Here is a 144,179-nt window from a genome sequence, read left to right as displayed (position 1 = left end):
TGCACCCAACACAATTACCTAACTTGTACATGACAAACCCCTCCCCATCGTGTTCGGAACTGTCAAATAAATCACCAGCAGCAGACTTAGAAAATAAAATGCCTTACCCCTCATGTCAATTTCAGATGAGGCCACCACTTGCTCTATATAAAGGAGCCCTTTGCCTTATTGGCATCAGCAGCAGAGATGAGATTCTTCTATAAAAGTATGATCTTGGACAGAACTCAGACTGCAGTAATACACATGTTTTTTTAAAAAAAAAACAACCAAAAAAGAAAAATGAAAGTGATGGAAAAGCCTCCCTAGCAGAGGTAGACCATATGCTGATTACTGGGAACACCAGAAACATCATGACCACAGGGGTCTAGCAGTAAACACATGACAAATGTAAATTTAAGGTACGAGTGGCATGTTCCCAAATTAGAAAACCTATACCGTTTTACTACAAGCAGGGCCACCACCAAAGTTTTCGAATGGGTCCAATTTAATCTGAAAAGAGGTATTAATGCTTACAGCTAAACCCCAGAACATCTCAGATTGCCTTAAACCCCACATGTTCTCCCAAATGGGTACAAAAAGTATAGTCTTGTTAATTAACATTCAATTATTGTCCAGTGCTGGAGACAGCCCTAGGGTGTTACTAAGAAACATAGCAAACGATCAACAACATTGAACTTTAATGTACTGAATGAGGGACTTCACAGCAGCAAGTCGTTATCAAGTCAGTACTATCACTTCAGGGATCTGCTCGTCCAAAAGCTTGTATGCTCTTCAAGCGCAATAAAAGATAGCCATCAGTTAATCAGGTAGATCCTGACTGCCAGAGGGTCAATTAATTTGTGTCATAGGCACATGGCTTTGAAGAAAGGAAAAGTTAAAAGGGACTTCTTTAGAATTGAGAATTTATTTGGTTTAAACCTATTGTTGCAATACCTTATATGTCATTTGGCAGGGCATGCTTAGTCCTGGTTTGGGCAGGACAGGATCCATTGTCTACCTCAAAAGGAGGGTTAAGCTTCATCTTCATGAGGGCCAAAAGCATATTTTCCAGGTAGCACTACTCTAGTCCCCCACAAAACCTTGGGAAGTTTCTATTTTCTAGGTCTACCAGCGATTTGTACCAGGTGAATTTGTCCTACCTGCTGGCAAAGAGTTTCAAGGTCTTTGCGACAATACTTGATTTTGATAGCATTGTCCGACACTTGAGTCAACAAGGTAGATGTTTAATAGATGGCATAGACCTATCTATGCCTTTTAATTGGCTATAAGCTACGATAGGGCTGGTGCCCCTGTTACGGAGGGTTCTGGTAGTTCAGAACCAGCACCGATACTGGCAGTTCCACTAAATACTCCTTTTTAAAACACAGCATTGTGCACAGTGGTTCTGGAGATCTGGCACTAACCCCTCGAGAGACTGCTTTGTTTCTAAGGTAGAGCAGAACACCTCTGTCTAGAGGGTGGCACTACCTTTAATCATAATCAACTTTATTTCAGTTAATCCACCATAAAAGTACATGTGAATAAAATAACAGTATAGCATAGGACGATAGATTCAACAAAAAGGAATAAATTGACTTCAGGACACCTGTCCTTACAGAGTTAATATATCAAACAACATACAGTGCCATTAATCTAGAAGCAAAGATAAAAGTGTGCAGCAACATACACGAGCTTAGTATGATTGAGTCAATGATTATAATAGATAAGACTTAAAGAGGAGAGTCGACAGCTTGCAGCCCCACTTTCATAACTAAATGAGTGTGTCAGTAGAATACAGTACATTAGCTCTAAAAGCAAAGATAAACGTCTGCAGCAGAATACGTGAGCTTAACATACTTGAGTCACACATTTTTACAATGAATAAAACTAATTGGGGAGAGTCAGCAGCTTGCAGCCTCACCTTCGTGACCACGATAATCTCAAATAGTACCTAACAATTAGGCAAGAGACTTGGCTCTGAGCATCCATGCTCTGTGGATATAGTGTGCAGTTGCTCCAACAACATGGATATCTAGACACTGACCCAAATATCTAACAGCACTAACTGCTTGCCGAATCCCTGAGGTTCTCTAATGTGGGGCCAAATACATTTTTGTCTGAGCACCAGACCCACTGCAGAATAACAGAAAGTGCATAACGGTCTCAGTGCCTTCTTTGCAGAGTGGACAGCCACTCACATTAACGATTGACCACTTTTATGTTACTGTGGCTACTGGAAGAATACCCAGTCAGAAGCACAGGTACAAGGCCTTTTCAAAGTACAGCTTGTGTCCCGCTGTATGCCTCGATTCGAGATAGCCTGAACCCATCCTTAAGGCAGCAGCGTCCACCAGCAGGATTTAATTGCCACTCTGTTTGATCCTTTCTTTTAGTATCACACTTGTGTAGGGCCTTATGTTGGAAGGGATTAGCCAAAACTCCAGCAGATCAAGATCCTGAAGAGACGTCTTGGTGTGGGAAGCCCTAATAAATTGTTACCACCTGCCATAGCTAAGGGGTGGATTGCTGCATTGCAGTAACTCTTAAGGCCACGCTGCCTCCATATTCATGCCCAGAATAGGGCTGGCCTAGTATGTATCAAGGAAGCGACCGGGGTACATCCCAGTTCCAGGAAAACCAAGGCTGATGCAGCATTAGCAGGTAGCAGGAACCATTTCTTCAAATATGTTTGTTCAATGATGCCTAACTTCAATGTATTACAGTACCCCCACAATTCGGAGATGTACAGAGCAGCAGAGATGTTCTGTTTATGGAATAAGTCCAACGCTGGAGAAATTGCACCTCTGCCATGTTTGGCGTGGAATGCAAGGTTGCTCGCAGCAACCTTCTCTAAAGTGGTGGACGATTTAATAACCTGGGCTGCCCTGCGACTCTGTTCCTCAAATCTCAGCCCTAAATAATTGTACAATTCCACCTGTCGTGCACAGAGCAATCTACTTTCACCTTTAAATGGCCTACATTTTACACATTTGCGTCGAAAGACCATGACTTTAGATTTAGATCAATATTCAATGTAAGATCTAACATTTCTTCACAACAAAGACCATGTTTTTTCCAGCCCTTGTGGGGATTGTTGATACAAGGACCGCATTGTCGGCAAAAAATAGGGCTGGATATTTATCAGCATCAATTTTGGGGCAATCTTGACTCTCTTTCAGTAGTATGTCAATCACTTCTTGCATATAGAGATTGAAAAGAAAGGGGGCCAGTGTACAGCCTTGTCTGACCCCTCTTTCAACAGTGAAAGGCCAAGTCAGTTTGCCACCAACCCCAAAGCATATACATATTCCATGAAGTTATGGTTAAGTTGGTGTTTCCATAGGAAGAGCATTTTTTGGGCGGCTTATAACTTTGCCCCCTCTGGACGAATCCTCACCAAACTTTGCAAAAAAATTATATTGCCCCCTCTGAATTTTTCTGCAAAGTCTGGAGAGATCTGGTCCAGGGGGGGCAAAGTGTATATATGGATATATGGAGGACTTCTTTGTCCAGGAGGGATTCATCCCTGTGAACATCAGCTTCTTCATGCATTATGCAGTGACCTATGAGCTAACCATATAGCCTGGATTTGAAAAAGGCAGCTCTGCCGAAACACGTGTCATCCACAAAGGCTCTAATATCACAAAAATAAAAGGAATTTATAACTCTGATCATAACTACCTGCCTATTCCATTATTTTTCGGCGCACTACGAAGGTATAGCTCAACACAACCAATACAATTTATCAGTAATAGTATAGATGCGCAAAGAAGTAACATATACTACGGAAAAATAGGATTTCTGGTTATAATCCGGCCCGGATCACAAAACAAGATTGCCATCATCGAAAGGAAAGACGATTGTTGCTTACATGGCCCGTTTTCATTTTCCATGGCAGCAAGCTAAAAGGAAAAGTACGTGGCTAGACGCAGAACCTGTACATAAACATAAACATACAGCGATTACAAATCAAAATTCTTTTTCAAAATGGCCACCATAGAAAGGGAAAGCGGTTGTTGCATACATTGCCCCTCTTTGCTTTCCATGACAGCCTCCAAAAAGCAACAGTACGTGCCGTGACGCAGAACCTGTAAATAAGGCGGTTGTTGCATACATAGCCGGTCTTCGTTTTCCATGGCAGCAAGCTAAAAGCAAAAGTACGTGCTGAGACGCAGAACCTGTACATAAACATACAGCGATTACAAAACAAAATCCTTTTTCAATATGGCCACCATAGAAAGGGGAACCGGTTGTTATATACACTGCCCCTCTTTGCTTTCTATGACAACCTCCAAAAAGCAACAGTACGTGCCATGACGCAGAACCTGTAAATAAACATACAGCGACGTATAATGTGGTACCTTACATTTCGAAATAATAAATGGGATTTTAAAAGAAACCTTTAACATTTAAGAATTTCTAAAGTACTTATATTTAACAAACAACTGTCAGAGACCAACAGACTAATCCCATTTCCAAATACATTGTAACAATGGCTGTAAGGGCAACATTGACAATGTTTATGGTGAGACACGCGTTCTTTTTGCACACACAAAGTATGCATTTCTGTTAAAGCAACCGCTTTGTTTGCACAGGTATTTGCAATACGGCGCCATCACTGTTGCCTTACACCATCATAAATGATGTTACGTCACTCCTAACAGCTAGTTCAGCATAGGGACAGAGGGGGCCAGGCCTGTCATCCCATAACATTATAATGGACAGGGAGCCGGTCACAAGCAGTTGCATCTGGTGTGGAAAGAAGTCGTCACTTGGTACCTGAAAACCATGGAATGCACAGTAGGGCAATATGTAGCTAGGTTGAAAACGTAAGAGAAAATTTGTGTCAATACCCAACCTTTAGGAAAACATTTCAAAACAGACACAAAGATTGTGGAAAGTAGTACAAAAATGGAAGTGGACAAACATGACATTTTAAGGCAATATTGGCATTGACCATGGGTACATATAGTGCAAGCCTACAAAGGCCGCGAAACACCAGTCGCCGTAAAGGCTTAAAAAAATGCCAACTACACAGTGAGAGGGTAATTCAGTTATGAAGCCAACATGAATGGGCAAGCAAGAAAAAATTACATGTCTTGATGTTTCACAAGACCAAAAAAACGTGCAAACTGATAGACAAAGCTATGTGGGCAAGCATAACATTTGAAAGAAGAAGAAATAACGGTCAACAAGGGAGACTCTACTCATAGCCTTCAAACGCTAACAATGTGCACTCTCTGTTATTGAAGGTAAAATATAACTGTGCAAAAAAATAATACTTCAGTTACATTGTCACAATTAGTGTTGGGTAATATAAAATTAAAACGCAGGTCGTGAACAGTCGTCAAGATTAAACTTACATGATCTTGACAGCCTCCATTGCTTTTTGCAAAGTCAGACAGCAATGTGGTCGCAGCAAAGAATCTTTGTGAACTGATATTTCATGTTTCTTACAAACGATTTTAAAACATAACCTTATCAAATGATATGTTTTTCCAAGCTCTCATTCCTTGCATCGCTTTTGAAGTTTCCCTTTTGCTCAAGGTCAAAAAACAATAGCCCCTTATGAATTGACTTGGATGCGTGGGCCTACTGAGCTTGTAACCAAAAAAGTAAATGAACTGACCTTCACTCAGAAGGCAAATACATTCTCACTTTGCAACAACATATGACAATCCAATTATGAGAACCGCTACTCCCATACTTCTCCAGAACCACTGTTTCCAACAAACACTCCAGGTGGCAGGCTCAGATTTCAAAATGTAGGACGCCAGTCCGATTTCAATATTGGTGGCAAGAAAACACCACTTTTTGAGTTTGCGCTGCCACATTCCATCCCAAGCTAATTAAAACTCACCTTTCGGAAACAGTGTTTCATAAGTATAACAAGTCCATAGGTGTCTTGTTTTGTATGTTTTACCGCCGATGTCCGTGTACACCAAAACATGAACGGAAGATGGCAGGGGCAGCGAAGAAAGGTGATGCACTATACGCTGTTCCACAGCCAATCAGTGAAAATGCCACATGTCCGCGGACATGACGCTACAGATTAGCCAATCGTTTTCTTGTCCGCGGAGCGAACAGGGAAGTGTGACCGCGGAGCGGACATAGATATCACTACATTTTTCTGACCTACTTTTTGATTGTTTTAAAGGAAACTACTGGACAGATTTTCACCAAATTTACAAAAGCACGCTTTCAGGACCAAGCCGCTGCCCCTGCCGCAAATTTGTGGAAAATCCGTCCAGCAGTTTGGCCTGTAGGTGTGCGCAAAGTTTTTCCCCCATTCAGTCTATGGAAAAAAAATATGTTTTGGGACTCCCCCTATAACATTTCCTCCCCTGGACCAAACTTTGCAAAATAATTTGGAGTGGCCCATATACTTTTTTTGCAAAGTTTGGTGAGGATTCGTCCAGGGGGAGCGGAGTTATAAGCTGCCCAAAAAGTGTTCTTCCTATGGAAACAGCAATTTAACCATAACTACACAGCCACTAACGTGGCTGTGTAATTCACTGAAAAAACTTTGTTAAAGGGACGTCATGGTTAAGTTGTACTAATAAAAAACCTGTGAAATTCAATAAAAGACATTGTTAAATGTACATTATGGTGACAACTAAAACCGAAAAACCTCTGAAATTTGCTAGTTATGGTAGCTAAGCAACCATAACCTGTGCCACCACAGTGCACTGCTAAAACTAACACCCAGGTCATCAAAGATGACATCACAAATGTCATTGATGACATCACTGATAACATCACATATCTGGGCCACTTGTTTTTGTTCACTGATAGTCAGAGTATTAAAATTAAAAAGGTGTTATATATCTAGATGTTAACCTTCACATATGTTCTTAAACAACTTTCCTAAGGGTTTGGTTTCAGCTCATGGTGCACGCACATGGGGCAATAAGCAGGCCTCAAACACACAATTCATTTGTAAACATGAAGATAAACTTTAATGTTAATAACATTTTCTGATGATGCTGTTTCTTCTTTACTTTAGTTTCCCTATATGTGACTCTGATTTGTATGCATTGTGGGTTTTCATATGTATTGTTTTTACTAGCACAAGTGTGTAGTAAGTCTTGAATTGTTACCTAGTTATTATATGTTTAACATTACTCAAAACTCTGGTAAGGTAGCATTCATTATTATAATATCCAAAATTAAAAGATTATAGATGTTGTACTTCTATGGTGCATGCTCTCGCCATTGCCTATGTTTATGTATGATTAGGTTCCTGTATTAACAACAACACTCCAATACAATGCTGTTAATAATTATTTTATTGTGATATAGTCCACAATCTGAACTTTACACAAATAATATAATTACATCCATTAACTTAATATATAAAATCACAACTTCATAAAGAATAGAATCATATATATAAGGTGAGGTTTAGAAAAAATCACAAAACAAGCTTAAAAACGTAGAGACATAAGAGTCATAAAAATGTGGCACAAATGATAATAATACAATCAGAGAGTGATACGATTTCCAGGAGGTATTAAGCCAAGTGCTCCTCCGGCCCTCACAATAGCGTCAATTAATGGGGATAGTATTCCTAATCTTGTTCCACGCCTGGCACAGTGGGATATGGCTGCTTCAATAGCAAACCTTTAATGTTAGTCCATACCCTATATAGTGCCAGATGCGTCCCAATAGAGTCTGAATTTAAGCAGTAATCCCAGAAGGGCTCCTCCATGATAGAGCCATACTTATTTACCAGACTACCCAACAGAAACATATAGAGTGTACCCAATCGAGGGCACTGTGTTAACATGTGCCTTGTCTCCAAATTGTCCCCTGTCCCACAAATGTGGCAGCACCTATCTTTGGGCAAAATGCCCAGCGGGCCAACAACAGTTAGTACCTGTATTTGATTGGTACGCAGCCTAAGCATAAATTGTGGCACCTCTAGGTCCGGACAGATCATCAGGTAGTGTTTGGTCTTCCTATATCAATGGATGACGTGTGTGACAGCCTCATACCCCTTCAGGGTAGACATATGAGTGTAATTCTGGTTCCAGTCCCATCTATTAATTTTGTGCATAACAGGTTTTTTGAAATGCACAAATGGCATTGTTCTCTTCTTGTTGTGGGACCAGTCTATTTCAGTGAATAAGGACTTATTTAGTTGTTTATAGCTAAATCCATGGAGGGCCTTTTTAGCTTCAAAGTTATTGCCTGCCAAACCAAGTAATTTACAAGTTGGTGTAGTGAGCCCTTTTAAATAGAGCACAACTCGTGCTCGCAGAGCCATGCCCTTAAGTGAAATTAAACCCAGATCCAACCTTAGAAATTGAAAGAGGCAGGCAGGTCCCATACCCAGTACGGCCCGCCAATACTGGCCCTCCAGAATATTCAGCCAATTCACATCCTGCATTGCAAATCTGTCTAAGCCATACAGAATGGCTGGTGCAAAACACTCTTGTTAGAGTTTTATAATCCCAGCAATGCTATACCCGCCGTCCCCTTGGAGAATTTACAGGCCTGGAGTGTAAGAAGTTTGGCTTGCCTCTTTTTTTGGGTTAGGATCAGGCTATAATTAGGGAGAGTGTTGAATTCCAAACTCAAGTATGGATAGGATTGATCAATACTAATCCTACCCAAACTTGTCTCAAACCCAGAACGGCTAGGTCAATTTCTAGTAATCGCCACTATCTTTGTTTTTCCCAAATTGATAGTTAGGCCCAGTTGGGCCGAGTAAAGCGCCAACTCCTCTAGCATGCTCTTAATACCCGATAACGTTTGATCAAATAATATAAGATCGTCTGCCTAGAGCATACCAACTATAGGTGTATCTCGTAGTTTAGGAGGGCAGTTTGCTTTAGAGGCCATCCTTGGAAGTAAGTCTGCTATATACAGATTGCATAGCATGGGTGCCCCCACACATCCCTGTTTAACTCCCATGTTAATACAAATGGGATCTGTAGCCTCCCCCTCATTATCAAGTCTAACTCTAGCACTGCTGTCACTGTGTAAGGTGAATAGTACATGTAGTATCTAGCTGGGGCAATGTAGTCCACTTAGCTTGGCCCACAGTGTCTCCCATTTGACTTGGTCGAAGGCAATAGAAAAATCAACAAATACTATATACAGGGTAGCATCTCTATTACTCAGTGTGGTGTTAATTAGTTGGTCCAGGGCCCGAATGTTATGCGTTGTCCCGGAACCAGGTCTGAAACCGTTCTGAGCAAAACTCAAGATTTTGTTTGCTACCACCCAGGTCTCTAACTTTCTTAGGACAAGTGTCATACATATCTTACTAATCACATCAAGCATGGAGATAAGTCGGTAGTTACCAGCATTACACTGATCTCCCTTCTTATACACCGGTATAAGTACTGATCTTCTCCATGTCGACGGGATCACAGCGGATCTACAGACACATGAAAAGAGAGTCAGAAGAACCTGTGCCCAATTATCCGGGTCCTTTTTTAACACTGAGTTTGCTAGCCCATTTGGACCCAGCGCATTAGAAAGCTTAAGGTCTAAGATGGCCTGCTTTACCATTTTATGGCTTAATGGGAGGGGCCAAGAAGCAATTCTCATCACAGCAGATGGAGCGGGCACGTTGACATTAAAGAACTTGCTCTTAATATGTTCTGCCCACTGCTCCTCACCAATGGGATTGCCTCACCTAGAGTTTGCCAGATCTTTTGTGCATTTCTACTACAGATGGTCTGTATGAAATTTTCCCATTTCACTTTTTGTTGGGGACTTACGATAATGGCGAAGCCAAGTATGATACTGGCGCTTGATATACTTGATCCGGCTCACCCTCCCATACTGGCTTAGCATAATAGGGTCAATCACTCTACAAGCTCTAATTTCTCACCGCATTAATCGTTTGCGGTCCCGGATGTTAATATCAAACTGTCTTCTATCTACTGCGTTCCATCTGATCTGAGCAACCTGCAGTCCTTTGAACAGGGCCTGTGTAAGGGATTGAATCCACACCACACTATTCATCCTACAACCCACGGGGGAAGATAAGCAAATTAATTCTGTCAATATTGGTCTGGGTCCATTGGATCCGGTTGCCAGCGTGTTTCAGTATCACATCACTACAAACATTCCTAGGTCCCCTTTCCCCTCCCCCACTCAGGGTCAGGGTAGCTGGGGTATGGGCACTAAAAGAGTTGAAAGCAACATGTAATTCAATAACTTTTCCCAATAGGCAATCTGACACCACCACATAATCTAGGACCATCCTCTTAGATCCCAGTGTCCATGTCATTTGACCAGGACTATCTCCAGTAGTACGACCGTTCAGAAATGTGCATTTCCACTCCTTTAGGAAGTTCATCCAGAGTTTCCCCTTTGGGTTGGAAGTGCCTTGTGGCATGCTGCAATAGTCGACTACATTGTGATAGTTTCCACAACCCCCTAGGTCCACACATCTTGCATTCAGATCTCCACATAGAATGATTAGATTACTTTCCTTGTCTGTATTCCATTTCATTAATATTATGTCTAATTGATCACATATTGGTTCAGTGAGTAGAGAGCTCAGAGGATCATATATACCAATGATTAGCATCTCCTGTTGATTTCCCCCTCTCTTTGGTGGGGTCACTGCCACTGCCAATACATTACCACCAGGTGTGGGCTCGTTCACCAATCTTGGGTTATAGGTAGACTTTACTGAAATAGTAGACCGCCCTTATGGTGGCCAAGCGCCACCTTGATGGCCAATGCCTGGAAAGTAACATAGCAATCATATTTGACCTCAAAGGTAATCCAAGTTTCTTGTAATATGAAGATCTCATGTGAGAACAGAATATCCTGGGCACCACCCTCACTTATCCAATGGCTGAAACCCCTAGTGTTCCAGCTCACCACTGTCGAATTTCAATCCAGCGATGTTTTTGTAGCAATCATATTCTTTAACCATTCCCAGCCTTGGTTATCACTATATTTAGATATAGTCTTAGGATCACTTTCAAGGGCGACCGGTTTAGGTCCAGCACATTTGCCTTTAGAGCAGCCTTCTGATGTGCTCTCCCTGGTTACCGGTACATCCAGGACGTAACCTCAATAGCCCAGGGATGCAGCTTGCATCCTAATAAGTGCAATAGCCTTTGGCAGGCTGCAATGGACTTTGGTAGTCTTGGTGCTCAATGTGTGTAGTTGTTCCACAAAATCAAAATCGTCTGTATTAAGTATCCTCAAAGAGGGCACCTTGTTAAACAAGGATAAGAGCACGGCACAATTTAACTGCCACCCATTTGCAACTACCTTTGGTACAATAGTCAAGGTTTTCTGAGGCAATAGGAGTAAAAGGGGAGGGATGGGAAGGGGAGTAGATAAAGGAATTATCGCCTCAGTTTCAATATTGCATGGGTCAGAAGTGTCAGCTGTCAATGGTTGAAGTTGCCCCTGAGGAGAGATACTAGGTCCGGCTACATGATTACAGGCTGCAGGTGCTTGGTTTACAAATTTATCTTCCTCCAGAGGGAGTGCTGGGTCAATAGAGACCTCCGCTATTAACCAGATTGTAAGAGTACCCACAGTCTGTGCCAACCGCCGTTTGCACCTCGCAGCTCGTTTCCGTTGTTTTTTAGACATATTAGAGCTGCTTGGGCGCAACGTTGAGTTCAATGGGGGGGCGATTCACATCCTGCTTGTCCCCTAAAGGAGGTAGGCCTGAGGCGGCATGAAATTGTGTCTTTGATGATTTCTGCTTTACAAGCCTCACCTGTCATTTAAATAAACATGGATTGATAGGCACAGGATCAGACAACCCATTAATTAAGGCAGCAAGCAAAGGTGGCGGTGACAATACATCGTTCACCCCCTATGGTTCCACAATAGCACAATCAGGGGTTTCCTCTGTCACTGGAGGAGGTATTTGAGTAGCTTCCCCCCGATGATCAATACCTGTTTTTTCTGTGGGATGTTTGTGGGCTAGTAAATGTTTATGTAGAAGTGCAATGGCTGCCCCCTGAAGTTTCAAATATTCATGTATTGTGCCACATAATTTTAGTAAAATTTTCTAAGCGAAATTTAAAATGCCATTCTCATCGTTTGTAGAGGTCTCATGCGTACTGTATTCATCTTCAGCAAGGGCACTTGTAGGGACTGCAGTATCATAGAAAAGGTTCGGACTAGCAGACAGCCTTGCAGCCACCCCTGTGCTAGGCAGTGGAATATTCCTTATTTCAGGAGTCAAAGGAATACCCCCAGCAACCCCTGCAGGGGGCACTGTTCCCATAGGTGCCATAATGCTTGTTTCTCCTCTCCTGGTGAGGGATCTAATCCAGGGGACTGCAGACCCAATTGTTCTTTATCCACAACCCCTCCTTTCCCCCCACCCACAATAGGGGAGGCGCGTTCCTGGAGGGCATAGCATAATTGTAACAATGAGTCATTGTCAAGATCCAAAGGTAAGTAGCTGTTTTCAGCCTCTGCTAACGGTGGGATAATGTCTTGGGCGGGAAGTGCTCTAGCAAGGGCTGGGGATTTAGCTGGGAAAAAGGCATCCAATGGGCCTTTCTTTTGTACCATTTCCTCCTGTGGATTTGGACCCTTTTTCCCTCTTTCACCGGTCTTCACAAGCTCTTCACTGATGTCCTTGGTCTGTTTTGCTGAGCGCAGCCCATAAGGTTTCTTACCCCAAGGGCCCACCGCTTTACAGCGACTTGCCGCCTTTCCTGGCATTGCATGCTTAGTAACAGTGTAAAGTTAAGTGCCAATGAGGTGGGTTATGGCGGTATAATTCCGTCACGCTCCCCCCACACAACGCACTCCCACTTAAGCGCTGCTCACCAGTCCCCTTTGTTTGGAGCTAAGTACTGTCCACCACAAGCCAGGGAGGCCACACGGGCGTGCCTACAGCCAACCGGCAGTAAGTATGGAGACTTGAGAATATGCTGATAATTAAGTGGCAAACAGCGGATTTATAGTCTTTATAAAGAGTACCTGGATTCACTCCCGGCGTGGCTCCACAGGATGGAAAAAAGACTGCTCCGCTCAGTCCACCAGACGTATAGCCTCTCAAGACACTGGAGACACACCTCCAAACGGTTCGGAGCTCAAACAGAATCTTTTCTGCTTCCGCTGACCTGAGAGCCGCCAAACACCGAACACACTGCAGCACACCACTTCCAGTCGAGTTTTTGTAGCTGGTGCTGTCTCTGTCTCCACTTGCAGACACAGAAAGAGTACTTCCAGGGAGTTTGCAGCAAAAACGAAAATGCTCCACAGCAAAACGCCAGGAATGGCAGAAGGAAAACCATAATACCTAATACAATGTTGTTTAGATGAGTACATTCTTTAATAGATTAAGTAGTTTATGCTAGGTCTCCCAATCACCCCTGAAATCTTGTTACCATCATTATAAACACAACCTGTTGTAGGGAATTTTCATGAAAATGAATTTCACATGTGATGCCATCAGTGATGTCATTACTGACATTTGTTAGGTCATCTTTTATGACCTGCGTGTTAGTCTTAGCAGTGCACAGTGGTGGTGCGAGTTCTGGTTGCTTAGCTAACCATAATTTTTAGGTTTTTATTAGTGCAACTTAACCATAATGTCCCCTTAACAAAGTTTTTTCAGTGAATATATATATCACAGGTTTTTAGTAGCGCTACTTAACCATAACGTCCGTTTAACAAAGTTTTTTTTACTGAATTTCATAGGTTTTTATTAGTGCAACGTAACCATAACATCCTTTTAAATGGATGAAGACCATTACCACCTGAGCTTCGGAACCCAGGGTGCTAAAAAAGATTTTTCTTCCCAAACCGGAATGCCTGCGGCATCCTGGTGTAGAATGGAAAATCCTTTAACAAGATGGTCACCATGGAAAGGGAAGGCGGGGTTCCATACAGGGCCCCTCTTCACTTCACAACACGTGTGCGCGGCCTTCGCAGCTAAGTGTTTTCTACAGCACGTGTGCATGTTCAGATGAGGCACGTGTGAGCTCGGATTCATCTCATTTCTGCGTGTTTTTCTTCAATGCGTGAGCGTGGTCTTCTCAGCTACATGTTATGTACAGCGCATGTGCATGGTCTTTGCAGCTACGTGTTATGTACAGTGCGTGTGCGTGGTCTTTGCAGCTACGTGTCATCTGCAGCGCGTGTGCATGGTCTTCGCAGCTTTGTGTTATCTACAGCGTGTGTGCATGCTCTTCGCAGCTATGTGTTATCCACAGTGGCAGCGCATGTGCGTAACTCCGGTGCACGGTCATAATTTCTGCACGTTTTCTTCAACGCGTGTCCATGTTCGGATGAGGCGCACGTGCCAGTTTGAAAAAGAAAGTGTGTGCACATTTTGACTGGCGCATTATATGTGAAGAGCGGGTGAAGTAGTTCTGCGCATGCGCTTTACTGCGTGAGCGTGGTCTACACTGTTACGTGCTTTCTTCATGTTCGGATGTTGTTTAGTTAACATGTTTTGTGCTTCTTGCAGCCATATTACGGTAGTGGCCGTGTCGTTATGGTTAAGTTGCTGTTTCCATAGGAAGAGCACTTTTTGGGCGGCCTATAACTCCACTCCCCCTGGACGAATCCTCACCAAACTTTGCAAAAAATATATATATGCCCCACTCTGAATTTATTTGCAAAGTTTGGCGAGGATTCGTCTAGGGGGGGAAGTTATAGTGGGGTCCCAAAACGTCTTTTTTTCCATTAGACATATTTTGAAAAAACTTTGCTCACGCCTACAGCCCAAACCGCTGGATGGATTTGCACCGGATTTGCGGCAGGAACAGCGGCTTGGTTCCCGAAGCGTGCTTTTGTTAATTTGGTGTAAATAAGTCCAGTAGTTTTCTTTAAAATGACCAAAATGTAAGTCACAAAAATTAGTGATATCTATGTCTGCTCCGTGGACACACTTCCCGGTTCGCTCCGTGAACAGGACACGGATAGGCCAAGTAGCTTGCGTGATGTTCTCGGACATATGACGTGCTCTCTGATTGGCTGGGGTGAAGCGTGAAGTGCATCAGATTTTTGGAGGCGCCTGCTATCTTGGATTCTCATCCGGTGTCCACGGACATCACGGCAAAACATATTAAAAAAAACAACATTGCACTCGTCAAGCCACAGGAGTTAATGGAAAACACGTAGCAGTCAAAACCGCACACACGCGCTGTAGAAAACACATAGCTGTGAAAACCATGCACATGCATTGTAGATAACACGTAGCTGAGAAGACCACGTGTTGAACAAAACTGCGCACAGGAGTTCACGGAAAACACGTACCAGTGAAGACCGTGCACACGCGCTGTAGAAAACATGTATCTGCAAAGACCATGCACACATGTTTCCACGTTCACACGCACCTTATCCGAACAAAACCACGCATTGAACAAAACCGCGCACAGGAGTTAACGGAAAACACACACTAGTGAAGACCACGCACACACGCTGTAGAAAACACATAGCTGCAAAGACCACGCACATGCGCTGCCACTGTAGGTAACAGTAGCGGCGAAGAGCACGCACACGCGCTGTAGAAAACACAGAGTTGCAAAGACTGCACACACGCTATGTAGATAACACGTAGCTGCAAAGACCACGCACACACGGTGTACATAACACGCAGCTGCGAAGACCACACACACACGTTGAAGAAAAACACGCAGAAATTAGATGAATTTGAGCTCACATACGCCTCATCTGAACATGCACACGCGCTGTAGAAAACACATAGCTGCGAAGACCGTGCACACGTGTTGTGAAGTGAAGAGGGGCCCTGTATGGAACCCCGCCTTCCCCTTGCATGTGACCATCTTGTTAAAGGATTTTCTTTCCTACAGTAATATGGTAGTGGCTGTGTAGTTATGGTTAAGTTGCTGTTTCCATAGAAAGAGCACTTTTTGGGTGTCCTATAACTCTGCTCCCCCTAGACGAATCCTCACTAAACTTTGCACAAAATGAATATGGACCACTCTGAATTTATTTGCAAAGTTTGGTGAGGATTCGTCTAGGGGGGTCCCAAAATGTCTTTTTTTCCCATAGACATAATGAGAAAAAACTTTGCTCACACCTACAGCTCAAATCGCTGGACGGAATTCCACCAAATTTGTGGCAGGAGCAGCGGCTTGGTCCCGAAAGCGTGCTTTTGTTAATTAGGTGTAAATCCATCCAGTAGTTTTCTTTAAAATGACCAAAACTTAAGGCACAAAAATTAGTGATATCTATGTCTGCTCCGTGGACACACTTCCCTGTTCGCTGTGCGAACAGGACACGGATTGGCCAAGTGGCTTGCGTGATGTTCGCGGCCATATGAATTGCTCTCCGAATGGCTGGGGTGAAGCGTGAAGTGTGTAAGATTTCTGGAGACGCCCGCCATCTTGGATTCTTATCCAGTGTCCACGGACATCGCGGCACAACATATTAAAAAAAACAACATTGCACTCGTCAAGCTGATCAAATAATGTTTGGGGAGGTGAAGGGTGATGAGGATGGGATGGAATATGGCTGCCAGAAGCACAAAAACATGTTAACTAAACAACATCTGAACGCGAAGAAAGTACGTAGTGGTGTAGACCATGCTCACGCAGTAAAGCACATGCGCAGAACTACTTCACCCGCTCTTCACATATAACGCACCAGTCAAAATGTGCACACACTTTCTTTTTCAAACTCGCACGTGCGCCTCATCCGAACACGGCACGCGTTGAAGAAAACGTGCAGAAATGAATACCCTGCACAGGAGTTAACGGAAAACACGTGGCAGTCAAAACCGCGCACACGCACTGTAGAAAACATGTACCGTCAAAGACCACGCACACGCATTTCTGTGCTCACACGTGCCTTATCCAAACACGCACCCGCGTTGAACAAAACCGCGCACAGGAGTTAATGGAAAACACGCACTAGTGAAGACCGCGCACATGCGCTGAAGAAAACACTTAGCTGCAAAGACCACGCACACGCGCTGCCACTGTAGATAACACGTAGCTGCGAAGAGCATGCACATGTGCTGTAGATAACACAAAGCTGCGAAGACCACGCACACGCACTGTAGAAAACACGTAGTTGCAAAGACTGCACACACGCTATGTAGATAACACGTAGCTGCAAAGACCATGCATTCGTGCTGTACATAACACGTAGCTGCGAAGACCACACACATGCGTTGAAGAAAAACACGCAGAAATGAGATGAATCCGAGCACACACGCGCCTCATCTGAACATGCACACGCGCTGTAGAAAACACGTAGCTGCGAAGACCGCGCACACATATTGTGAAGTGAAGAGGGGCCCTGTATGGAACCCCGCCTTTCCCTTGCATGTCACCATCTTGTTAAAGGATTTTCCTTATTACACCGGGACGCTGCAGGCGTACCGGTTTGGGAAGAAAAATCTTTTTTTTAGCAACCCAGGTTCCCGCTTTGGGAAGCTAGGGTGGTAATGGTCTTCATCCATTTAAAAGGACGTTATGGTTACGTTGCACTAATAAAAACCTATGAAATTCAGCAAAAATAAATTTGTTAAACGGACGTTATGGTTAAGTAGCGCTACTAAAAACCTGTGAAATTCAGTAAAAAAAAAAAACTTTGTTAAAGGGATGTTATGGTTAAGTTGCACTACTAAAAACCTATGCAATTCAGTAAAAAAAAACTTTAAGGGGACGCTATGGTTGTAGGTAAAATCGAAAAACTCCTGAAATTCGCCAGTTATGGTAAGTTAAGCAACCAAGGCCTACAGTCTTGGGTGCATGGCCGTAGATCATAGGCCGGATGCCACACTTCCAAGACTGTATGCCCTTGCCACAGCCACTGCAGCATGTCACAGCAATGGGTACACCTGTAGTATTCGTTATTGATCAGATGGTTGTGAGGAGTGGGTACAGTCTAGGCTGCATGGCCAAAGGCCATGCACCCAAGAAGAAACTTCTAAGCACTGGAGTTATAAGCCACTTCACATCCATATATTGAAATGTAAAGACATACACCTAGGATTTTAGGCCCTGCCCACAACCACTGCACCATTTCACAGCTACAGGGACACCCCTAGTACTGAACATCACTCAGGTGGCTGTGGGGAGGTTCTGCAGTCATGCGTGCATGGCCGCAAGCCATGCATCAAACAGCACAGTTATATGTAGTGTACTTACAAGGCACTATGGGTGTGATATGGTGTGGTAGTGCATCACTCAGGCGGCTGTGGGGAGGGGCTGCAGTTATGGGTGCATGGTCGAAGCCAGATTTGTACGCAGTGTTGTTATATGCCCCTATACTCTTTGTACCTTGGTGGGAAGGCGTAGGTGGTAGGTTACACAACCAAGATGCAAGGGCCAGCCTACAGCCACAGCAGCATATTGCTCCGATGGCTTTAGTACTTGGCGGAAGTATCCTTTCTTAATTTCTGTGATAAAAGAAAAAGGTATGTTAGTCTTTGCATTTTATGAAAAACTTACTACATTGCATAATAGACAGTTAACGTTTTTTTTTACTCTCATATTTAGTTTACAAACCAGTGTACTGTGCATTCCGCTCAGTTTCTGTGTTTGCTTTTCTAATCCTTGGGTCTAGGGAAAAAAAATCCTTGTCGGATTAAAAAAAAACTTTATTTGCTATGGTACTAACTACTTCCTTGTTTCCTTTGAGTGCTTCCTTCTTCTTTCTGATTAATGTTATGTTTGTTGCCTTGCTGCCGATTTTTAACAACAGTTAGATACCTGTAGGCATATTCTAACTATGCATTTGTTCTTACAGTTCTGTGATATTCATTTATTTGTATCGTTATATTCTCTTGGGCAGTTAGATATCTGTAGGCGTATTCTGTTTGTAGTGTTTCACATCATTTTTTGGTAATCTTGAAGTACACATTATTTATTAAATGTTGGCTTTAAGAAGATTAAATTTGCATTCGTAACATTAGCTGGCAATCTCTGCTTTAGAGTAATGGTGCTATCATTACATTCAAACCATCCACATTTCTTTTTAATGTATGCAGTGTAGTGACCTGCATTGGTTGTAGCTCCTGCATGGTAGAGAATACCTATTGTTGTAAAGGTTTTCTTTCCAAGTGACACTTGACCATGTGTGAATCCAGTCAGTTTGCAGTTGTTTTTAGTACCATCTGCATTATAACGTAGAAGCATAAGTATTATGTAGGCACTATGTCATTGTATCAGTAAGGTGGAGTGATTGTCTGAATTGAAAATAGTACATAATCTGCCATGGTTTGCATTCTGTACAAGTTGCTGAAATGGAATAGATTCACAGTTAGGTATGTAAACATACACAAATCGCTCATTTGGGATTTGTTCCTGTATCACATTGCTACAGAGAGTGCATGTATGTTTCCATGTGTATGAAATGTGGAAGATTTCATTTACAGGTATGTTTTTGGTTTTCCATTACTAGTAGTAAGTACATTAGAAATTCTTGTGGCTCTTGTGAGTTTATAGTGAATCTCACCATTCTAGCACAGTGGTCCAATTCTTGCCTTATTCCATGCACACTGTACGTGTTGTCAGGATTGTTTGTTGCGTTTCTATTTTATTTATTTATTTATTTATTTGCATTTATAAAGTGCACAGAGCTGCCCCGAGGCATTGTGGCGCTTCTATGAAGCACTAACATTTGAAAACACAATTGGTCTGTACTGTGCAAGTAAATATTGTTAACAATTGGTGGCAATTGAAATAGAATATTCATTGCTACATTTGCATAGCAACTTACCCCAGTTTCATTTGAAAATTTGAATGGACCAGCTAGTTCTGCATCTCAGTGCATTTTTCTGAGTTTCTGTTCCTTCTTTGAAGATGTACCTGGTTCACATTCCCTAATAGGTTCTTCTTTGTTTGTGGTAATTGATGAAGCGTTAGCTTCTTTTGTTTTCTTTGAGGGATTTGCTGTTGGATTCTGTTGCATTTCTCTTTGATTTAGTTTTCTTTTACCACGTTTTACTTTTTCTGGAACAGGATATTGTTTCAGATGGGGGTGTACCGTGACGCAGTCTATTTTATTCTAAAATGCAAGGAATATCAGCTTTGACTTTACTTGCACCAAAGTTCATTAGCAATAGACCGTCAAGTGTACGTAAGCATGATAATGCTACGTAGCTCATGCCTTCTTTAAAGACTGTGTTTCCTATATCTATCAATGCTTTGTCTAGGGTAAGACCTTGGGATTTATGAATGGTAACTGCATATGCAAGAATTAGAGAAAATTGCTCTCTACGTACATAAATGTCTTTGAAGAGAAGGAATCGAGCAATTGAGCGCCCTATCCTTTTCATTTCTGAAAGTTTATCAAAGCGAATATTGACAAACTGAATATTGCTATCACGTGGGTATGATTGAAAGCCAACAACTGTGCCCAGTGCCCCATTAACTAGCCCTTGCTCGACGTCAAGGTTACGTTTAAGCATTACTCTACAATTTAAGGATAATTTTTATATTTTTTCCAACACAGCTGTGTTGGAGATTAAATTTTCTAAACTATTTAGTCTTGTTGTGGCTTGCTCACACATGGGTACTGTCATACCATGTATGTCTAGTTTGTCTGTAGCCCTAATTTCCATTATTGGTTGCATTTCTTTATTTAACATTGTTTAATTGAATTTGAAACAGCTTGCAAGAGTTGGCATTAAGGCCATACAATTGACATTTTTGTGCGCTAATTATTCCATAACATCAGTTGTACATGCATTATCGCCATAAAGTGCATGAATGTGCCGATTTTTCAAAACTACCTGTGCTTCTTGTGATAGTACACCAACTCTAATACTTTTTAAGATGTTGGCATAAGTGAGATCTGCAGATTGCCGCATGTTCTCTGGTAATTCTCTGTATTGGAAATGTTGCCAAAGGTTGACATTTCCTATGCTGCCAACAGTTTTATGGCAGAGTTTGTGTCCTAAGCTTTCAAAAATAGGTTCACCTTTCACTGGTGTCAATTGTAGAAGATCTCCGAAAACAATAATGTGTTTCCCTGCAAAGAGTTCTTCATTGTTATTTTTAAGTACTTCCTGCAATCTGAGGTGAATCAAAGCCAACATTAGGTTGGAGACCATGCTCACTTCATCTATTAGTAGCATTTTAATTTGTTTCAATAATCTGCGTACTTCCTTTGCAGCTTCTGCAGAAAGTTTGTAATAGTCTAATTTATTTTGATGCTCTACTGGAAACAATAGTAATCGGTGTAAAGTGACACCGCCTATGTTGTAGGCAGCTAAACCTGTGGGGGCTGTTACAATAGCTGACAGTTTGTTGTTTGTCATTTGTTGAAGAAACTTGCTGATGATTTTGATCAAGAATGTTTTTCCTGATCCAGCTTCACCACTCACGTACAGCAGTGTAATTTTGCCATTTACATTCTTTATTTTCGTGTTGTACACCATGTACAATTTTTTTGTTACGTCTTCAAAAGTGGTGCGCTGATCTTTGTTAAGTTTTGCTTGTTGTACAGTTAAGTCTTCTGTATCTTCTTGATACTGATACATGGTGTTTTCTACTTCTGCCATAGCTATTTCTGCCTCATTTGCTATTAGTGGTTGTCCTAGTGGTTCTAGACTTCCTGTTACAGAAGGTTGACTACTGTCGGAAGAGTCCTTATCTAGTTGGGCCTGAAGTTCTTCTTCCTGTTGCTGCGCATTGTGTAACATTGTTTTGTACTGCCTAAAGTTCACATCGGTGATAGCGCTTTCATTTGCTTTGAAAGCATCTTCATAGCAGTCATAGTTATCTAGTATGTCTTCCTCTTTTCTTCATGGTTTAAAAAGTTGTAACAGAGACATGTAATATAGTTCTTTCTGTTGAGGAGTTTTAAATGACAATTTTACATAATTAATTAAGCTTCGTTTGGTAAGTTTCACTAAGCTCCCTTCACAATCGGTCACTCTATATCTACGTTTGCTTTCATCGGGTATTATATTATTTTTGTATGCAAAGTTTTGAGCTATGTGGTATAGACACATGCTTTCCAAAGTGCTACTCCTGTTTGGATAGTATGTGTCCAGTAAATAGTTTTTTACAATGTCTTGGCTGTTGGGATCATTTCTGGCAATTGTTTCTATGTCCTCATATGATTTCAGCACTCTTTTCCTAGATTTAGCAGGACCAAGACTTAGCCATACTAAGTTGTCTGATTTTCCATACAAAGCAGTACCGGTTAAATGATCTGCTGCTTCATAGGTGCCACATTCTCTATGAGAGAGCATTTTTATGCCCAGGCTATACAATTTCTGTGATAGTGTTTTGTCTGATGCTAGGTCATCCCAGAAGTCTTGAAGCTCTGTTTTTGTTAAGTAGGCTGTAACATATTGTGAAACAGCAGTAGAATTGTCTTCAATGTACTGCACATCTATGTTTGAATTCCATAAGAGGGCAATGATTGCATTGTAATCATTGATATATTTTGATTCTTCTGTTCTTTTTATGTAATACGTGTTCTAAGGTGATTTACCTTTAACAATATGTCGAACTGAAAACATGAAGTTGTTTATTTCACCTGTTGCTGTAACTGGTCTAGGGAAACCAAAGCAGCATTTGGTGTAGTATTTACCTTTTTTTTGTATTTGTGGTGACAATATTTGCCACATTTGTGTCTTTGAAATTGTAAAATCTGCCCATGCAACTCTCTATGTGTCTGTTGTGAAGGGATTTCACAAGTGACATATTTTTGGATAAACTGCAAAACAGTGCTATCACTGTCGTGACCAAATTTAGGTGCACCTTTGATCGATAACAGCATGTGAATATGTGGTGCTCCTCTCGCTTGATATTCTTTTCCCCAAAAGAAGTGTTGCACTTCTCCAAGCGGAGGAACAGTTTTATTGCAAATAAAGTGTAGCATGGCAATGAAACGATGATGGAAATATCTTGACACATTAACGGGATCTAGAGAGCAAAGTTTTCCAGGTATTAATATATCTATGTTGTTTTTGTTGCTGTTTGCTATGCGTAGGAACTCATGTAAATCTTCCCATGCATATTCTGCACAACTTAGTGTAACAAACCAAGTTGGTGGTCCAAGGTTTCTTATCATACAACGCACGTCTCGGTGCAGTCGGTACCAGTATTCCTTTGTACCACGCATGTTTGCAAACAAATTTGTTATACTTGATTGTAAAACCTCATCTTTTTCCTGTACTTTTTGTATTAACTGCGTAGCTGACATATTTTGAAAGTGGGTTCCAGATTTCAAAATGTGTGCAACTCCGTAACATAGCAGTGCTAATTCACTTTCATAGAGTAGGTGGAATATGTATTCCACATTTTGTCTAAATCTGGGATCTTGTGAATACATTCGTAATGAGCGGTATTCTGATGCCCCAATCTGAGTGTGTCTATCATTGTAACTTCCACCTTTGCCAGTAGGAAATAGCAGTGGAAAAGCACATGCTCCTATACTTTTTTCCCATATACTCATTGGTGACCCTTTGGTTTGTCACATTTGGTAAGTTTCTAGTGCATCATCTATGCTTTCATTGGAATGCAATGGATGAATTGTGTACTGGTCCAAAAGAGTGGATACTGTAGCAGGATCCAGAAGTTCAAATTGTCCAGTTTCTGATGGCTCTTGAATTATTTCAGTGGTTTCCCTTAAGCTTTCTTCAATATTTATTTCCTTGTAGTACTCGTTATTGTCTTTTAGATATTGCATGCTTGTCTAACTTTATGTAAATCCACCATTTGTTGCCAAATTTGTTTGTCTTTTGTTGGTACACCATTTACCAAGACTATTAAAGAATGCTCTATTGAACGTTGCACTCCTAGAGTGTGTATATTTTTGGTTAGATCTAATGGCAAATAAACTACTTTGCCACAAATGCCTTTCACCAATTCAGAGGGAGGGAATTTTGCTGTTTTTGGATGAAGGCGTATAATTGCTTGAAATGGGTGAACTGTTTGAATTATGATGCTCTCATACAAATTGAGTTGTTGCAGGATTTTTGGTAGTGGGAACAATTCCAAATTATTTGTAATAGCATGTGAAGGAGTGTGGTTGTTGTCTAATTTTGTAGTGCAGTAACTGCAACATATTAGGCGTTCAGTTAGTTCATATTTGTTTTCTGCTAAAAGGTAGACAGCTAATTCAAACCATTTAGAATCTTCATTGTTTTCTATTTTGTATGCTATGTCTATATTTTGTGTGTTCCTTTTTTAAAACGTTCTGCGACAACACACACCCACATGGTTTGCTACTTCAGCCAATGCCCTTTTAAATGTTAGTATTTCTTTTCTGTATGTGTCTAATAGAAGGTTGCTATGTGCAGAACTGTTGCTACTATGTTCTAAATCTATTTCATTTTGTAAGAGGCTTTCACTTCCAAAATATTTTCTCTGAATACGGTCAATTTCTTCTTGTAAGTATTTGGGTGTACCATGCAGAAGAGTATTATTTAAATTGCCTAATTCTGAAGCTGGACTTTTTGCATAGTATATTTTATACACTATTCTTACATTTGAATGATGTACTGATATCCTTTTGATATCATGGAAGGTGCTTTTGCAAATAGGCCCAGAAATGCAGGCTAATGAATGTCCTTGTAGTCCTGTGTATTTGCGCACTGGACAAATATCCATATTTTGCAGCACTTTCATTTTACTTTTGTGTTTACCTTTTACATACTGATTGAGGAACTGACGTAAAGATTTGAAAGATTTGTTTGGAATGGCACACATTGATGTGCACGGCCATTTGTATACTGGACGGTGTGGTTCTGTCGAATCGAGAGGTAATTCTGAGTTTTCAAGGGATACTTTTGTAAGAAGTGTTTCCTGTTCCATGATGGTATAATTGATTTTTTCATACCTTCTATGAATGCTTCTTTCTATGCTTCTTCATTAAAATATGGTTCTGTGGTTGTCGTGTGACTCCATTCACCGCCACAAACATTTAAGGAATTATTTTTGTTCACATTCCGTTTATTGCTGAGTTTGTTTTGTAGTTTAGTACTTAGTTTTGTTAGTGCTTTCATCCTACTTAACACTAATATAAACAACTTCCTTTTGAGAAGGATTGTACTGTCCACGAGAGCTTGTAGGATTAATTTTCTACGGTAGGTTTTAAGGCTTGAGGATGATTTCGGACCTCTTCTTATTAGATTCTGAAGGACTCTGTGGCGAAACATTTTTTTACTGTGGGTTCTTGTTACTATATCAGGATTATTAGGAGCATTGCTAGCTGTACTGGTAGCCGATTGTTTGCCAAGATTTTTGTTTTTTGTGACACATTTTGATGGAGGAGGTAAAGTTTCGGTAGTTGACGCTTCCTTTGTTTTGCTAAACCACTGTATTAGCTGGTTTGTTCCTACGTTCTCTACAAACTCTATTACAGATGGATGCTTAGATTGGACACTTCTTTTTATTTGCTCTAATTCTGCGTTCCTTTCTACGGACTTGCTTTTTGGTAGGCATTCTTTGGTGTCTATTGAAAAAAAGAAGGCACGCTTTGGTCTGTTGTACAATGTATGTGTGTTGTGTGCATGCGTGCATGATTTTGATGGGGAAGCTGGTTGTCGTGGTGTGTGAATGTGCATTGGACTCTTACAATGATTTGGGAAGGCTATTTTTCTATTTCTATTTATATAGCACTACAATGTGCTTCAGATGACAATACAAAGTGGCCTTGTTTTGACGAGAAGCATTATTTGTAAACGAAATGGCATAAAATTGAAACAGCTATTTCTTTCCTAGTACTAACATTCTAATTATTCCGTATGTTTGAGTTCCAAACACACAGGGATTTGTGAGCCATTCTGCCTGTTATTCTTTGTTTAACAAATTGTGATTTGTGAGTAGAATGGTGCAGAAATCAATGTTTGCTTTGGTGCCCAAAGTTAACAAATAACCCACGCACCCTCATTGAGGAATAGTTAGAATATAAAGGTAGTACTGTACTTTTTTGAGAAAAGACCAGGTTTCTTCGGATGTCATTTGCAGTGTAGATGCTGTTGCCAGGAGAGTAGTCTTCACTGCGTTTGCGAAAAAAAAAAGTATTCACTTTGTGTGTTTAAAGCAGTGATGATACTGTACACGTTAATTGTGCATCATTTGTCAGAGTATTCTCCTTTCGTATTGCAACACAGTGCAGGGGTGCATTTAACTTCACTATGTGCTGTCTTTGTATGTTTTTTGCAGTATGTTACTTGCAAGTCCTTCAGAAATTAGACCAATTTTAAGGTTATGAAAATGCCTTGTTTTTTTAAAGCTATTTTATCTATAGGAGAGAGGTGTGTAAGCGATAGGACATTATAGTAGATGGGAAAACATTTTCTACTTTCAAATTATAAGTATGATGCCGAAAATTCGGGAGACTCTTAGAGGGAGATGTCACCAGAGCAATCGGGAGTGCTTATTTTTCCCATACAATCGCATTGCAAGTAGCATTACTGTGGGCCGTACACAGTACACAACTTGTAATGTAAACTCGAGTTTTGCGCTAAATAGGCATGCCTGTAATGTATGTATAGGTTATGCGGGAGACAATAAGACGTAGTGCGGTTTGCCAATGAAAAATCAGAGATCTTGCACTTAAAATGGGAAGCGTTGGTATGTATTGCCTATGCAGATTTAGCGGCATTAATTTGTTTAAATGAAATCATAAGGGTTGCACATCTTCTCTGATTAAAATATACATTCCTGTACTCTATACTCATGCATGTGCGCATGCATGGAGGTGTACGTAGAAATCCGCGACACTTGCAGTCGTTTGTGAGGTAGGTGCTTTGCAACGATATACGACTTCCATTCAGAGTCATCAATAGTAAATTCGAAGTGCGCAATGTTGCTGACGGAGTTAGATTTAGCGATGTTTAATGTGATTGGTGCATGGTTGTGTGACTGCTTAGTTGTGTCCAATGAGGGACTGTGATGCTGGAAATGCATCGGAGGGACAGGGCCTCCATATCCTTGTCCTTTACTGCCTTTTTACCGTGTGTTCTGTTGTGTTTTCCGTCCAGGAGTTCATGTGGGACTCCTGGCGGTGCAGCTCTCTCCCTTTTGATTTAGTGACCAGACCCATGGGATACCCTTACGGCACCCATGGGTGGGGGTACAACCCTGTGCCCCTAGTGTATGTTTTTGGGCACCTGTGGGTGGCTCACAGAGCAGGGTATGGGCTGGTGGCAGCTCCATGCTGAATTTGAGAGGTGCGCTGAGTATCCTCCATTTTGGGATACCCCGGCCCTGCCATTGGAATCAGTTGATTCCTGATGGAAAACAAGATGGCCCCTGTGGCCTCTTGCTTTCTATTGCTGGTTACCTTGTTTTCCCAAAGTCCTGGGAAGCCCTGACTCTGTCCCTTCCCCCTGACTGGCTGTTGGGTGGAAGTTCCATGTATGGTGTTGTTGTGAAGTCCAGTCCAGACTGGCTGGAGCCTTCCCAGTGACTGTATGTTGTGGGTACACCCTGTGGGTGGGACCTGGGTGAATGGAGTGTGTGACCAATATGCACTTATTGTTGTGGCTGTCTGGTTTCTGGTATTTATTTTATTTAATTTTTTACATTTGTTTAGCGTGCAGGCAGCCCAAGGGCATTGTGGTGCTTTTACTTGCAGCAAGCTTAGTTACATTATGCATAAGTTACAGCATTGGGTACATGGGTGTAACACATATTATGCATGGAGGCGTACACAAGTCAAATATACATATGGCGGGTGTACATGAGGAACGGTAGAGAATCAAGCAAACAGGTAGAGTCATGTAGATTGCATTCCATTGTAGAGCCGCAAGATAGAGGAAGCTGGTACGAGAGACAAAGACTGAGACAGCCCTGCCCAAAACTGGCCTGAATGCAGTGTGTAGTGTTGAATGGCTGGGTACTTGTCCCAATCCACATTCCTTGTTGCGAGTGTCTGAGAGGGAGGAGGATGGCCTAATGCACTGTGTGCCTGATTGGCTGACTGACTGACTGCATGAATGCCCTTCTGTATGATTGGCTGCTGAGAGTGACCCAGCAGTGTGGATGAGAGACAGGATAGTATATCTGGGGACCTCTCACCACTGGAAATTGTTCAGAAGCTGTGTCTACACTTGAAGAGTAACTGGAACTGCTGATCCTCGATGCCCAGCTGGAAGAAGAAGACTTGCTGTTGCATTTGCTTTGACCTGATCTGAAAGCTGCCGAATTCGTCGAAGACTGATCCGAGAGAGGACCTGGTAAGGCGCCCTCTTCCCGTGCTCGGAGGGACCATCGAGCACCGCTAACCTTCGCCGAAGATTTCTGGAAGTCAGACTGTCGAAAGGCTGCCGACCTAAGACAGGACTGCCGAGGAGAATGAAGCAAAGCACCCGGACTTCGCCACTGTCGAAGTCTATTGCCGTCGACCAGGGTTTGCAGGTTTGTGTAACCGCTGGAGGCCAGTCAAAGTTGTGTTGCCCAGCCGTGGGGACCACTTGACGCTGTGCCGCTGATGACCGGAGCTGCCCGCTCCTTTGCCTAAGAACCTTTGAATCGAAGGACTCCTTTGTCCGCAACATTGACCGCTTTGTCCCGCTGGAGAAAGTCGAGGACGACCAACGCGCCGAAGAGAATCCGCCGGTGGGTTTCCCGCCACCTGAAGGCCACAAAGACTTCGACGACTCGACGCCCTTGTTCGGCCACAGTTCTTCTGAAACTCTTTGCGGTCCTGAACAATCCATCACTGAGGTGCCCCGCACACCTCATCCTCACAGGACGTCGCTGACGAGCACCGCCTGGATCGACGTTGTGGTCTTGGCACCCTTGAACTTCTCATCGACACCAAGTTCACCATCTTCGACGCCTCTCGACGATCCGTGGCTCCTGCTTTAAATGGAGTCACTCAAGAAGGATCCTTCGACGCGTCTTCGAAGAACTCTACTCCACCAGGTACATTGGGGGGGGTAAAACATTATAGGAAGAAATAAGACTATTGAACAATATATGGACTGGGCTTGTGCTATATATCTTTATTTATCTTTTATTTTACAGGTTGCCCAGGTGGGGGGGGGATCTCCACACAGAACTGTGTCTATTGGTAGGGGCCAGTGGCTCCCAGTCAATTGGTCGAAAACATTTGGTCGACAGGACAACTGTTCGACGCCATTTGGTCGAATGCCAAATGGTCGATTTTTTTTTTTTTTTTTTTTTTTTAACCCCTTTTTTGGTTTTTTTGGGGGGGTCCCTCCCCCCAACCCCCTTTTTTTTCTTTTTTATTTTTTTTCCCCACACGAAAACCCACAAAACACATATATATATATAAAAAAAAAAAATTCGACCATTTGGCATTCGACCAAATGGTGTCGACCAAATTGCAGTCGACCAGTTTGCTGTCGACCAATTGACTGGACACCGGGGCCAGTATTCTGCCCATTGTTTCAACCCTCTTGCGTTCCTTCCTATCTCTATTGACTGGTTTCCTCATTATTGATATGTGTGACATTTTAACCGTACAGTTGATGCACTTTAATGAGATTTGATAACATTGGTGTTACCACTTTAGAATTCTATATATTTATCATTGTTGATTTCCGAGTACAAAGTGTGTTATTGTGATCATGTACATACCTTTGAATATTAATTATAAAGACTGTGTTTTCAGTAATACAGTGTGTGTACATTCCTTTGTGGGTGTTTGGGGACTACACTGAACCAGCCTGCATCACCTCCTGAGAAGCTAGGCCTTGATTGCTTGTCCATTGCTAACACAATAGAGAATCTTGGCTGGGGTCCTCTGTGCCTCTCCTCTACCATATAGAGAGCGGAAGTACAGGCACCCCCCACCAGTATCGTTACACTGGTGGCAGCGGTGGGATGCTTATGGTTTTAAGGATCAGTGTATAACCGTGCCACTTACAAAATATCTGCACTTTATGAAATTAAGGTTTAGTTGTGTACAAAATAACTGCATTACAAGCAATGGAGTCTATTGGAAATGGTAAATTGACTAGGATGAGCTTAGAGGCTCTCCAGAGTGCTTGTGAAGCCAGGGAGTTAGACTTTGTGGATAAGTCTAGGGCTGAGCTGATAGCTGCCCTGGTGGACTACCAGACCGATGGTGAAACTCTTGATGAGGGGGGGGAATGCAACCAATGAGGACTGTGCCCCTGGGGGTTCTACTGAATCTGTTTCTGGGAATGCCACCATTTGTGCTGCCTCTGTTCCAAACCCCAGCACTGCTCTTCAGGGGGAAGCCCTGAAGATTGAACTTTTAAAATTGGAGCTACAACGGGAACAGTTAGCCTTTCAATGCAAAAAGTTGGCAACAGAAGCTGAGTTGAAGAAAGAGGAGTTGGCACAGCAAGTGATACTCAAAGATAGGGACACTGAGCACCAAAGAATCCAGCTAGAGAAAGTTCGAGTGTAGACTTCAGCTAAACAAGTTGAGTGTGGCAGGTCCCCAGCCACCAAGTTTATGAAAGATTTGGTTGGTGTGTTTGTGGAGGGTTCTGATATCCTCAAATGGATTGATGCATTTGAAATGGCTTGTGCAATTCATGATGTTGACAAAAGAGATTGGGCTAAGTGTTTGTTAAGCAGAGTGCCTCAGACTGGGTATGACTGTATTCTGAAGCTGAGTGTGGAAGACAGGGGTCAGTATAAGTGTATGAAATCTGCTTTGATTGCCAAGTTTGGCAAGACACCTACCCAATACCTTAAAAGGTTCAGGTAATTTAAGAAAAGAGAGAATGTGTCTTGGGTTGACTGGGTGAGTGCTGCGCACATGAACATGATGGGGTGGATTGATGGTTACAAGGTGAAAACTTTTGTTGAATTGTCCCACCTGTTATTTTCTGAGCATTTTTCTGAAGCCTGTTAACCAGAGCTGCGTCAGTATGTTGCTGACCAGAACATTTTGGGTCCCTTTAAGCTGGCTAGGTTGGCTGACAAGTGGGTCTCCCACCGGGTGTCCCCTAAGGACTCCAGTGGGAAGGACAAAGAAAAGCGGGCCTCTCAGAAAGCTGAGGAGTCCCAAAAGCAGTCACAGTCGGGTAAACCTAAACCCTCCTCTACTAAGACCCAAAAATCTAGTGGGGATAAGTCATCTGTGGGTGGGAATAAGAGTAGTGGTCCACCTACTGCAAAGCAGGATCCCAGTGGTGCCAGTACCGTACCCCGCACTCCCGGCACTTGTTGGGATTGTGGGGCTCTGGATCACAAGAGGGGTGACTCCAAGTGTAAAGGTAAGGCACTTGGGGTACAGGCTGTCAGCCTGACCTACCCTTACCCCATGTCTGAGGCGGAGGCCACTGTCCTCCCCTCCTCTACAGGGATCACATTTGGTGCTCCTGTAGAGATTTCCTTAGTGTCCCTTGGGGCCTGGAACCAGTACGCAGAAGTACTGGCGACTATCCCACGGAACACCCGTAGGTTTTTGAGAAGTGTCCTCCTGAACGGCCAGCCTTCTACTGGTTTGAGAGACACTGGGGCAAGCATGACAGTGGTGGACAGGACCCTGCTCAAGCCAGAGGACTATGTAGGTGTTCCTCTGAGAACCACCAGGTTAGCTGGTGGGCCTCCCAAATTATCGCCTGTAGCCTTAGTCACGCTCGTAATTGGAGACAAGACAGCAAAGCTTCCTGTCCTGGTTCAGGACAATGTCCCTGCTAACATTCTGTTAGGTAATGATCTAGTAGAGTTGGGATTGATCTCGGATGGTCTTCCCCTGACTGCTGCTGCGATCACTAGGTCACAGGTGACACAGGGTCTGGCTGTGAGTCAGGTACCCGAGCCAAAGGCGAGGCCTAAGGCAAAAAGAAGGAAGATCAAGAAGGCCACCTCTGTGGAGGGAGCTCCTTCTCTTCCTGCTGTTCCTACAGCACCCATTGGGATCCATGCTCCGGACTGGCTGGGTCCAGTGGTAAACCCTGTCTCAACTCCTGTGGGAGAAGAGCCAGAAGACTCTCCTGTGGGAGAGGTTCTCAAGCCGGAGGATCATCCCGATCATCAGTGCTTGTTAGCTGAAGGGGGACCCTCCCGGGCAGAGTTCTGTAAGGGACAGAGAGTGCCACTCTCTCGAGGATCTGGGGAAACAGGGCCTATCCCAGGCACAAGGAGAAGTGCCTAGGACCTTCCGGATATATTGGGAGGGTGAGCTCCTTTTTAGTGAGCGCACTAAGCCTGAACCTGGTGCCATCAAGAGTTTGGTGGTACCCCAGGTTTACAGGCCCTTCCTACTGCAGTTGGCACATGAGGTACCCTTAGCTGGTCATCTTGGTACCAAGAAGACTAAGCAGAGGCACTGTGCCCGTTTCTACTGGCCTCGGATGGGAGTAGAAGTGGAGTCACACTGCAGGACCTGCCCAACTTGTCAGTTGTCTGGCAAGACTGGAGGCAGTGTCATTGCCACACTGCAGCCATTGCCAGTGGTTGGCACACCATTTGAGAGGGTGGGCATCGACATTGTCGGTCCCCTGGACCCTCCCACTTCAGGTGGACACCAGTTCATCCTGGTCTTGGTAGATCATGCCACCAGGTACCCTGAGGCTATACCCCTTTGGGCTGTAACTGCCAAGGTGGTTGCCAGGGCTCTCCTGGGCATTTTCACCCATGTTGGATTCCCTGTGGAGGTTGACTCTGACAGTGGATCCAACTTCATGTCTAGTTACATGAAGACCATGTGGAAAGAGTGCAGAGTAACCTACAAGTTCTCCACCTCTTACCATCCCCAGTCCAATGGTCTGGTTGAGAGATTTAATAAAACTCTCAGGGACATGATAGGTGCTTTGGAAGAGCCCCTAACGAGGAAATGGGATCTCCTCCTGCCATGCCTGCTGTTTTCCTACAGAGAGGTACCTCAAGAGGGTGTTGGTTTCAGCCCCTTTGAGTTACTCTTTGGATATCCCGTGAGGGGGGCCCCTTGCCTTGATCAGAGAAGGTTTGGAAGCCACCCCTCCAGGTCCCACCAAGCAAGTGGGGGACTATGTGTTAGGCCTCAGACGGAGGATGGCACAGATGATGGGTCAAGCAACAGCGAATCTCAAGGCCAGCCAGGAATTGAACATGCACTTAAAGCGTTGCAAGTGGATTGGACTCTGGGACAGGAGGTCCTCGTGATGGAGCCCACCAAGCCTCGGGCATTGGCAGATAAATGGACTGGACCCTTCAGGATAATCTCCAAGATGGGCGAGGTCAATTATCTGGTTGACATGGGAGCCTCTGGGGTAGCCCCCCAGGTATTCCATGTTAACAGGCTCAAGCCTTTCCACCGGAGAGCAGAAGTCTCATGTCTCTTGCTAGCTTCAGAGCAAGAAGAGGATGAGAGTGAGATCCTTCCGATTTGCTGTATAGTAACCCTCATGATGGCTCAGTGGAGGGAGTGCATCTCTCTTCAGATTTGACAACCGAGCAGCAGAGGGCCTGCAGGACTTTGCTCCAGCAGTATGCCTCTCTGTTTTCACTGACACCGGGCCTTACACAAAGTGGTGTAAGCACGAGATTGACACTGGTGACAGCGCGCCTGTCAAAAGCAGGAACTACCGTATGTCAGATGCTGTTAAGAACCACATCCTGGCTGAGGTCGCCAAGATGTTGGATCTGGGCGTTATTGAACCCTCAACCAGTCCCTGGTCCAGTCCCGTGGTCCTTGTCCCCAAGGCAAGTTCCCAGGCAGGTACCAAGGATTGGAGGTTCTGTGTGGACTACAGAGGAGTCAATGCCGTCACTAAGACTGACGCGCACCCATTGCCCAGGATGATGAGCTTGTGGACACCATAGGTGCTGCCAAATTTGTGAGCACCTTTGACCTCACCTCAGGCTATTGGCAAATACCTCTGATGGACCATGCCAAGGAAAAGACGGCGTTCTCAACACCAGAGGGACTCTACCAGTTTAGGGTCATGCCTTTTGGGTTGAAGAATGCCCCTGCCACCTTCCAGAGATTGGTCAACTATGCGCTCAGAGGGCTGGAAGCCTTTTGTGTGGCTTATTTGGACGACATTGCCGTCTACAGTTCCACTTGGGAAGAGCATTTAGCACATCTGGGTAAGGTGTTGCAGGCCTTGAAAAGGGCTAACCTCACTATCAAGGCCACCAAGTGCCAGATAGCTCAGGGGAAAGTCACATATCTTGGTCATGAGGTACGAGGGGGTCAAATCCAACCTCTCCCCAGTAAGGTACAGGACTGGTAGACTCCCACTACTCAAATACAGGCGAGAGCCTTTTTGGGCCTCACTGGGTATTATCGCAATTTCATGGCAGACTATGGGACCATAGCTGCACCCCTGACAGCTCTGACTTCACCCAAACAACCTAGGAAGGTTAATTGGACTGAAGACTGTCAAAGGGCCTTTGATGGCTTGAAAGAAAGTCTGTGTAGGGCACCCGTGTTGTGTGCACCTGACTACAGCCGACCCTTTATCGTCCAGACGGATGCCTGCGACACCGGAAACTTGTCCCAGTTAGATGACAAAGGGAGGGAACATCCTATCATCTTCATCAGTAGACAACTCAAGGTTAGAGAACTTAGGTGGGCTACTGTTGAGAAGGAATGTTTCAGTATAGTTCAGAGCCTTAGGTGTTTTAGGCCCTACCTTGCGGGGTCTACCTTCAAGGTCCAAACAGATCATAAGCCCCTGAAGTGGCTTATGCAGATGAAGGGTGAAAACCCGAAACTGCTCCGGTGGTCCATTAGCATGCAAGGGCTAGACTTCACCATAGAGCACAGACCAGGGAAGAGTCACAATAATGCAGATGGCCTTTCAGAAGGTATGTTGACCGTCTGGATGAGGGCGTCTATCCCGTGGGAGATTAGGCACCCTCCACCTCAGTCTGGCGGGGCGACTGTGATGCTGGAAATGCATCAGAGGGACAGGGCCTCCGTATCCTTGTCCTTTACTGCCTTTTTATCATGTGTTCTGTCGTGTTTTCCACACAGGAGTTCATGTGGGACTCCTGGCGGTGCAGCTCTCTCTCTTTTGGTTTGGTGAACAGACCCATTGGATACCCTTACGGCACGCATGGGTGGGGGTACAACCCTGTACCCCTAGTGTATGTTTTTGGGCACCTGTGGGTGGCCCACAGGGCAGGGTATGGGCTGGTGGCAGCTCCATGCTGAATTTGAAAAGTGTGCTGAGTATCCTCCATTTTGGGATACCCCGGCCCTGCCATTGGAATCAGTTGATTCCTGATGGAAAACAAGATGGCCCCTGTGGCCTCTTGCTTTCTATTTCCGGTTACCTTTTTTTCCCAAAGTCCTGGGAAGCCCTGACTCTGTCCCTTCCCCCTGACTGGTTGTTGGGTGGAAGTTCCATATATAGTGTTGTTGTGAAGTCCAGTCCCAGTGACTGTATGTTGTGGGTACACCCTGTGGGTGGGACCTGGGTGAACGGAGTGTGTGACCAATATGCACTTCTTGTTTTGGCTGTCTGGTTTCTGGTATGAGAGTCAAAGACTGAAACAGCCCTGCCCGAAACGGGCCTGAATGCAGTGTGTAGTGTTGAATGGCTGGGTACTTGTCCAAATCCACATTCCTTGTTGCGAGTGTCTGAGAAGGAGGAGGATGGCCTGAATGCACTGTGTGCCTGATTAGCTGACTGACTGCATGAATGCCCTTCTGTATGATTGGCTGCTTAGAGTGACCCAGCAGTGTGGATGAGAGACAGGATAGTATATCTGGGGACCTCTCACCACTGGAAATTGTTCAGAAGCTGTGTCTACACTTGAAGAGTAACTGGAACTGCTGATCCTCGATGCCCAGCTGGAAGAAGAAGACTTGCTGTTGCATTTGCTTCGACCTGATCTGAAAGCTGCCGAATTCGAAGACTGATCCGAGAGAGGACCTGGTAAGGCGCCCTCTTCCCGTGCTACGAGGGACCAACAAGCACCACTAACCTTCGCCGAAGCTCCCTGGAACTCAGAACATCAAAAGGCTGCCGACCCGAGATGGGACTGCCAAGGAGAACAAAGCAAAGCACCCGGACTTCGCCGCTGTCTTAGTCTATTGCCGTCGACCAGGGTTCGCAGGTTTGTGTAACCGCTGGAGGCCCATCGAAGTTGTGTTGCCCAGCCGTGGGGACCACTTGACGCCGTGCCGCCAACGACCGGAGCCGCCCGCTCCTTTGCCTAAAAACCTTTGAATCGAAGGACTATCTTGTCCGCAACGTCGACCACTTTGTCCCGCTGGAGAAAGTCGAGGATGACCAACGTGCGGAAGAGAATCCACCGGCGGGATTCCCGCCACCTGAAGGCCACAAAGACTTCAACGACTCGACGCCCTTGTTCGGCCACAGTTCTTCTGAAACTCTGCAGTCCTGAACAATCCATCGCCGAGGTGCCCCGCACACCTCATCCTCGCAGGACGTCGCTGACGAGCACCGCCTGGATCGACGTTGTGGTCTCGGCACCCTTGAACTTCTCGTCGACGCCAAGTTCACCATCTTCGATGCCTCTCGACAATCCGTGGCTCCTGCTATAAAGGGAGTCACTCAAGAAGGATCCTTCGACACGTCTTCGAAGAACTCTACTCCGCCAGGTACATTGGGGGGGTAAAACATTATAGGCGGAAATAAGACTATTGAACAATATATGGACTGGGCTTGTGCTATGTATCTTTATTTTACAGGTTGCCTAGGTGGGGGATCTCCACACAGAACTGTGTTTATTGGTAGGGGCCAGTATTCTGCCCATTGTTTCAACCCTCTTGCGTTCCTTCCTATCTCTATTGACTGGTTTCCTTGTTATTCATCTGTGTGACATTTTAACCGTACAGTTGATGCACTTTAATGAGATTTGAGAACATTGGTGGTACCACTTTAGAATTGTATGATATGATAATGATATGATATGGCATTTGTAACGCGCCTATACACAAGTGTTTCAAGGCGCGATGAGGCACGGGGGGGAACAAGGGGAAGACAGACAACGATCCCACTAGGCCAGGTATCATTCAGACCGCGCAAATGCAGGGGTAGGGGAAGGGAAAAGTGCAAGGGGAAGCGGAGGGGGAAGTGCAGTACAAGTAAGTAGAATAAAAAAAATAAATAAATAGGGCCAGCTGGTGGCAAGTACAAGGTAAGTGCAGGCAAGTGCTGGGAAGGGGGGGCTGTAGGGATACAGAGACAGTCCCGCAGTGCAGGGGATGCGATGCCAGGGAGGCAGTGCAAGTAGAGAGTGGCTGGGCCCAGGACCAAGGTCGGTGAGAGTGGCCCAGTTGCAGATTCAGTGCAATTTCAGTGTAGAATTTAGCAGGGGAGAGGGACAGAGAAGGCAGAGGCAAAGAGGAAGGTTTTGAGGTGCTTCCGGAACCGGAGATGGTTCTCCTCAAGTTTCAGGGAGGCAGGAAGGCTGTTCCAGAGGGAGGCCCCTGCCGCGGAGAGAGTTCTACCCCCAGCTAGTTGCTTTAAGAAGCGACTGACCCTGAGGGAGTTGGAGACGGATGAGCGAAGGGCTCGGAAAGGAAGATATTTAGGGAGAGAGAGTTGAAGGTATTTTGGCCCCAGGCCCCACAAGGCCTTGTGGATAATGCAGAGGGTTTTGAACTTAATCCTCGCAGCCAGTGGGAGCCAGTGTAAAGATTTCAGTCCTGGAGAGATACGGTCCCTGGGCTTGAGGCCAAGGACAAGTCTCGCAGTTCTGTTCTGGATGAGTTGCAGAGGGCGGAGAGTGGAGGCAGGCAGATTAAGATAGAGGCTGTTACAGTAGTCCAGCTTCGAGAGAACCAGGGCTCGGGTGACAGTGAGCTTCTGGGGGAAGGAGAGGAAGGGAAGAATACCTCTGAGGAGGTGCAGCTGGTAGTGTGACTTCTTAGAGACGTCAGATATGTGAGGAGAGAAGGAGAGTGTAGAGTCGAAGATGACCCAGAGGTTTTTAGCCTTGCAGGTAGGAGCAGGAAGAGGGCCAAGAGAGGCCGGCCAGAGAGCTGGAGGGAGTGGGTGTGCCAATGAGTAGAATCTCAGTCTTACTGGCATTAAGGCAGAGGTCATTGGTGGCACACCATTCCTGGATAGCAGACAGACAGTCAGAGATGAGGGAAGGAGAGGAGGAGGTTCGAGGTTAGCCTGAAAATGAGCTGGGTATCGTCCGCATAGCACTGAAAGTTGGGGCAGAGGGCGGCAATGCGGTGGGCAAGTAGTGACAGGTACTGGTTGAAAAGCCAGGGAGAGAGATTAGATCCCTGGGGAACACCACAGGTGGAGAAGAAGACGTCAGAGAGGAAGGACCCAAGTTGGACCTGGGAGGGTCGATTGGAAAGGAAAGAAGTCAGCCATGCCAGAGCCTGACCAGTGATACCCAGGTTATCACGGAGACGGTTGAGCAGGATGGCATGGTTGACAGTATCAAAGGCAGAAGAGAGATCGAGCAAAATGAGAACACAAGGAGTGTTAGAATCAAGGTTGGAGAGTAAGTCTTCGCGGATGTTCAGGAGAGCAGTTTCCATGCTTCTGGCAGCTCTGAAGCCAGACTGATGGTCATGAAGGCTACCAACAGATTCAGCATGGAGGTTAAGCTGGGAGATGGCCAGTTTCTCCAGGAGCTTGCCCAGGAAGGGAGTGATGGAGATTGGGCGATAGTTAGCCGGGCAGGAGGGGTCGGAAGAGGGTTTCTTAAGAAGAGGGTGCACAAGGGAGTGCTTGAGGGGGGATGGGAAGACTCCAGAGGCGAAGGAGTGGTTGCAAAAGTCAGCCAGGGCGGGAGCCAGGGAGTCGATGTGGTCCTTGATAGTTTTGGAGGAACAGGGGTGAACCTGTTTAGACGAGACTTTCATAAATCGGACTTGTCTGGAGACCTCGTCAGCAGAAAAAAGGGGAAAGGCAGAGAAGGAGGGAGGAGGGGTGGCTATATATTTATCATTGTTGATTTCTGAGTAAAAAGTGTGTTATTGTGATTGTGTACATACCTTTGAATATTAATTATATAAAGACTGTTTTCAGTAATACAGTGTGTGGACATTCCTTTGTGGGGGTTCGGGGACTACACTGTACTTAAGAACCAGCCTGCATCACCTCCTGAGAAGCTAGGCCTTGATTGCTCGTCCATTGCTACCACAATAGAGAATCTTGGCTGGGGTCCTCTGTGCCTCTCCTCTACCATATAGAGAGCAGAAGTACAGGCACCCCCCACCAGTATCTTTACAGGGACTGGATTTGTGACTGATGTGGAAAGGGTAGAAGGACTGGGTAGGAGTTACGTGCCACACGTAGACGCTTGTCCGCGGGTAGGGCGTGTCACATACGGGTTTCTACAGAAAATCCTGCATGGAAAGGGGACTGTAGGCATTAGCCAATCAGACGTTCACTTTGGTCTTTTGTGTCGAAAGACGGTGCGTATACTGAAGATGGCAGAGGTGGAGAGGGTCAGGCTTTTGGCGCTTGGAGATATTTTTGTCCATGGCTTACAGCACTATGCCGAGAGTAGGCATGTGGCACACCATTTCGATGTGAGAGGAGTGGAGGTGGTGTGGAGTGCTGAGGCTGATGGCGAAGTTGCGCCAATTCTGCAAGTTTGCAGACAAATGCATACGATTACCTCTCCTCATGTGGTACTTTTACACTACGGTGCTTGCCATTTGGGGTACGTGAGTTCACGTACTTTGTTGGAAGATTCAAGAGAGTTGGTTCAAGCACCCATGAACATCTTTCCAACTGCAAAAGTAATTTTTTCCGGTTTACTCCCTAGAGGAAAATGGGACAACAGTTCTTTTTTCTGTCCAGATCAGAGTATTGGGAGGTGTAACATCATTCGCGGCATGCGTGCTTTCATGTTACGAGCTGGTATGTTTTACTGCAGCCACGACAACATTGATCCCAGTAATGCGGATTATTTTGCAGCAGATGGTGTTGCACTGTCTTCTTTAGGAAATGCCATGTTCTTTTGGAATGTACGGCTTGCTTTAGAGAAGGTTCTGTAATGGTTGTAGGAGGAAAGTAAGAACAAAAAATAAAAACAAACGCAAAATAACAGGTGTCTGTAAGGCATCTGCCCAAAAAAAAAGGCTCTTTTCAGAGCCCACCTTCAAGGGGAAAAGGGGATTATTACTTAACTGTACAGTCGTCATGCTCTGATCCTGTACTTGTCAGCGGCCATGGCGGTAGTTTGCAGGCAGCACATATTACCAACAGGGATTCTGGGGTGGAGACGCATGCAAATGAGAATGAGCGCAGCTAGGGATTGGTCAATACAGTTCAGTAGGTGTGTTCTGAATGGATAGATTTAGTGAGACCGTCCTCTCCCTGACAGGAGACCACTCAGCTATGGCTGTGTGTGCTCGAAAACAGATTATCTGGATTTTGCGAGACTCATGGATACATTGGTTAAAGGTGCATGCAGAAAGTTGTCGTCTATCTACAGATCTTGGATTGCCTCATGCAAAAGTGCACTGGCATGGCGTGTGTGGAATGAGACGGCTGGACTTGGTACCTCTCTGAGTTACCTTACAAACACAGAGTCATCCTGATATACTTCTCATTCATTGCGGAGGAAACAGTTTAGGCCACATCTCTGGAATTTCTTTGTAATTTGCAATGAAGGAAGGACTTGCGCAGATCATGGACATGTTTCCCAATTACCACATAGTTTTTCCCGTATTGCACAGAGACAAATATGGCTGTCTTCTTCTGCATTTGGTCCACAAATGGAGAAAGCGAGACGTAACGTAAATAAGGCCGTTTGTACTTTTCTAAGAGATGTTGGCATGTCCTCATTCGACAATGAAAACATTTTGTTTTGGAGCTCTTTCATTTTTCGCCGAGATGGCGTCCATCTCACATATGCTGGCAACCAAATTTTTCTTCACAATGTACAAAATGCATTGCGCCCTTTTTTGGAATCACACTAACCTATTTGCCATTTTGTTTTCTGAGTCCTATGACTGTACACTGAATTTTTCAAAAACGCTCGGGTGCCTACAACGGCAGTCACTTGCTACTTCTACTGTTAAACTGAGAAAGGCAGCTCTGACAAGAGCAATTTTTTAAATTTTTTATTGTTTTCCACTTTCCTGCTTTTGGTCACACGGCACACTAGGAGAGGAGGGCAAAGGAGGGTAGGGAAGGGACACCAACCAAGGGATAAGGGGCAGGTGGAGAGAGAAAGCTATAGGGTGATCTTTACTTGGGTAGGAAGCAGTTATTCTGATGCTCCGTGACCGTAGCCTCAAAAGCACTTCAAAAACTCTCGCAATTGCAGAGTACTGCATCACAATACATACACACTATTGTCGCCTTTGAAAGAAAAGGGTCAATAGCATTTCAAATGGCTTGTGAGGCAGCTGGTGGGAGGCGCTCTCCCACAGGAGTGTCTCTTGTGGTGAGAGGCTCAGACACGGAGGATGCTGTGGAGGAACTTAATCTACTACATTCTTCACATGGCACCACCTTGCAAACATCTGCACTGTGGAATGAAGTTAGGTGGCGCTTCATGGTTGTAGTACCAAAGCTGTACACACCAGGTCTCCCGTGACTCAGCACCAACTGGCACTGGTTACACCTGACCCGGTTTGCACGTCCTTTTGGTACGTTCCCACAAATGGAAAACAACCGCCACACCCACGACTCCCGGCGAGTGCTTGTAATGCGCAGTTCCTCCACCTCATTCTCTTCTTCTTCCTCTTCCTCGATCTCTACATCCTCACCCATATATCCCTCTGCAGGCCCTTGGGGAGGTGGTGGTGGTGGAGGGTTTGGGGGTGTTGCTGAGGCTAATGAAGCGACAGTAGCCATCGATGCCATAAAAATTAGTTTTCCTATTGGTCACTACAGCAGTAAAGGCAACACAACTCAATCTGCTATAGCCAGAAGCACAATGAAGATGCGCTCGGGGTGTGGCCATTTATAGGGGTGGAGGGATGGACCTCATCACCATCTTCATCACTGAAAAGCGTTCCAAAAATTTTACACACCATGTCCACAGGTAAGCTATTGTCTGCGATATGTGAAATTATATTCTTATACTGTACAATAATTTGCCTTGTGTGTATAAGTTCTTTTGTACTGTTGTGGAAGCACACAAACTGCGCAAATTAGTCCAAACGCTCAGCGTGGGTGCGGTCACATGATGACGTCCTGAACACATCCATGACAGAAATGGGTTTCCGCTAGACAGCAAATGCAGACTAAAAAACGTGCGCATGCGCGCAAATATCCTACGGACAGTGTTCGGGTTCTCAAACTAATTCAAAGTGCGACACAAGTGAGACGGACAGTTAGGGACAGGCGCGATGTTCGCTGTACTTATGGTTGTACTGTGCATGTGCCTACAAGATATGCTCACTGTACGAACAGGTCCAGTGTCCTTAGGACAACTCCATTTTGTTTGACTACGAACATGCCGGCCATCGCACCTGTTCTACGGACGGTACCATCTTGGCTGCGGACGATACGGACAGGTATAGTGTCCTTAACACGCTCCCATTTTGCTCATTTACAGACATGGGTTGTTCTATGAACATGTTTTATGTCGTTTGTAAGCGGTACGGCGAGGTATAATGTCCTTAGGATGCCGCTTTCTGTTTCTTTACGCACAACTTGCACAGATAGTGCTGTCAAACATCAATTCCATCTTAGTTTACATTGGTACGGGTAGGTGTACTGCCATTACAACATCCACATTCCATTCCTTACATTTGTGATGTCATCTTTGATGTCCGGGGTGTTAGGCTTAGCAATGCACGTTGGTGGTGCGAGTTATGGTTGTTTAGCTTACCATAATTGGGGAATGTGCAATGTTTTTTGGTTTCAATGTGAAGTGTAACATCCCTTTAACAAAGTTTTTTTACTGAATGGACATATATATGTATGGCAGTGAACGAAAACAAAGGGGCTAAACATGTGATGTCATCAGTAATGTCATCAATGACATTTGTGATGCCATCTTTCATGTTCTGGGTGTTAGTGTTAGAAGTGCACAGTGGTGATGGCAGGTATGGTGACTTAGTTTACCATAACTGGCGAATTTCAGGGTTTTTTTGGTTTTAATTTGAACTATAATGGGGAGGTGGAAACGTTTTTTTTAGTGAAGTGCACAAGTTTTTGGTAGGGCAACTTAACCATAACGTCCCCTTAAAGTTTTTTTTATGAATATATATATATATATATATATATATATATATATATATGTATATGTATATGAAATAAATGCTTTTCAAAGGAAAGGCAGCGAGTGGAATGCACTCCAGAGAGCAGCTGCAACAGGAGAACAATGTCCTTGCAGCAAATAAGTGGAAAAAACTCCTCAGCATTCCTGGCAGCACGTTTTCTTTATTAATATAAGTGCATCAGGAAACGGAAACAAGAAAAAAACGACGCGTTTCGCGGTACACAGACCGCTTGATCACATAGGTTTACAAACAACACAGATGATGGACTGCAATTTATCCCCAAACAGACTCTCTGATTTCACATAGAGAGTGTCTACCTGCTAAAAAGCCACTCATTCAACGTGTTTTTGCAAGGCAGCCATATTGGAACGACTCGATGGTATATAATTACTCATAATAGAATACAGACCTCTTCCTCTAACATTTTGCGACATGGATTACATTCATAATTTGCAAATGCATGTCAAAAGGACAAAAACAATATGTGATGCCACTTAGAATACATCATTTACACAAAGCAACCATGTGTCTTTAAAGTTCAACAGTATACCGTGATTTAAGACGTGCATTTGTGTGTCCATAATGTGTTAATCAATGCATCAAAAGGAGGAAGTAGTCAAATGTAGCTCCTGGCTGCCTGATAGTCAAGTGACAATGGTAGCCTTTGTAGAGTGCATGTGGCGTACAACAAGCTCGAATGATACTCGGACAAGATGCATGTAGGCAATGATTAGAATTTGTGCAAAAATGCAAAAGATAAAGAGTTTGGATGTATGTGCAATTAGCATTTCAGCAGCAAAAATATATACATAGCAGCAATTAAATAAAGTGCATAGTGCTCTCCGTCCATGTATATACCTCACCTATCAATGTAGGGCTCTTTGGTTAATACTTTAATATGTGGATTTAATATCCTGTTTATATCGAGTAAAGAAAATCTCTGTTAATTTATATTTCTCCCAAACTCAGAGGTATATGCATGGACTACTAATCCGTTTAGTACAGAAAAAGTTTTCTTTTTATAAAGTGCAAAGTGCGTGCAAAATGTTGCTTGATTATAAAGTGCTAAGTGCATAAAACATCCAAGTTCATAAAAAGACCTATAAGTCATATAAAAGATAAAAAAATATCTCTTTCATATAGACCCATATACATGCATCGTAATGTTTAAAAGGAGAGAAGTATATCAAATGCAATGTAAAAAAAAAAAAACCTTTTTGATGTTCAGTCCATATAGAATTATCACTGATTTGACACCACAGAGCTGGTAAAATCAAGTCCAAATGTCTCTGTGTTGTAAGAGCCACTTAAAATAAGTATCAAAACCTATACAGTTACATTAAAAAAAACAAATGTTTAAAAACTACACCAAAACTGTGAGAGTAAAACCCCAGACCAGTATTTCATAAATGAACATGTGATAGCACCATATTCATCGAAGATTTAGGAAGTAGGAAAATGGAAAACATGTTGTAGTCAAAGAAACATTGTACGTTTCATTACTCAGGGCATGACATGTATTATTCATGTGTCCTAGTCTTTAACTTAGAAAGAAAAGAACAGGCTTATGGGACATGTGCTGCCTGGTCAGGACAAGTATGAGACATTATCTACTTGAGCTTCATGTACCCAGGAAGGTATATAGTTCCTCATTAAGATTGTGACCCCTGGGTTTTTTTGTCTCTAGGTCTAAAATACACCTGGTTTCTAACTGTCGTAGTGTTAGTTCATGATTGCCTCCTCTGAGTCGTTTGGTAATGGTATGTATGCCAAAAAAGGTAAAGCCCTCTAATTTGCCTCCATGTTGATTCTTGAAATGAAGGGCCATAGGGTAAGTCGGATCAGCATTCTTAATTGCCTTAATGTGTTGTAGCACCCTTAATTTGAGTTGTCCTTTGGTGCTACCGACATACCACTTGTTGCATGGGCAATTTAACACATATACCACATATTCGGTTTCACAAGTGATTCTAGACACAATCTTAATGTTCTTTCCTAAAATGGGATGTAAATAACAGCTGATGTTAACAGCATAGGTACATGCTTTGCATTTAGAACATTTTTGAAAGCCTGGTCTCTTGATGCTCATCCAACTGGCTCCTGATTGATTAACTAGAGGACTCATGAAACTGGGCACCAGTGTATCTTTCAATGAAGGCGATCTACGGAATGTGATGTTGACTTTAGTTGCCAGTAGCTCACCCAAATATTCATCTAGTTTTAAAACATGCCAATGTTTTTGTAATACTTGGCGAATATTTTGGGCCCCGTTACCAAAAGTCAGAATCAGACGTATGTCTGTATTGTCCGTGATCTTTGTTTGTACAGCATTGGAAACCAGTAGTAGGGAACGGTCCATGTCCCTAGCTTTTAAAAATGCTCTTTCCAGTATTTTAATTGGATAGCCTCGATTTTTGAATCTCTGGGTCATCCAGGCACATTCGCTGTCAAAGGTGTTAATATTGGAACAGTTTCTACGTATGCGTATGAATTCCCCATACGGGATGCTCCATTTTAAGGCTGTGGGATGGCTACTCCTTGCATGTAATGGAATGTTTGAGCTGGTTGGCTTTCTATATAGGCTGCTGGTAAGTTCGCCATTGGCCACTGAAACTGCGATATCCAAGAACACTATATCAGTCTTGCTATGATTCTCTGTGAATTGAAGGTTGAGATCATTGATATTTAATATCCTCACAAAGTCTAGCCATTCTCGATCGCTGCCATCCCAGATCACAAACAGATCATCGATGTAACGTAGCCACAGTATTATTTTGTCTGTATATAGGATGTTGCTCGGATGCCAGACAACAAACTTCTCCCACCAGCCCATTGTTAGATTCGCATATGAGGGAGCAAACGTGGTGCCCATGGCAGTGCCCTGAAGTTGAATAAAGAACTCCTTATCAAACAGAAAGCAGTTGTTGGTCAGGCAAAATCTAATCATCTCTAATATCATGATTCCCTGTTGCATATAGTTCATAGATCTGGTATGCAAAAAATACTCGCATGCTTTGAGGCCATCAGAGTGTCGAATTGATGTATAGAGAGAGACCACATCTAGTGTTGTCAACAAGTAAGAAGTTTCCCATGGGATGCCCTCTATTCTACTCAAAAAATCTTTTGTATCCCTTAAATAGGAGGGCAGAGTAGTAACAAAGGTAATCAATGTTTCATCCACAAACCGCGATAGGTTTTCCAACAATGCCCCACATAGTGTGACAATAGGCCTGCCTGGGGGTCTGGTCAAGCTCTTATGTACTTTAGGCAGAAAGTAAATCGTTGGAATAGTGGGAAATTTAGGTTGTAAAAATGTACAAATATCTTCGTCTAGCAGGTCTCTTCTCCTTCCAAGTCTGTAAAAGATTTGACAATAGCACACTCATGGTTTCGGAAGGATCAACTTGTAATTTTGAATAGCAATTTTTATCCGTTAGTTGCCTATGGGCTTCCCTAATGTAGTCATTCCGATTCATCATGACTATATTGGTCCCCTTATCTGATGGTTTGATAATGTACTCCGTCATAGCACCAAGTTGTTTGAATGTGCGTTGTTGTACTGGGGTCAGATTTCTTCTCATAGGCTGCCGTATCTTCCGGATCTTTTTAAGATCATTGATAACCAGGTCCTGAAAAGCTTCAACATGGCCTCCCGGATTGAACATGGGGTTAAATTTAGATTTTATTTTTAATGCTGTTTTGCCTGGCCAGCTAGTGTCTATATATATAGGAATCACGCGTCCCATTTCATATACAATCCTTTCCTGCATTGTCTCAATCTCTCTTTCAGTTATTTGTGTAATTATTTACCAGATAATATCAGATGAAACAAAATATAATGGAATGCAACCCTGAATCAGCTGGTCTACACCATCTTGTTTTTTTTTTAATTTGCAGCGCCCACAACCCGTAGGCACCTAGGCACTAGTTTTCATTGAATTGTGGAAGTGCAGGTTATTTAGAACGTGCTCGGTTTTTTCAAGCGCAGATTCGGGATTCAAACCAGTTTGCTCAGCATAGTCTTGCTTCCACGACCCGCACATTGCCACAGAGCTATCCTCCAGTCACAAATTTAGTGAGCATCACCTTCATTGGATTCCCAAAATTGTGAATATCCTCCAATATCCCATCTTGCTTAACCATCACATTTCTACTATGCTCCAACAGCATTGATTGATCATTCAGGGTTACAATAGTTTGATTCAAATACTGAACTAGTTGCTTCTGTTCAACTCTAACCATGTCCAGTTTTTGTTGCATCTTATTTTCAAATCTTGGCCTAATTCTCAGGTTCACTGACACTGCATTTGCTGTTGACACAGTTGTCCCCACAATTGCCCCAATTATTGTAACAATAGTTACAATTAAAAACCATGCATTCTGCATTCCCTTCTCATCTTGATGTAGTCATAAATGTCTTCTACAGCTGCATACCATTTTTCTGCTCTTTGAGCCCCATCCTTGCATATTGAAATCTGCTCAAGTAAGACAATGGATTCAATCTCTGGAAAATTGAAATTCCTTTCCAAAACCCTATCTGGATCTACACTTGTATAAATGTTCTGATACAAGAGTCGTCCATTCCCCAATATGGATCCGGGTGCATCATCCATCGCAATTCCTGATGCTGGTCCCGGCTCGATCAGAACTTGTCCATTTGCTGGTGTGTCATGTATCCAGGTTACTTAACTAGTATATTTTTTTAATAAAACACTCTTTCCACATTGCATGGATCACTGTGTTGTCATCTGGAGTTCCCCTTTGCATCTGCCAGTCTCTTTCCGCCTGCCGGACTCCTCATCCCAGGGTCTCCATCTGGTACAACATCCTTTCATCGCGGGATGTTTTTTCACAGTTCATTACTGGGAAAAAAACATCACATTTTTTTGGGGGGTTAGAAAATTATATGTATGGGACGTGGGTGTTTGGGAATAGATAAAAAATGTAAGTGAGTGGGGTGTTTACGGGAGATCCCACGATGAAATGACATGGAACCCTCCATCCTCTGCCATGGACATCTGACTCCAGGCAATCTTTTTGGAGGATAACGAATTAACCATTCTAAAACAGAGGCGAAAGACAAACAGGTTAAATACCAAGCACCAATTTTTCTTTAGGGCGTTTCCCTTCTTTTCATCTTCCACCTTTCATCTTGAATCACTACTTTTTCAATGTCCTTATTTATCAATTTATTCTTTTCATATTTCAAACCCCCTCACCTTTCATTTATTCTTTCAGGCACACCAAACACACCCATTTGTACATTACAATAAATCCTTTTACCCTTAATTGTGTTCTTCCTTACTGAATTACTCACCTAGTTCATGTTGTATCCTTGCCTCTGACATGTTCATTACACCTCTCAATCCTCATTGCTTTCTCCAGTGTGTTCCATTCTGCGCACCTCATGTTTTGGGTGAAATGGTCTCATTTGATTCATCTGGAAAAACTGTTCCACAGCCAGATCCCCTTCTTTAATCAGTAGTCTATACAACAAAGCCAGAATCTTGTCCACAATTCTGAAGAGGCCACAGCATGACACCATGAACATAATTCTTGCTTTTTCCTTTCTTAAAGTTGAATTTGTATACCCATTCCATACTCCCCAACAGATGATGTCACATCATAGTATGATTTGGCACCCTCAGCGGCTCTTTCTAGGTTTCACAAATGCAAGCTGCTTGCTCAACTCTTCCACATATTCGTGAATTGTGGATGCATTTACGAAGACCTCCTCACTGGTCGCTTACAATAAGTGTTTGGGAAGCATTTTTTTCCTGCTGGTGATAATCTCACTTGGACAGAGTTGCAGATTTGGATGGCGTTACTCTAATGGTCATCGGTACTAAAGGGAGCCGCAAATCCCAACTATACCCTGCTTGAGCCACAAACATTTTAAGTATGTCAATTATTGATTTGTTGCATCTTCCCACCCCACCCCTGGAGGATGGACCGTATAGAAAATGTAACTTTGTTTTTACCCCTAGAATGTGCCACATCTTGGTCATTACTGCACTGGTAAAATGGCTTTGATGGTCCGATTCTATTCTCCGAGGCAACCCACTAAAATATGCGATTCTAGAAAAAGGTAGATGGGGTATGTACACTTCAGTCAGAGGCAGGTGCACATTCCAACCCTTTTGACATCAAACGTGTATGATATGGCATTTATAACGCACCTATACATAAGTGTTTCAAGGCGTGAAACTGTTAGAATGTACTTATTTCCAAAAAGATTACTTTTGTACTGGGCCAATGAAATCAATTTGCAAAACCGACCACAGACGTGCCTGTTGCATGATTGAAGAATGCAGCAAAACTCGATTCTGGACCCCTCTCGGGACTGGACTCTGGTCAGGTAAGCGATTTCAGACGGTCATCGCAGCACTGTGATGCAAAGAGACTCAACTGCTGTGGTCGGACTTTCCCTCCTATCACGGGTGTCCTTGGTGTTAGGAAGCTGAAATCTTGCATGGGTTAGTCTTGTAGGGTTAGTCTTGTAGGGCCAGCACCATGGGACCCCGTATTGGGAGCTTGTCAGCCACAGGACAATCCCGGGACACTTCCGAAGGCTCTTCCTTGGGGGATACCGAGTGGCATCAGGAACGGATGGTCCCTCCACTCCAAGAGTCACAGTTCCTTCACAGGACTGTGAAAGATCTTTAGTAAGACAGGGATCCTCCAGGACAGCAGCAGAAGTTGGTTGCCAGGCATCCTTCAGCCGGGTCACTGCTTTCTTTGCAGGTCTCACAGCTGGATAGGATTCTTGGCTCCTTCAGGTTTCTCCAGGACCTCTGAAAAATTGGTGCAGTGGTCCTCTTATCCTAAAAGTCAGGTAAGAGCATCTGCCCTCACGAGCCAATGACAGGTCTAGCCCACACACACACAACCCAGCAGTGGGGACCACTGGCAGGAACATTTGTGCATTACCACTCAGGCACACTGAAACCAGATTGTGGATTGGGAGTGCCAGTCCACATCCTGCCAGCAAACACACACAGCCGTCCAGTAGCCCGCCAATAGCTTCTGCTTTACCGGGCACTGCAAGTCCTTATAAGCCTCCCAGGCCAAGAAGAAGGCTAAAGAACAAGATGATAAAAGGATAAGCGAGAAATCTCGTGGCACGGCCATGTTTGACCAGTAGCCACAGTTAGTAGCCAAACAGGTAAAGGCTCAAACGAAAAGTTCCCAAAAGTGGGAAAAGGTCACTGCTGCCACCATCTTATCCTTTTACCACAACTAGAGTAATAGAGTAACTAAAAATACTCAGTTAGTCTAGGGTAAAACAGAAATGTACCCTATTGCACTGCAATGTAAGCTGCTTTCTAAAATGATAAAAATTTACAAGTGATATAAAAGTAACCAAAAGTAGTAACACGACTAAGGGAAAACAAGGTTTCCCAGTACCAACAGCCTGAAAGACATTTCAGGTTCCCCATGACATATGACCAAAAATACAGGTGTGAGTAAAAAATTAAAGCAAAATGTTTGGGGGTTCCATAGAGATGGAAGGAAAGGCACAGTAAAGAGAAATCTTTAAGACACCCATCCCCCCACCCACCAACCAACCAGACTAAGGGACAGGGGGAACTAATCCACCTCTTGCTACATTTGGGATCTGGCCTAAGCCCTATAGTGAAGTTCAAGGCCTGCAGACTCATGAACCACTTTGGATTCTCTCCTTTAACATCCATGAACCACTTCAAAGGCTTATGGTAAGCATACACAGTCAAGCGAGTCCCATGGAGGTATGCCCTCAACTTCCTAAGGCACCACACAATGGAAAAACAACTCTTCTCCACCTGGGCCCAACCGAGTTCTCCACTCCTAAATTGATAACCAATTCAACATATCGGATGTTCCTCACTTTTGTCATTATCAGTTTCCAACTATCCCCGCGTTATAGGCATCTGTCTGCACTAGGAAAGGTCTCTTCCGATCAGGCGGCCGCCTTAACCCAGGGGCCTGACCTAAGAAATCTTTAGGCCAGTGAAGTCCTTCTCACACTATAGGGTCCTTAAGAACTCCTTAGGTACCCTTGAAGTAGGGAGGGCAGCCAAGAGGGACGGCTATATTGCTATAGTCTGCCACTTCTCCTGTGTTTCCCAGTGAAGGCCAGGAAAGTTCTCACTTGGGCAGTGGGGGCTGCTCAGTTCTGTACACAAAGTACTTCAGTGACAAGAGGTTGCATCTTGTCCCCCCATACACCAACATGATGCTTGAGGAAGGCCAATGGCTCCTGTTCAGTTTGGCACTTGTCTCTCTGAACAAGTTGGCCCAATGAAGGTCCCAACACCTAGTCTCTTGAGTTATACTCCGTTCCTTCCAGGTGGGGATTGAATCTGCCATGTCATCCAGACATGTATTGTTGTGATCCATTTTCCCATTCAGAACTGGGACTAAGCTCATTTGACAGGTGCCAGTTAAAGCCACCAATCCAGAAGTGCATACCCTGACGTAATGGTCTGAAAAGGCAAAAACTGCTGTCTCCTCCTCAGTCTAGACTGCAAGGGATATTTTGCCATCCCCTGCAGAGAGATCAAAAGCAACTACACGTTTCAGCACAGAGCTGATCCACTAAGTTGTTAACTCTTAGTGAAGAGTGTGTCTGTCTTGGGGATAGACTACAGAGCTCTAGTGACCATACAGAATCCAAAACTGGCTTTACCTGTATTCCCGTCCAGTTCCTCACAACTGGACAGCTTGTTTCAACACAGGGTGGATTTCACACCAACTGTCAGAACGCATTCTTTGTTCCTAGTCACCACAATACCCAAACTCGGTCGGTATACTCACTCACAGAATACAGTCTGGTTTACACCAATCCATTATAAGAGGTGTCCGCAAAATCTCCAGCTCACCATGCTGATGTGGGGTCAGGTGAGGAGACACTAGGTCAACCTCACTGAATCCATTAGAAGGGCTGCTTTGGCACAGGGCAGGGAGAAACACAGATTTCGCTGACTCCCACTCTATAGCCATAAGCAGGGCTTGAATTCTATCTCAAGATAAAATCCTCCACACTATTCCTAGGAAACTGCATGGCAACCTGTCCAGGTTCCCCAGAGCTTTTTACCTTGCCAAGCTGTGACGCATGGCAATGCCCAGACCACTGACAAGTGTTCTGGGATTCACAGATTAAGTTTGACAGGAGAAGTTCCCACCTCCTTCTCTGGGGCACACTTAGGGCTCCAATCAAACCTAGGAGAGAGCCGACAGCTCGCTCTCTCAGACCATCCTCCTGTGGATGACAGCTCAGCAAACTTGACAGGTCACTTCCCCATCTCCCCACTGGGGCAGACCACTACAAACCACGGCAGAGGAGCTACCTCTGGGACCATCATACAGCAGAGTGTCAATGGCTGACTTGGTAGTCATTCTCTGGCAAAAGGGCAAATGGGATTGGCATAAGCAATCAACAATTGCAACCTATTGCCTGAGGTTTCCAGACCCAAAGGGCTAATCAAATTAGGCCTTGTCTCTGGCACCAATAAGCTCACTCCTAAAAGTGAACTCTGGAGTAATTTCATTCCGGTCTCACCCCTGTCAACCTGGTGACAGAAAGTGAGACTCCTACAGTGGTTTTCCTTTGGAACCTCCATCATGGGCCAGCAAGAATGTGTTAGATGACACTGGCGATATCCTGACACTAGGATGCATCACCAGGGGAATGTCTCACACCAACTGTACGAGGAAGGGCCTCACAACCCGAGTAACATCCAACCTCTCAAGGTTTTCTCTGGTGGGCTCACTTTGCAGTAACCCACCTTCCTTTTGAATCCTTTGCTTCTCTGGAGGAGAATCCTCCCATTGGAAGCAGGCCTTTCTTCATAGGCCTAACCAGGATTTTTTTTTTTCTGTTGGCCCATACTCCTCTCTCTCCTGTGACTCTCCTCTGCTTGTATACTAGGCAGCTGAGGAGGCCCATAGGATTCAATTGATTCTGGGGGTCCTTCTTCCTTTCCTTTTACCACACCTACAGTATCCAAAAATCCTAGTTTTTAGTCTAGGGCAAAACAAAAATGTACACCATTGTACTGCAGTGTAAGCTGCTTTGTACCATGATAAAAAGTTACAAGTGATACAAAAGTAGTAACACGACGAAGGGAAACAAGGTTTCCCAGTACTGACAGCTTGAAGGACATGTCAGTTTCCCCATGACATATAAGCAAAAGCCAGTGCAGTGAAGCTTCAGGCTTCACTGCACTGTAAAAAGTACAGGCCAGATTTAAAAATAAAAGCTACAAGTTTGGGGGTCCCATAAAGATGGAAGGAACGGTGCAGTAAAGAGAAATCTTTCCTAACAGTGTCAAACTTCTCTTCATAAACAAAGCTCTGTGTTTTGGGGAGGTGGGCTGGAATTGCCCACACACCAAACACCCTTGGGTATACAATCCCACATCTAGGGACCTGTGCGGCCAATCATATTCTTTTAATATTTCCAATGTTTCTGCATACCTCTATGCCACGCTGTTATCACATCATGGGCGGGATCCAACATTAACCCCCGAAATGACAAAGGGACCACTCATTAAATAGGATCCAAAATGGATTTTGTTTGCAGCTGAACCTGTTATTTTTATTCTTTATCATCACCCACAATTACCCTCTTCCCTTGCAGTGCTCCCCTGGTAATGAGCTCTTTTCTGCTTCCGACACATTACTGTACATCATACCTATGATTGGGTCTTTTTGGGCTTTAATCAAATCCTGATCGGGCATGTCAAAGCTCCACTGAACTACAGGTCGATTACTTGTCCTTTGAGATTTGGAACGTGTCACCACATCCACTTGAATCTCACTGAGTACATTTTTGCCAACTGATCAGCCTGATCATTCCTTTCTCTATCTTCTGGTGTTTTGGAGTTCCCGCTTAACTTCCTCCAAGGAATTTTCATCTCATTCTCTGAAACAAGATTGTCAATGGCCTGAATTAGCTTTCCATGCTGGGTTTTTTTGTGTTACAAGTGACCATCCCTCTCGGCTTCCATCCTGGTAAGTATTCCACAAAACTATTCAGGGCATATTCAGAATCGGAAACCAACACTATCTCTCTTCATTTGTTTTCTACTGCTGTAGATATTGCAGCCAACTCTGCTACCCAATTACACCAGGGACCTATCCTTATGCTCACGGATGAGATACCTTCACATTGGACCCACACATTCCAGATTCCTGCCACCAATTCCTTTTCTGGGTCATTACTCACGTGCTATGGACACCCATCCACATATACGGTTGGGAGATTTCTACATTTTTTCTTCATCAAAAGGACTTGTGGGGGGGTTTCCTCAAATTCAATCAAATCAATAGCAAATTCTGTACTACTTACAAATTAAGTTGTGCAACTCTGCCAGCAGCCCGAGCCACTGCACTGCTTTTATTTTGCACATTTCTCCCTACAGGGAACCCCTGTTATGCAGATGCCCATGATGTAATTCTTGGCTGTGCTAAGTTTCCTGATCTGATCCCCTTACTCTGTAAAAAATTGCAGGGATTGATGAGTAGTTTGAACAATCACCCACTCTCCTTGAACAATTGGGAGGAAATGTTGTAACGCACAAACAGTCTTCAATAGTGCATTTTCACATTCATTACATTTGATTTCGACTTGTAACAACACTTTACTACCATATGCAAAGTTTTTGTTGCATGAAATCATGTTTAAGACCATTGACATGTAGAGGTCTGTGAACCCTATTTCTAGGAAGAAATCCTGATTTTTCTTTAGATAGGCCAAACATGGGCCCTTACTAAACAATCCCACATCGTTGCTACTTTCTCACGCTATTAGACCCCCATCTCCAAGGCACACCCAGTTTCAGTAAATTAGTCAATGGTTATGGGATTTGGCATAGTCTCCAATTAATTTTCTTTTGTAACTTGTCATCCATAACAAGCTCTTCAAATCCTTTAGATGTTTGGGTTCTTTCAACTTTTGAATGGCTCATACACTTTTCTTTTGTGGGTTCAATCCCTGTTCTATGACTTTGTGTCCCAAGAAAGTTACTCTTTTTCTACACCACTGTGGCTTCCGCAATGACACCTTTTCGCCCAGCCCTTTGCAATTGCCCAAGTACATGTCCTATTTCACTGTAATGGCTTTTTATGTCCTCATTCTTGATCAGGATATCATCCACATAAACCACAGTTCCTCTCTCGGCTACATCCGGAAGTGCTTTATTCAAGACAATTCCGAAGGGGGTTATTTTCAATGCATACTGTTTCCTTTGGAAGGTAAACGCAAATAGATTTTGTATGTGCTTTGCTAAAGGCACACAACAATACCCAGCTGTCCGATCTAAGGTGGTAAAGACCCATTTCTGCAAGCCCTTGGACAATGAATGGAAGAGGCCACCTTGACACAGCAAGCCTCCTATTCAGAAGTCTGCACATTACCGCCACGGACCATGGGCTTCAACATGCCTACTATAGGGGTGTTTGAGGTACTGTTAATGGGTCTAACGATTACTCTGGACTCTACATTTTTCATTATTTCTGCCAAAGACTCTAACCATGTCATAACCTTTTGGCAATGTAGTGACATGCAGATCAGTTCACCCACAATCATAGGCGTCTCTGGCAAATACATCCATGAATTCTAGGAATATTTTTCTCAACTGGCTCTTCTCCAACTCATTTGTGCATGCATCCACAGCTTGAACTTGTTGCTCTACAACTTTAACATTCTGGAAAATCCTCCAAATGAGGAATCTCTGTGCTTTCTTCCAATTATGTGGCAGTATCTATTTGGAGACACCACACCAGAACCTTGGCATTTCAGCCTCCACCATTTTCTGTTCTTCCCGCGTCTCATTTTCATCCACCTGGAATAGAATGCAATCATCCTGGTGATGCCAAATCATATCTTTTGGTTCATAAGGATACACTGACTGAATTCTGAAAATCCATTTTGGTTTGGCATCTAAACACTCATGCAGCTCACCTCGTGAAGTGATAAAGCTCTCAGGAATGTTGCCAATAACTGGGTTGTTGAAATCTGCAGAGTAATAGGATTTTTGAATCACCATGCCAAATGTACCTTCCTCCAAGTAAACCTCTGGACACTCTTGGTTATCCACTAGTATCAAGGTTGGACCCTCCCCAACTTCTACCAATGGTATGTATTCACATTCTAGCCCCTGCCGTCTCATGGTTTCATTGATATTCACAAATTCATCACAGTGCATCATCTTTTGCCCGCTTCTGGATTTCAATGATACTGTAAACTGCCTTGGGAATGCTTTTCTTTTTTCCCCTGAATTTCATCCTTACAGATGAATGACAGGGACACTAGGAACACATCTATTTCAAAGATATACCTCTACCGCGCTCTCTGACTTGGCAATGGTGTGGCATTCTTTTGCATTGCTAACCTGGCTCACCACTTGAGGCTTCAGGGGCTTCTTGGCCAAGAACACCCTTAACCCCATCTATTAGCAGTGACAGTCTGTGCCATATAGGAATGTCTCCTCAATTGGCATAGCCACCAGTTCTGGTCTCAGACATGCTCTGATCTCCTCAGACCTCCCCCTCTCGAGCCCCCTCACCACTCCCCTCTCCTGGAGTTATCATTTTCTCCTTTCCTCCCATCTCTCTACCCTGCAGGCCAAGCTGACTCTAGCACTGCCACCTACCTTCTCGATCATCCGACCCAGGAAGCGTTTTTCAATGGAGGCTTTCGCCGCTACTTCCTCTCCTCCTTCTGCACCTTTGGCTGACTCACATCCTGACACAGCCATTTCGAACCTCCATCTTTCTATCTCTGACACGCTTGGTGTCCTTGCCCCACTCATGAGGATCTGCTTGAAGCCCAAATCCAAGTGCAAGTGCAACTCTTGGTACGACTCAGACCTCGTCACTCTCAAACACAAGTGCAGGGTGGCTGTGAGGAAGTGGAGGGCTACATGTGCACCCCATGACAAACTGGCCTGCTGCCTGCTTCAAAGGCACTAAAGATTCTGTCCTCGCCAAGAAGAGCACACATCTCTGCAGCATCTAACAACTCGGCCGAACTCTTCAAAATCTGCAAGGAGCTGGCCAACCCTGTTGCAGTCTCTACCTCTCCTGTTCCCTCTCAGGCCCTCTGCACAGTCTTGACTTCTCATTTAATCTAAAAAAACTCAGAACATCTCGTCCACCCCCTCTTCCTCCTGCTCCTGCTCCTTCTCCTCCTTCCTTCTCCCTTGTCTGCCTTACCCCCGTTCACCCCCCCCAACCTGTCTAGACAAGTCTGATCTATGAAACTCATCAAAACAGGTTCTTCCAGAACCATCAAGAAGCACATTGCAGAGGCCTGGCCAATTTCTGCAATCACCCTTTAGACACTGGAACCTTCCCCTCCTGCCTGAAGCAGTACCTTGTTCATCCCCTCCTCAAGAAGCCCTCTGCAGATTCTTCTTCTCCGGCTATCACCGATCTCTAGCACTCCTTTCCTGGGCAAACTCTTGGAAAAGCTGTCCATCTCACAGCTTAACGTTCATACTGAATCTATTGGTGGTCTCCATGACCATCAGTCTGGCTTCAGAGCAGCCAGAAGCACGGAAACTGCTCTCCTGAACATCCGTGAAGATCTGCTCTCCAACCTTGAGTCAAACCTTCCTTCTGGACTCATTCTTCTGCTTTTGACATGGTCAACCATGCCAAGCTGTGAAAAGTTACTCTGTGATAACTGAGGTTATCAATGATCAGGCCCTGGCCTGGCTGACCTCTTTTTCACACTGGCTGACCCTCTCAGGTCCAACTGGAGTCCTTCCTCTCTTCCATCTCCCACTCTACCTGCAGTGTTCTCCAGGGGTCTAACCTCTCTCCCTGGCTGTTCAACCAATATCTGGCACCTCTTGCCCACTGCATCACTACGCTCTGCTCCAACTTTGTGTTATGCGGATGACATCCAGCTCTCTTTCAGGCTCCCCTCAGCCACCTCTACCCCTTCTCATTCCGGTCTGCAATTCAGGAGTGGTGTGCCACAAATTATCTCTGCCTTAATGCTAGTAAGACGGAAATCCTCCTCATTGGAACACCAGCTCCCTCCTTTCCCCTCTCTCTGGTGCCCACTCTGGGACCTCTTCCTGCTCCTACCTATGAGGCTAATAACCTTGGGGTCATCGAAGACTCCACCCTCTCCTCACATCTCTGATGTCTTCAAGAAGTCAAACTATCAGCTACACCTCTTCAGAGCGATTTTTCCTTTCCTCACTTTCCCCCAGAAGCTCACTGTCTCCAGAGCTCTGGTCCACTCAAGGCTGGACTACTGCAACAGCCTCTTTCTAAATCTTCCTGCCTCTACTCTCTGTCCTCTACAATTTATCAAGATCCGAACTGCAAGACTTGTCCTTTGCCTCAAGCCCAGGGATCGTATCTCTCCAGCTCTGAAATCTCTTCATTGGCTCCCAGTGGAGTGAAGAATGTTCAAGACCCACTGCATTGTCCACAAGGCTTTCTGTGGCCTGGGACAGCACTACCTCCAACTCTCTCTTCCCCAAGTATCTCCCATCTTGAGCCCTCCGCTCATCCACCTCCAACTTTTCCAAGCAGAGTTGGGGGCAGATCTCATTCTTCGACGGAGACCTCCCTGCCTCCCTCAAACTTGAGCAGAACCATCTCCGGTTCTGGAAACAACTCGTGACCTTCCTCTTTGCTTCCGCATTTTTTCCTCTCCCCTGCTGATGAGCCATCTGTTCTACACACTGGTCACCTGGCTACACTGTGAACCTGGGTCCAGGTCCCCAGCTGTCTAGTTGCACCTCACACTGCCTCTTTGCTCCCCCAGCACTTGTGGTCTGTTTCTGTAACCCTACAATCCCCTCTCTCTGCTCTTATAAGCCACCCGTTGGCTGCACTTCTCCATCCCCGCCCTTGCACTTCTCCCCTTCCCTGTGCTTCGCTTGCATGGTTTGATTGACAAGGCCTAGTAAGATCGTTTTGTCCTCCCCTCTGTTTCCCCCTCCTTATGCCTAGATACACTGGTATATAAGCGCGTTATAAATGCCAGATCATATCAGACTATGCTTGGCTACTTTGATGAACTTCAGTCGCACCTTTCATCTGCATCTCTTCACCATTGAAATTATGCACAGGGTCCTCAATCTGATAATTTCAGGATTTTGTGTTGTGGTCTCCCTTCATTTATGCTATCCAGCATCTTTCTTGAAATTACAGTAGTGTTGGGGTAGTTGATGATGGTTTCGATGGGAAAGAAAGGTTTGCGTTGGGCACGCCATATTGCTATATTGGTGAATAGGGTAGACACAATGTTCGTATGATCTTGCAATTTAGTATGCATCTAGTGTAGTTAATCGAGAATGGGTTGAGTGTTACTACTCATGTTATTTTGTGTCTAGTTGAGGCATTCGATTCATATACGCGTAGCAACATAATGACAAGTTTGTAGATGCAATGTGAACACAATGTAGCTGTGTGGCGTGCCACGTAGCGCTTAAAGATGAGAAGCAAGGAGAAACCTGTGTTGGCGAAAAACTCTATGCAACCTGGCCAGTTGGTTGATCGAGGACAAAGGATGGTGGAAGGCGTTTAACTGCATTCAATCAGCTGCGATAACATCAAATGGTCAGCTGTGCACAGGCAATGGTTTACGACTTGGCACTGTATGGATAATCTTCCTGCGAACATGGGAGTTTGTTATTCAGTAACCAGGGAAGTCCAGAGACATTGTAATAAACCTGGTGCAAGGGGTGCTTAAGGGCAGAGGTGGAAAATAGTTTGAGTTTCTATCAGGTTCTGAGGGAAATGACCCGGGTGTGGCCAGAGGCCATTCGTGCTGAAATGGTAGACGCAATAGAGAAGCATGAAATGAAAAATACTAGGGACGCAAGGAAGTCTGGGCGGATAAATCACTGGTTCAAAAGGTAACTGGTTTGTTTCTCACCCTCCTCATATTAATGAAGCTTCCTTGTAAAACGCCAGATGCATCACAACCGGGGTTAGAGGTCAACGACCAGATAGAACTTGTAATAAATTAGGATTGCTGTAAGTGATGTGATGATATCACAACCGACTATGGGAAGAGCCCAAACAGGGGTTGTACCGTAAATATGAGCTAATTATGTCGAAAGGGATGGGGGTTAAGTGAATGTATCCAAGGAGAGCGTGAGAACTGGGGGGTATGAGATTTTCTTGTACAGGGTTAACCAATAATATTTTAGAAGATAAAGATTTTGAAAAATCATCAAAAATGGGTGTAGGAAACAAAGTAAAATGCTTAATTCTTAGCCCAGAGAGGGGATCTATGATAAGGGAATGTTAGAAAACCTGTATACCATTTTAGTCAATAGGCACAAGTGATCAAAGTCAGAGAAACGCTTAAATATTCTAGAATTATGGCGTATGTATGAGAAGGGCAGAAAAGCACAGTGTTAAAAATTGAGGAAAAAGCAGGAGGGTGCAGAGATTCCTTCCGCACCATCACCTGCAGAGGGGTATACTAACAGCATTCAAACCTCCAGTATCCCCCACTGCCATTCCAGAAGTTGTGAGACAGACACGGGTAGTGCTTCCTTCAGCTACAGTTCCTGAGAGATGGGCTATTGAGGCAACTGGAAGGGTAACTCCTTCACATGTTAGGGACACAGAGGGATTGAAAACATGGGAGAGAAAGCAGAATAACACCCCAACCAACCAACCAATAGGTTACCAGAGAGAGCGTGAGACCGTCAACCGAAGGTTTCTGTGAAGGGCAGAGAATGGGCGACAAAGGAAGAACTGCGCCTACTATCGCTACAATAGAAGATAGGTTGCAAATGGTAGTGAGTGGAGAAAAAAAAAAAATCAGGCTTAGAGGAATTTGGAAGAAGCATTGAGAATAGTGGAGGAAGAGGTACTGCTGTTTCAGCAGCAGAACTGAAAAGCGGGAAGGGAACAGGCGGGTAAAGGATGTAGAAGAAGGGAGAAGGAAGTATTGTCAAGTCCTAGTTAGGCTTGATAGGTCAGTTATCAAGGATGTTCATGTAGACCATGAAAAGGAAAGTGCTGCTTTAGGTATAGGAGTTGAAAAGAGGGCAAAGGAACTGGCAAACCATGGCAGTATCAATTATGATTCTGTGGCCATGAAAGGTCAAGGGATGTGCTTGTAAGGGAAGAGAACGAGTGGGAATTGGATATTGAGCAGAGAGAGCAGGGTGCAGCAGCAGCACTACCCGCTCCAGCAGCGGTGGCTACAGAAATCATACCATAGGGTCTTAGAATGCGCTCTGGTGTTCATATGGCTGTAGTAACAAGGGAAAGACGGGGAGAACACCAGTAAAAATGAGAGCAACTCAATTTCCGTTGTCCCAGAAGGGACAAGGGAAAGCATTACGATTAAGAAGTATGTTGCCCTGAGGGTTATGTATCCTGATATGCCGGACAAATTTGTATCTGGCTAACATGATGAAATTAGACGGTGATCCTGGCGGACATTCAGTTGATTAAGGAAATGTGGAGAGCAGAGACTGGAGAAGCATGGGATACAAATGTTGCTATTTTCTACCATGTGTTAAAAGTGACTTCCCAAAGAAGTTCAGTATGATTTAGAGAAGATGGTGGGAATGGAGGCCACGGGTTGGCCAGAAATTCAGGCGCACATTGTGCATTTTTTTAAGCAAATGTAGGAAAAGGACAGAGTACTGAACAGGCACAAAAGGTAGAAGCAAAGCTTGTTCAGAAAAAAATGAGCCAATATCTGTTAAGAAGGACCGGTAATCACTAGCTCTACAGACGGACATATGGCACCAAGTGTAACACAGGGTTGGATGTGTATGCTCCCGATCAACAGCAAATGAGATGGTTTCCGAGTGATGGGGGAGGATTTTCGTGAGGCGGTGGTTCATTTGGCAGGTAAAGTGGAATGAGGCCCTTGTTCAACTGGCCAATGGTAGGAAACTATGGAGGATTGTATGGGAGCCAGTGATGGTCACGCAGGAGAACGAGACATGCGTCATGAGATTGTCAGAGTAGGCCACAGTATTTTAACTTGGGTGAACGAGTAGGTAGGTTCACATACAGGCCTTCCCAGCAAATGCAACCCCCCCCGACCATGCCATATGCCCCAGGCTCTGTGCAATCACAGCAGGTACGGGTTGAACAGAACCCACCGTATGAGGTTGCACAGACCTATACATTTCAGCCAACCACGTTAGCACAGGCCCAAGTACAGGAAATTAATCCTTTATAAACCACCCCCCCCCCATCCCCCATAGGCAAGTCCTTCACTATACTGGAGCACGTGTTCTTGGAGGGTATCAGTTCCTGTTCCCAGGTACCAACATGTACCTGAATTAGGACAGCCCACAGAGATCTCAAATGTGTCCAGACTGGTCTGTTACTGTTGATCCGGAAGAGGAACCCTGGATAGGTGTAAAAGGTAGGTGTTGGAACGTTTTCATTCATGATCGATACAGGATCTACAAAACCTTGCATCAAGGAAGGTGCAAGTTCCCCTTGTCAGGTAAACCAATGCACACAGGGATTATCTCGGGCTATTCTGTTGGCACCTTACACTGAGGATCTATGTATTCAGGTCATCAAACAAAATGTAGCTGCTCTCTCGTATTGCAGATACTCCGGCAAAGCTCTTGGGCAGAGATCTCCTAAGCAAATTGAATAGGGCGATCACTTATAGGAAGGTATAGTATGCTCGACTCCAGGTTTGTACCCGGTGAGAGAATCGGTGCTTTTGCATGCATGTTAGAATGGTAGCGCAACAATGGGTATATCATTGTAACAGGGTTAAATATGCTCCCAATTCCTTGTTTCGGCTAAGTATGTGATTGACTTGGAGTATTAGATCACCCTGCCATACTGTACTGAAACCTACTTGTGAGTTGTCAAGTAACCGGGGACTGATGTAGGTATCCATTTGACTAGGATCTGTCGATTGAAATACTGGCATTTGGGATGTTGTCCTTCTTTGAGTCGTCACACTTTGATTCTGCATATTGTCGCTTTATATTTGGCCATATTTCTCTCCGACCCAATTTCTAAAATTGCAGGAAATGTTGCAGTCTCGCGTTTTATCCTTTGACTCCTTGCACTTATATTGTGAGAACAACCGCCCATATATTCATGCCTGGTTCAGAATCCAATGTATACTTGTTTCACTTGAGAACTGGCGGGCAAGCTGGGCTACCACCCCTTTGTGGAGGTGGTGAAAAATAAAATGTGCCTTGATCTTGACCGACCTAACATCACAATTCACATCAAACCTCATGAAAGCCCTTTTTAATGTTTGTAAAATTGTCAGAGATTCCTCCACAGCTGCAGACAATGCATAGGCTGCCCCTTTAGCTTGCTGGATTAACCATAGGGTGAAAGGAATCTCACCACCTGCTGATAATCATTTCATACTAAAATGTTTTGCTCATTGAGACGTCACAGAAATCCTGAATACAGTTGGTCAACAATTTGTAAGTTAAAGAACCTTCTTTTGGTTTTTTAACATTTAGTCAATCTGCATTACTTTCTCCATTTTCTTCTACTGATGAATTTGAATCCTTTTTAAAAGGGCTTTACTAGTCCTTTAAGCGATTTCATAATTTAAAGTGGGTCAAAAGCTTCTAATTTTCTTGTGAATAGTGATTCTGTGTGCTCGCTTCTCTCCATCCAGTGCAGGAGTGTTGCATCGCTTGACTGTCACCTTTCTACATTATGTTCTGAACCCTTCGATATTGGAAGCAGTCCAGTTCCTAGTAAGCATGCCTCACCTGGCCCAGTTCCCAGACTGTGGCTTAGCACAGATCCACCAAGTGAAATGTTCTGCAGCTCACAATGCTGTAAATGCAAAAAGCAGTCTCCTCAAATCTGAATTTTGCTGCCCTAATTATCTGAGCTGTGAAGAAAATATCTGCGCCTAATCATAACATGTGGATTGTTCCTTCCTCCGTTTTATGATTTAACTGCTCATTTCCATGACCTGTCCTCTGTAATTGGCGATTACTTACAGACCATCACCCTCTAGCATTAAATGAGCGAGTTTGTATTCTAAACACCAAGTCCCGAGCAGATTGTAATTGCTAGGTCCCTAGCGATTCTTACCTGCTCCAATTGCCCTTTCAAATAGTTAAGCTCTTCCAAACTTTGATACAATATGGCATTTACAATGCACCTATACACAAGTGTTTGCAGGTGCGAGGAGCCAAAGGAGGGGGAACAGAGGGAAGGCAGACAACGATCTTACTAGGCTGGGTGACATTGAGATCACGCAGGTTCAGGGGAAGGGGGAAAGTGGAGAGGGGGAGGGGACAGTGCAGTACATGGGATCGAATGTAAAAATAAATAAGCAATAAGTAAAAGGTGCGGCCAGCTGGTGGCAAGTGCTGGTAGGGGACTGTAGGGATACAGAAAACAGTCCTCAAGCGCGGGGGTTGCCAGGGAGGCAGTGCATGTGTGCAACTGGAGGGGGAGGGTACCTGGGCCCGAGATCAGAAGGTAGCCACATGACCAGTGCAGTTTAAGTTTCAGCCAGTTTTTCAGCGGGGGAGAGGAGGAGAGAAAGCAGAAGCAAAGAGGAATGTTTTGAAATGCTTACGGAACCAGAGATGGTTCTCCTCCAGTCTTGCTTCCACTTCCAATTCAGTTCGCAAAACTTCAAAACACTGGGTTTGCCTGCAATTGTGACCCATTCATTGCAATTGGTAAAGCTGAAACTGCTCTTCAGCTGATGCATCTTTTATCAGAGTCATGTTTTACGTAATTCTGTCATTCACTCTGACATTTCAGCATAATTTGTTCGACATCTTTATTGATGTCTAATTACTTTGCACAGGATGCACCAAGGTTTTACACCTAGCCTGATATGTCTGAGATTTACCATCATTACAATCAGTCTGGCCAGGCACGTGTGTAACACTGTACCCTCATCAAATCTTTCAGGTGCCTTCGCTCCCATCTCAGCAACTAGGCACTCTCTCCACACATTCAAAGTCTGAAGTCCATTTTCCCAAAGCAAAGAATTTGACTTCTGCATCCTCGCACAAATGTGCAACATTCATCTCAGACATGCCACCCACTGTTCGCATAAAGCACAGCGTGTCGAATTCAAAAACAACTTAATGCACAGCCCGATTGACAAACACAACTCAACATGTGCCCAATACGATGCTGACTGATGCACTTAAAAGGTTTCCCGGCCAATGCACCAAATATGTACGATAAATCCTGACACTTCACATTCTATACACATTTTATACCACAGGATCTTAGCTAGACATCTGCAGGCCTTGTACTGTACATTTCATTCTGGGTGTGCATGTACTTCTAGGTATAAACCAAAAACAAACTACACAATAAATAACCACCACATGCTTTCACAGTTATGCACTTTTATATTCACTCATCTGAAAGAACAGACAATCAAACCAGTTCATATTTGGTGAACATGGGAATATTTGCAGTAAGTGTTTGTATCTGACACATGTGAGAACAAAAGAAACACACTTTATAATAAACACTTTGCATTGGGTCAGCATAACAATTCAAATGTAAGTTATTCCCCTCTAACCTGAGATCCCAACTGGCACCCTTTAACTATGAAAACAATGCACTATGAATACAGTTTCAGCTTCCAGTTATTCCTTTACCCTTGCCTAATGTTGTATTAGTAACACGATTATGGGATAATGAGATTCGAGGCATAAAATAAGCAGTGTCGCATAGCAATGTGCTATGTGCTATAATTATAATTGTTCTTTTATAACAACACGCTTAATACCAGAGATTGGTTTCCAAACACTGGATCGGGATTCAAACCTGTGTTTCCTACATTATCTTGCTTCGAAGACAAATGCTTTGCTCCTGAGCTATCGCCCCTCACCAAATGTCAAATGGACACTTGTGTAGGAAAGCTAGCTATTTAAGGTACCCTCTTCAATGAAAGCACAGCTCTCCCGGCATTCCTCTCTTGCCCTCTTTTCTCTGTTCATTTAAAGCACTAGTAGAGAGGAATTGCAGCAGTAATCATCTGCTCCACTACGTGCCAAAGGCATGTGCGAGAGTGCTAGGAAAACCAGAATTAATCGGGATACTTTTATTAAAGCTTTCCATAACCTGTCTGGCAAAGACCATTATGTGTGAACTTTAGATTGTTTTAAATAAACAGTCATGCAATTCCATTCCTAAAATGTAAGTCGACACATAATGACAGTACTAATACTGTAATACACATCGGCAATATATATTTTTTGCTCTCTCCCTCACACTCTCTCTCCCCTCTCCCTTTTTAAACCTTTCAGTGAAAAACACCCCTTAGCCTATGTCTCCATACATTTTCTTCGCCGTTTTACAAACTATTCCGTGGTGTCATTCATCACATCACATGCCAGAACCTTCCGACACCCATTCCTTCCCCCTCGAATTCTGCTCGTACAATTTTCCAGCACCTGGCTTAAATTACCTTTGGACAGTATTCTGCAAAACACAGCCTCCCAATGATCTTGCATCTCCTTCCATCTTCCTGCTCCACACAATGAATGTTTAATTCTCAAGTTCCAGCACTGTTACACCGCTCGCTCTATCTTGCAAAGCACTGCTGTTCAGCTTTCAATTTTGAATTAAGTTCTGAAACTGGCAACCATCAGTCAGTGGTGTTTGTGTGCCTGCAGCACATTGGCACACACAGAGCCTGTGGCCTAACAAATCTAGCCCACTCAATTCACCCCTATTCTAAATGTTAGTAACCAATGTCAACCCTTGCCTGTCCCCAATACAACATTTTAGTAACTCATGTACTACACAGAATATGCTGAATACATTTTTAGCTCATAACCTTTCCTACACATCTGGCCATTACTGGATGGTGGGGCATTATCCCACAATAATGAGCACCCTCAGTCTAGGGCTATATTAATTTACACACACAAAAATAATAGTATTAAAAAAGAAAAGCCTAAGAGAGCACAACAGAAATGTACTCCATGCATGGAGTGCACCGATGATACGTTGGTCTAAGAATCAGTAACAATGGCCAAAAGAAATCATTTGTAATCCCCCCAATACAATTTCTTTTTTATAAAATAAATAAAAAAAACAAGATCAATTCTGCAAGTGTGGCTGTGTAGGTTACAGTGTTTAGAATCTACACCATTTAACACATCACAGACACGGTATAAACCAAGGTATTGCAGTATCGTTTGCGGCTGTTGAATGCTTGATAGTTATCATGTTTAGAGGGGTTAGAGAAGGATGGAACTTCAACCAGAGTAGTGGTTACACAAACACCTTTGCACAGATAGCCTGGGGCCGGGGACAAAACAATGATTTGCATTTCCTCTTTGCCACCTTTTTTTCTGCAACATGCATCTAAATGGACAAACACAAATGCTCTTTTGAACACCAACCAAAAATCTCAAAGACATTCCTCAACAGGTTTATTTTTATTTTTTTAACAAAACACCATTGTTGTAAACCATATGGGGAAAAAAGAAATAGGCACATTTAACAAAATAACCCATGTTCATCTATCGGTAAAAAATGAAAACAAATAGCGACACAATTTAAAAAAACTGAAAAGCATAATGGCATACAGATTTTTTTTCTCAAACTCTCCCAAAGTGTTTGAACATCACAGAGGCAAACACATTTACCTAATGTAGAACCATTGCACTTACACAAAAACATCATAAATCAAATATTGGATAGGGAAGCAACAAATATGCATTATTATATACAAATTAAAACAGTCCACTGCACAATTTAATTTCAAGGTATCCAGGTCCTAAAATGTACTCAACACCACCAAGGCAAATCTTTCTTGAAGTAAATTGTGGAGGATGTCCATGCGGGTCCAGTGTGCTTAACCTCCTGCTTTGTATTTTAGGTACTGCACTTTTACTTCATTGGCTTTATTTGCTGAATATTGCCATGCTCACTGTGTGAGAACTGTTGATTTTATAACAATTAAATATGGACAGGATTTTCCTTTGCCAACTCCTGCATTAACTTTGTGTTCTGCAAACACAATCTTCATGTCCTGATGTCCAACGACAAGGTTGTTTGCAGCATCAAAAGGCACTGTTAACTGAAAGAAAGCACATGTTACTGTCTAGCAAAGTATAACAAACAAGTACACGCATTACAGTATTTAAATAGGGATCTTAAAGGGATGGAAATGAGAAGCAATTTGAGATTGTGAGCAGGAGCTAAAACCAGCTGCTTGCTATTGGGCATCACCCAGTAGGCAGGAGCTACCGCTGAGCAGAAGCAAGTACACAGTGGATCGTACATCTAACTTCTACAGGAGAGCCAACCTTTTTTCACATTATGATCCTTTATGTTTAAATCTGTACAAGGTGTGTCCTCATTTGTCTTTGTTGACATTCCCAAACACTGACATTTTATGTAACATATGTATGTTTGTGGCACCCGTTGTCCGGGGGAGCCTAAAGCAGCTCCTGGTAGGAGTCGTTTTCAAGTTAACCAGGCTCTCCTAGGCTAGATGCAGGAGCTAAATAGCTCCCAGCATCCCACAATTTCGTACCCTGTGTGTGTCACACAAATATATGTAACGCTGCAATTGTGTTCACTTGCGGTTTTTACTGTGAATAATTTTAAGAACTAGATTTGAAAGTTTTCCTTTGATTCTTATTACAGTTTACTATATCTGAAGACCTTAGATTTGAGACAGATATATATATATTCAGTAAAAAAACTTTGTAAAGGGACGTTATGGTTAAGTTGTGCTACTAAAAACCTATGAAATTCAAAAAAAACTTTGCTAAAGTGACATTATGGTTCCAAGTAAAACCGAAAAACCCCTGAAATCGCAAGTTATGGTAAGCTAAGCAACCATAACTCGCGTGCACTGCTAAGACGAACACCCAGGACATAAAAGATGACATCACAAATGTTATTGATGACATCACATGTCTGGCTCACTCTTTTTTCCTTTACAGACATATCTAGGCCAGTAACAATCAGGAACAAAAAATTCAAAAAGTACTATATTTGTAGACTTATACTTCAAATATGTTCTTACAGTAATTCACTTGGGGTTCACTCACAGCATATGAAACATATACATAGGGAAAACACAGACTTGGAAGACAGCAATGCTTTCTATGTATGAAGATGATCAGTAAGGTTATGAACACTTTCTTATAGCTCTGCTGTTTTTTTTTTTAATTACTGTACTTTCCCTGGATGTGCTCATATTTGTATACATTGTACTCACACTACTTTCCTTAGGGTCCGGTCACATTATGTGATAGTATTACACAGGGAAATAGTAGCTTTGAAGCAGAGCAATCATTTCTGTGCATGAAGATTGTCTGGTAATACTAATACTGCTGTTTTTTTTGTTTATTTCATTTTCCCTGTATATGCTCATATTTGTATGTGTTGGTGTCCGTTTGTGCTTTGTTTGCAATAATGCAATGCTGTAGTAAGTGGGTTTTATTAGGTACGTATTAAATACAGTATGCAGAACTCTAATAAGAAAGCATTTATAATTTTAGTATTTAACATAAGATTATTAATATTGCACCTTCATCATGTCTGCTGCACACTATACCTATGTTTCTACATATGTACCTTATTATTCTGGAAAAAACTTCATAATAGAATGCTATCTGGATTAATGCATTGCTTAATGCACTACGTAACTCATGATATTTATTCCAATGATCTGAGACACTTTATTAACATTACAATAAGAATCCCTTATACAGACTTTTTATGAAAGTAAATGCACATGTGATGCCAGTGATGTCATAAATGACATTTGTGATGTCATCTTTGAAGTCCTGGGTTTTAGTCTTAGCAGTGCACGATGGTGGCGCGAGTTATGGTTGTTTAGCTTACCATAACTGGTAAATTTCAGGAGTATATCTATTTTGTTTACTGCATATAGATATGAATGATATAAACTTGATAAATGTTTACTAGGATTCCCTTAGTTTATATACATAACATAGAACATACTGTACCCCTTACCGCACTAGTGATTTTGATGTCTGAGGACAGACTCGGTCAACATCAACACTATCCAAAACTCAGGGGGTATCTTACATTGTTCTATCATGCAATAAAAACAATGAACATATTCAGAAAGCAGCACATACATTACATTAAATAATAAATAAGAAGTGGAAACTGTTTATGTAAGACACACCATCCAATTACACAGCATATGTAACAGCCACCCCATTCGCAAACATGTCCGTGACGTTATCATGTGAACGCACCCGCGCTAAGCGTAACGAACACTGCCTGGTCTCCCGGACATCTAAAAAGTGTTTGAGCAATCCAAAGTATTTTCCTGGGAATGTTCACCCTTGCACATGTCCCAGACCATGTCCCTGGCAATCTGCATATTTTGAGCCCTTTCGTTGGTGTCCAAGTGTCTGCGGACAGCCTGTGTGTCTGCGAAGCACGCCCAGCACCCCTATAAAAGGCCACACCTTGGAGCTGATGCTCATTCTGTCTTTCTAGTACAACTGGAGATTGATCCTGCTTTTGCTACTTGAAAATCAAAGATTTGAAACTGCTGTCCTGATGGCATCCATGGCTGCTGCTGGTGCTACTGCTGTCTCAGCACCACCCCCTCCACCACCAACACCTCCCCCAAGGGCCTGCAGAGGGGAACAGGCGTGAGGATGCAGAGGAGAGTGATGAAGAGGATGAGGTAGTGGAAGTCCCTACTACTAGCACTCATTGTGAATCTTGGGTGTGGAGGTCATTTACCACTCTTGATGGCGTACCAAAAGCACGTGCAAACAAGGTGACTTGCAATCACTGCAAGGTGGTGCTGAGTCGTGGGAAACCGGGTTTGTCCAGCAATGGTACTACCTCAATGAAGCTACACCTAAAATCGCTCCACGGTGGGGCTATTCGTAAGGTTGTACCTTGCAATAAACGTAGTAGGTTGAGTTCCCCTGCAGCATTCCCCTCCGTTTCCGCTACTGCCACCACAGGAGAAACTGCTGTGGGGCAGTGCATCCCTCCAGCTGCTTCGCAGGCCATACGTGATTCTGTTGATCCTTACCTTTCGAGGGTCACAGTATTGTGCATGTACTGCGATGCAGTACTCTGCAGGGGGGAGAACCTACAAAGTGCTTTTGAGACTGCGGTCAAGGAGCATGAGAAGGACTGCTACCTACCTGAATAAGGCCCACCCTACAGCTTCCTCTCTCCACCTGCCCCTTTTTATCCCCGTGGTTGGTATCCCTTCATTACCCTCCTCTTTCCCTTCCTTTCCTTGTGTGTCGGGTTTAAAAACCAAAAAAACAAAACAAAAACCAAAAAGGCTCTTTTCAGATCCAACAAAAACAAACATACATCATCTCACTATCCTATAAACACTATCACCAATCAGTACATTTTTTTGAAAACATATCCCCTAAGCAGCCCACATACCACAGTCAATATCTGTGGGTGCCATGGTGAAGATAAGATGTCTGCACGATGGGGAGAGGTCTCCAAGCCAGTTCCTCTCTCGGATCAGTCCTCAACTTACTGGACAGCTTTCGGAAAAGGGCTTCAAGGATAAGACGCTTCAGGTTTCAACTTAAGCTTCTGAACAATTCTGGTAAGTGAGAGGTTCCCAGATATACAGTTCTGTACCTCATTCACACTGCTGAGTCAAGCTCAGTCAGCCAGTCAGCCAGTCAGCCAGTCAGTTGGGCATTCGTGCAGGCAGGCAGCCAATCAACCTCACAGTGCATTCAGGCCATTCACATCCACCCAGACACCCATAACAAGGCATGTGAATTGGGCCAAGCACCCAGCCTTTCAGCACACTACACTGCATTCATGTCAGTTTCAGGCAGAGCTGTTGCATTCTTTGTGTCACACACAGATACCAGACACCCATAACATGAAGTGCATATTGATCACACACTCCATTCACACAGGTCCCAGCCCAAGGGTGTACCCACAACATACAATCACTGGGAAGGCTCCAGCCAGTCTGGCCTGGACTTCCCCCCCACAATACCATATATGGTTCTGCCACCCAAGAGCCAATCAGGAGAAGGGACAGATTCAGGGCTACCCAGGACTTGGAAAAAAAGGTAACAGGTAATAGAATCAAAGAGGCCACAGGGGCCAACCTGCCTTCTATCAGGTATCCACCGATTCCTATGCCAGGGCCTGGGTATCCCAACATGAGGATACTCGGAGCACCTTTCCAATTTAGCATAGCGCTGCTGCCAGCACATACCCTGCTCTCTGGGCCACACACAGGTGGCCAAAAACATACACTAGGGATACAGGGTTGTATGCCCACCAACGGGTGCCATAAGAGTATTCCAAGCATCCATGTTCACCAAAACCAAAAAGAGGAAGAGCTGCACGAGTCCCACATGGACTCCTGTGCAGAGAACAACACAGAACACATAAGGGTTCTATGTGTTAAAGAATCGCTGCAAGAATGTCACCATACAAGAATGGTGCAATTTTTTGTGGCAATATTACCCCATGGAAACTAGGGGGACACCCCCCGCAACTCCCATTTTTTTTTTTTTTTTTAGAAGGTATGGGGACACCCCTGCACCCTTGCTTCCATTACACCCTAATATTAACCCCATCAATATCGCCTATGCAGTTTCCCCACGACTATATATTTGGCAATATTATTGTTATTGGTGGGGATAATATTATGTGATACCATAAGGGAGTACAGGACATGGCGGCCCCGTCCCTCACAGGCATTTCCAGCATCACAGCTTTCCTACGAGATATCTAAAGCATATATCCAGCCTGTTTAGCGGTCATCATCTATAACACCTGCCAAAGGGCCTGTTTATGATGTAAGCTATATCTTGTCCCAGTCTAAGCCTTTGACACTTATGTCCCAACAGTGACCAGCGATGCCTCCAACCAGGTCTATGCCATATTGGTATCTGAACAGATTACTGCCATTTATTTTGATGATTCCCCCCCTGTAAGGACAAGTACCGTCAAACATGGACATAAGATTTAGATAATTAATACCTTTGAAAAATAATACACATCATACCTTCCATCTATGAATGAGGATCCACCATGTACATTTAGGAATAGCCAAAAGCAGGTACAAGCTATATTGTGTTCATATCCATGGTATTCAATGTTCACCTGGTATGGGCTTGCTCACTTATCCCACATTGGACTGACCTTATAGTATCCACTAATTTAGGATCATTACCATAGACCAACATTATTATGTACCTGAATTGATATACCATTTAGAATTACTGATATGGGCAAGCAAACTGACGTCTGAACCATATCTTTATCTTTCAGAAGCTACATCTATGGACAGGGTCTAGATGCTTGTCATATCTGAATGACCCGCTGCATGTACAAACCTTTGCCCATAAAAACATAGCAGTAGCTTTACTATTTATCAATATGTGTATGCATTGAATTGCAGCACTTGATGGATCTGCAGTATCTTATTATTCTAATTGCAGGACACATTACTGCAGCTTTAATAAGTAAAGCGCGGATTTGCGCTTATCAATATTATATGAAGTCATCGCGTACGCACGCAATGATGTCAGAAAACAAGGCACGCACTACTTATGGCTGCCATTTTTGAAACGCTGGCTCCTGCATCAATATTAGGCTGCGTTTCTCATCAGAACAGATCTAATTAAGATGTTAAGGATCTCCAGCAATAGTTTTCTTTATATCTTTGGGGCCAGTCACTAGCACGTTGCAGGTCTAGACCTGCATTTCACTTTATAGGTTTAGCATACTTGTTAACATACATAATATACCGCATTGACACCATTCTTTAGATGACTGATTCCACCGAGATATAATTACTTATTGGCTTGACCTCAAGAGGTATTTGACAATTGATGTGGAAACCTATTCAAGGAAGATACTGCTTAAACATGGTCTACCTTGGAATGGAAGGCATGATGCTTCTCACAATAGCAGAACGCACAATAGTAGACAAGAAGCTGTAATTTTGATCTTATTATCCCCAATTTGTGAATACAAGACCCCGCATTGCTCGATAGCAGCCCTTATGCTTTACCCATAAGACTTTTGGATATTCCAACCTACAAAATCCAGGTGAATGATTACTCAACATGGAAGACTATACCTCCAATTGTTGTACACAGAGAGCAAGTAGGAGACAAACCTAATTTTGTTCTTGATTTATAGGCATGAAATTGGAGATTCTGGATCTATGATGTACATATGTTGCTCCTGAAGAAGGGTAATTCACCTGAAATGCATAGAGATCTGAACTCATTACTGGTAGATATGCATGTTTATAATTTGTGTTTCTGTTTTGATTCAAATGTGTGCATTTTACACTCCTGGTTTGTGTAAAAAATCTCTTATAAATCTATCAGGAAGAATAGGAGTACAACTCTAAATGCAATTACCCTTGCGCATGTTATTGCTGGAGCAAAAAATAAGAACTCTAATCCAGTATACATCGCAATGATTGATATGAGTGCAGCCTTTGATAAAAATGTTGGCTTTTGGAATTTCAAATGACTTAATGTATTGGATTATGAAATTGCACACCAATACAACTTATAGAATAAAAATATCACAGGATGGGGGTACGACAGCTCCAATAGGAACAGCATTGGGTTTGAAACAGGGCTGCAATCTTGCAGCAACCCTGTTCAATCTATACATGGCGGATCTGGATAAGAACTGGGAAAATATGAACCTGTTTTTTGTGACGGTTGGGAGTATATCTTTGCAATTTATTGCCTTTGCAGATGATATTATCTTGTTTGACCCTACTCCTGTAGGGTTACAAATGAAATTGACACTCTTCGAGGGATTTGCAAAGGCTCACAATCTGACTCCCAACCCGGCAAAAACTGCCATTATGAAATTTGGAGTGAAGCAGAAAAAGGGCAGTTTTAGATGGCATATCATGGATACACAGATATCTTGTATTAACAACGCCATTTACTTGGGATATCATCTCTCTGATCAGAATTCCATTAAATTATGGACAGACATTATCAAACGCAAAACCAGGCCACTCCTCTCGCAAATGAAAATGATTTATACCCGGTTTTGCAAATTTTCATTAACTCCGTTAATTGATTTTATGTCCCTGAAGACTGAGAGTGTCATTCTTTATGCACTAGATATTTGTTTGTGTGATATGTCTTATATGTTGGATTGTTTACAAGGTTCACCCTTAAAAGCAGCGATGTTTTTGCCAATGTCCATTCCAAATGCCATCATCCGACATGAATTGGGGTTGGTGGCACTATCGTCTAGATGGAAATGGAGACAGTTATCCAACTTTGCGAAAATGAACTATCCACCGACTAATTCATTATATGTGGATATGAACAAGATGCTGGGCACCCGCTGTTCTCTTTCCTTTTATAATTACCAACTGAAAATGCAACAACTTTTAAGTGAAGTGAATATTACAGTGAATGATGTTCATCTTCGCCCTTGCTATGCTAAAAAAAAAAACTCTTTGAATTAGACTGGTGTGTAACTATTGATCGGATCATGACATATAAATCTTATGAAGAATACGGTGCCTTTGTTAAGCAGCGCATCCCTCGCTATGCACATATCACTTTATTCCCCTGTGAAATTACCAGGAAGGCATATATTCGATTTAGATTTAATCTTTACCATACTAGAGACAGAACTAAGAATTGGCAAACAAATGTCACCACATCCTCTGTGGGATGTCGATTTGATGAATGTAACGAACCACGCGAAACATTGAAGCATCTCCTACTCTATTGTCCCCATTTTAAAAAAATTCGTACAGTAAGATTTATGAAATTTGTTGATATAGGGTTTGAGGATTGCCTCGAGTTCCTATGGTCTTGTATGATGCAAGGAGTTCACTACAGTCTAATTTATGAATTAGTAAGCTTTTGTAAGCATATAGAAAAAGAACTTATTTTGCGTGGAGAATGAAATGTTTAGATGGTAAATCGATTGGTATATTTGTAAATGAGGAGCCAGATATTAATTATGATATAACCTTTTTGCACCTGTATTTTAAATTGTATTTTAAAGTATTGTGTGCTATTGTAAAGTAATGCAATTTTAAATGTTAGATTTCTTCTTTCACATGGATTTTAACATGTTTTTTTGCAAAGGTTCTACTCGAATTTATTCTTGTTAATGAACTAAATGCAAATAAAAAAAAAAAAAAAATCTACATTGACACTATAGCTAAAGATTTAACTGGCATCAAATAAGTGGGGTGCAGGGGGCGCGAGGATCCTTAAGCTTAGGACTACAAGCTTTTTTTTCTATGAAATGGGACAGGAGACATTTTTTTCCAGCAACATTATTTTCCACATTCATTTGAATTGTGCAAGTGGTCCTGCAGTCCCTTTCCATCCGCCTATGCCCAACATATGAATGTTTTAGTGGGAACCGAGGGAGGGCGCATATGCAGGAAGGGGGAACTAATGAATACTTTGTCCAATCCCTTCCGTCAAACTCTTTCGACTTCCAAGCAAGAAGGCAGAGCGAGAATGGGCCAACCTTAATGGGCCCACCTTAACCTCTGCAACACAGGTTGGACAAATCAGGCACTGGGAAATGCAAGAGACTATCCAGGGTGTGGTAGTTGATTTTGAGGTCTTCCTATGATGACAGCACCTCTATAAAGAATGCAGGGAATTTATGTAAATGGAATTCATTTTATGGAACCACACATTGTGTACCTGTTTGTCCACTTCTAGCATGCAAGTACAGGGTTCAAAATTGCTAGGAGCTATTTAGCTCCTGGTTCTAGCCTAGGAGAGCCTTGTTATCCTCAGCTACCAAGAGCCATTTATAGCTCCCCAGGCCAACTGGTGACAGACAATGTACCTATGTGACAATAACTGTAGTTGGCAATTTTCATAGGGCACATCTAGAAAACAATTTTAAGCAAATAGATATATTTTGGGTGCGCCATGTACTAGCTTCTGGTGCCCCAGATGTAGCTCCTGCCTACCAGTTGTTGCCCAAATTTTAACTGAAAACCCTGAAGTAAAATCCTTCAAATGTTACAAGGGAAGCAGATGTTAAGATTACATGTTTAAAAGCACAGTCCTGTTGAACCAAAGAATGGAAACTACATATTTGTACCGGAAATCTAACCCTGTACATCAACATTCCCCAATTGAGTATGTGCATCTCATTCAAAGCATGCATCAGTCGATAAACCATTAAAATAGGGTTTCATTTCCTAGCCATATCACATAAATGACTCGTGTTATGAAATACAGTCACTTCATAATATATAACGCAAAGTGTCTTGATTAGAAAAGGTTAGAATTAAAGTTTGCGTGGAAACATGAAGAAAGCACGAAGAAAGAATTATATTGTAAATGCAGTAAAACTGATATGGCAATGTATGTGTTAAATGACTTGCATGAAATATATTGCGAAAGGAGAGAGAAAAGCTATACCATCCCTGCTAAGAATAAATATGTCAAGATGAAGCAATATACACATTTTTCCTCCGACAATAAAAGCATTTGAGGAATGGATTTAAAATAAATGTCATAGCATTTTTGCAATGAGATGTATAGAGTTTTCTAACAGACAAGTAAACTAACGATCTGTTTTTCACAGGTGTATTTTAAGGCTGGTACTGTGAACTGGTGCACAACAAGAACTGATGTACAACATGTCACAGGGTTGACACGTGAAAGCCATGATCAAATAAAAAGTGAACTTTTGACTACAGCCACTGGGATGAGAGGGAGTTTAGTTTGTACACTTTGTGGAATCATGCCAAAATAAAAATGAAATCATTTTGAATCCCAAAATACAGAAAGCCCCATTTCAAGTGAATAAAAAGGGTGGATGGGTTGAAGGCGGGGATCTGCCCTGTATGCGTATATATTTTATTACACGCCCTGCGGTAGCAGCCATGTAGTTTTGGTTGCTAAACCCATAGGAAGAACAATTTAGGTGGCTTACAACTTTGCTCCCCCTACACGAATCCTCACCAAACTTGGCCAAAAAAAATGTATATGGCCCACTCTGAATTTTTCAGGCAAGTTGGGTGAGGCGTCGTCAAATGGGTGCAAAGTTATAGAGCGGGACCCAAATTATTTAATTTATAGACAATCTAAATAAATTTTGCTCATGCCTACAGCCCAAACTGCTGGACGGATGTTCCCCAAATTTGTGGCAGGAGTGGTGGCTTGGTGCCAAAAGCACGCTGTCAGGGTAATTTCCCGGGGGTCGGCAGGGCAGTCTGCGGACCTCTGGGGTTGGGGAGGCCCCATCTCCTCCTGCATCGCAAAGGAGTATGAGGCACACACAAGAGCGAATGAGTTACTGCTGTTTATTGCCCAAAACAAGGGATAGGTTCTAGGATCACAGGTACCCAGGGAACATCTCAACCGTGGTGGGCTTGCAGGCCCTTTTTCCTAGCTGTACGACACGGCTACGTGGGTCACCTAGGAAAAATAGCTCCAAAACCTAACGCTATCTCGGGTTGTCTCCCCAAGTGGTAGGGTCGTATAGGCCCATATACAGGAAAATATTATTGGTAGAAAAAGGGTCAGGTGGTACGCTTGCGTCGTCCCTAATAGTTGCTACATGAAAATTGTTACAAGGGGAAAATTAGTGATTAGCTAAACTATAGTAGCGTCAGTGGTTAGCCCCTCATATTCCGATTGGTTCACCCGTGAGCCCCCAAGCCTGGGACCATCGCCGTTCCCAGCTTGCGATGTACCTGGTGCTGGCAACAATGTATGACTATGTGTCAGTGGCGGACAATGGACAGGTCTGACTATGGGCTGTTGGTTGTCCCTTTCCCATCACTGTCGGTATCTAATTTGTCACTTCATTGTTGCAGTCTGTGTCCCGGACGTGAGACCCCAGAGCTTCTCTGGACCTTGGCGCTTGGCATCGTATCAGGTTGGCCTGTCATGTGTGGTGAGACTGTGGCTGGAGCAGAATTACGAGTATTTGATTTGTATTTCGGCTCTGAGGAGCGTTTAGCGGTAGCAGGTGTAACATTGCCGTGGGGAGCGCAGCGTGTAGATTGTAACTTCGTAGCCTTGGCTGTGGGCTCTCGTCAGGGTTCGTTCTGCATGATCAGCGTCTTGCAGCCTCGTCTGAGCTGTTCCGGCCTGGGGACTTTGGTTTGCGGCCTACCTTGGCCTAGTTCATGGGTGGCGGTACACAGTCCATAAGACAGGGGTCGCGGGGGCGACATGGGTTCTTATGCGTTAGTCCATAAATAGGGCTAAATTTTCATGGCTTTAGTAGCGAGGAAGCACCTGCAAGCACATACACAAGCTCTTCCGGCATCTTGCGTTTCTGAAGGTGCTGTAGTTGGCCTATGTGAAAAATAACAGCAACGCATATGCGAGTGTGAGTGGTCCTCTATGTCATAGTACGGAGTATGTTCTTCGTGTGGGTTGGTGTGTGTCTGATCCATGTGCTTGGTGGCACGTGTGTTCTGGTCTGCTGGCTAGGTCATCATGGCATATCGAACGATGGCGATGTTGGTGGATGATGTCTAATCGAGTGGTCCATATGGTCGGTGTCAGCTCCACCCGAGGTCCCAGCCCGAGGTTGTAGTGACACGCAGCCTGCCTGGGTGTGCGGGGCATGGCCACAGTGGATCTTGACGTGCGGGCGGGCGGCAGTAGGCTGGTCAGACTCCTCACGCGGCAGGTGCTTGGGTCGTGATGTCATAGGCAATGGTCTGGACGAGAATCGGGGGAAGGGATCGTCCCGTTTTCCCTCTTCAGCGCTTTTGTAAATTTGGTGTAAATCCGTCCAGCAGTTCTTTAAAACAGGCTAAACGTATGTCACAAAAGTTAGTGATATCTGGCTCTGGTGACCCATTTCCCTGTTCGGTCTGCTAATAGTCATTCGATTGGCCTACCGGCCACTTGAAGTCTGCGGACATTGGGCGCGTCCACTGATTGGATGGGGAAAAGCGTGAATGCGTCAGTTTTCTTGAAACGCCCACCATGTTGGATCTGCTGACTTTTGCCAGTGTCCGCAGACACTGTGGTAGTAAAAAAGAAAAAAACGCAACATGCACTTGTCAAACTCATCTCTGGGGAGCTGGGGGCGATGAGGATGGGATGGGATAGGGCCATAAGAAGCCAAAAAACAGGTGTTTTTCCTTCTCCAAAAGTCAGCGAACACTGAGGGGACATCTGCGCCCATTTCTGCATTACAGGGTTGGTGAAAAGCAGTTTTTGGATGGCTTATAAATGGCTTATAAAGGCTTATAAATGTGGTGCTATTTGACAAATCTACACAAAAGTTTGCAAAAGATATTTTAGATCAAGATATACATGTTTCTCTAAAGTTTGGTGGGATTTTCTAAGAGAGGGCGAAATTAGAGGGGGGGCCCTCAACATTTTTTTTATGGCTTGAATATGGATAAAAAAGTTTTGATTAAGATCATAGACCCAACCTTCAATGTTTGTGTAAAGACTAAATGGAAGTGGAGGCTAAGTTATATGTTACATATACATTTTGACACTTGAGAAAATAAAACATGGACGGATTTCAAGCAAACTCGTGTAAGGAACATTGGCAAGGACCTTAAAGCGTGGTTTTGCAAACGTGTTTTAAGTCATAATGTAGGTATAAAAAAAATTGTGATACACCTTTGGTGACTGAGGTATAGCCTGTGGCCATGGGCAGTGGCCAGGTTGTCCGGGTCATGGTATAAGGTCATGAGCGGATGTTAGGGAGGATTCTCAGAAATGTGCTTATTTCCCCTTCGAGACCCCAGCTACTTTGATGGAATTATGAGGGCTTGTTTTTTCCGCCTGGAGAGTGTGTGAGCCTTTTTTCCCCACTCTCTCAGGTATTTTGATGTGTGTTTTACTCTTGTGTTCTTTGGAGTTTTAGATAACCCCATAGGCATCTTTTTATTGTCCCTGGGAGTCCAAGGGACACAGGTACAAGTGGACTCCCAGAGGTTTAAATACCTTCTTCGGGAAGAACTACCGTTCCACAGAGAATGTAAAGTTAAATTGACTTTACTAGTCTTTTTAAATTCGTAGACCCAGCACAAACCATCTTCCTATAGAGTGCTGGAGGGGTTACTTGGCATCCCCCCCATGTCTAAACACTCTTGTAGCTGTCAAAAGCTACCCTTTTCCATTGAAATAGCTGGTGGCAGTGGTTTTATAACCAACTACCATGATTTTTCCCGACCACGAACACCGGTAGCTAAAAATCGGGCCCGCCATGTTTTTCAATATGGCGCTCAAGACCCCGCTGTAAAAACAGACTCCGGTCATCTTTTTTCACCATTTCTGTGGAAAGGTCCTTCTGGTGTTTAACTCTGCACACCAAACCAGGTTTGGTCCCTTTGTTCGTGAGCCTTTGGTGGGCTTCAGGACTGAAGTCCGCCCATGGCGTCCGAGTGTCTGGGGTGGGCAGGAAGTGAGGGAGGTGCCCGAAACTCCCTGTGCTTAGTCTCCTAGGAGACCCAAAAGCACTCTGGCGTGATTGGCTGGCTGACTGTGCCGCAAGGACAGCCACCATGCTGGGTTAGTGGCAGCTAGGCTGGGAGAAAACCGTTTAAAAGGCGAGTCTCCAGGACTGGAAGGTAGAGTCGACCACTGGAACGAAAGAACCGAAGACGAGCTGGAAGAGGACGGGTGCTGCAACCAGTGGACCGTTGGTTTGCCTGGTGAAGCTCTGCTGAAACCCGGAATTGCCAGATCGCCAATCGACAGAAGCTCCTTCAAGGACGGCTTCCTCCTTTGCGGAGTTGATTGGTCCCACCAACTCAAACGCCTGGATACCATTCTCGGAGCTGGTTAAGGTTAACCAGGGGGAAGGACACCAGTTTGTGTTTGGAAGCCACAGCTACTTGAGCTGAAGTGACGCCATTTTGTTTGCTCCGGCGACGATCCCGTGCAGTGCAGGAGTCCCCCAATGTCCTCCCTCTTGTCCCCATGACTGAGGTTCAGCAACAGCAAGACCTGCCAGGAAGCAACATCTTCAGCTGCATATTTTTGCTCCACTTTAAAAGGTACTCTGCTATATGGTTGAGAGAGCCCAACTCTTGCGGTGGAAGTTTGTGAAACTTTTCCCAACTCGCAGGCCTAATCAGCTTGTGACCCGACATAGCTTGATTTATTGTCTGAACTACTAAAAACTTTTACAAAGACTTCTCCATGTGTAGCAGAACTGTGCTGTCCTATCCAAGAACACCATTGACTTTGGCCTGGCCTATTGAATTGGACTGACCCTCCTGGCACATTGAACCTTTGCTTTATCTAAAAGAAGTGTTTTCTAACCCTTAGTACAAACATATGCTTTATATTCCCATAGAAAAGTACTTAAGTGCTATTTGGCTCCTTTTTCAGGGGAGCGCAAACTGTCTTTATAACTTAGAGTTTTTTTACTGTAATATATTGGTGTTTAATATTGAGTTGATTTCTACTAGTGAAAGTTTTCTAAATGACTGTAAATAAATGTTTAAATATTTTTTACCAAGAAACCTTGAGTGCGTTTACTTGAACCACTGTGATTGCGATACTTCGGTGTAGCTTCTTCTACTGCTCACATTTCCTCTCGAGATAAGCCTGGCTGCTCAGATCGCTACCAAAAGTGTGTGGTACAGACTTATAACAAAGGTTGGTTTTTGCTTACACCTGTAGGCCTAATTGCGTGTGGTGTTCCCAGAGGGTACTGCCAGCAATTCTGCCTAACACTGGTGTACAGCGGTGAGGATAAAGTATAGTTGTTGCATTGAGAGTGCTACTCTTCCCTTTGTTCAAAATAACCGTCACAAGGCTAAGCTACACTAGAGAATCAATTGTTTTATGATGCCTAATATGGATAACTACAAACAGGAGGCCCTAGTCATTCTTACAGTAGATCAACTGAAAGATGTGTAAAGATAGGAACCTGGCTGTTAAAAGGAAAGAAAAATGAATTGATTGAAAGCTGTAACCCCAAATGTCTCACCACATGTGGATAATGTTGATGAGGAAAATGACAGAGTCTAACTTGAATATTGTCGAAGAGTCAGGAGTCTCAGGATGTGCGCCCCACTAACCCTCCACCTGCTCTTGGACCTCAACCTTTATCCACGGGAACCCTACCAGGTCCAGTTCTGAGGTCAGAATTTGTCCCTCTTGAAAAGATGAGACTAGAGTTAGAATTCAAAAGGCTCCAAATGCAAACTGAAAACAAACATCAAGAGATCAGGCTCAGAGAAATGGAATTGAATCATGCACTTGAAATTAAGAAATTGTCTTGTGAAAATGGTTCTCTCCCAGTCTTCTAGGCCTTCCAGTCCTAGGAGGCCTTGCATGCCTAAAGAAGCTGCGAGTATGTGTGAGGTGAGACGATGTTTTAGATTGGTTGGCTGCTTTTGAGTAGATCTATGGGATTCAGGGTTTCACAGGGAATCAGTTGATTCCTTCGCTTTTGTCTAGGCTCCCTCAGGTTGCAACTGATGCTGTAATGGAGGTGGGGGAACTTGAAAGATTGGAGTATGAAAACGTTAAGCTAGCTTTAATAGCTAGATTTGGGAAAACTCCTACCCAGTACCTTAAGAGGTTTAGGACCCTCAAAAAGCATGATGGTATCCCTTGGGCTACCTGGGTGTGTAAATGTTTGAAAAACGTAGATGGTTGGGTAAAGGGTTACAGACTTAAAACCTTTGAAGGGATGAGAAATCTATTTTTGTTGGAATCTATTTTTGATGCCTGCTCTCCTGAGCCGAGACAGCTTTAAGCTGACTCGAAGGAACTTGATCCAAAGAAGTTAGCAAAGGCTGCTGACTTGTGGGTTGCCAACAGGGCTACTCGCAAGGATTCTGGGGCAACTCAGAAGCAGGATGAGGGGAGACAGCACAAGAAATGATACAAAAGAGAATTCTAATACCTCCAATCCAAAAGAGGGCCCCAAAAATAAGAAGGGTAAGCCACAAGGGAAACCGAATCAGGCTAGTGAAACCTCTGGTGCCAAACCAGAGGGAGGTCAGTAGAAACCCTCATTTGTCAAAACATTTGGAAAATGTTATGCTTGTGGGTCTACTGACCATGTGAAAGGGGATCCCAGATGCAAGGTTAAACCTTCAGGGATCCGCACTGTCTCTTTAGCCTTCTCCCCAGAGGAAGAAGTACAAATGGCAAGTGGAAACTTTCCCCTATTGGCTGGGGAACCCATGAAATTCTCAGCCAGTGTTTTAGTGTCCCTGTGTCTGTGGGAACAGACTTTAGAGGTCTATAATTCCATCCCAGACAATACTAAAGAGCATTATAAAGACAGTATTCTCGTTAATGGTCAGGAGACTCCTGCCATTGGAGAGACACTGGGGCCAGCATTACTGTAGTGGATGAATCTTTTTTCAAGGCAGAGGATGTTGCGAAGGCACCCAAATACCTCACTAAGCTTGCTGAGGCCCTGTTCAAATGCTTCCACAATTACCAGCTCTCATCCAGTGCAATGATATGACTGAAAAGATACCAGTTAGTGTGCAGAGTGAGGTGCCTAGGAGAGTCCTGTTGGGGAATGACTAAAAGAAGTTGTATCAAGCACCCCAGGCCTCCCAGCAAAAGGAAACAGGAGCAGACCAGGGGGGCCAGGGAGAGTACATTATATGTGCTCCAGAGGTTGTAGAAGAAACTAGAGTTACGGACTGCAATTTCAAAAAAGAAAGAGCCAAAAGGGGAAACCCAAGGTCTCAAAGAAGAAACCTTGCTACCAACAAGGACATCCCCGAGACTGTCCAAAGTCACACCTGTGACTACTCCACCAGCTGAGGCTGAGTGTGAGAACCAACCAGGAAAGGCTGAATCAGCTGCTGAGGAATCAGAGCTGGAAGACCTTGCCCCTGTTGGAGATCTGGATCCTAAAGACCATCCTGAACTGCAGTCTTTACTGGCAGAAGGCAGCCCCTGTAGGGCAGACTTCAGCAGAGGTCAAAGAGCGTGTCCTACTCTTGAAGGTCTTCACCAACAGGCAGCTTCCCAGCTGGAAGGGCAAGAGCCAGGGAAGCATAGGGTGTACTGGGAAGGTGGCCTATTCTACAGTGAACCTACTGAGTCTTTTCCAGGAGACTCAGTTAGCCCATGAGATTGCTTTGGATGGCCACTGGAGTTTCAAGAAGACAAAAGGAAAGGCTTTCTCTGTATTTCTACTGGCCCAAGTTGGGGTCTGATGTAGACAAATTCTGAAGGAGCGGTCACAGACATCTGGCAAGAGTGGCACCCTTGGTGCCCCTCCCAGTGGTGGGAGTTCCTTTTGAGAGGGTAGAAATCAACATTGTTGGTCCCTTAGATCCTCCAACCTCTTCAGGCAAGCGATTTATATTGGTTGTAGACGACCATGCTACTGGGTATCCTGAAGCCATACCTATGTGGACTATTACAGCTCAGGTTGTTGCTAAGGCCCTACTTGGTATTTTTACCAGGGTAGGTTTTCCTAAGGAAGTCATCTCTGACGGGGGGAATCTAATTTTATGTCCCACTATATGCAGGCCATGTGGAAGAACTGTGGAGTGACTTACAAGTTCTCAACTGCCTACCACGCTCAGACAAATGGATTGGTAGAGAGGTTTAACCGTACTATGAAGAGCATGATAGGTGCTTTAGAGGAACCCCTTAGAAAAAAGTGGGACCTTCTACTGCAATGCCATCTCTTTGCTTATAGAAGGGAGTTGGATTTAGTCCCTTTGAGCTTCTCTATGATCATCCAGTTAGCGGTCCATTGGCTCTAATTAAGGAGGGGTTGGAGAGTGCTCCCTCCACCAAGCCAGTGAGAGTCACTGACTATGTTAGGGCTCCGGAGAATGACACACTATGACAGAAGCATCAGATAACTTAAAAGCAGTTCAGGCTCTGGTGAAGCATTGGCATGACCAGAAGGCCAACATATTTGAATTTATTCAAGACCAGCTAGTTTTAGTTATGGTTCCTACAAGGCAGAGGGCCTTACAGGACAAATGGATAGGACCCTTCAAGGTTGTGGGCAAACTTGGAGAGGCCAACCATCTGGTGGACTTAGGCAATCCTAAAGGAGGCTCCCAGAGTCTTTCACACCAACCACCTAAAGGCTTATGTCACCAGACCAGAAGTGGGATCTTTGCTTCTAGCTTCAGGTCAAGAGGAGGAAGAGAGTGAACCTCTACCTGATCTCCTCAGGGGACAACCTTTAGATGAGAAAATAGAAGGAGTTAACAGAAACTGGCACTCCTCAGATTATAAATCAGTTTGCCTTTCCGTTTTCACAATCACCAGGCTTGACCCCTTGGGGCCAGCATGATATTCTCACTGGTGACCGTTTACCTGTTAAAAGCAGAGGTTACAGGATGTCAGATAATCCGAGAACCCACATAAAAGGAAGAGTTCAACTGAGCTGTCCCGTGAGGATAGCTCAGCGGCAACTTGTTCGCCTTGGAAGCAAGACTACACGAAGCAACACAGATTTGATCCCCGGGTCCGCGCTTAGAAATCCCTTAACCACGACAAGACAAAAAAAAATAAAAACAATTCCTCTAACAGCACCTCGATGTCCGTGGGCTGTGTGAGCGCTTTAAAAATGCAAGTAAATAAATGCTTGATCTCGGGGGAATAGAGCCCTATTCAAGTCCATGGTCTAGTCCAGTTGTGCTAGTACCAAAGTCAGGATCCAAGGAGTTGAGATGAGATAACTGTGTGGACTACAGAGCTCTTAATGCAGTCACAAAGACTGATGCCCATCCTTTACCTAGGACAGATGATCTTGTGAATCAACTTGGTTAAGCCAAGTACCTCAGTACATTTGACCTAACGCCAGGCTATTGGCAAACAGCCCTGACTGAACATGCCAAGGAGAAAACTGCATTCTCAACCCCAGCAGGCCTCTACCAGTTTAAGGTAATACCTTTTGGACTAAAGACTGCACCTGCAACATTTCAAAAGGATGGTTAATCAAGTTCTGAATGGGATGGAGGACTTCTGCATGGCATACTTTGATGACATTGCAGTGTTCAACCCTACTTGGAAATAACAGGTTGACCACTTGATACATTTTGCGGGCTCTTTAGCAGGCCCATCTGACCATAAAGGCAAGTAAATGTCAAATTGGTCAGAGCAAAGTGGTCTACCTTGGACATTAGGTAGGAGGAGGTGAAATAAGGCCATTGCCTAGCAAAGTACAAGCTGTACAAGACTGGGCAACCCCTACTACTCAAACCCAAGTGATGGCCTTCTTAGTTCTCACTGGTTATTATAGGAACTTCATTGAGAACTATGGGTCCATAGCTTCTCCCTTAAATGTAGTCTCCTCAACCAAATTTCTAAAAAGGTCAGATGGAATAAGGAGTGCAGTAAGGCATTTGAAGGTCTTAAAAAAGCTCTTTCTCAAGCTCTAGTCCTGAGAGCTCCCACTATAGCCAAACCTTCCTTGTGCAGACAGATGCCTCCAATACAGGTATAGGTGCAGTTTTGAGTCAGCTGGATGAGAAAGGTAGGGAGCACCCCATCTGCTTCATTAGCAGGAAGCTGAAGGAACCAGAAACAAGGTGGGCAATCAGTGAAAGAGAATGTTTTGCTATTGTGGGTCGCTGAAGAAGTTTAGGCCATACTTGTATGGATCTACTATTGTGATTCAGACCGACACCAACCCTTGAGGTGGTTAATGCAGATGAAAGGGGAGAACCCAAAACTACTGAGATGGTCAGCCTCCAAGGGTTTGATGTTACCATTGAACGCAGGTCAGGGTGTAATCACCAAAATGCTGATGGTCTCTCCAGAATGTTTGACCGACTGGAGTAAGGAGATTCATCCAGGGGTGGATTAAATCCTCCCGTCCCTTAGTCTGGGGGGACAAGTGTTAAGGAGAATTCTCAGAAATGTGTGCATTTCCCTTTACCTTAGAGACCCCCAGCAACTTTTCTGGATTTTGAGGGCTTGTTTTCCCCCTGGAGAGTGTGAGCTTTTTCCCACTCTATCAGGTATTTTGATGTGCGTTTTACTCGTGTTCTTTGGTTCTGGAGTTTTAGATAACCCCATAGGCATCATTTTTTTAATTGTTGTGTCACACAGTACCTTTAGTGTAGTGGCACAGGGGTGTGTCTTGGACTCTCCGACGTTTACTATTGTTCCCCAGAGAATGTAAAGTTAAATGGACTTTACTAGTCTTTTACATTTGTAGACCCAGCACAAATTATCTTCCTATAGAGTGCTGGAGGGGTTACTTAGTATCCCCTATGTCTAAACACTCTTGTAGCTGTCAAAAGCTACCCTTTTCCATTGAAATAGCTGGTGGCAGGGGTATAACGAACTATCATGATTTTTCCCGACCGCGAACGCCGAGGCCATGTTTCTCAACATGGCGCCCAAGACCACTCTGTAAAAAAACAGACTCCCATCATCTTTTTTCGTCGTTTCTTTGTAGAAAGGTCCTTCTGGTGTTACGCTGCGCACCAAACCAGGTTTGGTCCCTTTGTTCGTGAGCCTTTGGCAGGCTTCAGAACTGAAGTCCACCCATGGCGTCTGAGGGTCTGGGGGGGAAGGCAGGAAGTGAGGGAGGTGCCCAAAACTCCCTGTGCTTAGTCTCCTAGGAGACCCAAATGCACTCTGGCGTGATTGGCTGGCTAGCCATCCGGCAAGGACAGCCACCCTGCGGGGCGAGTGGCAGCTAGGCTGGAATGAATGGGAGAAAACAGTTTAACAGGTGAGTCTCCAGGACTGGAAGGCAGAGTCGACTACTGCAACCAAAGAACAGAAGATGAGCTGGAAGAGGACGGCTGCTGCAACCACTGGACCATTTGCCCGGTGAAGCCCTGCTGCAATCTCCAATTGACAGAGAAGCTCCTGCAAGGACGGCTTCTTCCTTTGAGTTGGTGGGACCAATCTACTCAGCTAATGCCTGGATACCATTCTCAGAGCTGGTTAAGGTTAACCAGTGGGAAGGACACCAGTTTGTGTTTGGAAGCCACAGCTACTTGAGCTGAAGTGCCACCATTTTGTTTGCTCCGGCGACGATGATCCTGTGCACTGCAGGAGTCCCGACGTCCTCCCTCTTGTCCCCACGACTGAGGCTCAGGAACAGCGAGACCTGCAAGACCTGCCAGGAACCATCGTCAGCTCCATCTTTTTGCTCCACTTAAAGGTACTGTGCCATATGGTTGAGAGATCCCAACTCTCGCGGTGGAAGTTCGTGAAACTTTCCCAACTCGCAGGCCTAATCAGCTTGTGACCCACCATATCTTGCTTTCTCGTCTGAACTACTTCTAAACACTTTTACAAAGACTTCTCCATTTGTAACAGGACTGTGCTGTCCTATCCAAGAACACTAGACTATTGACTTTGGCCTGGCCTATTGAATTGAACTGACCTTTCTGGTACATTGAACCTTTGCATTATCTAAAAGAAGGGTTTTCTAACCCTTTGTACAAACATATGCTTTTTATTCCCATTGAAAAGTACTGAAGTGCTATTTGGCTCCTTTTTCAGGGGAGCACACTCTTTATAACTTAGAGTTTGTTACTGTAGAATATTGGCGTTTAATATTGAGTCGATTACTAGTGAAAGCTTTCTAAATGACTGTCTAAATAAATATTTAAATATTTTTTACCAAGAAACCTGGAGTGTGTCTACTTGAACCACTGTGATACTTCTGCGCAACTTCTTCTACTGCTCACATTCCCTCTTGAGATAAGCCTGGCTGCTCAGCTCGCTACCAAGAGAGAGCGAGAGAGAGAGAAAGAGAAAGAGCTAGAGAGAGAGAGAAAGAGCTAGAGAGAGAGAGAAAGAGCTAGAGAGAGAAAGAGCTAGAGAGAGAGAGAAAGAGCTAGAGAGAGAGAGAAAGAGCTAGAGAGAGAGAGAAAGAGCTAGAGAGAGAGAGAAAGAGCTAGAGAGAGAGAGAAAGAGCTAGAGAGAGAGAGAAAGAGCTAGAGAGAGAGAAAGAGCGAGAGAGAGAAAGAGCGAGAGAGAGAGAGAGAAAGAGCGAGAGAGAGAGAAAGAGCGAGAGAGAGAGAAAGAGCGAGAGAGAGAGAGAAAGAGCGAGAGAGAGAGAGAAAGAGCGAGAGAGAGAGAGAAAGAGCGAGAGAGAGAGAGAAAGAGCGAGCGAGAGAGAGAAAGAGCGAGCGAGCAAGAGCGAGCGAGCAAGAGCGAGCGAGCAAGAGCGAGCGAGCAAGAGCGAGCGAGCAAGAGCGAGCGAGAAAGAGCGAGAGAGAGAGCGAGAGAGAGAGAGCGAGAGAGAGAGAGAGCGAGAGCGAGAGAGAGCGAGAGAGAGCGAGAGAGAAAGCGCGCGCGCGCGTGTGTGAGAGAGCGCGCGTGCGAGAGAGAGAGAGCGCGCGTGCGAGAGAGAGAGCGCGTGCGAGAGCGTGCGTGCGTCTAACGGCGGACAATCTGGCTACTGGTCATGGCTACGAGGGACAAAAGAAATTGTGTTAAAGTGGCCATGTCCACCTGGGACTGGCTATGTGGTAAAATTATTTGAAAGTAGGATAGGTTTGAAAAGGAAAAACAAAAAATGTGCTCGTGGTAATATGGTCATAGGGTTCTGCAGGCTGCCATGAAAGGGAAAGAGGCTCTGTACGGAGCCCTGCCTTCTCTTTCCATGGGGGCCATCTTGGAAAAGGATTATCCTTCCTACAGAGGGAAAATCTATTTTTTGGGAACCAGGGTTGCTAATGGCCATTATCCCCCATTGCAAGGGCTACATTGGAGGATCAGTAACCAGAGCCCTCGTTAGTCATTTATAATGCGCCAAAGCCCGCAGATATTAGGGTGCACACAGACACACTTCGGCCAATTACTTTGGCTGCCAGGCCGTTATCCCCTGTTCCGGTCCCTGCAACGAGGGATGAACGTCACATTAGCATCACAAAATGCTAATGGAAAAGTTGGAAAAACATATTTAACTGTGAAAGGTGGTTCCTAAAAAAGGAACCTTTTTTGTTCTTTTTAAAAAGAAAATGTGCAGGAGAGGTTAGAACGTAAGATGAGGAGGGAAACGAGCGAAGAGGCACTAAGCACTAAGGAGAGGCAGGTGAACCGAGGAAAATGTTGCGCAAATGTTACTTCTAAGGTAGGGGGCAGTGTTTCTCATGCTCCTTGATTAAAACTTCAAAAACGCATGTCGAAATTGATTCCCCCTGAAGAGTAGTGTGTTCAAGTATATACAGAGGACTGCTGTCTTCCAAAGATATGGAAGAACAGCCTCTCTTATTGCTTGCAAGGTAGCTGGTGGGACTTTGTGTCTCACAGAAGTAGGCTGTGTGGTTACAGTATTGGTTGAGGAAGATTATGTGGAGGAAGACAGCCTACTACTTGCTAAGAAAGGAACATATTTCTGAGAGCATTGCAGTAGTTGGATTTGGTGTGGCGGCGCATGGAGGTGGTCCCGTAGGAGTAATGTCCAGGTAGTCTGCAACAGAGTACAAAGTTGAACTCCATGCATTTCACTTTTGTAGCTTTAGCCTTTGGTACATTCCCAACAGTGGTAAAGAACTGCCACACCATTGATTCTCTCTGGGTGCTAGAGGTAGGCACTTCCTCATCTTCTTGGTCCTTTTAATTGTCTTTGGAAATACTGTGCTTTTTTTGTTGTGTGGGTCCTCCAGCTTGTGGTGGTGGTCACTCTTGGGGAGGAGGGATGACAATAGCTGATGCCTTGAAGATAAATGGAAGATATTCTTCCAAGTATGTGCTTCGTACTAGACTGTTAATGGATAGTGAGTAAGAATAGGTGTAGGAGCTGTGCAAGGGTACATTTTGAGCTTGAAAGTTCCTAGATCAGTAGAAAATGCAGTTCCGAACAGTCCTCGAAGCAAGGACCCGAACGTTAAGTGCAAAACGCGTACATGGACCCGTCATAATGCCGCACGCAAGCGCATGGTCACATGGCACTGTTCGGAAGTTCCACAATGAGACGTTTGCGGACGGAAGAAAAAACAGTGTAAAAAGTATTGAAGTGTTAAAAATGATGATAGAAGGTGGGAAATGGCAGAGTTTTAAGGCAAAACGTTGTAAATTGGACAAAAACTTTGCTGTATTGGGGTAAGTATGATATTAATAAGTTGTAGGAAAATAGCATGCACTGGTAAAAACCCAGCTCTGAAAAACAGACATTCTGCTTAAGTTGCACCAATAAAAACCTATCAATTCACTGAATAAACTTGGTTAATGGGACGTTATGGTTACAAGTAAAACCGAAAAACCTCAGAAATTCGCCAGTTATGGTAAGCTAAGCAACCCTAACTCGCGCCACCACCATGCATTGCTAAGACCAACACCCAGGACATGAAAGATAACATCACAAATGTCATTGATAACATCACATGTGAAATTAATTTTGATGAAGTCCCTACAAGGGGTTGCGTTTATAATGTTGGTATGTCAGAGGTGATTGGGTAATGTTAAACATGTAATAATTATCTAACAATTCAAGACATACTACACACTTGTGTCAACCCACATGGGAGACAGCCGCCCAAGGCCAAGGACATTACCCCCGACTTTCCTGGAGCTCTGGCTGGCCTGCGTTACAGACTTTCCCCAACAGGGAGTCCGGGCATTGTGCCAATACCTCCCACAAAGGGAAATGTTGAAGCACAGCTCAGCCAGAAATCCAGGACATTTGGAGGCGATGTCCCTGGCTTTGGACATCAGTTTACCATGTGGGTGCACCGTCCCCAAGCACAGTGGCAGCTGCAGGGAGACCCGGCAGGACCCCCTTCCCTCCCCCAAGGGAGATTCTGTAATGCAGTCCAGCCATCACTCCAGGAGGGTCGGGTGATGTCCCTGGCCTTGGGCGGCTGTCTCCCATGTGGGTCGAGCGTCCCCAAGCTCCGTGGAGGTTCCGGCAGGGTCCCCATTATTTCCCAGAGGGAAAGGCTGTAATGCAGCCCAACCAGAGCTACAGGCTGGGCTTGGGGATGGTCGACCCACATGGGAGACGGGTGCCCAAGGCCAGGGAAATTACCCCCAACCATCCGGGAGGTCTGGCTGGGATGCTGTACAGAATTTACCTCCGGGAAGGGGGACCATACCAGGGCTCCCTGGAACCGCTGCTGCACTTGGGATGGTCGCCCCATATGGGAGACAGCCCACCATGGCCAGGGACAAACCTGCTCTGACGAAAGACTTGGGGTTACCAGTGGTTTAGCCTTTTCCCTTTGCGCCCAGGTAGGTGCACAGACATATGTGAGGTACTGTTTTAGTCGGACACCTGTGGGAATGCGGGAAAGTACGACATTTGTTGCGTTTGATTGGTTTTCATAACGTTCACCCCATTTGCTGCTGCACTTTGTCACACAACCCTTTCATTTCCCAAATGTGATCTACATTTTGGCACTACACACTTTTGTAGCCTGCGCAAGTTACCTACCCTTCAAAAGGTCTGCCTGTGCTCTTGTTTGCCTGCCCTTCCTGACCACATTGGTTTTCTTTATTTACACATGCCAATTACGTCTGTTTAGGCCGCAAGCACAAAAATCCTGCGTACCAGTGGCTTGTGGTATTCACTTGTTTTGTGAAACATTACGGAAAATGTGCGATTTCCTAACTGGAAAAGTCGGGGGACTGTAGCATCGCTTTTCTCAAAATTCACAGAAGCCATTGCCTTACCGGGCCAACCATGTCCACCACATACCTTTTTTCCCTATCATTTTCCTGATTTTTCCCCAAACTATGGAATTTTCCCTACATAGTTGTTGCCTGACCTGCTCAGCAGGATGGCTGGCAGCGCAAATATGATTCAAGAATTGGGCTTCCTCTGGTAGCCATCTTCAGATTTGGACCAAGAGAAGAGCCGCAGAGGGGTAGACGGGAGGGTTCGCATGTGAATCCATGCCTGACCCATGCTGGAAAACACCAGTTACAGGTAAGTAACTTGTTCCTTCTCCAGCATGGGGTCTGGCATGGATTCACATGCTCATGAATACATAGCAGTACACACATGCACAACCACGGGAGGTGGCAAGGCTCAACATTAAGCATTTCAACAACTCAACATTAAGCATCTCTTAACTCCTTACCAGGCTCACCTTCAGGCAAATAGGTTGCGCAGCACTGCCTGGCCGACTCTGGAATATAAGTACATATTCACCCTCTGCCATCCCCAGTTCCTTCCAATGCGAAAATGTCCCACCTTTCAGTTCTACCTGTGGCAGCAGTGCCCACCCTCATGTGATTTAGAGTTACTTACAGTGCAGACTACGAATGAAGAATCAGATGTACCCAATTGTCGTCCTCCAAGTTGATCCAATAGCTTGACTTGAGGTGCGTTTAAGTAAAATGCATTGCCCATGCTCCGAGCCCATACTTTGATGAAGATACGCTTCCATGAGATCCCCAGAGCATCCCTGAGAAAATGTAGCCCCTTGCCCAGGAGCAATGTAAAAGGGGAACATATGGTTGCTGCAAGAGGCAAACATATCCATTGAAGGGTGTCTCCACATCCCAAAGAATAAGTCTGCATCCACATTAGTCTGCCTTCGCAGGTGGAGATCATGGTCCAAAATTGTGTGCAACAGGACCCATGTGCGTCTGTCCATAGCCAACCTCCGAGGGGGCTTGGTGCTCCTCCGCTTCATCATGTAGAACACGGCAATGGTATTGTTGGTCTATTTGCACGGGTGGGTGCACTATAGTCAGCAGAAAGGTCTGCAGGGAAGTTAGCCAAACGTTGCAGAACAGATGCGTAGAGACTGCTTGGAGAAGCTTGGGGGTTAGGGCTAAAGGTCATGCAACTGAAGCGCTCCCATTGTGGCTAGGCACCCTAGTGGGGCAACGTCTGTGGTGATCGTTACGGATTGTTGGGACCGGGGAGATCCGCCGACGATCAGTTTGGAGATGAAACTTCACAGAAGATATCCCCACACATCCCGAGTCATTGGATTATGCATGGAGGATGCGACATTTGGCTCCACAGGTTCACTAAATGATACGACGCAATCAACAGTGTGCATAAACAGATGCCTAGCCATTTTCTAATTTCGGCACCCCTGTAACAGGGCACCAGTGGAGTGTGCCATTCTAGTGCTTGTGCTTTGCTAGTCCTTAGCGCAACACCATCCTCTTCAAATAGAGGACCCATGGAGTCTCCCGGACATGAGTGATTGCTTATGTACCCATCAACTGTACGTAATGTGTCAGACTCAAAAGGGACGTCAAAAGACTACCAACCCCTGGCTGATTTACAACATGCCTGAAATGCCAACAAAAGTAGAGTTTGTACAGACTTACTAGCACACAATTTCACAAGACCGAGGACATGGCGCGAGAAGGAATCCTCAGACACACACTACTTTTTAATTGTAATGTTTACTAGTACTGTCAATTGTGTCCGTCACTCACAACAGGTATCAAAGCTATTCAGGGGCTCTGCACACACGATTCATGAATATCCCGGGCCCTTCAAAAGTTTGCCACAAAACACAGAGGGATCTGCATTATGATGTAATGGGGGATCACTTCCCTGGATAAGAAAAGCAAAGCCCCAGGTAAATGGTAAAGAAAAATCCTATTGTTGTGATATTTGGATGAGTGCGCCTTGCCAGAACACCTGCTACCTATAGTCTCCAACTCCACCCGAGAGACATTCTCTTTGGTCTCAGTGGTCAATGATCCTAAGGTAATCTCCAACAGCTACAGGCCTTCATAGTGCTCACTCACCATTTGGTCAATTCTAGATTCCATTCCTATGCAGGACACCTCTGCCACCAGCTGTGATTATGGATCAATGAAGACCAACCAATTAATCATGCATTCCCAGGGATTAAGTGAAAAACTAAATCAAACCCTAAAATCACAAATTTTAAAAAAAGAAAATGAAAATGCTGCTAGTAGCCCCAAGATTAAAGTAGGGTCAAGACACTCCTGCAAGAAAGATTAGCCACTCTGCCCGGGGGGGGGGGGGGGGGGGGATAAGGGGAGTGGAGGGAGGGGGTGGGTCTGCACAACCACATACTAGCAATTCTTAGCTGCACTCTCTCAGGGAAGAGGGACATATGCCATCAGTTTTAGGCAACACTTCTAACCGGGTGACTGGGACACAACAATATTTAGACAATGCTGTTAGTAAGGCATCCAACAGCCATTGTAGTCACTATTGAAAGCAAACTGCATCAACACACTGTCCATCAGGAGATAACCCTTAGTGTTGGAACTGGAAATCTGATCGCAGTACCTACACAGAACATGCCCTTTTGAAATATATTACCAATAGTCAAGAACGTACACCACAAGCTGTTCTTTTTGTGGCACACTAGTACCCATACACGCACACACATGGGTCACTGTACTTGTAGACTCTAGAACTGACATTCGATTGCCTGGTTTGTGTAGTTATGGTACCATCAATTTGTGATCAGGATATTGGCCTTTCACATGGTGATGGACACTTGCAAGGGCGTGGATGCCTGTTGCAACTCAATGTGACCCAACAAGCGCCTTATTCTTGCTGCACCACTCCTCAGAGGTTTGAGGGAAGGAAAACTGTGCCATTCACTTCACAATGTTTGAGAATATTTATGGAAGCAGTTAATTTCCAAGACCAAGACCTTTTTTGATAGATGCCCGCCACTATCCACACACCACCAGTGCAACATCAACTTCGGAAATTGCCATCAGGCACATTTTGTATTTACTTGCATTTATTTTGATTACAATGCAATCTTCAGGTTGCCTTACATTGGCACAAAGTAGCAGTGTCAGATACATTCAATGGGAGAAGCAAAGGGGCAAACAGACAGGAAGATGGGACAACACTGACAAGTCAACATGAAAACCTACACAGAGCATTATTACCAGTCACTAGGAGCTACCACTGGGTAACGAGGAGATAGTTAATAGTTTTATGCAAATGTAACGTGTGCATAAAATACAAATACATAGTTGTATAGATTATTTATGACCTCTTATGCTTTAAGTGTCACAGATGTGTCCCAACATTTATTTATAGATTGTCCCAAATGCTCAGAGTTAAATTCAGATAGTTGTGTTTGTTCCGCATCAGCTGGCCTGGGGCCTCAAATGTTGCTACTGGTAACTGTTGGTTTTAAGCCAACCAGGCTCTCCTAGGCTATAAGCAGGAGCTAAATAGCCCCCAGCTCCTTTCAAACCCTGCCTACGGATCCAAAGGAAGAGATGCCCAATTCTACAGGTCTAGCGATTGCACAGACCTGTAAGAATGCACAGATTATCCCACTGACATAAATCATAGGACGGCGTCAGCATCGCCACCCTATATTTAAGTTGAAACTTATGAATCATTGACTTTTCAATGGAACGGGGTTCAAACCATTCAAAGATTAATAAGCATTGAATAAAAAGCTGTTTTTGATGGATACCCTTCGTTGTCCCATAGGGCACAAAAGATGCATTCCTTGAATGGACGGGCAAGTGACTTGAAACTTGAACTCCTCCCGCCTTAGGTGATACTGGTTTGCTACATCCGAGTTGGAGGAAGAGAGTAGAGAGCCTGAGAAGTGGGAGCGAGAGGAATAGCAAAAGTAATATAACGAAGGAGAAATACAACATGCAAGAAGGAAAAAGGAAAACTGTCAGAAAACATGAAAACAAAATTAAAGGAATAGGGAAAGAAGATGGGAAAGATGGAAAAACAGATACAGGTCTTGGTAACAAGGGATACAGCATAGATGGGGTGAATCACGGATGGATACAAGGGGAAGAGACAAAGGGGGGGGAAGAGGCAAAGGGGGGGAAGAGGCAAAGGGGGGGAGAGGCAAAGGGGGGGAGAGGCAAAGGGGGGGAGAGGCAAAGGGGGGGAGAGGCAAAGGGGGGGAGAGGCAAAGGGGGGGAGGCAAAGGGGGGGGGAGAGGCAAAGGGGGGGGAGAGACAAAGGGGGGGGAGAGACAAAGGGGGGGGGAGAGACAAAGGGGGGGGGAGAGACAAAGGGGGGGGGAGAGACAAAGGGGGGGGGAGAGACAAAGGGGGGGGAGAAAGGGGGGGGCAGGAGGTGAATACTGAGAGAAGTCTGAAACAAGCTCTTGGCTTGGAGCACAGTACCGCCCCAAGCTCCTCCTCACCAGGGATTGGATGATTTGAGACTTGTGTGGGCACACATGGACAATTTCGCCTTGGCAGCAAACCATCTAAGGCTAGCCTTTACTGAAATGGATAGCGGAGCAGACTCTTTAATTTGATAATTTCCTGACTGCCAAGCACCTTAGTTATTTATGTAGTGAAAGAACACAGAAAGCCTTATATTTATTGGTTAATAATTAATTCTTGGAAATATCATCAGTGTCCGTGTCCTCCTTCTGACCCTCCCCAACTTCCATCCCAATAAATTAATGCCAATGTAAAGTACTACTGAAATATTTCCGATAACATGATCATGAAAAGAAAAGACCATGTATTAAAATTAATGTATATTTTAAGTAGGCTTTGGGGGTTCGTTTATATACCTTTAGAAACGTATATTGTTACGTTCATATGTTTTGTTTCCTTTCCCCTGTGCCGAGTGCGCTATCAACTAACTGTACTAAGAAATTCATTCAGGAAATCTCTTAATGCCATGAGCTGCCAATGAAGCACTGATCATATTTCATATGTTTAGGGAGCCCTTGAAAATCACCTTTCAGTTGTGGGTCAGAAGGTACAGGTTGAAGATGCCATTTAGACATTGGGGGCCTGGTCCAGAAGGTGCAATCCAAGTTCACTAGATACAGTCCTCCAGATAAGATTTTGAGGTGGGAGCATTTTACTCCCCATTTGTAAACTGAGAGTAAATGTAATTTTAAGAGTAAACATTACTTTTCTCCTTTGCAAGAGAGTAAAATGTATGTGACATCCATAAAACTGAATACAAAAACTGTATAGAAATCATTACTATGTGGCAGCTTTCTGTATTATGACAGACTATACTTTTCATTATTTCTTAAAGTTCATGCCATTTGATCTCTCCGGTATATATTTAAAATGTTTAAAATGCAAAAACCTAGCCAATTACATAGTAACGCAAACAAGAATTGCATTGTGCGTTTTGAGGTTCGATAGCAGAATGGTCTTTTGATGTTTAATGAAAGTCCTCATTTCCTGGAGCTATTACTACCTAATGCTATGCCAATGTTATGATACAACAGTGCAGGTAGGCAAGAACTCCATGCTAAATTCTAGATCTAATCTAATGGTCAAATGGTTATTTATGTAGCGCTTTTGAAAAAGCACTGTACATAGAACACATTTATCACAATTATCACCAAACCGAAGTCGGTACTCCTTTATCAACCTCGAAAGGATGTGAGTTGGCCTTGCCGGGATTCAAACCTGCAACCTACAGATAAAGTACAGATCGCAACAACGAGTGCTCAACCGGCTGAGCTATCTGATAAGCTAACATCTTTCAGAGGTCAGTTAACTGAGTATCGACTGAGGTATAATAACAGTGCCTAGATGTTGGACGAACCATGCATAAAGCGCTACACAAACTACCTATCTGGATTATCACAGGGACAGGTTTTGTTGAGTTGCTATTTCAATTACAAATGTAACTTTCATTTGTTTGTTTTTGAACAGCAATTGCACTTCCTGGAGAGTCAGGTTTTGGATGTTTTAATAGTAGAACACCTGCGATTGGTGTAATGACAATCACTCACCCTTGAGCTGCCATTGACCATTTATAGTAATGTACACCATTGACTGCTATGTTGAATGGATGTAAACTAGACATGCATACTTATCATTTTACACACTGTTTTTATATTTGGAGTGTAAATTAAAAGTGTAAAAATGATCTGCCTCTGCACAATTATGCACACCACAGAAACTCTGAAAAATACAATTGTGAAACACTTGATTGCTTTCACTGGAAAAGAAGCAGAATAGGTTACAAAATGTTAATTGCAACTTAGTTTTCCATTTTATACAATCCTAAAATGCTCAGAAAATAAATATGCACAGTGCTGGTTGCTCCGTGAGCCGTAACACAGCAGAAGGTGAATGGAAATAAACATTCCTTTAATCACTGTGTGCAGTTTCTTTTTTTGAAAGGCTTCAGAGAAAAGCATTCCGTTTCAGAGGCTTTTATCCATGGCTTGCGATTACATCCATGTAGATAAAAATCAAAAGAATCGTTCTGGTTTGTGTCACGTAACCTGACCTTTGCACTGCCTTCTGCTCTAAACTTGTATAAATGTACACAGGAAAATAATAAAGCTGTCATATTTCCAAGATTTTCATGCGTAAAAAGGCCTGGTACGCACATCTGGAGGCCTCACTACATATAAGCCCTTGAGAAAGGAATATGAAACTTGGGACAGACGGTAGGCTACACGTAAGTTGGTCTCACCGGCTAATGCAACTTACCTTCGTGGATGATTTGCATCAAACAAAGTCGTATCGTCTTCCTCATCCTCTTGGTCAAGTGGGGTTAGCTCCATGTTATCAATATTGGTGTTCAATACCCCATACCTCTTTGCCTTTTTTGTTCTCTTCCTCGTCCTGAAAATAATTTTGTAAAAAAAACAAAAAAAAAACGCATTTTATTTAAAACAGTAAGGTTTCACTCATTGTTAATTATTCAAAAACGGACATTGCAAGACAAACTGCAGGGACCCTTTAAGGTTATCGTCTTCCAAAAGAACATGTCGAGATGTTAACTGGGACCAGGAAATAGACAAAGACCATATGTTGAAGTTACAATGTTTATTTAGGGAATGGTTACGAGAGAAAGAAAGACTTCAATATAAAGTGAATCTTCCCAAAAAAATATTTTTAAAAAAAAAAAAAAAAAAAAAAAAAAAAAAAAAAATAAAGTTGGTATGACTTCATCTCACCCCTGGAAAGGACAGCTCTCCCAATAGGTTCCAAACATTCTTCTTGGAGTCCTTAAAGATCCACATTTAATCAAGGAAGAAAGGAAGGAAGGAATGGGAGACCCCTTCCATAAAGGCAAAAGCCGCCCACTATTAGGTAAAAAAAGCAAGCCCGTTTTACTGGGTACAATACCTGTTAACGCAACAAGTGACTTTTGCCTTCTTGCATCATACCCAAAATGCTTTGCAGAAATGTAGGAGGCAGGAAGAAAAGCCTCGCAGAAAACAAAGATAGCAGAATACTTCCTCCATTCCATGCAGCTCTGTCTGGCTGGCTGTACTTCTGCCCACTTGCCATGCCTGCAACTTTGAAGACCCTTTGGTATGCACCACTGTGGTGAGAAAGCTAACTCTTGTTAGGAGTATTCTGCTTTGAAGCTCTATTCCTAGAAGGCCGCTACTGTGAGATGCCTGGCTGCAGAGAGGTTTTACCAGACCCAGGTGGTCTTCAAGCCTACTGTCCTGCTGGCTAAGCAGAGACCAGGCAGCATCACTAGGATCAACACATCCCTTCCATAGATTTCCCGGGCACAGTGTTGACATGTGTATGCTACAAATCAAATGCGTTTTAATGATGTGCACTACCAGACACCATATCAAAACTCAGGTCCGATATCCCTCAGGATTACCTTGTCACAAGGCTATAGTGTATCTTAATTATTATAGTTTTGAGTCAGAGGTGCAGAATTAAATGCAACCTGCCTGATAACTGCAGCTATGAAATGGGGCACCTGTGCTGTGACCTCTGAACCTTCTCTGTGCCACTGGAGAGCAGGAGCTGCACATCAAGAGACTGATGCAGCAGGGCCAAGGTCTACACTATACTTTTGGCATGGGACTTAATTTGGGAGAACTTTGAGATGGATCCTTCTATGGTTCAAATAAAGCCAGGGCGTATGCACCCTTGCCAGATAGCAATCCTTCACAGTCGTGGTATGCATCCACACAAATTGACTGGGCTTGTACAGTACGCAATCTATCTCCATTAAATCAATGTAAACAGTCATTTGCTAATTCCCCTCAATCACACAGGGTGAGGTAACTTCCCATATAGGATTACAGACTTACTTTCTAAAGCTTCAGTGTATCATGCAACCAACATCTTCCATGGAGACATAAAACTCCCTGGACATAAGCAACCAAAATGCCTTGATGTTCCCAGTAGAGTCACTGGAAAGAACACAGTGCATAGTAGCCCATTAGGGGTAGTACCCTAGACATGTTCTACTCCCTCCCCGCCTTAATCTGCACTGGCCCATTGTCTGCAACTGGACAGAACTGGCAGCCACCCCAGTCTCCCGATCACACTCACTGGCAGCCCACAAGGGTCAGGATAAATACCCCTAAGCGGCATGTCGCTCCTTCAAAAACATTCCCACACAGTCACAGTTTCTCCAACTTCCCCTGCCGTTCGAAACCTTTAGTCAAACCTCAAAGGAGTTGGCAGATAACCGTCTGCTACGCGGTATATTCAAGCCCCGTCTGCCAGCAAATGGTAAATTGCAACTTTTGAGATATACTGGTGCAAGGCCCATGAACCAGAGAACCCTCTATTCCTCAATGGCTTCCATTCCGAATGGTGGACCCTGTGACAAGTACCCACTTAAAGCTTAACACCACCAAGACCGAATGTGTACTTCTTGACCACCCCTCCAAGCAGGAATCCACTTAAGGTGGCTGGACAAAATAACTACTTTAACCCTTAACTCACCTACTTTGCTATCCACTATGAATCAGAGATTTTGCCATCAATCCCTTCCTCCCACTCCAGGATTTTAGAATGGTGGTGCAGGCCATAAATGATGACGCATACCGATGGGGGAATCCTTCTCGCAGGGCTCCTGGCTGCTCAGCTGTCCCCCCCCACCCCCCTCCCGAAAGCTCTCCTCCTCACTAGCACACTAGGAAATAAGCTCACATACACAACCCTCTTGCACAAATTACACTGGCTCTGCATCCCAGTTCCGATTCAAAAGAGAGTGCCTCACCTACAAGGCAACCAACATTTGTATGCTGACCTACCCAGTGGCCAAACTAACATCGGGAGGCTGCGTCATCTCGTTTCCATTGGAATAATATGGATAAAAATGAGCAACTAAATTGTATTTCTGTCCTTGCATTCATGAATAAAGAGATTCAACATACTCGTTATGCCGAGAATAATTTTAGTGACCAATTGGTTTTCATAGGTTATTGCTTTAGCTATGCAATTTACATTCCTTAGTTTGCTAGTCTGCCCGTGTTCCTCTGCTCAGGAGCACTTACATTTGGAAGAATTAAAAAAGGAAAAAGGAGGATGAAAAGAAAAAAAACATGCAAGTGTCAGTCTACTGACAAATAACACATCCAAATAACCTGGTCCCCCTCAGCAGGGTCTACAATTACATTTTAGCTCACTGTGGTGCCTATTTGTAGACCAGTCTGGTACCATTTACAAAGACAGACCAACACCAAAATACTAGACGATAATTCTCCTCAGAGCAAGAGTACCAACAACATCAGCAAACACGCGTTTCTGCCTAGTCGCGCATCTGTTAGGGAGGCGTGGCTATGGTGTGTCCTTGTAACCGGCTAGATATGCCACTTGTTATTTCCCCTGAAACAGATTAAAGGGAGCTAAAACATGATTGTAGATGCTCATGCGTGGGAACCCTCCCAAAGAAGAGGATATTTGGCAGTTAGTTGTCAGAAGGGCTCCCACAATTTTGGCAAATAAAAACAAGGCATAAATTAGTTTCCAAAAATTGATAGAGTTTGCCAATTATATTTTCTTGATTAAATTTGAGTAGCAATGTTGCAGTAATATTTTTTAATGTCACCAGAAGAAATGTGCATCCAAAACAAAATGAGCATCAATACACATTTGTCTGCTGCTGAAGTAACATATTAGTGTGACAAACCCGGACTTGCAAATTCTTTAAAATTCCACTAGCTCTGCAGGTTAAGAAATTTTACCCCCACACCTAAAAGAAACGCACTCGACCCATAGCAAGGGGTGCCAAAAAATGTAAAGGTGCTTTCTGTAAAATCGTGCTTGTCACCACAAACTCACTATATGTTTGGCACCCTGCTGCCACGCATGCACAGTGAAACGTATTTGACATTTACTGCAGAAAAGTAAATGCGAGTGGACACAAATAAATAAATTGCTATGATAAAAAAAAGGCTCTGAAAGCAGTTGGCCAGCTCACTCCACGGGTGCCAAAATATATTGCAATCATAATCATAGAGCAAAGTGAGCTCTGGAGGCTAACTACAGTGTGTGGCATTGCAGTAGATGTGTCGATGTACAGTCTGGATGGAACTATTAATCATTCTTTTGCATAAACATCTAGTTAGTCTCATCTATTCATTATGTAAGAGGGAAGAAAGCAAGAGACCAAACAGTAGATGGCACAGCAGGCAGACAACTGGTAACTAGGTGGAATATTGTTTGCTGCCATTTCACTTTCAGGGTAACTGGTATAAAACCGCTCACGCGTGGAGTACCAGTTGCACAGATAAACCCAGCCGGCCGGTCATTAAACCCAGATTGGTCATTAAAACCAGTTGTCCTTGTGATCATATACATTTTCAAAAGTGTTCACTCATCAATGTGATGCATAACATTTTTTTTTTTTTTTTAAACAAACAATCTAGTTGACACTAGATACACCAACCTACACTTTACTGTAAACCTTGAAGTCAATGTAGTGGTTTATAGAAGCAGTACTGAAATTATGCAGGAATGGAATTGCATGGCTGTTTTTCATAAAGTCACACATGCTGGTCTTTGCCATGGAGGATATAGTTATAAACCAGGTTACTTCTAGTTTTCAATTGTTTGAAAAAGAAATAGATTCTTGCCTAGCACTACCACACAGGCCTTTGGCACTTAAGAGTGAAGGAGATTACTATAGTTCCTTTGAACTTGCAGTGAATCGAGAAGAGGGTGGCGAGAGCCTTGAGAGCCAGAGAGGAATTTGGGTGAGCAGTACTTTCATTGAACTAGGTAACTTAATAGCTAACTTTGCTGCATAAGTGTCAATTTAATTAGGAAACCTACCGAATTGCATAGCAATACAACACTGCTTATTTTATGCCTTGAAATACATTCCTTGCACAGAAAAAAACAAAAAAATCTCATATCGCTCATTATGTATAACCTACTACAGTTTTGCAGTTCAAATGCATCACCATTTATTCTTACTGCTGGCGAGATACGGACATAGGCATCAAAACTTCATTGTGCAATAAAAAGAATTATGGAAAGTGCAATTTTACCGAAATTAGAAAAATATAGGAAGGGGAAGTTGGAGTTAAATATAGTTAATCTGCCTTTATTTTAATTTTCTAATAATTACTGTAGCATACAAACTGTGAAAGTTGAAATACATATTGCCTCTGAGGGCTTTAGTAGAAAGTGTTACATTTTCAATACACTGCTAAGCAGGTATAACTCCCCCTAGCCCCAACTTCATTTTGCTCATTGCTTTATATGTGCTTTCAGAGTGTGCATTACAGGGAGCTTCGTTTGTGAAAGAAAAGTAAATTATACACTGTATATCATTTCTACGGTTCTTGTAAAATAACACTTGTATACAGCGTGGTAATGCGTGTTGCTTGTGTCCCATGTAATGGGCTACAAAAGATTGAAGGGATCAGTCGTCTCTGCCGAGATTCAAATCAGCATCTATGAAGTGAGTGGTTAGCTCTGTGAGCTCACTTACTGGTGAAAGGATGGCCATATTTTTATATCAGAGCTGAAAATGAGAATGCATTACAACTGCTCCAATTTTTTGCAAACAAGTTAAGTGAACTGGAAAGTAGATAGGTTTAGGACAAGAGCAAGTCTAAATTCTGGATTCTGCATTTGCTTATTCAAACAGAGAATGCGCTCAGTCTCATTGAGAAATGAACTTTAAGTGTATTTTGGTCTCAGACCTCCCCCTACTGCCTCAATTTAACATCAGTCACTCACCTATGATCATTTTGATGTGGAACAGTAGTCAGAGACGGGCCCAATGTAGACAAATTGTGCATCTTGTACGGTAGGACCAACAATCTATCAGTAAAATCAATCCAAGCAAGCAATAATAGTGCACGGTTTGCAAGAAAACACAGATTTAATATATACAAATTATGGTCGGCAGTTTCAGTCAGCTCCTTGGAACTGAACACTGAAAACACTCGACCCGCCCACAAAATTTGAATACAATTATCAAGCACATGTTAATCCCACGTTCCCTTTTGGCTGCCACCCATATAGAAATCTAAACACAATATATATTAGTACGCTTTATTGGTTAGTACATCACCCGTAACTGTCAGATCGCCCTGCCATCCTAACACGGCATTAGGGAAAAGACGTGCAATAGCACCATTTAAGTATAGACACGTCCGCAATCAGAACATGCTTAATCGCAACAAAGATGCGGGCTGTGGGAAAAGAACACTCTTACCCAGAATGCCACATGGTGCCTGGAAGGTAGCCTGGCAACGCTGGTGTCCTCTGCACTGCAGGATGTCTCGCCCTGCTCTAACAGTATCACGCAAAAGCAGTCACATGATCCTTCCTTCATAAGCTCCTCCCATGGAATCTGCCGGCGCTTCTGAACAAACTTTGGTGGTGTTACGGATTTGCTATTCTGTTTCTGACCTTTTTGATTCTCGTTTTCCTGACCATCCTTACCTCTTTCATTGCCCTCCTTGTTATGACCATGGACTGCTACTGTTTTGGCTTTTGAATTCCGAATTTGCTCTCGCTGCCTGCACCCTGCCTGACCACGGACCGCTACTGTTTTGCCTTTTCGGAGTTCAAAAGGCAAAAACAGTAGCGGTCCGTGGTGCCTGCACCCTGCCTGACCACGGACCACTCCTGAACCGCATTGGATTCTATTTTGTCTTCTGGAACATTTGTTTTCTGGGACTCACGAGTACATGGACTAGAGACTTCTTGGTGTACTTCATGGGTTTGTTTTTTGTTCTCTCCTGAAAATCAACGAGGGATCTTGCCACGCACTTCTGCTGCTCCTGAACTCTATGTTATCGTCGGACAGGAGTCCAATACAGTAAGACTGCTAACATGGTATTAGTGATATCTTGATATTGGTGATATTCATTCTGCTAGTTATTTATACTTTGCTTAGAACTCAGGTGCCTGCATCATACAATCCATATCTAACACTGCATCGAGAGAGCAGGTTAATGGGTACATTGTGTATGTATTAGTGTATTGGCTCATTCGTATATGCTTTACTGATAACTTGCCTTGCTTTCCGCTGGTGGCGTGTCCTCCTGCCTACCGTGTGTCCACTCCTACGGTGCCTGGGTCATCGGTCTCCTGTCTTTCCATTAATAGACCATTCTGGTTGTAGGTTCTAACAATCAGACAGGTACATTATTTGGAAGACTGTCTTTGGAAGACTGTCTTCTTCACGACAAGGCAAATCGCTCCATATCAAGCATTCGTTGCTCTGACATTAACCATCCTAGGTGCAGCCCCCTACGAATGACCCAATTTTGCAGTCAGCCTGGACCATTACATCCCGACTGGCTAACATTTCATGTAACTTCTGATGTACAGTGCAGTCCCACTGAATGTAGCAACTGTGAGTAGACACTAATATCCTCTTCCATTAGGTCAGCCAATTCCCAGGCCTTGTAGTTTAAGCTGCAACACTTTTTTTCAGCTCCCGTTTTGAAATATGTTTCTATCCCTGGTACATACTCTTCTGGCTCCCTCTTGGAAAGCAGGTGGCTTCAAAAAGACGTAACTGAGGCTACGCTTTAGAAATGAATTCCTCATTTATTCATACTACCAAGCAGTTCTATTGCAGGCGTAGTTGTACAAACACTCCCTATAGTGAAGTATGACTACAATACGTTTCTGCAATGTCTCCACTCAACGGTTCGGTCACACCGAAATATGTCCTTCATAACTATTGTACTTATCCATCATGAAGAACACAAACCGTTATTCTACATTTCACTCAAAGATCCTGAGAACTGCTAGGCCCTACAACAAAAACTGTGTGCTGCACCCCACCCTTCATCCAAGGACCTTGGCATGCTGAACAAGTGCTGGGGAAAGCAGGAATAAAGTATAATTATATGGAAGGACTGAGGCCCAGATCTGTGGCCTAGTGCCCTGGAGGGCATAAATCTACAACTCTGACAGGGCCCAATTCAATATGGCAGGAATCTGGCTACTGTGGCAAGAGGCCCTTATGCTAATAGTAACAATATCTTTTGCTGCCGATCATGCCACCATGTACTCGGTAACCTAGTGCTCTCTAGAAAGTGGCAAAACTAAACCATTCGAAAATGACTTGAAATGCTGTGACAAATGACAGAATACAGACCCTAAAAATCTTAAATGCTAGTAGAATTTCCGCAGCGTGTACTTCCTTCCACGTTTAAAGCTTTGCACCTGCACCCCAACAATCATCAAAATGTTATGGCTGGTATAATTAGACAATGCTTTTTAAAAGAAAACAGTCAAGATAAAAGATTCCACTCATCTCAATGCACAAATGTTCTGTACCTTTGGACCAACGGATAATTGTCTAAAGTGAACGGACAACAGAAACGTTTTTCGCAAAGAGCAAGAAAGTCCATTAACATAATGCCTACAGTAGGATATTCCCGACTGTTGTACACTGCCATGATGAAAAGGGTGCCCCTGTCAAAAAGTGCAAATAGCCGCACGCGCACCAGAGAACATAAAGTACATATTTTAAAGACACAATTGTGTGTTTTTCAACTATTGCCTAATTAGTAAGTAAAACATGTGGAAGCATGCACATGTAAGTGGAACTGTGTCAGTTGTAAAGAGTGCGTGTGCCACATTTAGCAGGCCCAAAGACATGTATTCTTAGCTTTAAAACCTCAGGGAACAATTCCAGGATTTCATCACAAGTGCTATGCTCATGGATCACAAGCATTAAAGAAAAATCCACATGTGCATTAGAATAACACAATTCATTTTCAATTATGGTATTTTGCTAGACATTTTGTTTAACTAAAATAATGCAAAGTGTAGTGTAGGAATGAGGCATTATTCGAAGTCCAATTGTATTTTTCCATGATTTTCACTCCACTCTGAATAATACTGTATTTTATTCAACTTGAATAAACATATGCCCGAACATATAGCTTGGTGTTGACTTGAACTGACCTAGAATACAGCTCCTCCCACAGCCCTAGCCACATCAAAAGATAGGGGGACATAGGAAAGACCAGATTCATCGTGTTCCAACTGGAGGACAAAAAAAAAAAAAAACATTGCCACATGGTTGCATAATATACAACTTCAAAGAGGACTGTCACATCCATCAAGCGTTGGCTCCTTTCGTCCGTGCAAAGCCCAAAGAAACTACCCGTGTATATGATGAAGGAAAATGTGCAGATGTATAAACAGTGACCTCTATTGGCCCAAGTCAGCATTGCTCGTTACAAACTGAAGCTAGGAAAGTTATATGTGCATTTGACCCCAAAATGTAATCATTATAACAAACCATAACTTGATAAGGGAAACTTTTAGAAACAAGAGACAAATTGTATAGATACAAAATTCGCCCTAAAACATCAAAATGTGCCTGCGGCATAATGCACTACAAAGAAGCAGCTAAATGGCAAATTATTATTTCTCATCTACAAAATGATGCTTATTTTAATGAACTCGCACATTAACATTAGTATTGAAATGAAACGAAAGGCCTCTTCATAACATGGCATGGAGTGAAATTCCTTTGAACATTTGTAGTTATGGCACTCAAGGTAAGAGCTCCTCCGTGGAGAGGAGTGAAGGAGATAAAATAGCTGGCAGGTGGATAAATACGGTTAACCTTAATATTGGGAGATTTATAGTGAAGAATATTCATGGATACAACTGGGAGGAGAAACCTGGAAAGCTGATACCATCTAGCTAACTTGTCCTTAGGCAGGCTGGAGACCGAAGCCCTTTCTTTCAGAGAGCCGATCATCCCATGTTGGAAAATGGATTCTAGTTAACCAGCTGAAAAGAAGCTTGCAGGGACAGTAATTCAGACCGATTAGGTCCGAGTGGATTATCCAAAAATAAGAAGCCAAGTGATCAAATGTCATTGGCGCTGGGCGCCAATTAGCTCCTGTTTTCCATTACATTCCTTCTCTTAACCCGTTACTCGATGGTTTGCAGGTGCCGATTTGTGTACCTGCCATTTCTCTCCATGCCATTGTATGCTTACTCCACTAGGAGCAATAGGCAAAGGAAGCCAGCAGATTACAGAACTGGGGCCTATGCAAAACAGAGGCGATGTCTATGCTAAGCTACCATCTATGGATTCCACACACTTGTGTAAAGAACACACATGCCTCATGGTTAGTGGCAGGAGCCATAGCACTGTAGGTGAGCATCAGGTATTTTAGTGACCAGTATGGCCAATTCCCCATGACAAATCAAATGTTTTCCTCACGATTTTAAACATTTCGCCAATTTTCTGAGTGGCAGAATCTGAAGACTGTTGGATCTGGACATAGGATCAATATCTGTATTTATTTTTGAAAGATCCTCATACTTTTAGCCATAATTCAAACATATCTATCATTTCAGCAGTAATTCCTGATAGTACGTAATTCGTTGGTTTCATGTTCTAGTGAATAAACACATTCTAACTGCTATACGAGTCCTAGCTCGTCAACATTTTAAGTAGCAAAAGGTGAAGCATGTTAAACATAATCTGCTTACTCATTTCATGGGAACTTACCTTGCACTACTGGCAACGTTAAACTTAATAAAGAATCTGCTGTTTCTGCTTCAGAAATAGATGGCACTAATGCCAAAAAGCTTTGAATTTGACAATGCCTTTTCTACTTGAGTTGACTTGGTAATGTGCGTGTTTTATTTTGCACTTACTTTTCTGCCCGCTTGCGTGCGATCTCTGGAGCAAGGGTTCCAGAAGGCCAGGAGACCCTTCAGTTCTCGAACCGCTGCAAACAAGAACTTTGGCGACAACCCCTTATCTGGCATAATCATTCAAATCCTCTAGTGAGGAGTGCCATGTGCAGATGTCTAGCGGCAAGAGCAGTCCATGGTTAGCAGAGTCTTATCCATCATACAAGCCGTCTTCATTCAATCGAGAATGCCTTGTTCTTGCAGTATGTACATCAGTAGATTCAAAACCATTACAGTAGCTTTTCAGAAAAGAATATTAATATTTTTTTTTGCATTTCAAGGTGGTAAAACGGTTCTTTCATAGATGAAAATAAAACTTCCAGCTTTGAATGAGGTGGGTATGCGTTACTAACTCCTACATGAAATTAAATAACGCAGATGATTAGGCAGCTGGCCTGCCACTTGGTACTATTGTAAACGCAGCCACCTTTCCTTCTGTAAACAAGTAAGGTGTAGGCCTCGAAGGGAGCACACGGGATGGATAACCCAGTCAATGCATGTAAACCGATAAATGGGTGTTCCCCCAACGTCTTATGGCACCATCTTTACAGTCTCTTCGTAAGCCAACGATAGCATGGGGACTACTGCTTCCCTCTCTTCCGGAAACTGCACACAGCGATGCCTGGAATAACCCTTGGTCCCGTATGACATTTATTTGAGTCGGACTATTTTAGACACATGGTGTGCAGTCATTTTAAGAGAAACATTTACATCATCCAGCCCTCATTTTTGTAAAGGGTAGCTTTGACTCTCCAAAACATGCATCATGTCCAAACAAGGACTATGCACACGCTTTATAAATGTGAGACCATATCTCCCACTGTTGGCATTTTGTGTTGTAAACTAGCATTTGCAATTAAATTTGGTAAACTATTACTGAACGCACTTATAATGTTTATATCTGGAGACAGCCACGAATCCGAAGTGTTTTCCATTTGTAAACGCTATCAAGGTGGCAGTGTTTTTTATTTCAAAGGAGAATCGTTGCCTTCAAATACAATCGGCAGAATTGTAAGTGTGCATTTTAATTAATATCTTCCATAATGTTCATGTATAAATATGAGAATTTGTTTTATATAGCTTTGCATATATTTGAGACACTGTTGATAATGGCCATTCTTCGGTTTTGCACTAGAATCATTTAGGTCTCTGTGTAATCTTTTCTCCTGAGAGATTCACTCAACCTACTAAAAGGAACTGCTCTCACAATTGCAGTGCTTTCATTTTACACGATCAGAACCATAAATTAAACTTTACTTTGAAGACTTTCCAAGTAGCTCGTGGGTCATGGGTGTCAGCTCCTGGAAAAAGCTACTTAGGCTCCCAACACCCAGGAGCTACTTTTACTCATGCCCCACAAATCCCTATTCCGACCCCTAGAAGCCACAATAAAAGAAAAATCTAGAAACCCCCACTACATACCAAATGTAGGTCATGGCAATTCTGGGGAATGGAGTGCTGGGAGCAAAGGAGAAAATACTAATGTGAGAAAGATACAGGTGCAGTGTAAATATGGTGCCTTGTGTCTCCCATTTCAACTAAACACCAAGTGAGATGTCATTTCCTTAAAACCCAATGTATTTGTGTATTGCGAGGTACAATTTAAAACCAACAGCATTTTGGTGCAACTGAAATGCAAAGTGTTTTGCACCATTAAATAAAATCCTTATCTCATGCCAGCATAGACCCCCTTTGCTGCATCCATATTTGTGTTTTTTACATTAACAAGCGCAATCCGTGCTCTCCCTCCCAGGCCCTCGCACCTCCCTCCACTGCTGCGGTGTCCCGGAAAACCCCCTTCACAGAGTCCCCGGACAGCTGGTGAAAGGCTGAATCAAAGGGCATTGTCCTTAAAGACTTTCCATTCTCGCTCAACCTGGCACCCCATTTGTGTAAGGTATAGCTATTGTCATCTGCAGCGACGCACAGGTAGGAGACGTCATTCTTGTGGTGTTGAATATTTTGAACCTTGCTAGTACTGTGTTCCACCACACTGCAATTTCCTCTCACAACTCCACCAGATTTGAGATTAGTGTTAAATTAGACCGCATTGAATTTTCTTCCCACAGTGCCTCCTGGGCTAGGTCTGCATTCGTACATTTTGGTAGTGTTGCGTTACACTACCTTGCATTTTCTTACCACAGTGCACATGGATTGAATTCCTATTTTTCAACTTCGCTAGTGGTGTTGGGATTCACCACACTGTTCTTCCTTCGTCTGTGCAAATGCCTGTAGTTTGCAACACTTGAATTCTGCCTGACTAAGGCACTAAACTGATATTAGAACAATAAAAGGAGTACCTTTTGGACTCACACTCCGAACCTCCGACTACCAAATCGGGAAACCTTCAAACCCCTGCCTCAAATACCAGCATTGTAAAACTGGAGTTCCCAAGCACCATGAAGTCCGGAAACTAAGATACACCACAGGGAGGCGTTCGCCACTGAACCCAATGCCACTACAAAACCCTAACAAGCTGGGATTCCCAAGCACCACAAGGCTCTCAGATGAAAATATTACCACAAAGAGGTGGTCACCACTGTGAACCAGATAACTATACAATGGGCCATCACTACTTGAACTCACGACCAGGGAATAGCTCCACCCTGGAATAGCTGAACAGCCTTAGTCCTCAAAGAACTCTGCCCTGAAACACTGAAGGCCACGAAACAGCTGAGACGCTGGGAATAGTTAACACCCCTTGCGACTCCCACCCACACGATACACCCAACCATAAAATGCACCACACCAGGAAAAAACTGAGGCACAAGGATTAACCAAAACAGTAAACCAATGGGAACAATCCAAAAACTCTACACTGTGACCGACCTATACCAAGAGATAACACCTAGCCATTCACAGCAAAATAACGCGCTTTGCCGGAACCAGACCAAAATCACTCACTTATCGCACTAACAATCAACTCACTACTAGGGATGTAATGGTATAACGGTATACCGTTAAAGATACCGTGAACCACTTAATTGAACAATAATAACCGTCACATTGTTTATACCGGTATACCGTTTATACCATAAAGTGTGCTTTTCAATCTGATTTGGAAAGGCTGCAGTAAGCAAGTGCTGCGCAGTCTTGGTCTTGCACTGTTGGATGTGCCATCTGCCAAGCAGCATCAGTTGGAACAGTTTTTAATGCCATTCCATAAACCACACATGCCTGACACAAAATCAGTATGTTAGTAATAGGAAGACTAAATACAGTGCCAAGAAGGAAAAGGGTTTACTTTGGGTTGGCGGCTTTGGGGTTTATATATTTATAATGGATGTTTGCTAAACATATGACAATGGGGGATTTCCGTGGTTCTATCATTGAATTTACATATGTCACACTGCGAAATCCTGCTGCCATACCAAAGGGTAAGATGTCCGCGATTACTGAACACCTTTTGGCCCTCAAGTAAACTAAAGGCTGTAATCTAACGAGAGCGTGCGTGCGCACACAAGCGTATACTACCATCAGCCTCCATTGATCTGTGGCATGCAGGTTATAAAGATGGCAACATGTTTATCTTCACCATTAGACAGTGGGGGAGCTAAAAGCCTAAATGACCACTTAAGCAGCGCTATGCAGTTTGCTTTGCCAGTCGCAGCAGGGCTCCCCCCCCCCTCCTCTCCACACGGGTTTGGTGGAAGCAAGGGGTGGCATTTCAGTGGAAAGTATGTTAAAAGCCCAATTCTGGCCCTGGGTGCCTGGTTTTGGTTGCGATGATAAATCTGACAATTTATGACCTTTTAGAAAATATTTGTTAAGATTGGTTAACTCCACCTGCTATACCGCGATAACCATGATATACCATCATTTGGCAAGAACGTTATCGTACCGTCATAAAACTAATACCGTGACACCCCTACTCACCACCCACTCGGACAACCATCCAACCTCAAGACCCATAAAGCACATAAGGAGGGTAACTGGAAACCCGACCGACAGAAAATCCAAAGAATCAAAAAAGCGAAACAAACTACCAACAAGTCAATCCTCAGAAAGAACTGCCATGACACAAATCAACGTGATCAGACAGACAACCCTGAAGAAACATCAATCCAAGATGCAACTTGTTTAACTACTCAAAGAAACAAACCGAAATTAATGCACAAGTTTAAACTAACACCACAGCCAAAGATCAAACAAACCGCAGAACACAAAAAGATACACTGCAACCTAGTCAACGCCAGATCAATGGCAAAACACACAACAGACATATGAAATGCTAAGCAATGGAGGGACAGACATGCTATTTATTCCTCACTGTAACCTGGCTAACTCGAAAATTACAAGTAAAAGCCCACAATTTTCTACCCACCAACTTCACCATAAAACAAGCCAACCAAGAATGAAAAAGGTGGTCGTCTTGCCATGGCATACAAGGACCAGCTAAAAACAACAGCACCACCATCAATAAACATCCCAAACTGCAAATCACTCCTCCTGTGCTTTGCCTTAGACCACCAAACAGACCTATCATTCCTACAGGCTACAGACACAAAATCCTACTTTCACAGACACATTTGTGGACGCCATCACCAACAATGCCATTAAACACGATTACCTGTTCTTCCTGGGCGATGTCAACATCTGGTTAGAAGAACCACCATCAACCCACCAAAAACTTTAACAATCAGCTAGCAATAATGCATCTACAGCAACTTGTGAAAGGAAGGAGTGACACACAGACACACAGCAGGCTGCACCCTAGATGCAATCTTCTGCAACAAAAACCTGGTCACAACTGCACCACCAACAAAATCCACTAGATCGACCACCTAATATACCCTTTGTGATCCACCCACCAACGCGGATACTAGCTAAACTCCCCAAAAAAAAATAATAGTCCAATTATGAAACAAAAAACTGGAAATCCATTAACACTGAACCTAAACGTGAGACTGGAAGCCACAAAAAAGTCAATCATTCTAAATACAACCAGTATAGAAGAGAGAACTGACAATCCAAAAATGGATCAAAGATATTTAAATTACATTGCACCAGAAAAACCATTCATCCCTTTTCTAAAGAAAACAATGGCAAGGTGGTTGCCGAAAATAAGTTAAACAGGAAACTGGAACAAGAACGCAGAAAAACTAGTCATAAAATACAAATTGCATACCAAAGACAGATACGACTATACAAAGCTAAACAAGGGATTCTACAACGAACGGATTAGAAACTCGAGCAACACCAGAAACAGTTGTTCAACTCATCAACGAGCTAAGAAACCCCCAACAGCATGCAACAACACACCAACTCAATCTCAATATCTATGCAATAACCTCGCAGACCACTTCAAAAATGAAATCACAAACATCCAGCAAGTCATTAAGAGCATTCCTAAAATCATCAACAACCCAGTTAACCAGCCAATAATGGAACCAGCCAATAACGGAACCATCTACTAGACTAAGCTACCTCCCACCAATCTTGAAAAAAAAAACAATTCAACAGCCTAGGTTGAAAATGTAACAGAGCCGGTTCCCCAGCAGACCCCTGCCCACCAGACATATACAAGACTATCTCAACCAGAAAACACTGGCAGAATATTTCCTCAACATCTCACTAGCAACAGGAACAGTGCCACAAGCCTTCAAAAATCAGCATATTTAAAGCCACTCCTTACACCCATCGGGAAACAAAGACGACCTAACCAACTACCGACTAATCTCAAACATCAACCACTCTGCGAAGCTACTAGAAAGCTATGTCCATGAACAAATCCTGGAAAATGTGGAAATAAAATCTGATAGTTGACCAGGCACAAGTAGGTTTCAGACCCATGAAGGAAAAGAATCAGCTTTCCAATCGATATGGGACGATCTAAAAACCAACCAAACTTCATCATCAAATTGGCACTCATGCTACTCGATCTACCAGCATCCTTCGACACAGTCCACCACGAAACACTCAGACTCTAAGTCATTGGAATCGGCAACACAGCTGGCCAAAATCCTTCATGACCTAAAGAACGGAAACGACATTCAAGTCAACACCCCGGAAATGTGGAGTCCCACAAGGCTCATCAGCCTCACCACTGCTTTTCAACATCTACATGACTCCTCCACCCAGATTAACTGCATCAATGAACATGGCCACACCAGCAGACACTACGCAAAGGGCAGTCCGATCAGCTACAAAATCAATGCTAGCGAACAACAAAACCCAACGCTCACCAAATGTCTCTTAGAAATAAACCACTGTATGAGCACAAACAGCCTTAAATTCAAGCCAAACAAAAATAGAAACCATGATCGCGCCCAATGGACAACGAACTAGTACTAGAACCGCAAGTCAGTGCAGTAGTTAAGAAATGCTCCTTCCCCTTACAAACAATAAAGAGGATACTCCACATCATCACCTTCCCACACACAGAATACTCGCAGTCATCTCTCTCGCCATGTCAAGAATAGACTTCGGCAACAGCATCCATCTCGGAATGCCATAATAACTTGGATATTTATAATGCGCCTATACACAAGGTGTTTCAAGGCGCAACAAGAAGGGGGGGGGCAGGGATGGAGGAAAAAAAACGGTGCTACTAGGCCTTGTGACTTTTGGATCATGAAAGTGTAGTAACAAGAAGTGCAGGTGAGAGGGGAGGTGGTCAGTCAGGGGGGTGGTGCCCATGGGTTAAGCCTGTGCCAGGGGAGGCCAGGTAGAAAGGGCAATGCGGAGTGTGCAGGGGAAAGAAGGTCCACTTGATAAGTGCGAGTGGATGGGGCTGTAAGGGCTCAAGGGGTGAAGGCACAGCCAGGCTAGTACAGGGGGGGGTGGAGTCCAGTCCGGAAGGGTAAGTGTGTGATGTGATATGGCATTTATAACACGTCTATACACAAGTGTTTCTAGGTGTTGGAGGGGATGTTGTTGGGGGTGGCGAGGAGGGGGGGGGTTGAATTTGGGATGGGGAGACCCAAATGCTGGGGTAGACTGGTTGAGGAGGGCCTGGTGCCCTGTAAGAATCTGATGGAACCAGGCAGCCAGTAAAAAGAAGAGGCAGAGGTGGACATTAGCTGGGGAGGGGGCAGAAGGAAGGAAGGAGGGTATCAAGAAGCTTCCTGAACAATAGGAAATCTGGCTCCAGTCTGGGAGGGGCTGGGGTAGTCATGAAAAAGATACAACAAATACAGAACAAAACAGCAAGAGTGCTCCCCAGACTCACTAAGAGAACACATTACACCAGCACCGAGAACACTACATTGGCTACCAAACTAACAAAATGCCATTTTCTTCATAACACAGAGCAATCCACGGTCAAGAAGAGTCATTCATACAGAGAAAAATCTCGATCTAAGGTACAGCAACGACATGCTCCTCGAACCGAAACATATGGAAAGCACAAATACGCTGGAATTAGCATTCTGCATAGCGGGGAGTTTTTGGAACTCGCTCCCAAAGGAAATGAGAAACAAAAGATCATCTAAAATTCAGGAAACTGAATAAAATGGCTCACCAAACTAAAGACTAAAACCCAAAGGAATTGCAAAACAACAATAAAAAAAATGCCAGAAACTGGACCCCACGAAACAGGGCAATCCAAACAAATAAAGCATCCCAACTATTGCATAATATGAAATGCAAATTTGCAGCGGGGGGTGGGGGGAGCCTAGTCATAAATTAGATGGTGCAACATAAATTAATTACAATTTGTTCTATTCATAGAAAATTGGGCAACATGTTAAAACACTGCAGTCCCTTATCTTGAAATGTGTGCTTTTACATCTACAACACAAACTTGTAGAACTGAAGGTAAATGAATAACGAAGCGTTGCACACATGTAGATTGAAAGGTTGAACACACATGAGTTTAGAGAATAGTTTGCAATCCTGAGAGCATGATTTTCCTAATTCAAACCTGTAGGAGTCAGTTGTAATGTGTTCTTGCTTCCATTTAAAATTACTTGCACATGGCCAATACATTCACAACCCCACACTATACAGTGGAGCAAAATATATGGACTGTGGGTTTATAAATGTAAAATTGTTCAAGAGAAAATCAGTGTTTAAGAATTTTGAAATGGTCCTATATTGAAGTATACTGTGTTGCTTGGACAGAAGCAATCATATAAATGGGTAGCAGTTAGAATGTCTAGTGTCTTATTAGGAGAATAATATATACCTAGAATGGATTATGGAAAAGAATGCTGGTGTCTGAACCTGTAGTCACATAGGCAGGTAAAAATTCCTTTGACCAATTATTTTATAACATATGAAAAATGACAAACCGGCATTTCCTTGTACGAGGCGCGGCGGCCCCGTAAACTGTTTACAATATATGCATGTCACAACATTGCAGTCCAGACAAAATTGCGCCGCTGTTGGCGATCCAAAAGAAGCAGGGATAGATGACATAATACCGCTCAAGTGTAGCTTTTTTGGCCGCTCACGCTGGCACGGCAGCCAGTGAGCGACAACCCTCCCAACACCCAGGCGCTGGTGTGCGCCTTATACTCACCCCTGTGTGTCGAGGGAACGAGGGGACTTCGATCAAGTACGGCGGGAGCTGCAGGATAAAGAGACTGACTGCCTGCAGCTCCTGCCTTCTGTGTCCCCCGGGAACCCGACCGGAAGTCAGGACCTGGGGGACGCCTCTTCCGCCTCCCTGGGGAGGAAGAGTAGAGGCTAGCCACTCTCAAGCATCCAATACATACTAACGCAACCATAAAAGCAAAGTCAAAGAACTACAATTCCCATGAAAAAATGTGTATTTGTGAAGTTTATTAATTTTGTTTTTCCCACATGATAGAGCAGTTTATTATAAAGCCGTGCCTGGTTCCAGATGAACTGGGCACCAACACCTATTTCTGTGTATCCTTTTGCCATTGCCGGGCATTTACGCCAGAGCGACAATGTAGTTCCAGGTATTTAAATGTACATGACGAGCATCACTTCCGGTCTTTACATCTAGAGGTGACAGAAGATTTTCAGTTTTTGGTCCAAGGCTGTGGAATTCCCTGCCATTACTTTTGAGAACAATTAGTTCACTTCTTCAATTTCGTCAGGCACTTCAGACCTTCCTTTTTAGGTAGATGGCCCCCAGTTTTTTGGGAGCCTGTTTCGATCCTCCTTGTCTACCTCCAGCTGTGTCATCTGCGCCAATATACAGTTCATTTCATTTCGTGCGCGCTACAAATGCAAAAGACATACTTTATTGTACATGTCGGAAGCGTTGCCAGTGGTAGATATGACATGCTGTCGGTGTACAGCCTTGTTGTAAACTTGCCAGGAATGCAGAGCTAAATAAAATGAAGATCTAGATCCCTGTCACCATTAGTGAATCCCTTAATTGTTTATTTGATGCTGGACATAATGGTTCCAGTATAAAGAAGGGCTTTCATTATAAAGGCACTGCACAGCAAATCTCATATATGAACTATATTTGAATGAATGTACAGGTTCTGCTATGGTGATATCACCAGTTTAATATTTCTGATGTACAGTCCCATCCCACAAAATCCCATCCCACAATTCTGGGCCAGAAAAAGATGTGTATTCAAAACTCGAAATGTATTTGAAGTGTTGAATACAATCCTTTATTCCAAGGAAATCACTACAGTGTTATCAAACATCACTTTGTTTCCGGTATATAACCATTAAAGTGCATAAAATATGATCGTGTTTGTCTGGACTGCAATGTTGTGGCATGCATATATTGTAAACAGTTTACGGGGCCGCCGCGCCTCGTACAAGGAAATGCCGGTTTGTCATTTTTCATATGTTATGATTTCTGGAGTTTGTTTTTTTCCTCCTGCCAAGAGTGAGACTCTTTTTCTCCCACTCTTGGACATGATGTATGGTATTCCTTTGACTGGTAATGTGTTTTATGGGCTATGGGGTCCTTTACTCCATAGGGTCTTGAAGTGGGAGAATGGGACAAAAGACTCCCCCTAATCTCTTCGCGGCCCTGGCCTAGAGGATCGCGACCCAGACACCCGCCACGAGATGAATTTCCCTACCTACCAGACAACCAAATACCCTGGTACAGGAACATACGGATGTGCCCATCAGCCTGCCCACCAGCCTGCCCTGCTCAAGCCGACACCTGCGGCATGGATGAACTCGATTAAACCTTTCAACAGTAAATAAACACATCGTTAGAGATGCCATGACGACCTAGCCAACTGTCAGAACACCCGTGCAACCATGCACACTGGACACCCCCACACCAATCCACACGAAGAACATATTCAGTGCTATGACGTAGGTGACGGACACACCCACTGACGCGCATCTTTATTATTTTTCACATAGGTTTTTCAAAATGCAGAAACGCAAGACGCACAAAGCACTCATCTAAAATGCTTGCCGACGCTTCTCCTAACCCTTGCATTGTGATGAAAATACAACGAAGACATGGTACTGGATATGAAGCAATGTGATACCGCAACTTAAAGTGCCGTGCATTAAACATCCCCACCTATGCACCAGGCCCAAGTAGGCCGCAAGCAAGAGCCTCCACGAACATTGAACGAGCAAGAGTACAATTGCTGACCCTGCAGAACGAGCCCACCAAGAACTGACAGTCAAGGGGGTAATGTTGCAACTCGCATGCCACAAGCCGAAGCCAAGGTCACACCTGCAAACTAAGCCAGACACAGTGGAAAATACAACATTAAATGTGCAGAATTCTGCCTCAACCACGGTCTCTCCTCACGTGACCAAGCCGAACCTGACAGGGTGCCAAACCCAGGAGGGAGAAGTCGCCTGGGTCCCACGTTTGAGACACAGGCAGCAACAATGAAATGGCCCAATGGACACCTACAGCGATGGGAATAGTCTTCTCTCATGCATATGAGCAAATCCACGTATTGTCTGCACAACCACATAGTTACATATTGTTGCAAATGACAGGTACACCGCGAGCTGGGAACAACAATGGTCCCAGGCTGGGGGGCTCGCGAGTGGACCAATCAGAACATGGGGCACTCATCACTGACGCCATTAACATTAGCCAATCATTAGGGGTCTTTGTGTAACAATTTTCAAGTATCTAATAGAAGGGACAACCCAAGTATACCACCTGACTGACCCTTAACCACTAACAGCGTTCTCTATACGTATGCTATACTAACCCTACCACTCGAGTGGCGATAGGTTTTTTTGCTAACTTTCCCAGGTGACGCAAGTAGCGCGTCATACTGAGGCAAAAAGGGGCCTGCGAGCCCCACGGATTTCGAGAGTCAGGACGGACGCGTACGATCCTAGACCCATCCCTGCCGTTACTCAATAAACAGCAGAACCACCTTGCTTCTTGTGTGTGTCTCATACTCATTTTTGGGATACGCGGGAGGAGTTGGAGGTCCGCGGAAGGCTCAGCCGACCCCGGGAGAAACCCCCCCCCGACAAGTTGGAGGCACTGCTGAGATCTGTTTAAGATCTGCTTTTTATTTTATTTTTCCGAGTGCTCTCGTTGCGAGGAGGCCCGGCGGCGCGGCCCCCTCTGCCGCTGCCCCCTTTTTGAGGACTACAGGACCATCGCGGAACTGCGAGAAGCCCGGACAGCGCAATCCGGATATTGGCCTTCGGGAGCCGGTTGAGAAGTATCCCACCCGCGGTTGGCGAGTGTCCAGACGTGGTCCAGACGAGGGGAGGTGGCGAGCCGCTTGGAGGGGTGCACGCAGTCGAGCGGCCCCGCATCAAGAGAACTTGGTGAGTATGCCACACCCAAAAAGCAATGTGAAATTGTGAGGGAGGGGGGGGAGGAATAGAATAAGGGAGGTGGGAGGTGTTACAAAGGTGCGCGGCGAAGGTTTGATAAATTTGTGTTGACGGTGAAGTGAATGGTAGCTGGACAAGTGCGAGAGCAGTCCGCTACGTTACGAAGAAGAGGGGGGCGGAGCACGAAAACATCACGTGCGGCCGCTCGTAGACACTGATTCGCCTAGGTCGCGACCACCTTAAGGGTGTGTGTGTGCGGTTTCCTACGTATTGGTAATTATTGATCAATGAGTAGATGAGGATCCCTATTGATCGAGCAGAAAACTCGATAGATAGATGACGTTTCCCTGTAGGCGGTAGCTAGCAGGTTGCCTAATACGGAAGATAATTGGTTGGTTAAGCCCTTCTGTCGAGGGGCGTATCACACGCGAAGCGACGCAGCGTGCGCAGTCTGATTATATTGTTGATTACCTTGTTCCAGGCATGACAAGAGGACAGCTGTGGGGTTAACAGGGATAGATTGCAACCTTATTTCAAACTTTTAAAACATGAAAAGAACTTACCGGTAGTTTTGGAAGAGGTCGGTGACGTCACCAGTAGGGCTTTCATAGGATATCTTGAACACAAGGCATTGTTGGGGAGTGGTGGGGAAGAGAATAATGGTAAGGGAGTGGAGACGGAGATAAACGGTAACGATTACATCGGGGCAAGGTGAAGAGAGGGACGTGGCCGCGCACGGAGAACGCGGCCACGACAAGTGAAGAAAGAGGAGGAGGAGTGAAATAAAGTGGGACGGCTGTATAAGAACGTCACACAGGGCACGCAGCCGCAGGGGGCTACATGCGCCTCGGCCGTAGGGGGCCGTAACGGTGTTAGGTGAAAGAAGAAAAGAGAGAAAAGAATATATAAATGCAAATGCTATATTTTACTATTTTCTTTTAGCGGACAATCGCAAGCCCCCAAAATTACGGGGCCAGGTAAAATATCTGAAATTGTATAGCGTTCATTATTAGCAAGATAACCGCTGCCATATCAAGGGAGGATAACAACTCAGTGCTACTATGTCATACGGGACAGGATCGGGAGGGTGGGGGAATACCCTCACTATCCCGCTACAGCATATATGTAAAACACTGTCACCTCATAGGGAGAAACTGATTAAATACAGCATAGAATGGACACAGGGGACGGACAACAAAATGACGACACCATGGCAGCCTAATGGCAGTTTCGACCCATACATCCAACACTCACTATTGACCCATCGACATAACACATACAAGGGGAAGAAGTTGACACACCACGTGGAGGTGTTTAACTTATGGAGAATGTTCCAGGGGTCCCGACCAGGACCAAACGGAATGTTCACTTCAAGGAGGAGAAGAAGGTTAAGGAAGAAGAAAAGAATGGGGAAAAAAAGTGAAGGCACAGAATGCACGGGGAAAGGACAAGAGGGAGGAGAAAAGAGTAGCAGTCTAAACGAAAAAGAAATAAAAAAGGAACAGGGCGATGACATGCCCCTAGCAAAGGTAGTGAAAAAAGAGGAAGGGGGGTTATATCCTTTAACGGAACTACGAGAAATAGTGAGAGAACAATTAAGGGCGGCTGAGGGGTATTCGAACCCGGCATACAGCCCACCACCATGTACAGCTACAGGTGGCTACGCGGGAGGGGAGCCGACAAGTACGACAGGGTCAACTTATACGAATATGTCCGCAGGGGAGGGGGAAGAATAGCGAAGAACAAATTGCAGCAATAGGACATGATGAGTGGGTAGCTGCGCAGGTATTATTAAAATTGCGAGGTTCATTAACAGGAGAAGAGAAGGCGATAGTAAGGGAAATGGACGAGGAGAATGAGAGTAAGAGCGAGATGAAAGGGGAAGGGGGGAAAAGAAAGGAGGAGGAGCTGTTAGGAGAAAAAGAAGAGATTTTGGAGGAACGATTAGCAGAATTAAGGAATGAGCAAAATGCCCTGATCAAGCAGCTTGAGAGGGAGGAAAGAGAGCGCATGGGAAAGGAAAGCAAGTAAGAATGAGTTGGAAAAAATGAGGGAACGAACGAAAGAGAGAAGCTGAAAGGGTAAAGGCAGCAGCAGAAAGGGTATCTCGAGCAGCACAGCGCGACAAGAAAAGAGGAAGAAGAGAAAGAAAAAGAAATGGAAATATGGAAGAGGAAAATACTATCAGAAACAACCAAGAAATACAAAGAAGGGAGGATGATAGAAAGCATATTAGAGCGGGAAAGAGAGATGGGAAAGGAAGAGAGAAGAGGAAAGGATATTGGAAAAGATGAGTAGTGAAGTAATGGAAGAATTAATAAAGAAAAGAGGAAATGGGTAGAGAGATAGCGGAGAAAAAAGAAGGGGAAAGAGAAGATAGAAGAGGGGAGAGTGAAGTAAGGCGATATGTACGCAGAGACACAGAAGTAGCAACAACATCAGCACAAAGGGGAGCAATTGGTAAAGAAGAAATGGGAGGAACGGATTTAATAGATTTAAAAACAGTAACGATTCGGGGGAAAAAGACAGATTGGGGGTTGTCGCTCCTGGATGACTTTTGTAGCGAGGAAGAAGGAATGGAGAGAGAAGGAAGGAATAGGGAAAGGGAAAGCTTAGATAAATTGTACATCACCCGGAATAACAGGGAATCACCATGGGCCTGCAGAAGAAAGGAAGAACTGGGGGGGGGAAGTGAGGGGGAAGAGCAAGGAATGGCGGGAAGGCACACACGTGCAGCTACACCCTCATCATCCCGTCCAAGATGCTCCACTACCCCACACTCATCCCGTGCAACATGCCCACCTACACCCGCACCCGCCCCTCACGAACACACACCCTACGCTGGTAGGCTTAGAGATCTCCCTGGACGCAGGCAGGAAGAACGAGTACACACGCCCACATCAAATAAAGGAAATGATAAAAGAAGGGGAAGAGATGGAGGAGAAAGTTACGAGCAGGGGAAATATGGACATAACAGACGATGTAGACGACACGGAAGAAGAGGAGGGGTATACGGACTTGACTCTGGGGAACCCAGGGGGGTCAGGCAGGACACAACCTAATGCCACTTTTGGAGAGGGGAGGGGTTAGACCACAATACGTCCCTTGGAAGCATGACAAGGAAAATATAAAGTGCAGGCTCCCATCATTAAGTGGAAGTGCGGGGAAATGGATATATGAAATGGAAAAACACACGCAGGACAGAAATTGGCAGTAGGAGATGTGAAGGGCCTACTAATATCAATATTGGGGGATGCAGCAGATGACATCTGGAAGAGAGCAGGCTTCCCCGGGGTCACAATAACAAATACATCACACGACGGGGCGCCATTCGCAAACTGCAGACATGCATTATGGCAAGCACTGAGGGTACAATACCCAGACATAGGAGCGATTACATCACGCAAGATGCGTGAGAACGAAGATCCTGTTGATTATATCCAGGAAATTCAAGAGAAGTGGCGTATGGAAACTAGAGAGCAATGGGACAAGACACCAGCAATATTTTATCATATACTAATACAGGGGCTCCCGGAGGCAGTGCAGAAACAATTGAAGAAAGTAGTGGGGATGGAAGCAAAGGCTTGGCCGGAGATACAACTGACGATAGTACATCATTGTAGGACATGGCAAGAAAAGATGAAACAAAAAAGTAAGAGGATAGGAAAGCGGAAGAGGCTAAATTAGTGCAGAAAAAACTTACTAAGTACACGATGGAAGGTGCACTAATAACTACACCTACAACAATGACACCAAACCCCACGCAAGTAGTGTCCGCACAAGATCCCTCCCAAATACAATCATCACAGATCATAGCACAGCAGCTGCCACCACCCCCACCATACACGACTAACATGGGAGGAGGATACTCAACACCAGGAGCTGGATATTATAATTACAACAGGGGGAAGGGGAGGAATGATGAGGGGAAGGGGATACGGCTATAACGCACAACAGCAAGGGGGAGGATTGAGAAGTTTTTACCCACTGGGCAACCAGTATACCAGGACAATTCAGGGAATTTCCCATGGCAGACAAGGGAACCACCTGTATGTTGGATTTGTGGATTAGGACACATGTCACGCACATGTAGAATGAGACCCGGCACACCAACATGGGGAGAACAACAAGGGCCTACAAGGGAACAGCAGGGTCACCTACAACAGCAGGCACTGCAACCGGGCAACACACAGCAACAGTTAGTAACACAACAACAGCCACAGACATATTCACTACCGCAACAACAGGTAGCAATATCACAGCAACCTCAGGTGCAGCAAGTACAGCAGCCCACTCAAATTCAGGACCATAAGGTAACCTCCACCAATACACAGCTACAGCAAACACAACTGGGAAGGGCGACGGTCCTGGGACACAACCCTTACACAGGAAGTGGTCAATCATTATACCCACAATAGGACAGCCCACAGACGGCCTTGGTGTGTCCCATCCTGTCGGTAACACCTAATAGTGCGGAGGAACCACGCATAGAGGTAACGATAGGTGACAAAAAGTTATCATTCCTTGTTGACACTGGGGCAACCCGGTCTTGCATAAGGGAAGGTAAATTTAAGATGTCAGGTGAGGCCATGAACACCCAAGGATTCTCTGGGGCTAGGGGGTTGGTTCCCTTTACCGATAACATCCCCTTATCTATAGGGGATTATGACATGTCCGTCCCGCTTTTATATTCAAGGGACTCGCCAGTAAACATACTTGGGAGAGACAGAATGAGCAGGTTGAATATGACAATCTCCTTCACGGAGGACGGCATAATTTTTTCCACTCCTGGAATAAACATGCTCACTGCACGGCAAATTATGCAAGCATACTGCGGGCAGACAGTGATTAGGGCTGAGCCAGTAGATGGCAAACTGTTCCAGTATGGAACAGACATGGCATTCGCATGGATGCCAGGAATAGAAGGGAAGATCTGGAGGAGGCCAACAGCCTATCTGTTCAGACCAGAAACACCAGCCAATGAACCAGAAGGAAAGGTGATTTCAGTGAGCATGGAGAGCATTATAGCGACTGCTGATTACATCGCGGTACATGCCCAAGACCGGGAAGGAAGAGCATGGAGGGCAGTGATAGCACTAGCTGAGGGATGCAGGCTCACCCTGGTGTCAGACGAGGAGCTCTTTTCAGAAGAGAAGGAAGAGGGTGAAATGGTATTTATGATGAGTGTAGATATATGGCTAAGAGTGACATACAAACAAGTGACACAGAAAATTGAAATGGCACTTGAAGCACCCACATCCACCCCAGTTCCTTTTTTCGAGGAGGCTATGGCAAAGGTTCCAACATCATTGTGGACTACTAGTCCCTATGACGTGGGGTGCATAAAAAGTATCAGGGGAGTAAGAATAAAACTGAAAAAAGGTGCAATACTCCCTAGAGTGAAGCAATACCCACTATCAAAAGAGGCTGATGAGGGCATATATGAAACAATAACGGCCCTTATAAATAATGGCATATTGGTACCATCAGAATCACCATGTAACACGGCCGTATATCCAGTGCGCAAAGCTAAAGGAGGGTCTTGGCGTTTCATCCAGGACCTCAGGCCCTTGAACAACATTGTGGAAGCAGAATACCCCATAGCAGCAAACCCCGCCACAATATTGTGTGGAATTCCAGCAGAGGCCTCACGATTTACAGTGATTGACCTCAAAAATGCCTTTTTCTCAATACCCCTGCATCCAGATTCACAAGATCTGACAAGCTTCACGTACAGAAACACAAAAGGGAAACACACCAGGTTGCCACAAAGGTACTGCGAGTCACCCTCAATTTTCAACAGAGTAATACAGATGGACTTGGGAAACATTGAATTAGAAAGTACAGTGTTGCAATATGTTGACGACATAACAATTTGCAGCACAAGCGAAAAAAGGTACAGGCAGGACTCATTGAAGATGCTGACAATATTGGCTGAAAAGGGTTACAAGGTAGATAAAGAAAAGTTACAGTACTGTCAGGAACAGGTGTTATACATTGGTCAGCTGATATCCCAACACGGAAGAAAGATTGCACCACAAAGAGCACAGGCTATATCAAACACGCCATTGCCACAAACAGTGAGGGAGCTGCAGCAGTTCCTGGGATTGTGCAACTACTGTAGAGCATGGGTATTTGATTACAGCTCATACATAGGACCCCTACTTGAAGCAATGAGAGAAGCAAAACAAAGGGGAGAAAAAATTGGGGTAGACAATGGAAATGAAAGAGGCCTTTGACGAATTGAAACGCGCAATATCAACTGCTCCGGTAATGGCCACCCCAGATTATGAACGACAGTTCTTTATCTTTTCACATTGCGACTCAGCAGTAATGAAAGCAGTGTTGGCTCAAAAAACAAGCATGGGATACAAGCCAGTAGCATTTTACAGCGGTCACCTGGACCCTGTTATGTTAGGTCATTTCCCTTGCAAACAAGGCCTCGCCGCAGCTGCCTTCGCGGTAGAGAAATCATCATCTATTACAATGGGGTGCCCAACCACACTATTTGTGGAGCATGCTCTATTTGAAATATTAAACAAGCCTAAGTCCACACTAACCACACAGAGAGCGTCTGGTTATGAGATTATATTATCTAGACCAGAACTATCTATTGTTAGATGCAGTATAGTTAATCCTGCAAGGTTTATAGTGGAAGTCATTGAGGAAGGTGACTATGCTCATGATTGTACGCAGACTACTGAAATGTACTCATGTACTAGAAAAGTTGAAGAGGATGCGCTAAATGGAGGAGAGCTCTTGTTCATTGATGGGTCATTGACAACAGACCAGAGTGATGGGATAAGGAGAACTGGGGCAGCAGTTGTAAAAATAACAGAGGACTTGGTGTGTGTGGCGGTGAAATGTGTACAGTTACCACAACATTATTCTGCTCAAGCAGCAGAATTGGTTGCACTGATCTTGGCGTTGAAGGAAAGTTTTGACAAAAGAGTTACTATATATTCTGATAGCGCATATGTCACGTCTACTGTCCACTCGGGGTTGACAAAATGGCGGAGAAGAGGGTTTAGAAGAGCTGAAGGCACCCCAGTGCAACATGCTCTCTTATTAGCTGAGTTAATTGAAGTAATAAATAATCCCAAGAAATAGCTTTGGTTAAATGTCCCGCACACACTAGTGGAGAAGATCATATCTCAAAAGGGAATGAAGCAGCAGACGCACATGCGAAGTATGGTGCTTATTTTGGTGAGATCTGGAACCCCCCAGAGTCAGAGAGAGGGAGAGGGAGGGGGATAGCTAAATAGATTTTGATGAAAGAACGGTACACCCACCTCCCAGCCACACAGATAATGGAGTTACAAGCGGCTGCACCAATGGCAGAAAACGAAATATGGGTAAAAAGAGGATGTACAATGTCGCCAACTGACGCACTATGGCGTCAGGGTAACACTGGAAAGATGGTCATGCCATTGGCACTATTGAACACCGCCCTGAGCCAGCTTCATCACCCGGCACATACAGGGAAGGAAGTTATTGCAGCACGAATTAGGGAAGGTTGGTTCTGCCACGAGTTAAATTCTCATGTAACAAATTTTATCAGAAATTGCCTTACATGTCAACAGTTTACGGCCGGTCACACGCTGCAAGTGATAAAAGGTACTATACCCCGGCCAGAGGGACCCTTCCTGCACATTCATATTGATTACGTTGATATGATCAATGTATGTCAAGGAAATAGGTATATGATTGTAGTAGTATGCCCATTCTCCAGGTGGATTGAGACAGGACCCTGCTCACATGCGGATGCTTTCAGAGCAGCTAAATGTCTAGTGAGGGAGGTTTTCCACAGGTGGGGAGTGTGCGAAGTACTGCGGTCAGATAACGGCCCGCACTTCGCTAATGAAATGTTTCAGCACATCACGTCCTTACTGAACATCAAGCATAAATTTGCGTGTGCATATCACCCGCAGGCCAATGGTGTATGTGAACGCCTGAATGGCCTATTGAAGGAGGCAATTGCAAAGATACAGCAAACAACAAAGAAGAGTTGGTTTTATTGCCTTCCGCTAGCTCTATTTGAGCTAAGAAATAGACCAGGCTGCGACCACCACCTCACTCCTCACGAGGTGGTGACCGGACGTCAAATGCGCCTTCCTCTTACGCCAACATCAAGAGCATTCACAGACTATGAAAACACTGCAACTGTTCTCGGTGATGAAATGTACCAATATGTGTCTTCTTTGATACTAGTGTAGTGTTTGTGTCTCAACAGCTCAAGCGCACGCGGGGCGGGTCTAAGAGTTATCAACAAGAAGACGCGGACAAAGAATTGGAAAAGGAAAAACTGTGCAAAATTGCTAGAGGTGACCACGTGCTACTCTGCAATTTTAATAGAAAGTGGAACAGCCCACGCTTCACTGGTCCCCACCTGGTAGAGGAGGTATCTACGAGAGCAGTAAAGTTGCAGGATAAGCTTGCTTGGAATCACCTACACGCCGTAAAGATCTGCAAACTCCAGACCCGCCCTAGCGTCACCGACAGGGTTATTGGAAGAGCAGCAACAGCGTCACCTACGGAGAAAGAGATGTTTACCACAACTGACGACCTCAGTGTCTCCATACCCTACCACCCCCCAGAGACAAGTACTGAAATAGACACTGGTGATTTGCATACCGCCCATCCCATGGTCACAAGATCAAAGAGTAAATAGACTTCCGCCAGTTGAGCCCCAAACCCTCTGCCCACAAACCCCCTGCCCACTACAGCCACCACCCAATTGAAGGACATTGTTTTGCACACATACACATGTAAACACTTGTACGTTTTCTTTCTCGCACATGCAGGTACCGTGTGTTATTGTATTGCTAAGAAAATAGGTAACTAACAGCGTACATTGCCCAGGAGTAGATGCTACCCTCAGACGATAATTACCCTGAAGCCCTATCACACCAATTTGTATATCACATAAAAAGGCCAAAGTACCTAAAAAGAAGGAGGGTACGTGTTTACTACACTGCATTTATTTTGGCCATAGAACAATCAATGCCCCATCTTCACCAGCACTTACCTGCTCTAAGAGACAGATCGCTTAGATTGGCGTGGGAGCAGCTCTTCGCCTGGGCACTGAACGACTACCTGATAGGGAGGGCTTGATAACGACAACTAACAATAATAACAAGCGTATTGAGAATTTTCAGGCGGGCAACTTTAACGTCGAAAGAACAAGCTGCCGGACTGCAGCAAGGTAAGAGCAAATGCCGGTGAGACTAGCTTTTTGTAATAAAAATGATAGGGGTTTTGGTGATCACTGGTTTTTTGGCTGCCTCTGTATGGCAGAAAAGTTATGCTATCAATATCATGGCTGCACCCAAACCTAACGTACCCCCACCCACGGCTGCAACAGGTGTTACGTCAGGTGGTACTAGCAACCCTCCACATAAGGGAAGCAGAGTTAAACGCAGCACATACAGGTATTGATAATTACATAACAGATTCTGCACACGTCTCGAACAACATGTGGTACCAGCACATGACCCAAAGAGGTAAGCAGACAACAGAAGACAGCTGCTATGTCTGCTCATTGATCCCATACGCCATGAGCGCTTCTCGAACATTCGTTGCCACAGAAATACAAGAAAAGACGGCACGATGTATAATCTACCTGGCACTATTCCAGACGAGAGGGCGATTTCAAGGAACGGTGGTGAGACTGGTGTGGAAAACGCGAGACATATCCATACGAAAACAACTTCCTCAAGTCTTATTTGAGTTACCACAAGAGCAGTTTGCATGCTGAAGCATTCAGATACATGACAAGTGGTCCTGAAAAGGGAGAAACGAAGAAAGTAACACTACAATACCTACCATGTGACTGGTACGCCACCGAAGTTCCTGGTACACAAGGCTGTTGGGAAAGACCATTGGTAACAATAACGGGGAAGGTATACATGAACAATAAATGGGACATAGGAGTGGTTGGCAGCAACATGGTAACAAGAGAAAATATTACCACCATTGATGAACACAATAACAGATGTTGGACAATTTGGGGCAAGTACGTACCCATGCTGACGGAAAAGGATGAAGACCCAATGAGCATACTGCCGCTGTCTGAACCTAAGCTATGCTACCAACATAGAGAAGTGGACGTGGGATACAACACCAACTGTGCTAGCGTCTTAGAGCTACCAGGGGGGGGGGGAAGAGCAGGAACAGCAGTATTAATGGATCACTACTGGGCCTGCGGAGACAAGGCATACCACACACTGCCCCCTCTGAGGAACGGTATATGCACAATAGTACACATTAATGTACCATCACTAGTGGTGCCCCAGAAACATGTGAACATGGCAAACTGCCCCAAAATGAATGAAGGAAACAAGAGGAAGAAGAGATTGGTACAATCTCAGAGGGGGTCAGACAACGAAAACAAAAACAACAATAATGTCCTGAATAGAAAAAAAGAGAGACAAGGAGAACCTCTGACAGGAAATTACCTATGGGGAAGGTCGGAAACAGCACTCCCACCAGAACACAGACTATTCAGCAGAGCAGCAATGTTTTTCTCGTCAATAATACACCCTGGACTACAAGCTTATGCAAACGCAAAATGGCTCCAGATAACCCGATGGGAGCCGATGATGACAATTCTACAGTAAATGGATTCAAGACAATAAAAGAGGAACTGCGAGCAGTGAGGATGGTAGCACTACAGAACAGATATGTATTAGATCTCCTTACAGCAATGGAAGGAGTTTGCGCAAAGATAGGACAATCATGCTGCACATTTATTCCTGCTAACGATGCCGACAATGGTACACTCACCGAAGCAGTATCACAACTGGCCCAGATGCACTCCAAAATGATCGAAGAAAGTAAAGGAGTAAAGAAGGATGACAGCTGGTTTTCTTTGTTATGGTCATGGATGCCATCATGGCTGTCGGACGGGCTGAAGATTATAGTTGGATGTATAATACTGGCTGGAGCTGCATTGATTATAATAAGGTTCTGGAAGGCCCGGAAGGCACGTACTACAGACGAAATGATCGAAATGGTTGGTATGCACCCCTTGATGCCAACTGATGATGGCCAACACACAGACACAATAATAAAGGAAAGAGAAAAACTGAGCAAACAGATCACCAACCAACCACCTGGACCCGCCATCCGTGAAGCTGGAAAAGCCAAGAAACCCGAGAAGCTACATCGGGAAATGGGTATACTGCACACCGGGAGGAAGTTGTGTGTATATGTATTGGCCATTTGAGGACCATGTGAACCACTATGGACACCTGGGAGGAGTAACTAAAATATGGAGAGTAAGAGGAGATAAGGAAAAGGATATGTTTGTGGTCGACAAGAGGGGGGACTGAAGTGGGAGAATGGGACAAAAGACTCCCCCCAATCTCCTTGCGCCCCTGGCCTAGAGGATCGCGACCCAGACACCCGCCACGAGATGAATTTGCCTACCTACCAGACGACCAAATACCCTGGTACAGGAACATACGGATGTGTCCATCAGCCTGCCCTGCTCAAGCCGAAACCTGCGGCATGGATGAACTCGATTAAACCTTTCAACAGTAAATAAACACATCGTTAGAGATGCCATGACGACCTAGCCAACTGTCAGAACACCCGTGCAACCATGCACACTGGACACCCACACACCAATCCACACGAAGAACATATTCAGTGCTATGACGTAGGTGACGGACACACCCACTGACGCGCATCTTTATTATTTTTCACATAGGTTTTTCAAAATGCAGAAACGCAAGACGCACAAAGCACTCATCTAAAATGCTTGCTGACGCTTCTCCTAACCCTTGAATTGTGATGAAAATACAACGAAGACATGGTACTGGATATGAAGCAATGTGATACCGCAACTTAAAGTGCCGTGCATTAAACATCCCCACCTATGCACCAGGCCCAAGTAGGCCGCAAGCAAGAGCCTTCACGAACATTGAACGAGCAAGAGTACAATTGCTGACCCTGCAGAACGAGCCCAGCAACAACTGACAGCCTAGGGGGCAGTGTTGCAACTTGCATGCCACAAGCCAAAGCCAAGGTCACACCTGCAAACTAAGCCAGACAAACAGTGGAAAATACAACATTAAATGTGCAGAATTCTGCCTCAACCACGGACTCTCCTCACGTGACCAAGCCGAACCTGACAGGGTGCCAAACCCAGGAGGGAGAAGTCACCTGGGTCCCACGTTTGAGACACAGGCAGCAACAATGAAATGGCCCAATGGACACCTACAGCGATGGGAATAGTCTGCTCTCATGCATATGAGCCAATCCACGTTTTGTCTGCACAACCACAGTTACATATTGTTGCAAATGACAGGTACACCGCGAGCTGGGAACAACGATGGTCCCAGGCTGGGGGGCTCGCGAGTGGACCAATCAGAACATGGGGCACTCATCACTGACGCCATTAACATTAGCCAATCATTAGGGGTCTTTGTGTAACAATTTTCAAGTATCTAATAGAAGGGACAACCCAAGTATATCACCTGACTGACCCTTAACCACTAACAACGTTTTCTATACGTATGCTATACTAACCCTACCACTCGAGGAACCAATCCAGAGTGGCGATAGGTTTTTTTGCTAACTTTCCCAGGTGACGCAAGTAGCGCGTCATACTGAGGCAAAAAGGGGCCTGCGAGCCCCATTGATTTCGAGAGTCAGGACGGACGCGTACGATCCTAGACCCATCCCTGCCGTTACTCAATAAACAGCAGAACCACCTTGCTTCTTGTGTGTGTCTCATACTCATTTTTGGGATACGCGGGAGGAGTTAGGGCCTCCCAGCCCGGAGGTCCGCGGAAGGCTCAGCCGACCCCGGGAGAAACCCCCCCCCCCCCCCGACAGTCTCATGTGTTTTTCTTATGTGTGTTACACAGCACCCTCCGTGCAGTAACACAGGGGTGTCATAGTGACCCCACCATAGACTCCATACACTGGGACTGAGTACTGTCTCCCAGGGCATGTAAAGTCACCATTGGCTTTACTAGTCCCAAATTATTAACAGAAACCAGTACAAACCATCATTTTGTGGACGTACTGGTCGGGGCAATTCGATTGCTCGGGGTAGTCGGGGGGGCACGTCTGCGTCCCCCCTGATCAAGTTTTGGCTGGTGGCAGTGAAAGTACTTTTTATATTCGACCGCAAATATTTTCCTATGGGATTTTCCCATTGTTCGAGGCTACCAACTTTAATTATTTAATTCTCATAGCTTCGAACATACCGCCGGTTTATTTAATTAATATTAATTCTCCGGTTGGTATTTTTTGCCAAGACTCGATTCTAAAATGGCGTTTGTGTCTCTTCTGTGACTCCAACCCAAGTCGAGCCCTTTGTTCCACTTTTTGGCGGGCATCTCCACAGAAGCCTCCAAAAGTGGTGCCACTCTGTCTGGGTACCACAAGGGGTGTAGGAGGGGGTTTAGGCACCCTGGACCGAGTTACCTTGGTAGCTCAAGTCGCACTCTTGTGTGATTGGCCCAAGTGGTGAGCCGGCTCACCACTTAGCATGTTTGAGTGACAGCTAGGCTGAGTGAATGGGGGTTTTCTGCATAAAAGCAGGGCTTTGGGGACTGGAACTTCAGGAGTCGCCACAGGACCTGAGAATCTGACGAGGGAGAAGCTGCGCCCACCTACCACGACAACACCACCGGTGGAGCCCTGCAGAACCGACTCATCACTTCCCCCGACGACAGAGAAGATCGCCCGGCTGGAGAGGCTTCTTCCCCTGACTGGTGGGCACAACCAGTTTACCTTTCTTTCTTCGCACCCCAGCCCGGTTTGTGGTCGAACTGCCCGTGCCAAGCACCCCGGCAGCCGGATAGCCACTCACCACCGAACCGCGAATCACCGGACCCCTCCTTGTACCTGAGAAACTCTGCGGCTGGTTTCTTCCCTGGCAGTGCAACAGACTCCTGTCTTCCTCCACGACGAGATCCTCTCTTCCCCCGAACGAAGCACCAACTTGCATCCGCTGCCAGGAACAACTGCCCCCGCTGGAGTGTTCTCACCACTTTAAAGGTACCGTGTCCGCCAGGCCTCCCTTTCTAAAGATTGCTACAAGGTAATAATAACCCCTTAACCTTCTGGACTGGGCTGGCCGCCTTGACCCTCCAACTGGTCCCTTTCTTTGGTCCAACTCCTTTTTGAACCTTTACAAGACTTTTGTGTACTGCAACCGTGTGACCTTGGACACATTTCGTTTGGATCCTCTGAAAGTGGATCCGGCCTCTTGAACTCTAACTTCACGGTTTTACTTTGCCTTCCTCTCTTGTTATGTTCTGATAAAAGTGTTGGGAACTGTTTCAACTTGTTCTCTGCTCTTCTCTCCCGTTTTTTAAAAACCAATTATTAGAGTGCCGTCTACGTTAAGCGCTCACTGCTGTCTGAAAATAAGTGGGGCTTTACTTAAGACTTGTCTAATATTCTTTTAAGGGAGTATATCTTTTAGTGATCGTGTTTTTGAATTGCTTACTATTAGTGCCTGTGTTTTTCTAGATGTGGTTTTAAATAAATAATTATATCTCTTTTACACCAAGCCCTGTTCAGTGTTTACTTGTTCTACTGTGTTCTCTTGACCTATTGTCAATACTCTGTATACTGCCTAACTCTTCTTGAGGGAAGTCTGACTGCTCAGCCACAGCTACCAAGTGAATCTGTGTGGTACAGACTGCTACCAAGTGGGTTTACTGCCAAACACCTGTAGTCCTAAATCTTTTGCAGTGGTCCCAGAGGGAACTGCACAGGTTTCTGCCTAACAGTTCCCTGACAATTTGAAACTCTGGTTGGTGTGCAAGTAAAGGGTCTGGCCATGTACTCGGTTTGGGACCTTGAAAGGTTCTGTAGCTGGGAACTTCCCACAATGTACACACATATCTTAAAAACGGGGCGATGGCAGATGTTCCCCTTGATAATTGAAAGTGTGACTTATGTGCAAGTGAAGAGTACGACCAGGATCGTGCCATAATAAGTTGGCAAACGTAAGCTAGGGAGTCTAGGCAATGTACATGCCGTGGTAAGGCTTCCAGTGATGGTACACGTTCCTTTAGAGTTTAATTTATGCTGCAACTGGTAGATCTTACAGCAAACAGGAAAAGGTTGGTAAGCTGTGGGATTCCCACAAGATACATGGCTATAGTAATACTTGGATGATGGCATGCACGCACTGATAAAACATGCACTGATAAGTAAAAATTGCGGTGAAGTACAACTTGTATGTCCGGACAGCAACACAGCACTATGGCCACGTAAGGTGGGCAAGCGGTTGCCACTGCCATAAGGTACACACATGCAGTAAGACCGGATGATGGCGCAGGTGCACTGATGATTGAAATTACAGAGATGTGTGATATGAGGGTTTGGACTAACAGACCTGTACACAGTGCCAGGGTCGGGTGGGCCACATTGGCCTGCAATGGTACCAGTGACTATGTAGTCCTGGGCCACCGGCAAGTGTTATTGGGCACCTTTCGTGCCAGCATGGATCTCCAGAGGCAACTGAGTGAAATCTGGTTAAAGGGTGGCCCAATATGGGCCCAGTTCGAGCCCCACCCCTAGTATGGAGGGGTTTTTAACTAAGTGAACTCTGGACTCGGAGGGGGAGAATGTGCCACCTGCAGGCAGCTGGGCACTTCTGCTGCCAGGACTGATCTCCAGGTGTCATCTAAGTGAAATTATGGTACACCATTAGGGACAGCTGTCTTAGAACTGGTTGACAGGGAAGTTGGGATGAAGTAGATGAGAGGTTTGAGTAAATGGGTTGGGGGAGATTTAGAACAAATGGAGCAAAGGTATGGGGCATTGTGGGCAGTGAAAGCCACCCCCAAAGCGTGGCAGAGTATCGTGGCGGTCCTAGCCAATGAGGGAGTTTCACGCTGCAGCTTCGGCGGCAGCAGGTCAGGATTGGCCAGGCTCGAGGCAAATCCATGTGCGGGCATTGTAGGGGAGGATTGGTCCAAAAGACCCCCCTCCCCTGCATCCTCTCCCCCGGTGAGGGCCATGGCTCGTCAGGGGTCCCCTCCCTACCACCAGGGCCCAGGTGGTGGATGGGTCACATGCCGGAGACATTGACCAAACCTGCTGAATTTAGCTAGGCCTCGGAAACCAATTTGTCTAATGAAGATGGTTTGAGCCCTGCGCACCGCAGCACGGCCCCCACCCTTGGAGAGTTTCAATTATCCCTGTGGCCACAGCTCTCTGGCAGATCCGCTGAGAGCCCGTTCCCACGAACAAGACGGACATGAGCTAGTGTTAGATACCAACACTGTAACATTTCACCTTCCGCAGTGTATCGCTGTTCCCAGCATGACCCGGCCCGCAGGGCCTGGATGGAAAAAGAACTGTAAAATGGTCCTCTGACAAGAGCAAAGTTTCCAAATACTAATGAGAAAAACCACTTGTGATGAAAGTGTTCTCTCCACAACCTCTCTGACTAAAAAACCTGTAAAATGTATAAATATGGCAGAATGTGTGCTCATATGACATTAGGAATGAAGCACCCACATCCCTGCAGTTATGCGCAAATAGTAAAAGCATCCCGGGGGTTTTCGTGTTATGTGTTTCATTGAAAAGATTGCACCCCACGGTCCCACGCCATAACCGAACTAATCCTGCTAGAGTGCAAAGAAAGACAAATGCAACCATATTGAGGGCTTGTGTAAAGGGTGCACGAAAATGCACCATGTGTGTGTCCAAGCCCACTACGTGCCACTGCCGTCAGTCTCATTGGCGGGTTGTTTCTGTGTGCTCCACCAACCTTACTACTACCTCACTTACCGCGAATGTATAAGCATATAACAAAATGTTGTAGTTGTTAAAAACTTAGTGTACAAGTAATGTGCTCGAATTGGCCATATGAATGACACTAGCAATGTCAAAACGTGAGCTTTAGAAAGACAATGAGTATTGTATATTATTTGAATGTTTATGCTTCTTCCACCTAAAGTCGGCAACACACGAGGAAAATACCTTTGTGAGCACATGCAAGGCCATTCCCCCTTTCCTCCCAGTGAAGCCTGCCAGACAGAAAAGCAGAGGCCTGTGCCGCGCTGCTCCACCTCCCCCAACTCGGCTGGAGCCGCTTCAAAGATTTGTAATTCCCCCGCAGCACCCAAGGCCACGGCCTGCCACCTGTATTATTTACAACCCAGCAGTAAACCCTGGCCTGAAAACACAGATCCAGAGGCGCCCTTTCTTAGGCTCCACGACCCACTGGCTCACCTTAGGTTAATGGCCCCTGTAAAATTAGGACACCTAATATTATGGCAACATTACAGCAACACATCCATAATGGCTTCTAACAAGACATGATGACATGGACCGCCTGTCCCATGCCCCGAGACCCAACCCCACGACCTACGATACCCGGTCAACAGGACGATGGTAACCATGTATTGATGAATCGCCAACAGACCCCACTCTAGGTGCATTCCTCCTGTGTTGCATTAACCTGTAGAATAACCTATTGGAAGATTTACCAGAGAAGATAATATTGCAAATGGTTGAATGACTGCGGTGTGCGTGGCCCTAGGGCAGAAAGTCAGGAAAGACATTCATCTCCGACACTGGCCACAGTTGGCACAACACCACCGCCCGGATGAACCCAGCTGACCTGCCAGGCCCAGCCCAACCCACAAGGGTAACCAGTGACGTCCTCCAGCCGCGGCAAACCACATCGCAGCAGCACCTATAGCTAGTCGTCGCCACCCAATCCCCACGATCTTGTGCCCCCTATAGTATGTAGGTTCTTATGACGTTTTTTGTAAATATATACGCCTGTCTTTGCTATTGTCAGACAGAGCGCTCTCGGAGTTTGCAGAGTCCTTTGCATGCCCTATTTTGATTGATAAACTCCCATTTACCCTCACCCGCACTTTGTCTTGGCCTTATTCCCATCCTGGGAGAGTCCATTATTGTATCTCATTGTGGGGAGGATCGTGCTAGCTGGGGACGCTCGCCTTCAGCATTGACTCCCTTTTTTAGGGCTCTTATGCCAACAACCTCCTTGTCAGTGCACCAAAGTGTTCTACTGGTAGTAACCGGTGTTGGCATGGTAGTAACCAGAAGCATGTTCAGCTTGTGCCCTTGGCAGGTAGGGTGACACGGTTCACCCTTACCTGAGGGTAATGTAATGTGTGGCTGGGACCATCCCAAGTTTATTGTTGCTCCAAATAAACTGTGACCTTGTATATTCCAAATAACCTTACAAAAGTTGTCTGTTATTTCATGGTGTGTGTTATATTCTGGCCACAAGAGGTAGGGGCGACCAATGGGGATCTCCCCGCTATGTTATTTTCGTGACAGCAAGCAAATGCTCAATTTCCATTTTGGCAAAATGCATGGCATCTCCAAGCGTGATCATCATATATTATAGTCCAATTAAATTGCAACGCACGGAAGCTTGACATCGTTTATAGCACATGGTTTAGTAATATGTGAATTAAAACCACAGACTGGCAGGTAATATTCAATATCACTTAATCATTTTCCATAATAGCTAAAAGAAATGCAATAATTAAAGACATGCTTTTCTAAAGTCAGAGGCCTGTTTTATGCGAACACCACTATATGTCCCTAATTTCGCGTGTTGCGGTCTAGCCCTGCTCACCTGATAGTCCTGATCACAAAGAAAATGATGACGGCAGCGCTGACCACCACGAGCACTGACAGCGCCCGCTGGGTCATAGGCCTGTGTTGCGGTTGCAACTCCTCTGTGATTGTACTGTGCCCAGTGCGTGCGTCGCTGCTGTTCCCTGGGGTGGCGGCAGGGGGGCTGTGCGGTCCAGCCCCGCCGCTTGCAGCTGGGGAGGAGGCGATGGGCAGGACGTTCTCCTTAGCCGGGGCGGCCGCTACCAGGCCGGTCAAGGAGAGTAGCACAGCCTGCAGCGGCAGACCAAGATGCATTCTCCGGCGCTCGGAAACAGCCGATACGGCCGCGTCGAGGAGGGACTAAAATTCGAGATCTCAGGTCTTCGTCTTCGAATGGGCGCTGGACTCCGGAAGTGCCCGCAACACCGGCGTGGCTGCCATGGACGCCTCCAGCTGCTGCTACAGGTCTCGCGACTTGATTAATGACGCCACAATTCACCTTTTGCCAGACAAAATCTGTCCTCCACGCTGTACCCTAAAGGCTCGTTGTAGTTAGTGGCCCACGTCTCTGAGTCGGCCATTTTTGAGTGGTGTTTTCTAATTGGTAGCTCGTTATTTTTCGACAATGACATTTTTATAATGTGTTTTTATATCTATATTTTTGCTTTCCGGTACCAGATACATTGGCATTGTGTAGTACACAAAACTGACCAATCATGACAGTACATATGTTTTTATATAATTCTAAATTTAAGATACTCTCTAAAACATAACGATACCGCCTTCTTTGCAATCGGGAGTTGCTGCGCACTGGTTATAAAGTAATTCTTGTTTAGGGAGATAGTAATTATTCCTACCCCTATGCACAAATTAAAGAAAACACACATCTTAATTTGTAACTGCAGAGATAGTAGAGGGACAACAATCCTAACAATGTTCTTCTTTGAAACGGAGGAAATCATCGGCCATATTTGGAGGAAATTATAAGCCTGAATCACAGCGTTCTAATAAACTCTGGCCTAAATTAATTTTTTGGAACACGAAATGCACGTCACCTAGGTTTAATTTATATCCTGGTTATTGTTATGAACAACAAAAAATAACACATGTTCAAGGGCAAACCATCAGCCGTGGGCATACTGTTAAGATACAAATTCAGATGTTCCATACTAACAGGAAAGTCTTGATTCTATAAAGAGACAGATGCAAAGTATTCTTCACTTCACACTACATTCACAGATTGGCATACCGTTAACCTTTACGATGAATGTGTGTGCCATGTTTGATCTAAGCAAAATAATAAAATATATGGTGTGCCTCAATTGAAACATAGCTCTCAACTCACATGCTTTTGGCGGGTGTCACCGGCCTTGTAAAGAGCTGACTCATCCCACCAAGCCTCTTGCACGCCCATTAATTTCAATGGGCTCTCAACAGCCAAAAACAAAATCGGGTGTTTTCACCCGCTTTTGTGACAGAAATGGTTGAGAGCTATGATTGAAACGCAAAATGTACCAACTCGTGAGGATGAGTGAAAGGTACAAATGAATGGTACAACATGTTTTTGTATATTTAAGGTATATTTAAGGTTGCCAAATGGCTATTATTATACTATTTTTTTAAAATGTGAGGAGCAGTAGAAAAATAGATCAGCAAATCAATTATTATTGCTGTAGAAACGTACAAGTAAAAACACACCACCAGTGCTGTCTGAAAACACCTCTCAACTCTCACATGCTTTTGGCCGGTGTCACTCGCCATGGAAACATTCACTCACCCGTCAAGCCCCTGACCCCCTCATACAATTCACCCACCAAAAGGGGCATCTACTCATAGCTCTCAACTCTCACGCTTTTGGCGGGTGTCACCCGCCTTGTAAACAGCTGACTCACCCGCCAAGCTTCCTGCACGCCCATTCATTTCAATGGGCCTCTCACCTGCCAAAAATAAAATCCGGTGTTTTCACCCGCCTTTGCGAAACAAATGGTTGAGAGCTATGTCTTCTGTTTTCACCGGCCCTAGGGACAGAAAAGGTTGAGAGGTATGGTAAACATCTTTAACAGCTATAAAATAGATTTTCCATACTATTGTGTAGGAAAGTCATGATTTGAAAAGTAGGCAAAGTATTATGTCTCAAACTTTAATCCTCAGAGAACAGCATCAACTTAATTTGATAACAAATGGCAACAGACTTCTCTTCCCATGAACCCAAAGGAGGAGGAGTAGTCTTAAAAATATCACTTGGGACGCTGATCCAATCAGAGCCCACAACAGATCATTATAATGTCCTTGAGCTACTTTGCTACGTCCTCTTATTTGTGTAAAGAGAAAGACCTCCATTAAGTTATTTTCCATTTATATGCCAATAAACGGAAAGAAACAGCAACATTGCCACTAAGAAACAGGTGGGCAATCTTAATCCTATCACAATCCTATTCAACAACATGAAAGCATGTCTAAACATTATTTATTCTGCGACACATTGCAACAAAAGATTACATTTTTTACAACTTTAATTTTCATTGACTTAAGTTGCGAACCATAATAAACAAGCCATTTTACATGCAGTTCCTCCTTTTCCACATCACTAATGTAGATTGCACAGGTAGGATCATACTTAATGTTATAATATGTTACATGGCATTTGTATAGCACCTACTGCCATTGGTACGGCCTCAAAACACTGTGAGGTTGAACGCTCTTTGGAAGACCGTGGTCTGTTTAGAGAGGAGTGATGTAATAGTGTGTGCATTATAGTCTAATCGAACATAAGTAAGTAATGGTTAGGTTCAGCAGATGTGAGGACGGGCGTTGTGACTAACTGTCATGAGAGTCAAGCTATGTGAACAACTGGACCAAATTTTGCTGTATTGTATGTGTGGTGGCGCTCAGGCCGAGGATGAGGTAAGTTGAGGGAAGGGTGAAGGCAAATAGTGTGCTTCAAATGTGTGCGGCTATGTGACTGCAGGTGTGGCAAAGCACAAACAATGCGTCCAAATTAGGAACCCCAGACAGGCGAGATACAAGTTTGGCAAAACACAAACAGAGGGCAGGACTCAAGCAGCAATGGATACTGGGAAAATCTAGTCCGGCAAATTCAAGTGTTGCAAAATACAAACAGCGGTGAGATTCAAGGTAGCAATCTAATTCAGGAGCCTTAGTGAGGCAAAATGTAAGTGTGGCCAAGCACGAACAGTAGCGAGCTTCAAAGTTACATTCTAAACTGCAAGACTTAGACAGTCAAATGCAAGTGTGGTGAAACACAACAGAAGCAATTCCTAAAACCACATAACCCACACCTGGAGCATTCCTGGAATTAGAAAATGCAAGTGTGATAAATACAGCGGGGCTAAAGTAGCAGATGCAGATTAGGAGCGCTCTGGCGGAAGGTGAAATGGGTGGCCCAATACAAGCAAAGACTTGATTCAATGCAGCACATTTAGATATGGAACACTCTGA

General features: G+C 44.3%; 1 protein-coding gene across 1 annotated transcript; it reads right to left on the bottom strand.

Annotated features, from left to right (window-relative positions):
* Window positions 1–67,236: 67,236 nt before the first annotated feature.
* FAM174A (family with sequence similarity 174 member A) lies at window positions 67,237–141,277 on the bottom strand. Its single transcript, XM_069625455.1, has 3 exons — window positions 140,740–141,277; window positions 100,047–100,181; window positions 67,237–67,903 (listed from the first exon to the last, which is right to left on the bottom strand). Exons 1-3 carry the CDS (start codon window positions 141,033–141,035, stop codon window positions 67,900–67,902), a joined length of 435 nt encoding a protein of 144 aa, XP_069481556.1. The 5' UTR covers window positions 141,036–141,277; the 3' UTR covers window positions 67,237–67,899.
* Between the last annotated feature and the right edge of the window lie 2,902 nt (window positions 141,278–144,179).

This window comes from Ambystoma mexicanum, chromosome 6p, assembly GCF_040938575.1.
Source record: "Ambystoma mexicanum isolate Mex_15411 chromosome 6p, UKY_AmexF1_1, whole genome shotgun sequence".
Lineage (NCBI taxonomy): Eukaryota > Metazoa > Chordata > Amphibia > Caudata > Ambystomatidae > Ambystoma > Ambystoma mexicanum.
This window is presented reverse-complemented; position numbering and strand designations above follow the sequence as displayed.

Excerpts from the sequence above, each read along its gene's own strand:
- FAM174A (XM_069625455.1), bottom strand. The coding sequence starts at position 141,035 with ATGCATCTTGGTCTGCCGCTGCAGGCTGTGCTACTCTCCTTGACCGGC. Across the intron at positions 100,182-140,739 it reads TTTGTGATCAGGACTATCAG|GACGAGGAAGAGAACAAAAA; the intron begins GTGAGCAGGGCT and ends AATTATTTTCAG.